Raw genomic sequence first — 144,179 nt, 5'->3', positions numbered from 1 at the left:
GTAGCAATTCGCGAAAATTTCATGCCACGAAAAAGGCTTTCGGCTCCAATTCGCGAAAATTTCATGCCGCGAATATTTCATGTTTTACAGTAGTTTGTGTTTCTACTCCACACGTCGACGCGACGTCAGACCATTTAGTGCTTAAAAGCATTGTGATCGAAATCGCGCCTCTCGTTCTCGCGGTCACCCGTTCTCTCGCAGTTAGTCTCTTTTTCAGCCACGAGGCCTTGCCAAAAGGCTACCCTGGAAGCGGCCAAGAACTTCCAAATACAACCTGTAGGTTGCATAATAACACCACCGGAGTAGGCCCAACTGCAACTACATATTGCGTTCGTTTCCAATAACTGCTGCAATTTGACCCTGTCAAATATTGCCTGCTTGACGGGAGATTAGTACCAAAGAGATTCGCAAGTATAAAGGCCTAAACTACTCATGTAAACAAAGACCCCTGATATGATGAAACAGGCTGCAATTTAAAATAATGCTTCTGAAGAAAGCAAATTTCATAGGCCTACCGTCCAAATGAAGGGGCAAAAGAAACAAGGAAAGAATTAAGGAAGATAGAAAGAACGCAACAAAAAAGTAAACAAAAACTCAACCAGCTGTAAAACTCAATGCTCTTGCTGTATATCAGTATCGGTGGAAATGAGGATTGGGCTTTTAACTTTTGGAGATATACTGGAGAGACCCTTATGAAATATGTATATTACACAGAGGATACCCTTCTAAGAGGAATGCAAAGTTTATTCGATGAAAATCGGTTTTTGGAATGGCCGATGCACCCCAAAACAAAGAAAGCGATGGTATGAATAAAAGGTGGGTCCCTCGTCTTTTTAGGATTGTTCTTTTTTAGATTGTACACTGTATCTCAGCCATTTCATAGCCAATTTTCATCAAATAAATGCTGAATTCCTCTTAAAATTACATTCTATTTCACATTTCATAAGAGGTTTCTCATTATCTCTCTCTCTCTCTCTCTCTCTCTCTCTCTCTCAAAAAAAAAAAAAAATGTTAGAAACCTGACGTATTACTTAGGTCCCAACCGAAACTGTACGATCCCATTAGGGCCTATTCATACTCTATTTAGTTATTTCTGGCCGGGCTTCTCTCACTATTCGGAGATTTCAAGAATAACGCGGGAGTTGGTCTCTCTTTGGCTCACTTTTTTTCCATTAAGTCTATTCTTTTGTTCTATTATCATAGGCGTAATTTATTCATCGATGTATTTTCAAGGCCTACCCATTTGTTATCTATTTATTCTTTTGTTCTATTATCATAGGCGTAATTTATTCATCAATGTATTTTCAAGGCCTACCCATTTGTTATCTATTTATTTATTCTTATTTCATGTATTTATTGATGGAAATAAAGTAATATGAATACTGAAATGTCAAAAATGTTCACGGTTTTATGAGGTACATGTACTAGTATAGATTGAAAAAGCCTTTTAAAAAGAGAAAATGATGAAACACGTATCCGCATACCACATCGTAGATCGTATGAGCTTAGGAGGGGGGGGGGGGGATATGGCGTTGACCTTTAATTCTCTGATGTTGTATGTGCTTGTGTGTGTGTGTGTGTATGTGTGTGTGTGTGTGTGTGTGTGTGTGTGTGTGTGTGTGTGTGTATGTATGTGTCCGCCTGTGATTATGCGTTGGTTGTTTTTTTTATGGAGTTTGTTCAACTTGCGCAATAGTCAAATAATCTCCGTGGGAACTTATAAGAATGTATTGAATCATACACCTTCCTTAATACGAAAAGAAACCACTATAGCTCATGTAGATTTAGTTTGTGCTGGTGGAACAACATAGAATACGATCTTTAACTTTCATTATTAGGTACTATCATTAGTCATTCCCATCTGTAATACATAACTCTTTCTGTGTAGGCATGAACTTTAAAACGTCTATAAGGCAGATTGTTGACATTGGATTGCATTTAGGGGCAAGTTCCAAAAGGACTACATGTATAACCATTGTTATTAACATGGCAAGTAAACTCCGTGCAAAGTCTAAATATGTTTGTCGCACACAATCCACGTTATCAAAAGGAAGCCATGAAGACAGACAAATATAGGCCTAGCTGGGTTCTCAGGAAGGTAACGCTCAAAGCATTGTATCTTGATATTTTCCACCACTATGAATTTTGTCAAACATCGATTATTAATTGCGATAAGGAATTTGTGACACACATACACACACACACACCAAAGCAGTCACGCTCCCAATTATCATTTATATATATATATATATATATATATATATATATATAAGGCATATATATATTTTTTTTTTCATTTAATGTTGCGGTTTCATGTTGGGAACAATTGAAAAAATAACAATGAAGGGGGGGGGGGGGGGGGGGGGGTCAGAGAGCATTCAGTCATTGACGCCTAACCTAACCAGCCACGATCGCTATAAAATAAGATCAAGCAAAGGGTCCGCGTTCCCGGTTTATCGTGTACATTTTATCAGATCTCTTCGTAGTAAGTTTTCATTGCTGACGACTGATTTTGATAGTGACATACTGATGTAGCATGGTTGCGAAATCAAAAGTAAAGGCGGATGGCTGCTGTGTAACTCCTCCCTGATAACGACCTAAAAATACTTGGGATTCAGGCGGACTTTGGATATTGGCTCACATGTGGTCTGTCATTTCCCGCCATTTTTTTTCGCTTTGATTTGTAAAGTTCGTTTAGTGCTTTATAATAAGCGTATAATCGTTATCGATAAGAGCGGACGTGGTTCATGCTTAAGTATCGCTGAGATGTGAAGACAGGAAGCATACTGATTGTCTGATAGATAAGAATGTTTGATATTAGTGTCATTCGACCTTATACTTTTCACTTTGGAATGAAGTCCCACGTGTCTTCTACATGGAGACAGGTTCGCCGAAATTGAACTCGGAGATGGGAAGGACATCTCCTCTCTCACTTTCTTGGAGAAATAGTATAACATGAGGCTTTCTAAGTCATATCAAACACATGGCAACACAGATAAACACACAAGAAAAAAAAATATAATAGTAATGCAGATGATGATACCTTCCTTTTTTCATTAAAAAAAAAAAGAAATTTTATTCACGTCAACGTGTCAGCATCCAGGTAAAAATAAATGACACAATAATTATGATATTACACAAAACAAATATGATTTGACAGGCAGCTACATAGGGTACCTACAGTCTGAATGATATGAATACCATTCCAGTTAATATTGGATACAAGAACCTTTTGGTTTTGCAGACATATCACCTATACTTTCTTCGCTGGCTTAAGAAAATGAAAGATTTGTCTGAAATCTAATGTGTTTTTTTTTTTTGGTCATAGTTTTTATTTTAATTATCATTTTGTTACATCTATAATAATATTAAATATATCGTACTTGCTCTTCGAAATTATCCCACATGACATTGCGAGGTATATAAAGCAGGATCCGGACTATTTTGTCCCGTGATGTCGTTTACACTGACATCTCGTTGGTATGATCATGTGCAATGCCAATCAACAGGTTTTAGGTGAAGCTGGTCCTTAAAAAAAAAAATAATGTGTTCTTGGTTTCCTTCTGCAGGTTGAATTACATGTCCATCTTGAAGGTGCCATACGACCTGAGACGATATGGGACGTGTCTCAGTAAGTTACGACGTATCGTAAGGGGTGGAGTTTGGAAATTGGTATAAGCATGTCGTTTGTTTGTTTGTTGTTGTTTTTGGGGACAGAGTTATGGCCTTTCATGCGGTCATATTAATCTTTCACTAATCAGCTTGTTCTGTTGCAGTTCACTTATAATATGGGGTAACGCCACAGATAAGGCGCAATGAACTACATCGGAGTTGGGCTGGGTATAAAGATGAAAAAAAAAAGATGACATATTAAAGTTTGGCTCCATGTCAAGATTCCTCGCGTTTTAGACATCGGTCCACGATTGCCACCCTCTTCCATACCATTGTACTCTCTCTTTTACTCTCTCCGCTCTCTTCCTGTCCCTCTGTCACTTTCTCCTCTCTCTCTTCTCTCTTTTTTTTTGTTTCGGGTGCTGGTCGTTATTCCGAAGGTTCGTTATTCCGTAGGTTCTTTAATCCGAAACACACAGATTCCCTGTACCTAGAGGTTCGTTAATCCGAACATTTGTGGCGTTATTCCGAAGGTTCGTTAATCCGAAAATTAAATAGGGTTCGCTATTCCGAAGGCTTCTTTATGCGAAAATGAAATAGGGTTCGTTATTCCGAAGGCTCGTTAATCTGAAAATGACGAACCTTCGGAATAACGAGCCTTCTTTCATTTTCGGATTAGTGAACCTTCGGGATAACAAACCTTGTAACATTTTCGGATTAACGAACCTTCGGAATAACGAATCTTCGGAATAACGAACCTTCGGACTAAAGAACCTTCAGAATAACGAGCCTTCGGAATAACGAACTGGAACCCTTTTTTTCCCCTCTGTCTCCTCATGGTCAACATCGGGACCCATACTACCATAAAGGGATGGTATAGTTTTGTTTCAGATGGGGATTCAATTTTTAACTTTTTCGAGATTGTAGGCAGAAACCACTTATATGAAATATTAAAACGCATATCTGTACCACTCTAAGAGGAATTGAAAGTTCATTTGATGAACAATGGTTTTGAAATGGCTGAGATATCAACGACAACAAAAAGAGGTTGGCCCTACTTATTACATGGATTGGGACCACTTGTCTTAAAAATGTACTTTGTTTTTGAATATCTCACTCATTTCAAAACTAATTTTCATTAAATCAACATTTGATCCCTCTTCGAATGGTATGCTCTTTAATATTTCACATACCTATAAAGCAGTCTAAATATCTCGCAAAAGGTTAAAACCTGAATCCTCATCTCAGTCAAAACTATAACACCCCTTTAAATTCCTTTGAGATGATTGTGATGCAATGAGGGTAAAATGTTTCTCTTTCTATTCATTACTTTCTCTGTTGCCACCACCATTGATCAGGAAACGAGGTATTAGAGTGGCAGAAAACGATTCGTTAGAGGAACTCCGGAGCCATCTTGTGGACTGGTCGGCTGGAGACCTCGCGACGTTCTTGCACCAATTCACCCATTTCATGCCATGCATTGCGTAAGTCTTACTCTTAGAAGTGACTTTATAACCTCGACAAAAATAATATCAATCAGCTCGTGAATACAGAGAAATTAGTAGAACGCATCAGTGAAGTTTGGGAAAAACGTGGACAATCTGTTAAAAGTTGTGAATTTTGAAGCTCTTGTGAAATGTATGTGTAATCATAGATCGAAAATAAGTTTTCAGCAATATGTGATTTCAAGCCAGTTGAACGAGGATTATAGAAAAAAAACAAGAAGAAGAAAAGCTGTCCCTCTTGACCCAGAAGAATAGACGGATACAGAGGAATGCTGGGGTAATAACGATAGATATAAGGGTGGTCTTGCAGTACTTAACATCTTAAACATTATTTTCTGCGTGTGAACAAGACCATCGTATCATCAACTTAATTTTATTACCACCAACACTGCTACTGCTGCTATTACTGGTACTACTCCTTCTGCTGTTGCTACTCCATTTCTATTGTTGCAGGTGTACTCCTCTTTTAACGAACGCGGTTATAACAAAATTTTCAATAGAACGAAGAGAAATTCCGTCCCAAAATTGTCGTCTAGGCCTATACAGGGGAATCCCATTATAGCGAGATCGGATACTATACAACGAGAATCCGCTTATAACGAGATAAATTGTTATAAATTATACATGTACTAGACTGTTCGGTTGTAACGATCAATCCTGAAATGACAAAATAAAACCACCGGTCCCGATGACTTCGTTATAACGGGAGTGCACTGTACCGCGATTTTCATTATAATGATCATGATTACTTTTCCATTACTCATTCACCTGTTAAAGAGGAAGCCGCGAGGTTGCTAAACGCATTTCCTACGAAATGTGCGAGGACCTCTCTAAGCAAGGCGTGGTCTACTTCGAGATGCGCTACGCGCCCCACCTGCTGGCCAACTCTCCGGGCGTTGAACCCGTCTTCCAGCAGGCTCCGGGTGACGTCACTCCGCGCGACATCGTCCAGGCGGTCAACGAAGGCATCCACGACGGCGAGAGAGACTTTGGCATCCAAGCACGTTCAATTCTCTGTCTTCTGCGCGAAAGGCCGGGTTGGTAGACACCCCCAAACATTGTTCATAATGCTCCCTGGAAGTGCATTCCGTATACCTTAAGTAAAGATCCCATAGTGTAGGGATACTACGAAGTGGAGAGACTAGCCCGGCTCGGATATCTAGTCGAAAATCCCCGTTACATTGTGAACAGCATTATTTACTGATCTCTATGAAGTATACACACATCCAAATAATCTCGACTGGGGTCGACTGTTGCCGATGAGAGTATGCTTCGATGCACATATCGCCGATCAGTGCTATTCGGTACTTTTCGAATGAATCGAGCTGCCATGGATCAAAACGCTTCCGGATCTTTAAAGGGAATATTCACAATAGTAAATTCACGCTCATTGTTAAGAGAGCTTTGCGAGTACAGCCAAGTTATGCAGAACAATGGCGTTTCACTGAAATCAAGTGCTAAGAATTAAGACAGCTAATAGTAGTTGATATTTAATTGAAAAATTTGGTATGGTTTTGAGAAGCAATGATAATATCGGTTGAAATAACGGTTGGTTACTATTTCACTATATTCCTTAAGGTGTGTGCGCAACAAAATGCCATGGAAGTCATATATTTGACAGACCCGTGAATATCCAGCACAAATAATTCTTTTTAAACCGTTTTATCAAGAGAGATATCGACATGCAAATTCTTAATATGAAATCCACAGATTTTTTTTTTTCTTGCGGTGAGATATTACCTTCATGTGCGATCTTGAAAGGGTAACATTTATTGACCAACCAAACAGAAATCATAAACAAAAGAAAACCAAAATGAACAAAAACAAAAGAGGAAAATGTGTTCAAATTAATGAATTCTTGCGTTGACTGATTTTTCTTGCAACTGATAAAACAAATAATGAATAATCGGTGCTTAATTCCGACGATTAAGGGCAATTTGTTAATCAGTTGAAAGAAAAATTTACATTTTGCAATAGGATGTTACGGACTTTTGTCAATCTGCATTCCGTAGAGTGGTCCGCGGAAGTCCTGAACCTCTGCAAGGAATTCCACAACGATACCGTGGTCGGTATCGACCTAGCTAATAATGAGGCCATTCCACTCTACGAGGAACACGTCAACGCCTTCAAGGTACGCTGTACATGTTTATTGTTCTTCTTTACCCGTATACATTGTATATGCCACCTTCCTCTGGAATAGATTTCAGCCAGGAAATCCACGAAGATAGTCTTTGCGTAGATATTTTTCGCGGGGGTGGGTGGTTGGACGAGGGCCAACGACCGTATTGTTAGACGTGTTTCCCGTGGTATTTCAGATGCGCAAGAATAACTTCCTCTGGACACAATGGTGATCACTCCTGATCACAAATTGAAATACATGTATGTGTAGTAAAAACTGTTGTTGCTTTTCGGTGGTGTACTAATGATACTGATACTGATAATGATAATGATAATGATAATAATGTTGATAATGAAAATAATGATAATGAAAATAATAACAAACATACCAATGTCGATAATTGCTAAAATGCAAAACCACTACATTGTACTACAACTAGATTATTATAATATTTATGATAATTATTATGATAATATCAATGACAATCATTATCATAACTGTGATTATGACTTTTGCTAATTATCATCATCATCATTGTTATCATTATCATAATTTTTTATTAACACTGTTATTTTCATTATTATATTTAGGGAGCTTTATCGGCGGGTATTCATCGGACCTGCCACGCTGCTGAGATGGGCCCGGCTGAAAACGTCCGCACAGCCGTGCAGAAGCTCTATGCTGAGCGAATCGGCCACGGCTACCAAATGCTTGGACATGATGACGTCATCAAGGTATAGTGGTGGGTCGCAGAGAATGAAGAAATAAAGTCTGCAGTGGGCGTCGATCCTGTGAAAACGAATTCGCAAAACTCACCTATAGGTGCATTTAAAGGGATGGTATGGTATTGGTCGAGGTGAGGATCCAGCTTTAAACTTTTTTTTTTTTTTTTTGCGAGATACTCGCATTCTATACGATGTTAAAGAGCATACAATTTTAAGAGGAATTGAAAGTTTATTTGATGAAAATCGGTTTTGAAATGGCTGTGATATCCACATGCAAAGCAAAACAAAGTGATTCTAATAAAAGATGGGTCCCACCTTTTGTTAGGATCGCTTTCTCTCCGATATCACGGCCTTTTCTAAACCAATTTTCATTAAAAAACAAACAAACTCGATATCCTCTTAGATTACATGTTCCTTCATATTTCATAGGAGATTTTTCATCTCACCAAAAAAAAAAAAAGTCGGAAACTTGGAGTCCCATTTCAACCCAAATTATATCATCCCTTTAATTGTTCAGGACCAGAAGAAGAGAAGGCGACTTGTTGAAAATCGCTTGGGTGCTTCTAGGAAAAAGCCATCCACCCAACACCCTCTCCTCCCGCCCTCGCCATCCTGAGTCAATAATTATATAATATTGACTGGCATCGAGGGAGATACCAGAAAATATTCTTTCAGTGCGGGCAATATTTATCTGGTATCTTCCTCAAGGCCAGTCAATATCATAATTATTACCTATCCCCTAGGTAAATTAAGAAAATATGTGAATACGGCTATACACTGTAATATAGATCAAGCCACATTATTTTGACTACCTGTAGATCATCAACATGTCGAATAATTGAAAAATTGTTCATCAATGTATATCATTCAACTCCAATTTCAAAGATACATATGCAGTTGTAACAGGCGAACTTCAAACATTTGAACGCTTGTACACTTTATTTTTACTTCTGTTTAAATTTGGAGAGTTGTAAAACTGATGGTCACTGTGCAATTATTGAGCACAAATGGACTAGATAGAGATTGACGCTGAGTGCTGCTGTAAGTGGTCGACCTTGTATGAGTTAATTTATCAGCGTTCTTCTGCGGTGCGTGTAACCGACACCCAGCGACGTCCTGGAATGTTTTCCTTTCGCGGTCGATCGGAATGTTTACATCTAAAGCAGGGAGGTGGGGAGAGAGATTGGAAGCACTCTTTTTTCCCCACCTCCCTGTGTAAAGTGAATGGCGAAAACCGGAAGATTGCACTGTTTGCACACATTGTTTTGTGTATGGTACAGTGTGTGTAACCGACACGCAGCGACGCGACGTGGCGAGACGAATATTGACTGCTGACCTTTAACCCTGCAAAATAACAAATGCAATTGCCTCGCAAAACTACCTCGTATAGATAATAATCTGTTATAATGCCTTCATTCTATCCGCTTGTTTTTCACCCATATTCATATTTGATCATACGCGTTTTACCATGGATGGAGGTACAACAAATATAGCTCCTTGATTAACAGGTAAAAAGTCTTGAAAAAGAACCAGCCAATCGCGGTTGTTTTGTTTTTATTATCTCTCTCTCTCTCTCTCCCACACACACACGTGCACGCGCGCGCGCGCACACACACACATACAAACACACATACACACACGCACACCGTTGATCCTCTGGACAAATTGAGCTGGATATACGCTGAAACCCGATGTACAATGTATGTTGAAGTTGAAAGGTGAAGCTAAGATTTATTGAACCCTCTCTGCGTGAGCGGTAATCGGAGCGATCCGTGCATGGTAGGCCCTACAAATTACAATAGCCATCAAACTGAGCATGTGGGATCATGGACCCTGTCCATGTGTTGGGATAAAGTCTTGCGGAGTAATTTATTGTGTAAATCTCACAAAAGTAAAGTGCAAAGCGCAGTCACATCGCAAGTCGAAAAACTAGAAGGAATGAAAGACAACAATAACACACCGCGGTATCAGCGAATGGCAAAGCAATATTTCCTGTTTCTTGTTCGTATACAGGCCTAACAGTGTCACATTTTACTGCTTGGCTTGGCGTGGGGCTCGTTACAGGGATAAAATTGTTGTGCTCTAATTAAGACGGCTATGGATTACCACAATGAGGTTCCATTTAGATCCTATCGTCATATCCATATTTAAAGATACACTGATAACAAGAGTAGGCTCTGAGGTCTTTTACGTGCAAGAAAAGTGGACCTTTAAAGTATGTTTCTTAACCTTTGACCTCCAACGCCATGAATCAACTAGAAAAAAAAGCGGTTTCTAGTGACTGTGGATTGCAAGAGCTCTTTTCCACATCATGTAGGCCCTACAGAATGGCTTCAAAACAGAAAGTGAAATCGCAAGAACTGGCAAACAAGTGGTAGAGGTTGTTTTTAATCGAACATGTTTTCTGTCGTACATGTAAACTAACGAATAATATCCTGATTCCCTTTGTATTAAAGTAATTGTTCTACTATGAGCTTACTACAATTTTGCAACCTGAATGATATGGACTGGCTTGTATATTCTACTAACAATCCAGTGCACACCATACACATATCCACACACAAACAAGAGCGAACAACACGAATCCACACAGCAATTGACTGTGAAAGACTGAAATCGAACCATTATACACAAACATCTCCATGGCCGCTGTGGTTAACAGTTAACTATTAATACAGTCAATCCGTATTCATCTCGATTTTTTTTTTTATCTTGTCAGTCGGATCCAGTGTAGTCTATGCGTACTTGCTTACTTTATTTGACATGCTAAACGAGGTAAAATCTATGCGATTCGACAAACAGAATCAAATCTCCTTTATTTCATGATTAAAAAAAAAAAATGTAAGAACACCATGTCTCGGTCTAATGCAAATATTATTTCTTTTCCCCAAAATAGCAAGCTGAGTGAGCTGAGGGATCCTAATATTTGCTGGTTTGTTCCTACTCGTTATGATTATTATTCTCTGGATTATTCGTTATATGTGCTAGCAGAGATGTACCTCTTTTATGGTGTATCTGAATGAAGAGTTAATACAGTCAGCATATTGTGTGTCCAAGCCGATACACTTCTAAAAAAGATAGCACGTAAACATGAGTGTCAAAACATGTGCAAAACAGCTACAACGATTGAGTTCACACTTCCATTTCACCACCTGTTGTTAAGTGGTATCATAATACTTTACTTTTATTGTTTACTTAAGATTAAATACAAACGTTTTGTTTTCTGGCATGACGCGGTGATAACATGATACATCAAACGTAGAATGAGGAACATCTGTTAGAAAAACAGACAAAACTTGAAATCATGGATCGCACTTTGACATCAGACAAGTAGTGTGATAGATGGATCTCGAATGAGACTACGAAATTGAGTGTTGTATGTTGACAAAGTACAGAGAATCATGGGGGGGGGGGGGGGCTTTGTATAATCAGGCAGACAATACGCTAACCTTTGCTCCGGAGTTTCCTTCCGTGATATATTTCTCTGCGGTGGAAGGGCAGCTTTCATAATGGTGTAACTACAATCGCTGGCTGTAGTCTCTGAAATGTGCCGTATGCTCCTTTTTCAGAGAGCAACCGTTCTGTACTGCACACTTCGAGTTGAGCGTATACATGTGTTATATCTCTGCCAAAATTTAACATATAGGTCTACGTATCATACGAATTTGGAGATGTTTTTGACATGCAAAAAGATCTTACGAACACCTTCATGACTTTTTTCCTTCATAGTGTTGAACATTTTCGGCACCGAATTCGTGTCAGTCCCACGCGCAATTGTAGCATTTTTAACGTCACATTTTTTTTTCCTGATATATATTTTCTATGAATGGCAAAGATTTCGCTCAGCCATTGTGTCTGAGTGTTATGTTTCAGACCCATAATATGAAAAAGTTAACACACCTATATTGATGTAATTGATATAATATGTGAACTGCAAGGACTCTTCAGAATATAACTGATAATTATGCCTTTCATTCTCTATTTGAAAGTATAGACAAAGGAATATTATTGTGGCTGACATGAAAAAAAAAGTATTCTCTCGAAACTCATACAGAAGAGAAAATTACACAAAATTTTAGTACTACAAGTAATACCCACCTATGTAAACCACAGAATGATGTATAAGCCCATGTCAAAATACATGTATCTCCTATCCGATGGACGAATCCAGGATCTAGTGCACAGTGCATTTGGCATGTCAAAATACAACGTATCATTGTACTATGTATTTGTACCCCAACTAAATCATGATTTGCTCTTTGGAATTGAAAAAGAGAAACACACATGAAAAAGGCGGATATTTCTCAAGTTCTATAGAAACTGAAATTACGTAGGCTCTTATGATAACTATTTACTTATTCATTATCACCAACTTGGAATGAAGTGGACTTACGATTGCCCATCGTAACAGTCGTGGCTCCTCATAACCATAGAGATCATGTACACCATTTTTTATACATTTCCGTTACAGTCTTTTTGCTCCGTTAAGTCGGTATTTTAATGGAGTATCTTGTTTCGAATCTCATTGCATGCAGCTTGTCAAAGATAAGAACATTCACGTGGAGGTGTGTCCAACGTCGAGCACGCGGACGGGAGCCCAGGAGACCGATTTCACGATGCACAGCGCCCACCGGTAAGAATTTTAATCTTTGTCCATGCACTCATTCATTTCATTGTCCCCGCCGAACGAGTTCGAGCAGGGGACTATGAAACGGGCTCCGTACGTGTGTGTGTCCGTGTGTCCGTCCGTCCGTCTGTCCGTCCGTCCGTCCGTGTGTCCGTGTGTCCGTGTGTGCGTCCGTGTGTGATCAAAATCTTCAATTTGCTACTTCTCTGTCATTTATTAGCCAATTTTGATTCTGTTTGCTTTATATGATAGCACTACATGGGAGCTTTGAAACTTCTACACAGAATTTCAGTCGTGACCTTTGACCTTGACCTTTGACCTATATTGTACATTTTGCTACAAAATGCTACTCCTTCGCCATTTCTAACCCGATTTCGATTCCGTTTGCTTTATGTGATGGCACTAGGTGAGGGCTTCAAAACTTCTACACAGAATTTTGACCTTTGACTTCTTTGACCTTTGACCTTGATTTTTGACCTGTATTGTACATTTTGCTACAAAATGCTACTCCTTCGCCATTTCTAACCCGATTTCGATTCCGTTTGCTTTATGTGATGGCACTAGGTGAGGGCTTCAAAACTTCTACACAGAATTTTGACCTTTGACTTCTTTGACCTTTGACCTTGATTTTTTGACCTATATTGTACATTTTGCTACAAAATGCTACTCCTTCGCCATTTCTAACCCGATTTCGATTCCGTTTGCTTTATGTGATGGCACTAGGTGAGGGCTTCAAAACTTCTACACAGAATTTTGACCTTTGACTTCTTTGACCTTTGACCTTGATTTTTGACCTATATTGTACATTTTGCTACGAAATGCTACTCCTTCGCCATTTTTAACCCGATTTCGATTCCGTTTGCTTTATATGATGGCACTAGTTGAGGGCTTCAAAACTTCTACACAGAATTTTGACCTTTGACTTCTTTGACCTTTGACCTTGATTTTTGACCTTTATTGTGCATTTTGCTACGGAATGCTACTCCTTCGCCATTTCTAACCCGATTTCGATTCCGTTTGCTTTATGTGATAGCACTAGGTGAGGGCTTCAAAACTTGTAGGCCTACACAGAATTTTGACCTTTGTCTTCTTTGACCTTTGACCTTGATTTTTGACCTATATTGTACATTGGCTACAAAATGCTACTCCTTCGCCATTTCTAACCCAATTTCGATTCCATTTGCTTTATGTGATGGCACTAGGTGAGGGCTTCAAAACTTCTACACAGAATTTTGACCTTTGACTTCTTTGACCTTTGACCTTGAATTTTTACCTATATTGCACATTTTGTTACAAAATGCTACTTCCGGCGGGGACATATGTTACGCACCGCGTAATTTCTACTTTTCCTTGTTTCTCCCGCGTAAAAATAGCAAGCCGTGTGCAAAAAAGACCACGGAGGTGTTATTTTGGCGAGCTGTGTGCAAAAGACATACACGTGTAATTAGACCACGGAGGTATATTCTGGCGAGCTCTTTGAAGTTGATCAGACCATGGACCGGCAACCATGATCAGACTTAATTTTTGTGATTAGGCTAATCATGTTTGTATGACATTGTCAGGCATTGGGCCTACTGTAAAGCACCAATCACTTCGGGCGGAATTAGTATTATGGGAATTGTGAGAATTTAACATACATTTGAATCAATTGGTTTTCCTAGCCATTACAATGTAATATGATTGATGAACGGAGCACATACTGTGCATGCACTGACAAAGAAGACTGCTTGAATGTCATTCTCTCACCCATTCACCGTATCCGCACATCCTGGACACAACGTGAAATAGGCGGGAACTCCGATCATGCTGCTGCGGCATGTGTTCAGTACATTGAACTTCCCGCGTTTTTCTTTGTATTCACCAAATAAAGTCGTGCGTTCGGCCGGTTGATATAACAAAGGCGGTCATGCGCATGTGTTTAACAGACAACGACGAAACAAAAATGATGTCAATGAAAAGACCCCGAATTCATCTCTATAAGAACGTCACGGGTACATCCATTGTATAGCGTCTTTTGATTACTAGTATACTGGTATTCTACAGAACAAAGAACAGAAAAGACAACAGCACACGAGACTGAATAGTTACAAAAATCCCCACTCATTTGGCCTGTGGCTAACGCGCGGCGGTCGGATCCGTTCTACGTGTGTAGGCGCGAAATTTGGTTTCCATACTGGGTTTGGTGTCAGCTTTCGTACTTGACGTAGATCTGAAATATGATGGTCCGGTTCATCTTACATGTAGTGCCTCGGTCGGAGTATATACAAATAGGATGTTTCAAGGAATGCAATATTCTATATAAGGACTCATCCGGAGGTGAAATTCTTATTAAACAATATTGATATGTAGTTACTACATGTATCTGCGGGTAAATCTGACTGAATTGGCATCTTATGTGCAAATAGGCCTACGTGGCACGTGTCAATTTAATGTTTATGCATGGTGAACCAAGGGAAGCAGTTCCTCGGTGTTGTGATTTTTAACAATACCAAGGAAATATTCAAATCATGTCCAATTTGGCTGCATAGGACTATCATTTCCAGATAATGTACAGTCTGTCTTATATCGACAATGAGTGGTGGCGAGTGGATTCGCAGTGAACCCGTATGGAAACGGGAAACTTGAATTTTTGTTTCATAAAAGTAAGTTTGTCATTCAGGCACTGCTCAGTGGAAGTCTGACATGCATCTAGACGGCGTTTCTGTGCAATTGCATGGGCCAGCCATAAAACGATAAAATCTTGATACGCAGAACTAGTCAGATCTCGGTGATTGAGTAATCCAACGGCTAGTTTTGCAGCAGTAGGTGATGTAGGTCCCTATATATAGTATTTAGCGGATATGATGGGGACTTTTGGAATAGAAGAGAGGCTTTGATATGAAAAACAATACTCAGGAATATTCATATGTTATGTGTGTATGAAGTTAAATCTATACGTCCTAATTAAAATGAAAACTGAAAGTGATAACATTGGCCTCAAGTACCCGAAGTAACCAAACCTCATGCTAAATCTTCGTTGGTGTTGAATGCAGAATGTAGATCAAATACTGTGACTGCCGAGAAATCCGTATCGGCCCTACCATTGTGCTGTATCTCATTCATAATACCCGCCCTCAGTGTTAACACCGCAGTTATTAACATATATGCCCCCCACCCCCCCCCCCCCCCCCCCCCCCCCCGGCTCTCCGGTATCTCATGGCAACGCCCCTCCCCATGTCTTCCTATCCCATAATAACTTCTCCCTCTTCGCGTTTTTCTCATAGATTCCTCAAGGAAGGTCTGAATTTATCTTTCAACACCGACGACCCGACTCTCTTCGGATGTACGATGACGAAGGAGTTCGGCATAGCTCGGACTCATTTCGGAATGAACGATGTGGACCTCGCTAAAATGGTACGTCTTCGGAAATGTTCGCAAGATGCGCGTGTGCTTGCAGACAAGCGAGGTTGTCCGTGTTCTTGCTATACACACTGATACAATAGCTATATTTCCGTTCTCTGTGGCATTTGTGCAAGAAATCTTGTATGGAGCCTAATAGGCCTTGGCGTACCTGTTCATGGTTAAAATTAAGACACAACCTTTAAAACTTCTTTGACTTCAAAATTACTTCGTCTTCAAGCTGACTTGAGAAGAGTCTAATGAAGCAAAGAACAGAAATATAAGAAAATATCAATATAAAGATATCAAATAGGGTATGACAAAGAAATTGAAGCATGAAAATTGTTTACGTTTTCACGATGCAGTCATATAAAGACAATCAGAATCGCAATTCTTATTAGGTGACATGATATCGATAATACCGTCGCCGTTTAACCGCTATTGTCGTCTTAACAAATACAAGAAATCTTTGAGAAATCTATTACGTGTACACTAGTTCCTAGAATTTTCTGTAGCCTTTGCGACTTGGAGAAGAAAGAGATGAAAAATGTGTCAACTCGTATTTCATATTCTATCTCCTCGCAGACCCTGAATGCTGCACGTTCGTGTTTTCTTCCCGACGACCAACGTGACAAGCTCGTGATCAAACTGGAGGACAAGTTTTCTGACATCTTGAAACAGTGAAGATGTATGGGCACAGGGTTCATCGTACGTCGTTCATCCTTTGACGCTTGGTAGTCAATGTATGATGTCTTTGGGACTTTCCCCTGCAAATTGCTAGAAACAAAGAGTTAAATTTGTCATCTGCTAATTCTTTAGAGGAGTTCCAAAAGAGTTTGTTGACTTGTGGAAGATCTTGAGAAGTTCAATAACACAATCCAAGGAGGTAGAAAAAACATGTTTTTATTTCTCTCTACTCCACTCACTCGGAAACAGGTGTAAAACGTTGCTCAAGACTGTACATGTACAAAACGGTCATCGCAGCTATCCGGTAAAATTAGTGCCCTGTATAATCATCGGTCAAGGTTTACAAAAGAGCTGAATCTACATGTATGTCCCATAATCTTGAAACCCGAATGATTTAGTAGAGATTAGCCAGATCTGAGGTAGTGAATGTCTCGTGATCATGATATATTTGGATATCTACGATACAAAAGTATTTTGTTTTTAAAACAGGCAAACGGGTAAAACTCGGAACATGAGGCCTTTCCTAGAATGGTTATTTGTCAGGAAATACAAGATCTTATTACTGGCAAAGCTCGGTTATAGGAACAGACAATATGCCACTTTTCAGGAAAACATGCGCTTGGCACTCCGCCAAATAAATTCGTTGTCTGCCTAGGGTTTCGATGAACGAGATTCTAGAATTAACGCCACTCTTGTATTTACTAAAGTTTATCCAAACTCTTAAGTCAGTTCTCTTCCAGTATCTTAGTTCATATCTACTACGAGATGTAATTATTTTTGTACGATATATTCTGTGAATGAATAGCTTTGTAAAAAGATCATCGATATTACACCAACCAGTCAAGAAAATATATTTTTGCATTATAGTAACTGTATCATTTACTAGCGTAAACCGTATCCAAACCCTTATCAAACATCCTGTACTTGTGTATGCCCGTACGTTGTATATCGCACATATAACAGCATGATGCAGGTAGTTTTCAAATCACACGTTTTCCGAGCGCACAGTTTGGATTTCTGTAGTAGGTATTGCATTGTAAGAAGATACTTCTTCTCCCCTCCCCTCCCCGAAATAAAAAAAACAAACAAATGTGAAGAAAAAAAAATGCTGGTATTGTCTCCTGACTGATGAACGCCAAAACGAAAATCCCCCGATTGTACATTGCAAACACACAATGCACTACTTGTATACAATACAGGCGCTCTTGAACTGTAATTTTCCGAGTACTTGTACAATGTACCAAGTGCTTCGAAACGGTCAATAGGGCTTTTCTGGAATGACTTTGCAAACACATTGTCGCTTAAAAGGACTGTACAGTACTGGCTGAGGTAGGGATTCATGTTTTAAACATTCCTAAGTGAGATAATGAAAAGCCTCTCATGAAATATGAAAGAGCATGTAATTTTAAGAAGGATTGAACGTTTATTTGATGAAAATTGGTTTTCAAATGGCTGAGATATCCAAAAAAAGTGCTAATAATAAAAGGCGCATGCCCCAACTTTATTAGTTTGTTTCACCTTGTTTTGGATATCTCAGCCATTTCAAAACCGATTTTCATCGAATAAACTTTTGATACCCTTAGAACCGCATGTTCTTTGACATCTCCTAGAGTGGTTTCTGAATATCTCACAAAACGTTAAAAGCTAAATCTTCACCTCGACCAGAACTGTACACACCCTTTATAAAGCTAAAATGTATAAACTTTGTAATGAAAAAGGAACTGAGTAGGACATGTATTTCGAAGTAATGGTAAGATACATGATATAGATAATGGAGCGATCGGGAGTTACATGTTGTATATAATTTGTATCTTGAAAACAATGCCAGAAGAATGCAAGGGAAGTAATGCAATCGCCGCTGAATTGTAATTTTCCGAGTACAGCCGTGAATTTTATTTAGTAATTCAAAGCAGTCGATAGGGGCTCTTCTGCAATGCCATAAGTACCGATGTTGGGAATTGTGTTTTGCAAACACCTTGATATGGCTTAATTACCAACCCTGAAGCTATAATGTATAAGTGGAGTAATTAAAAAAAAAAAAAAAAGGACTGAGACATGGAACTACGTCGGCCTTGGTAGAACTACGTGCATTTTGAATGAATGGTGAGAGAAATGAAGTACCACCCGGAGCGATCAGATGTAATATACATTTGTCTCTTGAAAACAATGCAAAATGATGGAAGGGAAGTACATGTAATGCAATCGCTACTGAATTGTAATTTTCTGAGTACACTGCTGTAATTTTATCAAGTGATTTGAAGCAGTCGATAGGGGCTCTCCTGCGATGACATGCATGACATAAGCACCAATGTTGGGAATTGTGTTTTGCAAACACATTGGTATCGCTTAATTACAAACCCTGAAGCTACAATGTTGTATAAGCGTAGTAATTAAAAAAGGAACTGAAACATGAAACTGAGTCGGTCATTGTAAAACTACGTGCATTTTGATTGAATGGTGTGTCACAAAGTAGATACCTGAGAGATCAGGAGGAATATACAGTGTACATTTGAACAATCTATCTTGAAAACAATGCCAAAACAATGCAAGGTAGTAAGTAATGCACTTGCTCGTGACTGCCGAAATGTGTGTAAATCATGTAAATTAAACTTTTATTGCTTGCTTGTCCTTTTGTTGTTTGACGATTAGTTTGTTTTTAGCCTACCATTTCTCGTCTCCGTGTCTTTATATCATCCACCGAAGGGTCGTGATATGTGTTTGCCTTTCACGGAAACTACTTTTATTTTGCAATTATTGAAGGTTTGGAACAGGGTTTTTGCATGATTTATTAATTAATCTTGCTGTGTCGAAGCGTTCAAGCAGAAAATGTGTCAGAAACTTAGGCGCTTTCTCGTACAAAGCTATTGCAATGTATAATAAACACTGCGAAAACGTTTTGTAATCTTATGCAGATATTTCATCCGCTTTGTCTCGAATTTCCTTGTGTGTATTTCCTTATTTTGTTCCTAGCTTTACTCACGTAAATAAGGCGTCATTACGAATACGAAAGAAATTGTTCTTTATAAACAGCAATACAATGAGGGAGAACGTTTTTGAGCAATACAATGTATACCCATACTAGCCTATCTGATCTTACAGCTTTTCAAAGTAAAGTGAATAACAGTGGAGAGTTGTGAGCACTCCGTGTTTCTGTTAAAGAGGTTCTAAGTTTCGTTAATACATGTATTAGAGGGTTAAAAGATGGGGGGGGGGTACAAGTGTTAACACAAATGAACGTGTTTATACAGTGGTACCAAACGTGCTTCAGCTTGAACAAGCAATTACACTGCAGTTTTGTGATTGATTTAATTGCACCCGTCGCCTCGAGAGAATACTCTTGATTAAAGGACAAGTTCACCTTCATAGACATGTGGGTTGAGTGAATGCAGCAATATTAGTAGAACACATCAGTGAGAGTTTGAGCAAAATCAGACAATCCGTTCAAAAGTTATGAATTTTTGAAGTTTCTGCTCAGTCACGGCTGGATGAAAAGACTATTATAGCTTGTGATGTCACATGAGTACAACAATAATAAAGAAAGAATAAAGAAAATTCAACATATTTCCATTTTTCTCGTATAAGAAAAGAACACTCGAACTCTCTCTTTCAGAAGGCAGGGGGAATAATATTACCCTTAACATACGTCAGTAGCAAGTCGAAGAAATGTGCACTTTATTCAAAAAGTAAAGTTTTGTGAAATTCTCTTTTTATTTTCATTATACAGTTGTACGCATGTGACATCATACACTGTAGTAGTCTTCTCTTCCAGCAGTGACTGCTCAGATACTTAAAATATTCGTAACTTTTGAACAGATTGTCCAATTTTCCTCAAACTTTCACTGATGTGTTCTACTAATATTGCTGCATTCTCTCAAACCTTAGGCCTATGTATATGAAGGTGGACTTGTCCTTTAAAGCTGTATTTCGCTATGAAGGACAAGTTCACCTTCATATACATGTGGATTGAGTGAATGCAGCAATATTTTTAAAACGCATCAGTGAAAATTTGGGGAAAATCGGACAATCCATTCACAAGTTATTAGTTTTTTAAGTGTCTGCGCAGTCCCTGCTGGACGAGAAGACTACTGCAGTGTATGATGTCACATGCATACAACGATACAAGGAAAACATAAAGAGAATTTCACAATAGTTCATTTTTTGAAAAAAAGTGCACATTTCCTTGACTTGTTGCTGACGTATGTTAAGGGTAATAATATTATTCCCTCTGCCTTCTAAAAGAGGCAAGTCAAGCGTTCTTTTATTATGCGAGAAAAGTAATAATACAATTGTATGTTGAATTTTCTTTGTTTTGTATATCGTTGTACACATATGACATCACAAGCTGTAGTAGTCTTCTCATCCAGCAGTGACCGAGCAGAAACTTCAATCATTCGTAACTTTTAAACGGATTGTCCAATTTTCCTCAAAACCTCACTGATGTGTTCTAGTAATATTGCTGCATTCACTCAATCCACATGTCTACAATGTATGAAGGTGGACAACAGTGTCTCGAAGACGAAAGGGGGGGGGAAAAAAAAGCAAGAAACATTTTTGTGTGCGCGAAATTGATTCACAAGAACGCCAACATACAACTGTACTTTCACATCGTCATACACACAAAAGTCAATACCTTCAGAAGTGCTCTGTATCTGTAAACATACATTTGTCAATCATTTTTTTTTTTAATGCTCAACAGCAGTACATTAAGTTTGTATCCATAAGTAATGCAACGGAGCTACATACACGGCAAGTTTCCGCAACTTTCTTGTTTAGTCTTATTCTAATGAAACTGCTATTTATTATATTTTGTTTGACTCTTGCTACAGTCAACTTGGACTCTGAGTTAATTTTGGTCCTCAACCGTGATAATATACATGTACATGTAATGATCATGAGTAAAAGACCAACTTAAAGGACAAGTTCACCTTCATAGACATGTGGGTTGAGTGAATGCAGCAATATTAGTAGAACACATCGGTGAAAGTTTGAGGAAAATCGGACAATCCGTTCAAAAGTTATGAATTTTTGAAGTTTCTGCTCAGTCACGGCTGGATGAAAAGACTACAGGCCACCGCACACTACACGATCAGACTGGTCTTAAAGTCTTAAGCCAAGCTGGGTCTTAAGACCAGTCGTACGACTGGACACCGCACACTATACGACCCGACTGTAAAGCGCGCGCAGTGCGCACTGCGTGCGCTTGCATTTTACTGCATTGTGAATGGCTGAAAGCTCACGACTGGTCGTAGAAATTCAACATGTCAAATCTTTACGACTGGCGCTAAGACCCAGTCGTACGACTAGAAAATGGCAAGACTGTGACGTCACACTTCTAGTCTTAAGGTCTTAAGACCGGTGAATCGGGGCAAAATCGTGTAGTGTGCGGCGGGCTTACTATAGCTTGTGATGTCACATGAGTACAACGATATAAAGAAAGAATAAAGAAAATTCAACATATTTCCATTTTTCTCGCATAACAAAAGAACATTCGACTTCTCTCTTTCAGAAGGCAGGGGGAATAATATTACCCATAACATACGTCAGTAGCAAGTCGAAGAAATGTGCACTTTATTCAAAAATTAAAGTTTTGTGAAATTCTCCTTTTATTTTCATTATATAGTTGTACGCATGTGACATCATACACTTTAGTAGTCTCCTCTTCCAGCAGTGACTGCGCAGATAATTAAAATAATCGTAACTTTTGAACGGATTGTCCAATTTTCCTCAAACTTTCACTGATGTGTGCTACTAATATTGCTGCATTCTCTCAATCCTTATGTATATGAAGGTGGACTTGTCCTTTAAGATTACTGATAAAATCGTATCATTGGAGGGTAGACGACGGCCTTTACGAGTTGGACCAATAAGCTAGTTCGGAGTTAGCTCAAGGGCACATTGGTACGAATGACCTTTCTGGTTTTTTTTTTCTCAGTCGGATATAGGGGCACCTCACTCGTTTTCAGAGCGACATAATGGATAAACTTACGTAACAATTTATGGGATTCATCAATCCTGTTCAAACAAAGAATGAACTTGGTAGTCCATGGGCCAGGCCAGATATTGGTACCATCTGAGGTGGCAATACCTTTTTGGTGTCATTTTGTTTGTCGAGCATAGATATGCTTATCAAGTTATGATAGCATTTCCAAATGAGTAGCTTAGTTATAATAAATGAATTTTAAACCAATTTGGTCTCGTTGTTATATCCCTATACTTCTGAATCGAGACCAACCGCTGTACAAAGAAGAGCACCGTCTTCTGTATGTTCACAGGTGTTCTGTTGTAAACGCGGTGCGCTTAGTCTTTATTCAAGGCAGCGAAGGGAATATCCAAGGGTTATGATGTCCACAGCGCTTAGTCTAATATTTAAGACGGCGAAGGGAATATCCAAAGCTTATAATATAGTGTATATCCCTTTATCTAAAAACAACAACAAAAAAGCAATTCCTCGTGAATTTTACCGTATTTTTCAATTATTTATCATTTTCCGGTGAAAACGCTACGGTGAAAACGCTAATACCACGCCAATGTCGCTTTATTTCCATCCAACAATGAAAGATAATGCAAAAACAATGTACCGGTACACTACAATACATTATAATGAATAATGTTGTAAATGAACAGAGTGATTTTTGTTTAAAACTGATGTATTTGTTGAGAGGGTGGTATAAAAACAGTATAGATAATCCCTTTTATTAGGAACTTTAGATATGATAACGGTACACTGGTCTAGATAAAGACTAAGCGCACCGCGTGACAGCTGTGGACATCATAACCCTTTGGATATTCCCTTCGCTGCCTTGAATAAAGACTAAGCGCACCGCGTTTACAACAGAACACCTGTGGAAATACAGAAGGCAGTGCTCTTCTTTGCATAGCTGTTTAGTTTCGATTCAGAAGTATAGGGATATAAAAACGAGACCAAATTGGTTTAAAATTCATTTATTATGACTAAGCTACTCATTTGGAAATGCTATCATAGCTTGATAAGCATATCTATGTCCGACAAACAAAATGACACCAAAAAGGTTTTGCCACCTCAGGTGGTACCAATAACCCATTTTTCGGGTCTTGGCCCATGGACTATGGGTAGACCAGGGAGATGGAGTGGCAACTCTTCGTAATTCATGCAAACACATGTTTGGGTTAAAGGCGTTAAAATGGGATGTCTAGCATTCCACTACGCTTTGAAGTCATGCTCGGCACCGCTCTAGTTGCAAGACATAGTTCGGAGACGAAGAACGCATTTCACCTTTCGTTGAATTACAAGCTTTATTTTACCGTAAAATTTAAAATGAAATACTCGAATTGATTAAGAATAGTTTAGGAAAGAATTCAATATTGTAAACATGTATTTCTAGTTTCTTCGCAATGCGCATATCGAAATGAAATGAAAATTGCTTAAAAACCTACTATTTTTCTGTAATGCGCACATTTCCGCATGTTAGTTTTCTATCTTTAAATCTTGGATATTTTAATCTTTCAAATAAATCACTCCGCTAAAGCGTGTTCCAGCTGTTAAAATTGTCAGTTTTACATTGCATTTTGATTCGCTGCTCCAATTCAAGGTACGCAAATTCATTCTTGCCATCACATTGAAAGAGAGAGCGAATTGCAGTATGGGCAAGTATTTCTAGATGTGAGAGCGCTAGTCCCGATTATTGATGCTCTCTTTTGTCAAAGCACATGGATAACACCTGCAGTTGAACGCATAACTTCTCGGCGGTGCCGCGCATGACTTCAAAGGAGAGCAGTAGTTGTCTCTCCTTCTGTAGCACCTCCCTGGGTAGACCAGATGACCAGAATGATCCGCCAATTAACACTAGGGAAAGCATTCATTTCATTATTTTGCGTTGAATATATTCACACTCTCTTTCGGTTGATATTGCCAAATACCATTTTTGCTGTCAGGTGGATGTGCTGGCTAGCAGCATTTATACAGATTATATGAGTAGTCAATACCTCATAGATGCTTATGCCAATGAATTTAAAAACCAACATGTCTGTTGGTACGAATGACGTTTTTTCTGCTCATGCGCAAAGTGGAACTCAAAGTGGAACTCCAAGTTGGCTTATTGGACACGGGAAGAGTGACTACAGCATGACGACGTAGATTAAAGCGCAGGGAAACTTTATTTAAAAATTCAGTCGACAAATTTGTACAGGGATCATGATACATTTCATGTCATTTCACACACATTAAATAGATTTAAATCTTGTCATGATTCGTGATTGTTCTATAAGCCATGAAACACCAATAATAATCTTCGAGTGATCTGAAAAAAAAAATCAGTAAAACAAACAACAAACAAACAACGCCTAGATCACATTTATACTGCTGGTTGATGTAAAATGTAAGGATTAAAGGAATAGAAAACAAGGTTTGATGCATCTTACAGGGATCAAGAGTTTCAGTGTACTTAAAGGGATGAAATTAGTTTTGGTTGAGATTGGGATTCAGGTTATTTCACTTTTTTGCAAGACAATTAGAAACCACTTCTGAAATATCAAAGATCATAGAGTTTTCTAAGAGGAATTCAAATTAATCTGATGAAGATTATTGGTTTTGAAATGGCCGAGATATCCAAAAAACAAGGCCCTAATAAAAGCCTGGTCCCATCTTTTATTAGGACCACCTTGTTTTGCCTTGTTTTCTGAACATCTCAGCCATTTTCAAAACCGATTTTCATGAAATGAACTTAAAATTGCTCTTAGAATTGTATGCTCTCGAATATTTCATACACAAATTGTTTCAAATTATCTCCCAAAAAGTGAAGACCTGAATCCCAACCTAAACCAAAACTATAACATTCCTGTGAATAACTGTACATTGTATTTCCAGTTGTGGGCTTATTCTTGGTGTCCATAAAGATTAACAGGCTGTTTCTTTGTCTGCTGACAATCTATACATTTTGTTGCATGACACACACAAAAAGGCACTCTTTCAAAAAGACATACTGGTACTAGTACGCTAGAAAGACAATATACGTAATACTGAATTGGATACGAGAATTTGCGACACCAAATATTACAGAAATTGGGACGCTTTTTCTTTCGCTAGAATCATAAAGTGGACGGCTTCATTCAACATCATGGTAGTTTTACCTTTCACTTATGTACGATTGTTTTCAGAAATGGACTATGAATTGAGCACATGTGTACAGCGCTCGGATTTCAGTGCAGTCAATATCATATTAGAAAATGACTACACACTCCAAAAAAAAAAAAAAAAAAAAAAAGAACGTGTGCTTTTACATTCATGTAACATCAGACAGTTCATCAGACAGTTGTGTGCTGAGTACAATATAATTATCAAACGAGTACCCAAATTAAATTCACTGTTCTGGTCCCTACACTGATTATGGAAATTGTCGAAAAATAAGCCCTTTGGCACTTTAATGCTTTTGCTTTAAATTTGTTTTTCTTTTCCATGGTATATTTTGCGAGTGACAAAAAAAAAAAGGCACATACTATAATAATTTCATTGAGAACAAAGATTGTATTCAAGTTCAAGGTGATGTCAACATACACATCTCGGGGATTTTTGGACGGAAGCATGACAGAAAGAAAAAGTACAATTTTAGATTACATTGACAGACAGCACTCTTTAAAACCATATATATACATATACAGGATTGTATCTACAAAGATTGTCATTCTCGCATAATGAAGGCTGGACTATGTGCGTATTGCATATCTTTTCATTCAAAGTACAAATGTAATGAGTTATTTCCATTCTTTGAGAGCGTATGGGATTGCCACTGTTTGATCAGTAAGGTGTTAGAGAAGGAGTGATATCTCTTTGCAATTTGTGCAAATCTAAGCAGAGGTTCCATAGCATGACAATTAAATGCTTACCATTTTTCTAGCTTTGATGTTTCATGCTTCAAGCCGCTTTTACATGAGAGTTTTGATAAGGAGACATAAGAAGAGGCTCTTGATTTTAACAAATAAAGCGGTATTTCAAAGGAAATGTTGAAATCCTGGAACTTGGTGGTAATCTTGTACAAAATTACAGACGTACACTTTTAAGTTTTTCCTCAAATCTCCTTGTCATTAATACCCCAATACTGAAAAAGGAGTATCTAGTGTATAAGTACCTCATAAAAAATGTTAACAAAGAACCACCTTGCTCACATTTGTGCATAATATTGTCCACCAGATTTAGCACTTGCATTTTAAACATTTCGAATAAGTATTGCTTAGAGTGTGTTTCTGTGTGTTTTGTAACATTTTGCAGGTAAGTACAATTTTTACTGATTTTCTTCACGTGTCCTGAAGACCAATCTAAGTCGGATTCATCTATATTCTTTGCTGCTGAAAATGTTGCAAAGGACAGCAGCTGCTGTTATTGCTGGCTAGGTATCTATTATTCTACGTAGGAATAATGCATACTTAAACAAAAATGCTATCTTTTGTCAGTGCAATTTACAAGGGAGTATTAACACCTGCGATAGAGCACATAACTTCTTGGCGGCAGGGAGCATGGGTACAAAGGAAAGATTATTGTTTCTTCTCCTTCTCTAACACCTCCATGGTTCAATCAAAGGCCAGACAAATGCACAAAATGCATACTCCTAAGACTCCAAGACTAGTTTTGGGTGTCCAAAAGTGAAATCGTGTCTTTAGCCTTTCTAGAACATCACATCTGGCCAGTGTGTGTTGTAGATGGAAAAAAAAACTCAACTTTCCTTGAGCTCAATCACATCATTTGCATAATAGATGGAGTGCAGCATAATTTGCGATCTAAAAACTTGTAAATTGTTTGAACTAGTCTTTCCATAATTATATCAGCGTGTCGTGCCTTTAACATATTCTTCATGAATAGTTTCTCTACACTCAGAATGATCACTGTAGAGTCTTGTAAAATTTATAAAATAATGTTCCTTTGTTTGATAATCAGATCTAATTTGCCGAGAAAATAAACCATTTAGTCAAAGATATTAGTCATCACAAAGAAATTTAAAACAATATTCTTCTCTCACACCAAAGAAATCAAAAAGCAAACAAACGGAAAACAACCCAAACACATTGAAAAGAATGTTTGACACTCCTATAAGCTTAAATCATAAACACAACTTGTGTACATACTCGGCTATAGATACTATAAATCAAATTCGAGGTACATTGTATGTACAATAGTTATGACATAAATTACATATATGTCTGTAAAAAAAAAAAGTTTGACCACATGATAACTTCTCACACAAAATTTGGAATGATATTTTGAAAATTATGAATAACTATGGTTGATATATACATAATATTTTTTTTTTTCGAAACAGCAGTAGGGAAATCTCCACAACACACAAATGCACATCACTAAACAAGTATTCTTTAAGTTTTCTCACACCACAACGTTGTGGTCTATATGGAATGATTCCTTTCTACAATTTGCAAATGAACGTGTCTCATTTTGGACAGTAAAACTTCACACACAAGCAGATCACACTCTCCATTTCACGACAAGTGACGGATTTACGTTTTCATCATTGCAGAAGAATCACATCAAAACTTGCTTGATAGAGAACAAAATATGTTAGACATATATATATACACAACAAGATCCTCTGAGAAGCACATGAGCATGCAGAACACAGCAAAATTGAATCAATACCGTCATATCATTTGATCCATGTTATACAGTACATACATATAATTCCATACATATTTGTCAAATGTGTTTATCGCAACACATTTGTGATAATTGCTCCCACAAACACAACTTATTGCATGATTGCATCCAAATCTCTTGAATGTTGGCATGATTAAGTTCCATTAATACTAATCGACTAATTGGGCATCTGATGAAGATAAATTAACGATTTGATTTGATCTGATGAAAATAAATGAACTATTTGATCTGAAGAAGATAAATTGATCTGAAGAAGATAAACAATTGCATCGCCATTAAACATCTGATGAAGATAAATGATTTCATCTCATGTACAGTTTACGTGACCCTGCATCACAAAACCACCAAAAAGCCGCCAGGCGTGGATTTTAAATCAAGGGCGGATTCTGAAAGAGCAGACTCTAAACAGCTTTTAAAATGACACTTCCTGAAATACAAAGGGACTTTCCAACCCCATCTAATGGTGGAAAATATGTACACACTCTTGGAAAATTGTATACTGACAAAAGAGGCTTTGAAGTTTATAGGGTCGAGTGTAGTGCCTACAATGTAATTTTATCCCATTGTGCTCTTTGCAAAGACTGGAACAAAGAATGGGACATAGTGCTAAGAGCTCCATGGTAACCACTTATGAAGGGATGTCACACTAAACTGAAAGTTTGCACATCATCAAGTACATTCTACTCATGACCGATACCAACTTACGGAGCAACAGCATCATCCTTCCAAAAGATATCAGGGTTGGAAGTGATGAGTTCTTAAAGCGTTTCTGGTGCTCCAAATCTGTTAATCTGAGAAAGCCTACATCCGACCGAATCAAGGTATTCTTGAAAAAAAAAAAATGCAGAAAGAAAATCTCCCATTTGTTTTATGATCCCAAATTATAGAAATATATGGAGGAAGAATCGCTCTTTCAGAAAATATAAAAAACTACCATTGACTTGGTTTCTTTATCAACTGTTTTGAGTCCTCAAAGAACATCAGGTTGTGCGACTTTTTGTTGGTTTTGTGATGCATGGTCACATATATACAGTGTACATACAATGTATGCACACAGCTTTGATTCAGTGGGCAAATGGGAGTACAGTTTAAATTTACTTGCAGCGATACTATCTTGCGCCAAAAAACACAGTCCCATATTTTCTATGTGTTCCCCCTCACGCCTTAAATGACTTTAACAGTCCTCTCCTCAGCAGGTTTATCCCTGGGATGTCAGATCGGAGCTTATAATTACTATGACCAAATCAATCACCTCTCAGCATGTTGTTGGCAAAATCAACAAATAATATCCAGGATTACGACTTCCAAATGCATTCTTGCATTAAAAGGAACACCCCTGGGGCAATTGTAGCCCAACCCCCCCCCTTTTAATACAATGTTCCAGGGTAATAAGAAGCAACTTCAGATGGTATATCATGGATATGGACACATACAATTGTTGTACATGATTATGTAGACACATTCTATTGATTTGCAAGTCTCCGCAATCAGCTCCAACATCATTATAAAAATATATAATATAGTAAGACTACTGGCCCCAATAACCTGATTATCTGTTTCATATTGCAAGATGATTGACACAAATCAGTTGTCGTTCATTGTCTGCTGTATCCAGTCTACGAAGAGGGATGTCCTCGCGTAGATGCCAGGGAATCCTGCAAAGGCACATCCAATACCCCTGCTGGTCACGCCAACCAGATGCCAGCGACCATCACCGCCTTCGCACACCAGTGGGCCTCCGCTATCCCCCTGTGGAGTTTTACGAGGAAAAAGACGATCCAATGAGAATTAGTACTGCACGTATGATTAATACGACATATAACAACTTGTTTCTCTTAGTCCCACACCTCATAACTTGCGTGGCCTTTATTGACATACACGTACGTGTACACACACAGTGGACACATGCTACGGAACATTGCTTTTTAGATCTCTGCACAATCGACAAGCAAATATTTCATATCACTGCTTGAGTGATGAATTAAATTTCTCATCGACAGACGATTGCTCAACTGATTGATTCATAAATTGTTGTGGATCAACCCTAACCAGGCTGGGTGTTTTTTCTTTTTTTTTCTTTTCTTTTTTTGGCTGTTCCGTGGTTGGGATTGTGCAATTGCCATAAAACTTGGCATGTACATTTCCTGTGGCATAATCTACTAAAATAAAAACAAACAGGAAAAGAAATTTTTATTCTTCATATTTGAATTTAATGAATAATGCCAGTATATGCATGAGATCATATAATTTGCTCTAAATAATAAAATAAAGCTCAGAGAATCGTAATGCTTGGTGAAAATGATCTTTGTAGCATTCCTTATAATATACTTTAAAAAAATGGTATCAAAATCAATTTCTGATTTTTTCATTGTTTTATGAATTTCTTATGTATTAATTATTTTTTACCTTTTTTGTTATCTTTTCCACAAAATCAATCACAGAAACTTTTTCAAGCATAACTATGTTAAAATGAATTGATTTAAGCCAATGGAAGTGAAAAAAATCAAATCTTTTGGAATATGGTGAGAAAACTCCATCTGCATTGACTTTGTACAGAAAAATCATATTTTTGAGCCACTTTTGGTCTGACAAGCATGTATCTTTACACATAAACCTGCATCGTAATGGTATGACCGATTTTTGCAAAAATGATGTCATATAAGATATGTCTAATTATTCAACCCCACCACCCTCCCCCCAGCCCCCTTCCCCCCCCCTCCCCCTCCACAACAACCCGCCTGCTTTAGGGTAAAAAATAAGCTTCCTTGATTAATAGCTTTAGTTTTCATGTTTACTCTATTTGTTATTTTGCATGTTATTGACTACTCATCTTTGAACCATTATAAGCTTTTTTATGCAAGAACAAGCAAACACACACACAAAATATAAACGCAAGGGGCCTACAATTCCTTTTGGCCAGTAATTTGATAATTCCATGTGTGAAAACTCCAGAGAAATTTGTGCAACATTCAACAAAAATGTTTGTGGACACTAGCCCTCTGAAATGGATTTGATTGGGGGGGGGGGGGGGGGGGGGGGGGGGGGGGAGTCCGACTTCGGAGAAGACTGATGCTGTTTCCATAGCAACGCACCTGGCAGGAGTCGACGCCACCCTCCTCATATCCGGCACAGATCTCAGAGTCCGCCATGAGGTTGCCGTTATAGTATCCATAGCAGGTGTCAAAGTCAATGAGCTGAACAAGAGCCTTCTGTAGAACGAGGGAGATTACTCCTGCAAAAGCACAAACAAGACGTGATTTCTCATTTATTGTACTCCAATAGAACTACAATGTACCATGGCACAGATCTACTGGGGACATGTTGCATGAAACTATTATCCTAAAAAAACTTAGGTAACTTTGTAACAGTTTGCTTTTTTCCTGTGTTCGAGACAAAGGCAGAATTGTGCAAACGTGAGGTTTCAGTTCCTACAGGAGTGTTTCCCAGGTAAAAAATATTAGGCAACAGGACCCTGGTTTAAATGCACCAACATTTCTTGTTTTTCACTTCATTCTGTGTTGCCGCATACCGTAACAGAATTGAAGCTTAAGACTCGAAGATCTGAGCTATTCATGGTTTACAATGTATAAATGCGGTTAAGCAATCATACACTTGTATGTCGAGTGATTCATAGACTTGTACATGGTGAGGACAATTTTGAATAACGTATAAAAACACTAACCCATTTTTTCTACTGGTCCAACCTTTCTGTCAGACCAGTAGGTACCCAGTTTTTCCATTTTTTTTACTGGTTCATTCCTGAAAGAGTTACTGGTCCGACAGTGATTTTTACTGGTCAGGGACTGTTGGACCAGTGCCAATGTGTAGCGTTGTATAAACAGTTGTACAGTAGAATAGGAAACCAATGGAGAGAGCTATGCTAATTAGGTTGAGCTGGAATGCTTCCTTCAGCCTTGAATACTCAAGGTTGAATGAAATGACACTACATCAAAGGTGACAGGTGCAGCACAACAGCTTTAAGGAAAACCACTTCTGTACTAAATAATCCGCAACATGCTATTCCATAACAATATATACATATATTTTTTTTGTTAATTAACAGATCAGCAGTTGCGATCTTAACAAATCTAGTTTGTAGAGGGAGACAAACTGAAGAAACTCACACCTGAACCTTCCCCCTTCTGAATAATATCCTTCTTTCATTTAACAATATTTTTATCTGCATTAACCTGTTGAGGACAAGTGCTGAGTATACTCGGGCAGGTGTCTATGGGAAACATATGTTTTCTTGTCAGCTGAAGAAACTCAGAAGTGGAATAGAAAGATGAGCTGAAGACTTTTTTTTGTTGCTTGTTAGCTCATGAAACCTGGAAGTGCCCTCCCCACCCACTTTTAAAAATGCTCTGCCAGCCCTGTAATGGTCTAATGTCTGACCCCCTCTCATTTCTAACCTCCAGACGATGTGGTCCCCCAGCCTGCAACCCAGCATCGTGTGTAGTCCTCGGTCTCGTTTCTACTTGTTGCTAGGCAAGCTGGCCGGATGTAGTCATTGAACTCCACTGGTTCAGACAGGAGAAGGAGGCTGAGGTCAGCACTGGGGTGATTGAAGTAGCTGTCGACAGTAAGGGTGACCGTGTGTTCGGTGGGATCATCCAAAACGCGCAAGCCAAGGTACACATTCTCCAATGCCCAAGGTCTGTGGGGAGAAGAGAATAAAATATGGGATGGAAGTTTGCATTTCACGCCAAATATTTTGATTCTTGCATCTTATTCAAGTCATGTTTGACCAAAATACCCCTTCCTAGAGTCTACAAACTCCTTTGAGATTCATGCATACCTACGAGGAAGCCTAATTGCTAGAATTCCTGGTTCTGTTTTATCTATTTTGAACTTGGCTGTGCAGGGAATTTGAAGTGTCAGTTTCACTTTTGATGGTATTTGACAATTTACTTAATATTGGTAGTACAGATGATCAGAAGAACAGGTACAATGTAGCTACACATATGTGCAATGATTTGAGGTTTGACAAAGTGAATGAAGGAATGAATGAATGAATAAATGAATGAATAAATGGATGGATATATGGATGAATAAATGGATGAATGAATGGATGAATGGGTGAATGGATGAATGAATGAATGGATGAATGAATGGATTAATGAATGGATGAATGAATGATTGAATGGACGAATGAATTGATGAATGAATAAATGGATGGATGAATGAAAGAATGGATGAATGAATGAATGAATGAATGAATGAATGAATGAATGGAGTAGATGAATGAATGAATGAATGAATGAATGAGTAGATGAATGAATGAATGAATGAATGATTGAATGAATGAATAAATGAATGAATAAATGAATGAATGAATGGATGAATGAATGGATGAATGAATGACTAAATGAATGAATGAATGAAGGAAGGAAGGATGGAAGGAAGGAAAGTGTGAATGACAGACTGAATGGATGGGTGGATGAGGTAACAAAAGAAAGCATCTGCTAATGCTGACTCACACACAGTGTTCAGCAGTGACCACCCATCTGTCAGAGATGAGAGTCCCCGCACACATGTATGAAGACCGGACCGATGCGATCCAGGGGAATTCCCCCAGGTCGGCGTCTACTCCGCCCACTATCCTGGGCTGGAGGCCTTCCACAGCTGGGCGGGTGCCACAGATGTCTGTTCCAGAGACGTCTGAGTGGAGGATAAGAAGGAAGTGGAAGATAAACACATGTTGGAATGACAGGTAGAACATCAATACTACATTTTACACACAGCATCTCCAAGCAGCATTTTTTTTTTTTACTTTTAAATAATTGAGAACTTCTTCATTGATAGAGGAAAAGATCCTGTTCATTTTGAAACATTCTCTTCCATCACAGTACATTCCAAAGTATTTGGTTTGAAAAGAAATTCACATCCTTTTATAAAAAAGAAAAGATAATGAGGGGCTAATATGAACTGTGTATCTTTCTTTGTGTGTGTGTGTGTGTGTGTGTGTGTGTGTGTTTTGGTGCGTGTGTATTGCATTCTTGTTGCTATAGCGTATTTGGCCATACTATGGACAGTGGATTTTCTAGAACCATATCACAATCCCACAGGTAAGAAATGTAGCAGTTAAAGTACCATGAATTTATATTCTTTGCCCTGATTCTGAGTACTATTTCAATCCTACCATCCTCAAATATTCCGGTTGCTATTATATCTTTTTGTATTCTTGTATGCTCTTTGGTGTACCAAATGAGTGATCCTTGATGTTCTTGACTTTGTCCTTCAACTATCTTAAAGGGGACCTCCGGGTGATTTTCAGACTTTTACATTTGAACAACTATAAATCAGCTAAACTGAGTACAGAGTTTCAGAAATTATAGTGATTGGGATGAGGAATGAGAATGTTTTCAAAATTTATGACAAAGTGCAATGAACAAGGATAATGACATGGCAGCCTCACCATGAGTCGGGGCTCATGGAAGTAGAACAAAATAAGAAGGCATGCATAGATTCTTCACAGGTGAACTTCTTGAGCAAGTGGTCTTGTAATGGAATTGCACTGCTACATTTCTGAAATATATGAGGCTCTGATGTCATCAACACTGTTCAGTGTAATTTGTTTAAGATTTTCAATTTATTGGCTTCTCTGCTCAAGGACCACAACAAATTCCACGAATCTATACATGGAGTTGTTGATTTACAATGTATGTACTACATGATGTGAAATTATGAAAATCGTCCGGAATGTCCCTTTAATCTTTAAAGGGATGGTAGAGCTTTGGTTCAGGCTTCCAACTTTTTGCGTATGTGCATTTGTGAGATGATGAGAGAACCTTGTATGAAATATGAAAGAAAATGTAATTCTTAAAGGAATTCATAGTTTATTTAATGAAAATTAGTCTTGAATTGGCTGAGATACAAAAAAAGAAGAAGATTCAATGAAAGGCGACAGGCCATGTCTTTTATGAGGTTCTGTTTTTGTTTTACCCTTTATCTGGATATCTTAGTAATTTCAAACCTGATTTTCATCAAATAGATATTCAATTCCCCTTGGAGTTGTATGCTCTTTAACATTCCATAGGGTGGTTTCTAAATATCTTGCAAAATGTTAAAAGCTGAATCCTCATCTCAACCAATACTACACCATCAATTCAATTCCCAATCAAACAGAGCAAAGAAGATTTGAGCGTTAACACCTATCCACCTATCGAGCATCTCACCTCCCTCCCCACCATCACAGAACTTCTCGTCCACCACGCCGTCATTGCTGAGCTCTGTGCAATCGAAGGGCCAGCTCTGGTCCGTGGCCTCCAGGTAGGCGCTCTGGCAGGCGTCCTTCACTTCCTCACACACCGTCCTGCAGGAGCGCCGGGTGGGTCCGTCGTGGAGACACTCGGGGAAGAGCATGCTGCAGAAGACCAGCTCGAAGTCTGGATGACACTCAACCGCGGCCTGCGCATCTTCCATAATGAGCTGGGCGCTCTCCTGGCTGTTGACGCTGGGGTTGGGGAAGTAGGTACGGTTGTACGGCACGACGGACGAGCACATCATGAAGTCCAAATCAGAGCATCGAGCTGCACAAGATGAAAACATGCGAAGAGAAAAACATTAGATGAAACCACCTGATTAAAAGTCATTTGTGGGGGCAATGTGGTTACAATACATGTATACAAGGCTCTGCTAGACTCCAATGCAGCTCATACAGTACATATAGTTACTGTGGCTGCGACTAGCACTCTGACTAACTGTGTGACTGTGACTAACACTCTGACTAACTATGCGACTGTGACTCTGCTTAAAGTGTACTGTGAAACACAATTTATTTGCGGCATGAAAATTTCCCGAATTAGAGCAGAAGACCGTTCTCGCAGCGTGAAATTTTCACGAATTGCCACTGGCGTCCAACGCATAATGTGTAGGCAAGAACTTTCGCATGCATTTTAATTTCGCAAATGTTGGCGCTCGCCAAATTTGAGAAATCAAAATGCATGCGAACATTCCTTGTTTTACTGTATATGACTACGACTTTGACTCTGAAAACAGTGAGACTGTGGCTGCAAGTCTATGACACTGTGACTTGCGACTATGTGACTGACTGTGTGAATAGCACTCCATGATAATGACTGCATGACTCTCGGTGACTTTGACAACAGAATTGCCACTCTGACTGTGACACCGATTCTGACTACAGTAGCCCTGTGACTATTATGCCGACTATGACTCAGTGACCATGACTCTGTGACTGTGTCACATTGACCATGTGAATGGGACACTATTATACATACAGTTATCATTACTCTCACAATGGGGACGACTGGCAAAATTTAGATTTATATCAAATATCATCACTGATGAATCAATATTAGCATCCTATGGAAACAGTTTCCTTTGAACTGGGCATTACTGTAATTACTTTATTCTTCCAGAATCTGATGTGAAAGAAATAATTTTCACACCAAAGAGTACGCTGAAACTCATTTATTCTTAAAGATTCTGAGAACTAATATGGTAGTGGGGGAGACTGAGAAAAGAAGTATGACAACTTACGGCACTCATCCTCATCGGTAAAATCTGGGCAGTCAGGTACACCATTGCAGACATCACTGGCGCTATAGCAGGTGTCATTGTTGCTGCACAGATAATCACAACTTTTGGGTGTTGTTGACATAGTAGTAGTTGACGGTCTTGTCGTTGAACGTGCTGTCGTGGTATCGTCTGCAGGAAAGAAAAAAAATATATAGTACAATCGTGGACAGGGAAAGGCCAGACACCAGAAACAATAACAATATTCAGGCTTGTCACATTCAGTACTTGCATTTCCTAGCCTGAATTTCCACAAAACTTTCAGTGAATAATCGGATAATTCAAATGAGTGCATTTATGATGACACCAACCAAGATTGGATTGCTTGGGAACATAAACTGGACAACAAAAACAACACAAAAAAGACAATTAAAAATGTATTGTTACATATGGCCAACCTCACATACATGTACACGTACATTGAAGACGTTATAACCCGTTGAGGACAAGTCCTGAGTATACTCGGGCAAGTGTCTATGAGAAATGCGTGTTGTGGCAAAATTAGTCCGTCCTCAACAGGTTAAAACCACACAATAGGGTCCAAAACAGACTACATGCCTATGTTATGAAGTTGAAAATCTAATTTAGAACTAAAATTTGGCATTTAGCAGCATTTTTTTTACAAGCTGAAACTTCATCTGGATTCTACTCTGGGGAGTGTGACTGGTATCAAATGACTGCAGACACATTTGCAATGAATTTCACATTACAATGTGTGTTGGCAAGAAAACAGCTTTGAAAAGGTGTTTTTTTAAGAATATCAGGTGTGTGAATGCATATGCTGAATGCATAATTGTCAAACAGTGCTTAAGACAATAATACATTGTCAACTTGAGAACAGGTACTTAAAGGGAGTGTACAGTACTGGTTGAGGTAGGGATTCATGTTGTGAACATTCCCAAGTGAGATAATGAGAAACCTCTTATGAAATATGAAAGAGCATGTAATTTTAAGAAGGATTCAACGTTTATTTGATGAAAATCGGTTTTCAAATGGCTGAGATATCCAAAAAAGTGATGGTAATAAAAGGTGACAGGCCACAACTTTATTAGGATCTCTTTGTTTCACCTTGTTTTTGGATATCTCAGCCATTTCAAAACTGATTTTCATCAAATAAACTTTTGATACCCCTTAGAATTACATGCTCTTTGACATCTCATAGAGTGGTTTCTGAATATCTTGCAAATTGTTAATAATAATAATAATAATTGCATTTATATGGCGCTTCATACTGACGTTTCTAAGCGCACTTGTTAAAAGCTAAATTCTCACCTCGACCAGAACTGTACACACCCTTTAAGATAATACCACAAGTCAGAAACAGGTGCTTGAGACAATACCACAACTTACAAACAGATGCTTGAGACAATACCACAACTTACAAGCAGGTTCTTGAGACAATACCACAACTTAAAAACAGATGCTTGAGACAATACTCCAACTTTCAAACAGGTGCTTGAGAAAATACCACAACTTAAAAACAGGTGCTTGAGACAAAGAACAGGTGTTTATGTAAAGACAATAATACAACTTGAGAGCAGGTGCAAGGAAATGAGCTGCTCCATGTCACAGACTCTAGGGGCAAAAGTTTTAGGGTCTGGATGTCTTTCTGTCTTCATTTATTTTTTTTCTTCATGAGATAATAACAAGGCGTTGTCATGTCTTCTGTGAATTCCTACAATCAAACAAGGTGATAATTTCCTTTGATGAAAAGAAAAAAAGACAACACTTTAACCTGTTGAAGACGAATCCCGAGTATTATCGGGCAGGCGTCTACGGGAAATGCGTGCTGTAGCAAAATCAGCCCATCCTCATTAGCAGGTCAACGGATCCTGATGGTTTGTAAATGCGGGTCTCACTCATGATACAAAGGTGTCCACAACTTATGGTCAAGTCTAGTTGGTACGTGGATCAAGTTTATTACCTGGATTAAGTTCACTAACTGCACAAAATTCAGTACTTGGACCAAGTTTTGAACCTGGACTATGTTTAGTAGCTAAAACAGGTTTGATATCTGCACCAGATTAAAGTACTCGGGACAGTTTAGAACCTTGACCAAGTTAAAGATCTGCAGTACATTAAGTACCTGGACGAATCTTTGTACCTATGCCAAGCTAAGCGGTTGACAACTAGTCCTGAGTATACTCGGGCAGGGGTCTATGGGAAAAATGTGTTAGAGCCAAATCAGCTCGTCCTGAACAGGTTAAATACCTAACCAAAATTTAGTACCTGGACTGTCAGTGCCTGCCACAGGATCTGGGCAAACTTCGAAGTAGTCCTCACAGCAGTCACCAAAGGAATGACACTGGTCGTCGCAGTAGCAGTTCCCGACATAGCAGTCCAGATCTGGGTCCATGCAGCAACTACGGCGACAGGAGCCTTCTGAATAGGATGCTAAACACAGGGATTCAGGATTTTACATTACTTTACTATCACAACAATGATAACAACACTGCTGCTTATGACAGTGATACTAACTAGAAATGTCGCTACAGCGACTGGTTATACCCCCGCCAAACAACATTTCATAAGCTTTGGTCAAAACAACATTTCATAAGCTTTGGTCAAAAAACTGAGGAAGTAGTTAAATCCGCAAGATATTTCCTTGATCTTCTGCCATTAATATCCCGTTACCATGGCAACATACTTTCGGGTACTGTCAAAAAATGCGTCTTGCACATCTACAACCAAAGGCACATATCTGTACCAAGTTTCATGGAAATTGGGCAAAAACTGAGGAAGTAGTTTGCAACACAAAATTTTCCATCATTTTGGCTCATAATATGTGAGCTGTTACCATGGCAACATACTCTTTGTCACTGTCAAGAAATGTGTCATGCTGACCTATATCCTAAGACAAACATTCAATATGAATTCCATGAGAATTGGAAGAACACTGATGAAGCAGTTTTGCCATGAAGCATTTTGCCCTATATTTTACCAATAACATGCCGTTACCATGGCAACGCACTTTTTGCCACTGCGGAAATATGTGTCTTGCACATTAACATATTCAGATGAACATCTGTACCTAATTTCATAAAAATTGATCAAAAACTGTGGGAGGAGTTCGCGACGCAAGATTTGTACCCATTTTTGCCCATAATATGCCGTTACCATGGCAACGTAATTTTGGGTACTGTCAAAAAATACGTCTTGCACATCTACAACCCAAGGCACACATCTGTGCCAAGTTTTATGGGAATCGGTTGAAAACTGAGGAAGTAGTTCGCGACGCAAGATTTGCAACGGACCGACCGCCCGACCGCCCGCCCGACTGCCCGACCGTCCGCTGATTCCTATATACCCCCTTCAAACTTCGTTTGGCGGGGGTATAACAATGCGAAAATACAAATGAGTTTTCTAATATACTGCCCTCAGACGATGATGTGGTAGGTAAAACATGCTACAATGCATTGTTACCGTAGTCAAAATTATAAAAAGACCTGTACCTCTAACATTTTTATTCCACTCATGGGGGCAGGGGTGGAGAGGGATGGGATTAATTCCAGGTGGGTTTTCATTTTATCAACCATATAAAGTGAATCCAACATGTAACTTGTTACAAGGTACACATACATATTGGGATTAATAGACTATAACATGTTCTACTCCAGGACAGAAGTGAAGTACGTCACATAAATCTGGATCACGACCCTTTTCCATGATTGAAAGTGAAAGCGAAGTGTGCAATTCTCAACATCACAGACTATCCACTGTTCAATGTAGCCAAACTCATTAAGATCCAATTAACACATAAATGCTTATACTGCGTGAGTAGAAGAATCAATGCCATTCTCTGGACTAAAATTCGAAAATTTAAGAATATTCTACGGAGTTTTACCCCAATCGATGTTACTGCCTTTAAAGAAGAAATACTAAGATTAGTTTGCATGACTTACGGCCTGTTTCATTAAAGAAGTCGTAATCGTCCTCGTAATAATCGTAGTCATCATCGCCGTGGTAATCGCACATGTCGTCCTCGCCCCAACCCTCGTCTGTCAGGTTCTCGCAGTGAAGCGGCCAGTCCATGTGCATCTCGAACTCAAAGAACGGCTCGCAGAGGTCCGTGACGTTGAAACAGGAGGAGCGGCAAGGCCGGCGGTGCGGCCTTTCACAGTCGGGGAAGGCCATAGCACAGAGGACCAGGGCGGACGAGTTGTCGAGGCAGTAGTCAACGGCCGAGATGTTCTTGAGGAGGTCGATGGCCTCGAACTGGTCATAGGCAAACTTGTTCGGGAAGAAGGTGGAGTTGTAAGGGAGCACTTCGCTGCAGAGGTCATACTTGATCTCCTCGCAAGACCCCTTCTCTGCAATATCAAAGAATAGTGATACAGTCCCACATACTTATTTTGTAGTCTTGCTTGCACTTTGTCTTCTCTATGAGAAAAGGAGAGGGCAAAGTTACAATTAACGCTTTCTTGACAAAGTGTTATTATAGAATATCAAGCTGATAGCCATTTGATGTATGATGCACAGGAAGAAAGCAAACACTTATGCACAACAATGGTCTTTTATATGAAAACAGTTACAAATGTTAGTCCTCTGTATGCAAATCAACATTCGAAGAGCTCTCCATTTGTGACTTTTTTAAAGCAGGCTTTAAATAGGGTATTACTTCACAGATCATATTCAACAAGGTATCTCTCCAATGTCTGACTAGTGTTTACTTTTCAAAACAAAACTATACTCAAGACAAGTACCAATAATGCCTCCAGTGAACCTTCCTGGTGGAGGCATACCAATGAGAGTAGAAAGTTGAGATCAACTGGCAGATGATGAATGAAAAGAACGACTAAAAGCACTAACAAAAAAGAATACATGACCATAAGCAACTCAAGAAACAATCTATCTCCAGCACATTGCGTTCAATGCAAGAAGATACACTGTCAGGTACGTGCTGTACTTGGTTAAGGAAGGGATTGAGGAAACTGGTCAACCAGCCATGCTCTTTCACCTTTAACCTCTGACTGTGAGCACTTTGCATTCAAGGCATGTGGCATACAGAGAGATACGGTGCAGAGAGAGGTAGAAGCACCGGTAGAATTGAGGGGTATAGTGATTTTAGAAAGTGACTCTTTCCCACCTTTCTTGTGGTAGGCACTGATCTCCACCTTAAAGCCCTCCCGGGTTTCACTGTGGTCTGAGGTGAAAACCAGCCACATGTTGCTGTCGTAGGAGACCACATCCTTTGGCAGCAAGGGACCGGTCAGCCTGGCCAGCTCCGAGTGGCTGTCAGTCGGGTCCAGCCCCCCGCCGATGAGCAGGACGTCGCACTTGAACTCCAGATGGAAGGCTTGGAAGGAGGCCCGAGCCAGAAACTCGGGCGGCCCCATCACCAGCCAGCGCAGCTCGAGGTCGTTGGGGTAGTTCCCGGGGAAGTTTGGCGACTTGATGAGGATGGGCTCGTGGACATCAAAGTAGAGAATATCTACCTCATCATGGGCATCTACGGGAAAAAACAGATTGTGTGACAAAAGTTGACGTCATGTGCATACTTCTGTATCTTTTGTATTTCCCCAAGATATTCTCAAAAATATTCTCTTTCATGAGACTGGTTTGTCTGGCCGCAACATGTCAAATATACCACATACATTGTACTACCTTGCCATAAACTATTTGCAAACAAAACAAGGACATACAGAGATCCCACTCAAGAAGACAATATTCCCAATTTGTTTGTTCTTTGCAGGAGCATGTGCATCATGCCTTGCCATAAAGGCCAAAACAAAATATACATCTAATGACCCAGAGTCTACCTAAAACATAACTTGTCAAAAAAAAAAGTTGCATTGGAAAAAAACAAGACTTGTTGCCTCTGTGTCATATAAAAACTTGAGAAGCACTCTAAGAGCACAGACCTCTGCCAAGCAGCTCATTTCCTCTATTGATCTTGTTCTTCCATTGAGATCAGTGATTTCCATCCATACACATGAATTCTTATGCTCAAAATTGCCCGATTTCCTAATATAGATTCGCCTTTTGTTGTGTCATCAACTTCCAGCTGCGCAGCGCACCTCGCATTGAGCGAGCACTTTATTGTGCATATGAAAATCTAAAAAATGCACGTACAGCTTCAACTCCTAAGTTAATTAACTCTACCTGCCAAAATAACATAAATCCTTCATAAAATTCACAAAAATTGCCAGATCACTACCAAAATTGAATCATCTGTTACTTGTGTCATTTTCAAACTTCCCTGAAAGTTTCATCCAAATCCATTCATAACTTTTTAGTTATTTTGCACACAGACAAACCAACAAACAAACAAATGCCGAAGAAAACACAACCTCCTCACTTGGTGGAGGTAATAAAGACTGTATACGTCATACTGTATACGCCGTTAATTTCGCGTACTAATATTTTCGTGAACGAGGAGGTCACAGACATTTTCGCGAGATGTTGTTTTTGCAAATTGACACGGAGGCCTACATAAGCACACTACCTTCGCACATGGTGACATTTTTCGCGTGTTGTTAAATTCGGGATCCAACTGTGATTCGCGAAATTTGCAAAAATTAAACCCTCGTGAAAATAACAACTTAATATACAGTATATTTTGCGAGTCTAAATTTTCCCGAAGCGGAAATTCCCGATGATTTCGCGAGTGGTTAAATTTGTGATCATGAAGTCCTGCACTGGACTAAGAAGAGTACACGCATACGTCACATTCACATCGGGATCAGAGTCAATATTTTTGTGTGTCTTTAAATTTCGTGAATAGCACCAAACTTGGGAAATTTGCGAAAATAAAAACCTCGCGAAACATTCAGCGTATGAAGTACGGTACTCACCGACTGCAGTCAGCTCTATCTCCAGGTGATCGTGAGAGCGGAAGTCGTCCGCCTTGAAGACGATCCACATCTCGTGGGTGCGGGAGACAAAGTCTTCAAGCCTGCTATTGGCATCAAACTCCTCTATCATCGTCATAGACTGACCTGGCTCGAGACCGTCACCAAAGGTCAACGTCTCGCCATCCCATCCGTAGTTGTTGCCCTAGACAACACAGAGATCAGGATGAGAAAACACCAACTTTGGAGTTGCACGACTGGCAAAGAAGTAACACAATCCAGATGTACTCTAAAAATGATACACTTGAAAACAAAAAATCTTACCCAACTACTTCAAGTAGTATCATTGGACCTGTTCTATTAAACTATATTCATTTTCATGAGACATTTACTATTCCTTTATTTGATCAACGTAATATTTTGATAATAGTTCACATCTTCCTACACCACTGAATGAAAGGTCTCTCTCTAAAAAGAAAGCAACCTTTATCTCATAGCTTTTCTACATTTGACAACCCCCCCCCCCCCCCCCCAATCAACTTAGGTCAGTGGATGACAGTGATTAAACCTGAAAAGAAGAAAGCAGCACCCCCTTACATTGTGTTCTTTTAGTTTTATCTTAATCATCATGGCCAAAATGTTACACTGATATAAAACAGATTGTAGGTCAAGTTAAAACATTGCCTTATGATCCCTAGGCTGATCAATCCACAAAGTTTACATCAGTATCAACTAGCACCTTGTTAACTACATGGCAATATTTGACTTTAATTCATGAACATTTACTTATCATGCAAAGTGACATCCTTCACGTGTACCAGGGTCTACCATGAACGTAAAAATCACAGTACGTAAAACCCCAACACGATTCCAAATTTCTACATATTTCTAAATTGTTTGAAGATTTGATTCCAAACAATTGCAGGGAATTATTCTGAGTATTTTGCCCATCTTAAAGGGGATGGCTAGTAACTGATCAGTGGGAATCAGTGGGAATCAGTGGGAATGCTGGGGGATGATTGTTCCAATTCTTGTAGGATTCATTTAAGACTGCATTACATATCTATTGTTGTGTGAAAATTATTTGCTTCAGAACGGTCTCATATTCAAGTAATGTGCAGTTTAATGCCCCGTCACTGTACAGCCATGCTAACCTGAAAACATTAAATTGCACATTACTTGAATATGAGACCATTCTGAAGCAAATAATTTTCACACAACAATAGATATATAATGTACTCTTAAATGAATCCCACAAGGATTGGAACAATCATCCCTCAGCATTCCCAGTAATCAGTTACTAGCCATCCCCTTTAATTCGGAACTCTTGTTGGTCTTACCCTAAAGTGGACTTGGATTTTGAAGCTTTCATCAGTGGAGACTGTCCAGTGAGCTTCGTTGCCGTTGGCAACCAGGTCAGGAGGCAGCATGATGCTCAGATAATCGTGGACATCAAGCTCATAGTGTTCCTCTGTGACAAGGTCTGCAAACACAACACAGAGTTTGGAAAGAAAAGTCAGTTGCAGAGTAATCATTTGTGCATTTATCCTAAAACATACACCCATTTTACCATTAATGTATCTGATTAAAAACACGGTGTATACAGTGCGTATAACAAAAGGAAGGCAACCCAACTTTGGAGGGCCACCATTTCCGAATTTTCAGCTGTGGAGAGCACAATGCTGGTTGTGGGGAAAGGGAAACTTTTCCCCTTTCCAGTGATACCTAATTATGTTGACTGAGCACCTGAACTTTAAAGACAACCCAGGTCGAAATTCCCATAGAAACCAGTAGAAACCAGTAGAGACCTTCTACTGGTTTCTAATGGTTTCCGGATTTGAGTGGTTTCTAAGGGAATTTCCAGATGGCTCCAGTAGGATTCCCATAGAGACCATTAGATTCAACTGGTCAAAAGACCAGAACAAACCAATTAAAACCAGTAGAGTCTACTGGTTTTCAAATGTAGTGTTAAATTCAAAGTTAGACCAGTAGAATCCAGAAGAAATCAGTACTGTTTAATGGTTTCAAGTGGAGAGGGAAACCTGTAGAGAACAGTACAAACCAGAAGAGTCGAATGGTTTCAAAACTGGGTTGAAAAAAGACAAGTCAGACCAGTAGAAACCAATACAAACCAGCATTTTTTTACATGTTAAGATGTTACTTGTCAACCAGTAAAAACCAACAGGTACCCATGCAGCCTACTGGTATGTTTGAAGATGGCTTTAAAAGAAGGAAAACCAGTACGAACCAGTACAAACCAGTCACTTTTCTGCATGTATAAACAAGAATTAAGTCAAACCAGTAGAAACCAACAGGTACCAGTAGTCTAATGGCTTGAAGAGGGTCATACAATTGTGATGAAGTAATACCAGCCATAAACCAATAAAAACCAGAATATTCTACTGGCTTAAAATGGGGTGTCGAAATATCAAGTCAAACCAGTGGTAACCAGTACAAACCAGTCCATCTCCTATACATGTAGAAACAAATAAGTCAAACCAGTAGAAACCAACAGGTACCAATTAGTCTACTGGTTTGAAGAGGGTTGTAGAAGTGTGAAGTTATACCAGTAGAAACCGACAGAAACCAGTAGAATCCACTGGCTTTAAAATGGGGTGTCAAAATATCAAGTCAAACCAGCAGAAACCAGTACAAACCAGTCAATCTCCTATACATGTAAAAACAAATAAGTCAAACCAGCAGAAACCAACAGGTACCTGTAGATAGTCTACTGGTTTGAAGAGGACTGTATAGACTCGTTAAGTATACCAGCAGAGACTCCAACTCTCCCGTTTTCGACGGGAGATCTCCCGCCGAAAATCCATTTTTGCAAAATCTCCCCTTCTCCCGTTTGAGATTTGATTTCTCCCGCCCTGGCTCTTTGTCTCCCGTTGGAAAGGATTTTTTACATATTTCTATTGTATGTTGAAAAAATAAGCCTTAGATAGCACCAGAGAGCATCTAAAACCCTGGGAATTTCGCGCTTCGCACACATAAACTTTGAGTCTCCCGTTTGCTAGGGGTTTCAGGCGGGAGAATCTCCAGATCAGAAGGTACTTTGGGTTGGAGTCTCTGTACCAGTAGAAACCGACAGAAACCAGTAGATTCCACTGGCTTGAAATGGGGTGTCAAAATATCAAGTCAAACCAGTGGTAACCAGTACAAACCAGTCAATCTCCTATACAATGTAAATGTAAAAAAAAAATAAGTCAAACCAGTAGAAACCAACAGGTACCTGTAGATAGTCTACTGGTTTGAAGAGGATTGTAGAAGTGTCGAGTTATACCAGTAGAAACCGACAGAAACCAGTAGATTCTACTGGCTTAAAATGGGGTGTCGAAATATCATGTCAAACCAGTGGTAACCAGTACAAACCAGTCATCTAATATACATGTAAAAACAAATAAGTCAAACCAGTAGAAACCAACAGGTACCTGTAGAGAGTCTACTGGTTTGGAGAGAGTTGTAGAAGTTTGGAATTATACCAGTAGAAACCGATCGACAGAAACCAGTAGATTCCACTGGCTTGATAAACCAGCGGAAACCAACAAGTACCTGTAGAGCCAACTGGTTTGAAGAGGGTTGTAAAATTGTGAAGTAATACCAGTAGAAACCAACAGAAATCAGTAGATTCTACTGGTTCAAAATGGGGTGTCAAAATACTGCTAACAAGTCAAACCAGTAGAAACCAACCGAGTGCCTGCAGAAACTGGTGGATTCTACTGGAAGTTGTCAAACAACAGAACGTCGTTACAATGAACAACTTTTACGGAAAATTTTGTTAATTTTGTAAATATGGGGATATTAACAATTGCAAAAAAAAATAGCCATATATATTTTGAAATAAAATTATACTTATGTAATTTTTATAACCTAATTGTCTTTAAACTCGTTATGCTCATCAATAAATCCCTGGGATTCAACCGGCAACATGACGTCATACTGCCGCGCAGCTAGCCGTTATGCAAACGAGCTACTTTTGGCGGGCAGTGCAATCCGCCGTCCGCTCTCGGCCCTGCTGCTGGCTGGCCGGCCGCCGCCGCCGCATTCATATTTGAGCTGTACGTCGTACTGCACTGACGATTGTACACACATCAACGCACCCATCGCAATCCGTTCAACTTTGTCATATCCAGCAGCCAATTATACCGAGAAAACTCCATTACGATTGCATTTGTGTTTCGGAACGAGAATCTTCAATGAGCTCAGGAATCTAAGGTTTAGTTAGCGGTAAACATTGACGTTTTATTTCATTTGAGAGTGACTTTGATGTCGAGTTTGCTTCCAGGCCGTATTCACCCATAGCTGATCATACTAGGTGACGATCGGAATCGAAGCCGTACGTTTGAACGCTACGTTTTTTCGGTGAATTACTCGTACGCCCTACGGTATGTTTCAGAAATGTCGTACACCATACTACATGTATGTTCAAACGATTTGAAATGTGCGAGCTAGTGACATCGCGAAAATTGACGAAACAATCCACTGTGAATCCAAACTGTATCTGGTACTACCGTTGCGGTGGTGGTATGTGTCGGAGACTGACAATGCCCGATAACGGACTGTAAGTGTAATGTGAGACACTGGAACAGCTACAGCCACCAGTAGTACGCAGTTCAGGTTCACAGATATGCATAGCCATGCTGTACTCGTCTGCAGTGCAAGTGTATGAAGAACCCGACTGAGACAAACCGAGCACCGGTGTTGGCCAGTTAGTGAGTGTTTTGCCTTGCTCTTGTTAGCCTAGATTTAGAGTATTAACGCTAACTACAAAGTTGGATTTAAGTTAGCTCTTTATCACTCAATATCAGTTTGTGTGCCATGATGGAAACATTCTGTTTGCCACATTATTAGACACCAACAAATGGTACCAAGTGATGATTTGAGAATAAATGTACATTCAGTTTTTCTCATCTACATGTATTTAACTTGTAGATTTATGTTGAATCGTATTTTGGACATGCAGTGAGCAAAGTTGTAGAAAAAAATGCCAAGCTTTGCTTTCATGTGTGTGTGTAAATTGTATGACAAATCTGTGACCATTTAAACGTACGAAAAGTCAGAGACACTAACAGTTCGGAAGACACCGCTTGCTAGTCAATCACCAAGTAAAATACAGGCTATACCGATTACCCGGTACATTGTAAGTGAGAGAAATTGAATTGCCAGAAACACTGTCTACCCTGTGCTAGTGATTTATCGATCGGTGGGGGCGGGTTTGTACATTGAGCAAAATATGTGAAGTTAACTATAACCTGCCCTTGACAGAGTCAGGCGTGCAAACGTAATATACAGTATGTTGGACATGAGTTCAAACTGAAACACTAGTTGACCATAATGATACGATTGTAGAATGTTGATCTCCAATGAAGAAGAAAAATGTGCTGATTTTTTTAACAAATGTTCTCAATTTGGCAAGATTTACAATGTACGTACTACAATGTGATCACTTTAACATCAAACATTGAAAATTGATTGAATACTCGAAGTTCTCTTTCTCTTTGTTTTATCTTTGAATATTAGGAGAGAATGAAGACTAGAAGAAGCCAGCTAAGGTCGACTTGCAGAGCTGTAGTGCGTTATGCCACGTACATGTACCTGGTATTTTGACTGCCACGAGTGGGCCCTACATCTTCCCTTGCCTTCAGAGAATGATGACCTCACTGAGAGTTTGGGCCTTCAGCATTTTGAAATCGTCATACAAGCACTGGGTCCAACCAGGGAGCCCTGGCTGAATATTTGCTGTTACAAAAAGTGTATGTTGTCAGCTTGTCACTTCAGGAAAATTTCAAGAATTTTTCACATTAGTGAAAGAATTATGTGAGCGAAAGAAATGTAAAACTGAGAGAACCATCATATTCAGCCAGACTCATCGTCATCAGTGCAGAGATTTGATAGGTACAATGTACTTTAAAGATTGACTGGAGGAAAAGGAGTGTCACTATGTCCTGTGTTATTCCATCACTGGTGACAGCGTAAATGAGGAACACTTGTACAGTGCCGTAATGTACAATGTACAAGTACACAGCGGTGCAAGTACATGTATGTCAGAACCAGATGACTGGGCTTGGGTGATCTTCTGTGCTACAGTGTATCTTTACATTCATGATGGGTACAAGTATAAACTGCAAGAAAGTCAGCATATACTTACATTTGTAGTTCATGTACAGTATTTTTTGATTTTGCACAAGAGAGTTGCTGTGCTGGTAGAGAAGGGGAAGATTCCTGTGCTGTACTGATGGTAAAGGATTTAGGTGAGGACTAACTTGGGCAATAACAGTATAGCTGTACAATGTACTTGCTATCGGATAAAAAGACTTATGGGTGTGAGCCTGAAGTGCAAAACCTTCTGCATCCATGCTGTGTTGTTTGTGCTCAAAGTTGTTAATTGTGTAATTGAATCATGCAACGGTGTACATTGTATTTTTTCTTTTTTATTTCAAATGGTCAAATGGGTAATGTTCAGTTTGATGGATTTTCTGGGGGGGGGGGGGGGGGGTATTTTGTATTAGATTAGTGTAACCTTGCAACTTACAGACCTGCCAGTTTGCAAATGATAATGGATGATTTTATCAGGTCCCAGGTGAAGACTCTTGACTTATTACATGTGAAAAATCTATGACTACTATTAAACATTAAACCTCACAGATCATGCATACCACTTTCCAGCTGACAGAACAAGCACCTATTACAGTGTATAGAAAGAAAATAGCCCAACCAAATATACGTGCAGCACAGCGACAGGGCTGTGTATAATTACAATATAGTAAGAAAGGTGATATACACTCAAACAAGGTAATTACAGGTGAATCGTGGTATTTAGGTTCTTGATATAATGAGGTTCTCTTATGTTTTTGAAAGGCTATTAACTAACATAAAATGAGCTGCCAAGCATGCGAGAGCATTTTGGTAATTGAAATCTATTCAGTAAACTTACATTCAGATGTGACTATGAATTTGTTTATTTGTTTATTTTCCTCTCTTTTTTTTTACTCATTGCCTCTTACCTACAATATCCGATCCCATTTTGGTGCCGCTTTTTTTGACACTATCTATGATCGATGCTGTTAGTGTTATCAGTGTGTGTACAGTAGATGTACAAAGTGTATGTACTTGTCAAGTGAAGTTTTGTTTGTCATGCCATCAGTTTAATATCTTTATTAAGTTTGTTTTATGCATGTATGAGTTTTGCATCCTTTCAGATGAAAATTTTCTATGATTAGGATAATCATCTTTATGTTATCGCTTTAACAAACAAATGGGGCATATGGAAAGTGCTCAATGACATGAATGTAAACCTTGTATTTTTGATGTAATACAAATTTACATGTTTTTGTGTTTTTTTTCAAATACCTGTAGAGGCCTTATTTGTCTTTTATTTTTTTTTTTGTCACATAATCAGTTCAACGAATTTGTTAACTGAAATAAAAAATTCTTTGGCTTGGCAAAACAACATGGTGAAAAAAAAAAGTAATCTGAATAATGAATACTTTGAAATGTAATGTACTCATGTAATATGATTATCATCCATTGATTTCTAATAAAATTTCCTCAACTTAAGACTGTATTTACTCCAGACTTACAGTGTGTGATAGAAGTCTCATGTTTTGATCAGTGTATGCATACAAATGCAGCATGAATTTGTGTGGCATGTGTTGTGTACATGTATGCATTCTTAATTTTGAACATTCAGGTATGTCTCATTCAGTCAAAAATTGGTTAGTACTGTACATGAGTTGATCGTCTGGTGGCACCATTACAATTAGGTTTTTTGTTTGTTTGTTTGTTTTTTGCTGATTTGAAGAAGAATTTGTACTACTAGCGCACATCCATTATAATGGACATGGCTCTAAGGAAACTTTTTTGCAATGTATCAAAATAGTAAAAAATCATGTCCTTAAATTATTATCTGTGTATTCAACTGTACTACATTTACAATGTTCTTTCTTGCATTGTTGAGCGGTAACAACATTTTAATGTAACAAAAAGAAAACTGTCAGTCCTGAAGATGTCGTTATAATGGGAGTCACTTGAAGTGCAAGTTCTTCTTCCAAATGCATTGGTACATGCTGTTACTGGTTCAGTAGGAATTTCTTCTTGTTTCTACTGGGGCCAGTACAACATCTACTGGTATTCTGTTGGTTTCTTCTGGTTTCAGTAGGCATCTAATTGGTATTCTTCTGGTTCTAGTAGAAATTCCTACTGGTTTCTACTGGTTCCAGTAAGAAATCCTGCTGGTTTCTACTAGTTCCAGTAAGAAATCCTGCTGGTTTCTACTGGTTCCAGTTGGAAATCATACTGGTTTCTACTGGTTCCAGTAAGAAATTCAGCTGGTTTCTACTGGTTCCAGTAAGAAATCCTGCTGGTTTCTACTGGTTCCAGTAGGAAATCATACTGGTTTCTACTGGGTCCAGTAAGAAATTCAGCTGGTTTCTACTGGTTCCAGTAAGAAATCCTGCTGGTTTCTACTGGTTCCAGTAAGAAATCCTGCTGGTTTCTACTGGTTCCAGTAAGAAATCCTGCTGGTTTCTACTGGTTTTCTACTGGTTTTGTTAAGATTTCTACTGGTTTTGTTGAGATTTCTACTGGTTCCAGTAAGAAATCCTGCTGGTTTCTACTGGTTCCTGTAAGAAATCCTGCTGGTTTCTACTGGTTTTCTCCTGGTTTTGTTAAGATTTCTACTGGTTTTGTTGAGATTTCTACTGGTTCCAGTAAGAAATCCTGCTGGTTTCTACTGGTTCCTGTAAGAAATCCTGCTGGTTTCTACTGGTTTTCTACTGGTTTTGTTAAGATTTCTACTGGTTTTGTTGAGATTTCTACTGGTTCCAGTAAGAAATCCTGCTGGTTTCTACTGGTTCCTGTAAGAAATCCTGCTGGTTTCTACTGGTTTTCTACTGGTTTTGTTAAGATTTCTACTGGTTTTGTTGAGATTTCTATTGGTTCCAGTAAGAAATCCTGCTGGTTTCTACTGGTTCCTGTAAGAAATCCTGCTGGTTTCTACTGGTGTTCTACTGGTTTTGTTAAGATTTCTACTGGTTTTGTTGAGATTTCTACTGGTTTCATTGAGAGTTTTCATTGGTCTTCACTGGATTCTACTGGTTTAAATCAAACATTCCTACTGGTTTCTACTGCAGGCTTTCAAGCGGGATAATGTAAAAAAGTAGGAATAACGTAGGAACAGAATCTCTAAAAAAGTAGGAAAAAGTAGGACATGAGAGGGAAAAAGTAGGACATTTGAGAGAAAAAGTAGGAATAAATCAGGACATGTGCAGGCAATTTGGAGTAGTTTTCGTCGAGACTCACCAGAACCCTTGATGTTACATGTAAGTCTTAATTTGTACTCACAACCCTGCTGCCTCAGCCTCACTTTTGCTCCTGGGAGAGCCTGAAAAATACAACAAAGGCAAACATTCCTTAGAACAATGTCAGGAAATAAACAGAAATGCATGTTCAATCGTACAGGCAATATGAATCTTGATCACTTCCTTTAATACTTGCATAGAAAAGACATCATTCTGTGATTGACATGAACGCCTACCATTGTGACCCTGCATCGCAACACCAACAAAAGTCGCTAGACATGGATTTTTAGTTAAGAGAAGATTCTAAAAAAGCAAACTTTAAGCTTAAAAATGATGTAAAACTCGATATAACTAGACTCTCCTAACCTATCCTAATACTGGAATGAAGCACACACTCTGAAAAATGTGAACTGAGTAAAGGGGCTCTGACATATAGCGTCTATTCAAGCGCCTAATCTTTATTAAGCAGTGCTAGCTCTGCAATGAATGGAACAAATAGCAGGATGTTAACCGATGGAGCAGCAACAATGAAGATATTAACAGATTAAGCTTTGCATGCTTTATTAACACATTCTGTAGATGATCAACTAGTACGGCAGATAGGTGAAAGAATTGTGGGTTTGGTGAAACAAGCATGAAATTTGGCATGCGTGTAGACTATGCCCCAGTGGTGATTTTTAGATATAGGGCCATCGCAGATTCGGCCTGTGACAAAAATGGCGGCCATTTTCCAAAATGGCCACCATCGTATATATTAAAGTCATTGATATTGGAGGTTAGATCAATTCTTGGGATGAAAATCTTTTTCCATTATGTTATAAACCACACATCAGTAGTTCTACTGTTCAGATAACATCTCAAATTCGACCTGTTTGAAAATGGCGGCCATTTTTCAAAATGGCCGCCATTTCTCGTTAGAAATTTTTGACATTTCAGTTAAGTGAGATCAATTCTAGGGGTAAAAATCTTTTTTCATGCATTAAGAATCACCTTTCGGTAGTTTTACGTTCCACAAAACATCTCTTATTCGACCTGTGACGAAAAATGTCGGCCATTTTCCAAAATGGCCGCCATGGCTTATATGAAAGACGTTGGTATTGTAAGTTAGATTAATTCTTTGGGTGGAAATCTTTTTCCATTATGTTATAAACCACACATCAGTAGTCCTACTATCCTGATAACCCCTGAAATTCAACCTTTTTCAAGATGGCCGCCATTGCTCATTCGAAATCGTTGACATTGTAGGTGAGATCAATTCTAGGGGTGAAAATTTTTTCTCATGCATTGAAAATCACCCTTTAGTAGTTCTACTGTCCACACAATATTTCAGATTCGACCTGTGACAAAAATGGCAGCCATTTTCCAAAATGGCCGCCATCTCTTATATGAAAGTCATTGATATTGTAGGTTTGATCAATTCTTGGGATGGAATTTTTTCCATTATGTTATAAACCACACATCAGTAGTTCTACTGTTTAGGTAACATCTCAAATTTGACTTGTTTCAAAATGGCGGCCATATATCAAGATGGCCGCCATTTCTCGTTAGAAATTGTTGACATTTCAGTGTAAGTGGGATCAATTCTAGGGATGAAAATCTTTTTTCATGCATTAAGAATCACCCTTCAGTAGTTTTACTGTCCACACAACATGATCTCAAATTCGACCTGTGACAAAAATGGTGGCCATTTTCCAAAATGGCCGCTATCGCTTGTACATGAAAGTTGTTGATATTGTAGGTTAGATCAATTTTTGGGGTGGAAATCTTTTTCCATTATGTTATAAACCACACATCAGTAGTCCTACTATCCTGATAACCCCTGAAATTCAACCGTTTTCCAAAGCAAATGTATTGTGTTTAAAGTTGGTTCTAATGGATGGCAGTTGTAAGAAGAAGACTGCCGAGTGTAGTTATTTTGCACTTTTTCATTTATAACAAAAAGTGACGAAATAACCTGTGGAAATTCAGAATCCTTCGTTCTGTACATAAAGGACCTTAGATTCATAGAATGTATATCATGTACTTTTAGAAATTTATTTTCATAGAAAAGCTCAATAGTGTTAGAACGTGATGTTGCACCATAAAAATAATTCTCACTGCGCGTTTTTGGAATAATAATAATTCATCCAAGTAAAGTTTTACTGAGTTTCTCCTGGCAAGAACACCATGATTGAGATAGTGTAGTACAAGGGTTGAGTATACAGTAGTATACGCACTATATTCTTTGGAAATATAGATTTTATATTATTGATAACGCCAACATTTCTGGAAAGAAATTTACCAAAGTAGCATATAATATATGAATTCTCAAATTCAATTTGTCATCTATATGTAGGCCTAAAATCTTTGTATTCGTGACTTTGTCTATTTGCACATTATCAGAGAGTATAAAAATGGCCTGGCAAGGATGATAATGGACGGTTAAATAGCACATACAGTAGTTGGTTTTCAAGAAATTTAAAAATAACCTGTTTGCACTGGCGTATCTACGGAAAACTGCGTCTGGGGCAAGCGCGAAAATCGCGCCACTATAATTTCTGAAAAAGTTAGAGTTCAACCCCAACCCCATCCCGGTAGGGACTTCAGAAACGTTCACATGATCTGCTTTCTCAAGCACTTAAAAGGGGTCTTTTGAGGGTAGTTTAAATGTAATAAATTCAGATAAATTTTGGCGAGTGAGCGTAGCGAGCAAGCCGAATTTTTTAATACATTTTTTGGCATCATCATCATGTTTTAATCTCCTCTTTTTCTTCTTTTTCCGGATAAATTCTAGCAAGAGAGCGCTGCGAGCGAGCCGAAAATTTGTGTATTTCAGCTTACAAAATCGGGAATTCTTATCATTTTTTGGCTTATTAACCCTTACATTTCTAATCAACATATATAATGACGGCCTTATTAAGGTAACGATTTACACCAACAAACTGAGGAATTGGAAAAAATACTCCAAATTAGTAAGCACGATTGAGCCGAGATTTGCATATTTCCGCGCCATAAAGTTTTGTTAATATCTTTTTTTAATATAAAGTTTGGCAGTGAGCGCAGCGAGCGAGCAAAACATTTTTGTATTTCAGCTTACAAATCATGGAATTCTTGTCATATTTTACTTATTAAATCTTAAAATTCCAATCAAGATAAAGTGACGACCTTGTAGGTAACGATTTATACCAACAAACTGAGGACTTAAACCAAAAAAAAAAAAAGAAAGATATGCGCTAGTGAGCCGAAATTTGTATAATGCCGCGTCATCATTATGTTTTGTTCTTATCTTGTTTGATTTTTTTTTCGCCCCCTCCCCCCCCCCCCCATATTATGTTCGACACCTTTGGCGCTCTCGTTTGATCCAATGGGCGATCGCTTCAGAACGAAGGAAATAAAATTGCAGCCGGTGCTCTGTGTAACATTTTGCCTTCTAACGATGGCATGTGTGAACACAATGCTAGTATACATTGTCATTTTGTCCGCGTCATCATAATGTTTTGATCTTATCTTCTTTTTTATATACATGTGTATATAAATTTTGGCGAGCGAGCGCAGCGAGCGAGCCGAAATCTCAGCTTACAAAACATGGAATTCTTGTGTGAACACATTGTCATTTTTTTGTTTTTGTGGTTGATTTGGTTTTCTCCCTCCCCCATTCTCCCTGCCCCCCACCCCCCGGTCCGGCAAAGTTTTTTTATTTCTTCTTCTTCTTCTTCTTCTTTTTCCTTCTTCTTTTCTTTTTTTTTCTTCGTTTTTTTCGTTTTCGGCGCCCTCAAGTAGTGACGCCCGGGGTACGTGTCCCCCTTGCCCCCCCCCCCCCCCCCTAGATACGCCACTGCCTGTTTGCATGGATCCATGCCGGTTACAAAGCACTACGCAAAGTGGTAGTAAGAATATTCCTATATCAGATCAAGTATACTTTTGCTCTAATTCTGGTGTTTTTATACGTATATTTATTTTAAAAAAACTATTTTTCGTATTTATTAAATTCACTAAAGAACATGCAATTCAAGGCATGCGAGGAGTTTTCTTAGACTTACGGGATTTCTTTTCTAGCACAGGGAAATTTTCATTGAATAACAAAGTTATTATCTGCCTTAAATTATCAAAAGATTTGTTCACATCAGTTTCACTCAAAACAGAGGTCCATTCTTCAGCAGTAAGTCGTCCTAAAATTACTGTTCATTCTCAGGGCTGCAACTTTGTATATATTCTTTGCAAAATTCATACCGTTCAATCTTTAGAGATAAACTAGAAAATATAGGAAAGTGATCTGAAATGTCACTTACTAGGATTCCTGTTGGAATCGGCTGTAGATTTGTAAAGAATATGTATATATAGAATGAGGTGGTATCCGTAATATCAATGAGTGGGAACAAAGAAAATGAGATAAGAGTTTTCAAGAAAGTGTTCACATAAATGACATCATACAAACAAAGCAAATGAGATAAGAGTATTCAAGAAAATATTTACACAAATATTTTCTCCAAATTAATTGTAGGAGGTTTACGTTAAAATCCTCATTAGAAACAATGTTTTGTTATTCAATCAAGGGCTCGAGAGAATATCATGTAATTCATTAAGACAGACTTCAGAACAACTCTATGGCGGTCTATGTATAATTCCAATTACAATATTTTTGTGGCCGGGAATAACCAATTCAGCGTATAGAGTCTCTAAAGCTTAACTCATAACAGTAAGTTCTGATTTAAGCTTGTATTCAATATTAGAGAAGATATATATGATATATTTTCATTTTTAAAGCCCCATGAGCAATGAGAAGTGGACCCGTGCGCTATACAAGTAGCCACCTGGTGCCCGTTGCATAAAACTTACCATTGAAATTCAATGGTAACTACCGTCAAAATTAGGTGTCACAGCCAATCAGCATCAAGGATGATAAAATTTACCGCTAATTTGAAGACTTACCGCTAGAAAGGAGCGGTAAGTCCAGCGGTAAGGGTTTTCCGCAACAGGGCCCTGCCCTATTCCATGTGTATTCAGGCCACTTAATTTGTAATTGGACCAGATAGCCAGGAAGAGCAAACATGCCGTTGCAATAAAATTGTGAGAGGTCCATGTCTCAGTAAGTCCGACAACATATTTTTTTTTGTTTATGTTATTTAAGAGTAAATTCAACTGATCAAAATTTTTTAATATTTAAGTGAAAAATCATCATTCGCATTTTAATGGTCAATTTCCACTTCCAAATGTGCACGTATGCCTAAGAAATGTGTGGAATGATGCTGTAATAACAAGATATGCGAAATGATAACCAAAAGGGTTCGCCAGAATCACAGTCTCAGAACTTATCCGTTCGGGGTCAGGCTAAACTCGAACTCGGGGACAACTCGGCCTCGCTTTGACGGCGGGACGAGTTGTCCCTCTAGATTGTACTGTGTTGTACTATGGGAGCAGCCTGTTGCGCTTTGCGTTCTGCTTGGTCACAGTATGGTCCGAGTTGAAAACAGGAAAATGCGCGCTAACCCAGTACAAAACAAATGGACAGCGCGCTGTCCTCAAGCGTATATACGCACATCACCTGAGACGCGCTGTCTTTGAAATTGTTTTGTTTATCAAGCGTCTTTGACTGTCTCTTCAGTATGGCGATCACGAACAGCGTGTATAATATAGGGCCAAGTTTTCCCAAGACCGAGTTAGTCTGGATCCTTCTGGAATAATAGTCGGTACCGGTATACCAACTTTTATTTTTGATCTCGAAATACTCCAAAACAATTCCTCATCCCGCCAAATCGCGTCAGTTAAATTTTTTGGTAGACTCTTTCCCTATATCGCAAGCAAATATGAAATGGTGCCAGACGGGTTCCAAAACCCTTCAAAACAATAGCTGTAATGACACTACAATATCGCAGAATTTCAATGAGTGAAGGCGGCCATCTTGCAAAATGGCTGCCATTTTCGTCACAGGTCGAATCTGGAATGTTATGTGGACAGTAAAATTACTGCGGTGTGATTTATAATACAAAGGGAAAACAATCCCTCCCCTAGAATTGATTAAACCAACAATATCATGGAATTTCAAAGTAGCAATGGCGGCCATTTTGGAAAATGGCCGCCATTTTTGTCCAAGGTCGAATCTGTGATGGCCCTATATCTAGAAATCACCACTGAGTCATAATCTACCAGCAGACCAAATTTCATGCTTGTTTCACGAAACCCACAATTCGACGAAATTGTGCACCTATCTGCTCTACTAAACGGCAACTTTCAGAGTAGTAGCATCATCCTTCCTAAAGTTATTGGAGTTGAAAGAGTATGGACAGTTTTTTTTTTAAGAAATGAAAAGAGGACTCTATGAGAAACACCTAATCACACTATTCTACCAAAAAAGTGTTCCAGAAAAAGATTGCTAAAAACACAATTTCCTTTTCGTTTTATGATCCCAAACTTTAGTATAATATAGAAGAAGACTTGCTCTTTCATAAAATATGAAAAACTCAAGATTGGCTGGGTTGGCCCATATCACCTATTTTCAGTCCTAACACAAAATCAGTGTGTAAGACTTATTGTTGGTTTTGTGATCCACGGCCACATAATCTTATCATCCCACAAAATATGTCCTAAACATTCCATAGATGTGTAAGTTATACACTAATGCCAAAGGTATGTTGTACACTTCCATAATTAAAAGATGAAATCTTTTATCTAGAGTTATTTGAATGTTTTGAAGTTGTGAAGACATGTGCTTCATTTCAAAATGTGAAAAAGAGTAGAAATAAGGATATTTGACAAAATCAATAAAAAAAGATGACACTTTTGTCTCCATTCATTTAAAGTTGTGAAGATATGTTTCACTTCAAAGAGTGAAGAAGACTGGAAATAAGGATGTTTGACAAAGCTATTCAAGTAATGCTCAAGACTACTATGCTTTCAAGTTCCAGCTGAATGACCATGAGATAAGCAAGAGACCTTCAATTTCAAATCCATGTAAGCATGTAACATGTGTTCACACATTTTAAAATAACAGAATTTAAACTACTTATATGTAGCAGTCAGTATTAGTCTCTGAGAGCATGTGTTATCATAATTTCTGGCAAGACATGCATGAAGAATGGATTGTCTCATGACAGTGAGGCCTTATGAAGTGAAATTATACCTACCAATGTATTAACATCTTTATTTTGCAAATCCTGGCCCACTACAAATCTACACACTCAAATACTGTGAGTTCATGGCACAGTGACAACCACTGAATTTCCAGAGATATAGATTATCTTGGTATTATCATAGATGAAAGCATATTAAAGGCAAGCTCAATTTGAAACACTTTAACCAATAGGACACAAAACATCCAAAGAGAGAGACAAAAAAAAAATCAAATACTTTACATTTCAGTATCAATCAGGGAAATGTAGTATTGTGACATGTAGAGTAACAGAAGACTAAATATAACCAAATGACTCCACTTTACAAAAGTGAGGAGCATATATGCACATCTGCTTTTTGTTTCTTATTGTCTGTAGTCTTACTGACTTTGTAGGTAGCAAAAATGACTATTTTTGATAATTTTCTGTAGATGACGAATATAAATCAGTTTTCATTTCTTTGGTGTTCTGTAGATGATAGATTCCATGTACCCGCTGGTATTCTTGAATGAACTTACATTTGTTAATCTAGAAAGAATGGTAGAAACTGATCATTCTGTACTTTCCAATGACTTCTTACTGTTTGCAATTTCTGCCCAATTCACCGCGGATAGTTAATAATTCTTTACATTCAACTTCTTTTCAGCTCATCATGTCCCTTTTTGTTGAATATACATGTACATACAGCTGTTTGATATTTTTAGGAAGTTTCTCCTTTTTGCAATATCATTCCAGGCACTTTTAAGCTCATTCAATATTCTTGAAATCAAATTTCTTCATATAATTTTGAGAATATCATATCCTTCAGCCTTTGAAATTTTCCAAGGTTGAGGTTCTGCTTTTCATTCTCCAGATATTTTGCTGGCACAGTATTTCAGCTTGTCAATTTTATAAACTACTCTTTACAAGATCTGGGGAACAAACAGTGACTGTCATTATCATTTAAGTCCTTGCCAGCTTCTCTGATTTCTCAGAAAATTCCAATTAACAAACTGTTTTGGTAGCAAATACACACTAGATGATCTGTTTATTTACCATGCAGTTCTTCCCCCCCCCCCCCCCTTAAATAGCGTGTATTTGTGTCCTTTCAATTTTGATATTCTCCATTGTTCTTTTGGTTTTCACCTTCAACTTACAGCTTTGTATGTTGACACAACTGACATGTTACACATCCATCCATTCACTTTTTTCTTCTTTAAGAAGTTTCCTTGTCTCACATTTTACCAAGACTCTTTCACATGGTTCAATATTTTGGGTATGTCACTTCAAATGATACATCACACTTTAACCACTTTCATTAAGGGATTTCTGTTCTACCATTTTCTTGCATCTTGTTCAAACTAGCTGGATAATAAAAAGATGTTCAGCCTTAACTAAAATTTGCAAGATCTGTGGAATAAAAAGTCGTCATGGCTTCTAATTTTTCTGCAAGTTGCTTCCTCCAAACTTAACAAACTGTTCTTGGCGATTCAATTTAAAACATTCACACACTTGCTCTTCTTTGTGGAATTAACATTCATTAGCTTTCCTGCTTGTTTGGGTTTTTTTCAAGTATGCTTCAGATGGCTTTTCTCTCTATATATTCCTGATAGTTATGTCTCTTCAGGAAGTGGACTTCAACGTCTCATGATTTCAACTTCAGTCAATCTTTAAACGATAGTGAAATATTGTTTTTGTTTTTGTTTTCCTTGAAGTTCCTCCATCCCCTGCTTTCTTCTAAGTTCTTCGAGGTAATGTATGTCTTACCTGTGATACAATTCAACCTCTTAAACAATACTTGTAAGATGTAAAAAGCCATCAACTTTTAAGATTGTCCATAAAGAGGTTTCAGCTCTCCTATTAGTCTTTATCTTTCAAGATGGCTAAGTAATTACTGTTGTTCTCATTCCTTGTTCACAATTTGTGGGATCTGTGAATTACACATTTCTCTCTGTTCATCTGATTTGATGTCAAATTCTACTTTTAAGTGTATGGCAAGCTTACCTGGTAATTTTGAGCGATGATGAGAGCTGGTTCAGCACTGCTCCAAGTCCTAGGCTGCAATATCAGTGGCATCAATCACATAAAGGTCTTCACAAGAGCAAAAGCTGAGGCTGGCAGCAGTCTTGTGGTTGATTGGATTGTGTTGTCCCTCTTTCATGTTGAAGATAGAGGCTCTCCCCATCGGTAAGAATCTGCAACTAGAGTCTACTCATCATTTCTGAATATCAACTATTCAAGTAGCCTTGCACATTTTTTTTTGCGGGTTTTTTCACTAAAAAAGTAGGAAAAAGTAGGATTTTGAGCAAAAAAGTAGGAAAAGTAGGACAAGCAGTAAAAAAGTAGGAAAAAGTAGGAAAAATAGGAACACTTGAAAGCCTGCTACTGGTTCCAATAAGAATTCTTACTGGTCTGCTACTGGTTCCAGTACAAACTTCCTACTGGTTTTCTACTGGTTTTATTTCACTTTCCATATTGAAACCAGTAGAAAATCGGTCTCCGCTGAACCAGTACAAACCAGTAGAATTCTACTGGTTTTAGCTCTACTGGTTTCTATGGGAATTTCGACCTGGGAATGACAAATTGCACTTTTTTCCCAGTTTGAGTGACACATGAAGGAACAATGAATGTCTTACTGAATGGATGAGATCTGTCAATGAAAGTGTTCAATTTAACAGGACAGCCTGCACCACTGCAGGTCTGCATTAAGGGTTTTTGCTAACCATTTGTGGTTCATAACCTTCAACATGGCTACATTGTTGATAACTTTACAACTTTGTTACTGTTCATCTGAATCACAACAATAAACTTCCTTCAACTTTGATAAGTTCACGACTTCTTCCTGGTAAATTTTCTCCAAGCACACAACAACGCACTATGTGCTGTTATTGCCAGAACATGCATTCATTAACAAATTCCCTTGTCAGCGGTGTCAGGGACTCACAAACATGTTTCAAAAGTTTGTTTGGTTTCTGACAAACCTTCTGGAGATGCTGAGAGGATGCTGACCCAGAACCCACTGTACTGCCACCTCCCGTCGGAGGTGAAGTGGAGGAACATCTCATTGGAGTCTGAGATGACGTCGTCCGGGAATTGGAAGCGACCGGTGATCATGGCGAGGATGGCGTCCTCGTCGTCGGCGTCCAGGCCGGATCCCAGGGTCAGGAAGTCGTCGTCGGTCTGCAGATTCAGCATGCCGACGAAGACGGCCTTGGTGCGAGAGCCGCGGGGCCCTGACACCAGCCAGACAATGTCTGCGTCACGGGGGTAGGGCAAGGGGTAGGAGGGCGACTTGATGTTGATGCTCTCGCCCACTCCGAAGTATTGAACGGCAGGACCTGACCAAGAAGAGATGGAAAATCATGTTAATCACCCGAAAAATCATCTCCTCAAAGATGCCAACAACATATAAGAATAAATGTGTAAAGTGAAAAATATATCAAACAAGGGCACTCTCTAATGAAGAGTTAAAATTGATTATAAAGTTGATATCGATCATAAGTCCATGGCAGCCTGTGTGTTAAGGAAATTTAAAATCGATTATATCTTTTGAGAAACAGGGTCCAGACTGTCTAATTGGCTGTAAGAAAACTCCTTGAAATATATATCTTGTTTCCTAATTTGGTGAAGAACTAACATGATTAATCTATCACATCTATTGTTTCAAGACTGATTGCTTGTCGAATGCATACTTGCCAACAATAAACTTCAGTAAATAGGAATAACTTGAAGAAAATAACTAAATGCAGAAATAGGAACTTTCCTCTACGTCCCATACACCACTGACTTTCAGCAGATGTTGACAAAAACAGGAAAACAAAGTTGAAACTAAATAAATACGGGATCAGTTGACAGGTTTAGGAATTGGGAATATGTCAAAGTTGACTTCAACCAATAATGATGCACTATATCAAGAACATGCAGAATGCAACACACTTTTGAGTGGTTATCTATATCACCTGAGAGATTTTATAATTCTTTCAATAATCTGTGTCAAGAGAAGAACAGTTCCACTGCTTTTTTGCTCTGAAACTCAACTCCCACACAATACAGGACAGGTCATACAGTCTTGTATTTCTGTAGTATCCCTACAAATAACTCAGCAAGAAGTCCATTAGCCTACACTGACCTTCTTCCATCTCAGATGTGGTGAGTTCCACCTCGAAGCCCCGGTAGGTTATAGAGTAGTCCGTCGTGAAGAGGAGCCACATGGCATTACCGCTGGACGTCACATCGTCAGGAATGGACAGTCCAGTGAGGTTTGCCAAGAGGGATCCAGGCTGATACGGCGACAAACCATCACCTATGAGCAGGTAGTCATAGTCTAGCTCCAGCTCAAAGTCCTGGGATTGGAAATACATGTACATGTACATCAAGACCAGGGGCCCCGTTTCATAAAACTTGTCATCACTGACAAGTTGTCATAGATGTGACAAGCTACTGAAATCCTTGCATTTGATTGGCTGAGAGCAAATTTGTCATAGAAATGTGGCAGTTGTCACTGATGACAAGTTTTATGAAATGGGCCCCTGTACTGTCATAAAAGTTATCAGCAGCTGTATCATCTATGATTTGGAATCATCTGGAATCTTCCAGAATTATTTGGAATTATTTGGAATCTTCCAGAACAAAAAAAGATAGTGATCTTAAAGGAATTTCAATGTCGAAGCACTACGAAACATACTAGTACTCCATTTCAGAATGAAAGAACAACACAAAAAGATATAATGTCCTGAATCATTCTGCACTTGCAAGAAAAGATTAAGAAATGTCTTCAGCTGGTTTCAACTGAGGCCTGTACCAATGACCTCACAGCTGTGTGCCAGGCATGCCGGCACCTGAACCAGCCTCGTACTTTCCCAACATACATACCTTGAAGGAAGCTGTGATGACCCAGCCTTCATGTGTAGAAGCCGTCCATGTCGTGTAGACATAGTTGTCATAGGAATCAGGGTACCCCGGAGACGAGAAGATGGCAAGTGAAGAGATAGTCAAATCAAAGTGATCTGCACTGCCGAATCCTGAAACAAGAGAATAATTAATCCATGATCTAAGTGTGCTACTTCTCATTTTTCAAGTGCTTGATATTTACACATCAAGCTCACAGATCAAACATATGAAGTCGTCGGGTGCGAATGATGAGGGTGTTTCGAACGCAAGATGCTTCGAACACTATGGGTTTAGTGGCAACTTAATGCCCTTATCATTCTCAACCGACACATTGTCAGCGGTTCATGAATTGACTATATACTGTAGCATGAGGCCTGTCCATCTACTTGAGTGCAGATGTGGGAGAAAATATTTTCATTCGATTTTCAGGAAATCTCCAAATTTCATTTTTAATAATTGCCCAGCTGAGCTGAATTTCTTCTAACATAAGTTCAACCACATTTCTTTAATATACAGGCAGCTTCAGGAAACATGGAAAATATTATTCATCTTTTTTTTAATCTATAAAGTTGCCATGCTCTGATGAATGGATAGAGATCTAGGAAACAGCATATACTACAAGATTATAAGCTGTTTGCAAGAAAAATATCAGTAGAATAATACAAGATTGCATAATTAAAGTCTTATGCAAGAAAGATATCAGTAGAATAACACAAAATTGTTATTTTTATGCAAGAGAGACATCAGTAAAATAACACAAGATTGCAAGTTTTATGCAAGAAAGATATCAGTTATCTGTACCGAGAATGATGGTGGGAATGTTTTGGGGGGCCAGAATGAATTTACAGGAAATCTTTAGTATTTAATCCCCTTCTGCCGCAAAAGACATTTCAAGATTTAATATTCTGATGGAAGGTCTAATTTACCTATCTAGTATTCAGCATACCACCTTATGAAAGGGATCTGATATTCAAAGTTGCAAAAGGGACATGCAAACTTTATTATCATGCATTATTATGCTATATTCTTTAAGAAATAATTCTATTTCTTCCTTACCCAGTTCGGCACTCAGCTCAATCCAGAATCCTCGATACGCGATTGAGGAATCGGAGGTAAAGGTCAGCCACATCTCATGGGTGGAGGACTCCACTGCTTCGGGGAGGTCCTCACCGCTGAGAGAGGCCAGCTCTGTGCCTTCATCGTGGGGGTCAAGGCCGTGGCCGATGGTCAAGACATCTGAACGCCACTGCAGCTCAAAGAAGTGGAAAGTGGCGACGACGTGGTAACCGTACGGAGCCGATACGAGCCAGGTGTACTCGGCATCATCAGGGTAACGCCCGGGATATTGGGGAGAATAGATCGTGATGACCTCATCCGCACCGAAGTATTGGACTTCATCCTCGTCATCTTCATCATGATCTTCATCGTCGTCATCAAAAAAAAAAAAAAAATGTACCATCATAATGATTTAGATTTTTATCTACTTGATTACTGTCAGACATTGGTTGCAGGCATCATATCTTCATTTACAATGTAGTGATCACTACCAGCACCAAACCATCATCATCACCATTAATGACATTTGATTACTGCCAACAAATGTACTATCATCACCATCCACTATCGTCATCTCCACAATCATTATCACCATTAGCATTCACTAACGACCAAACCATCTGCAATACTATCCCCACACTCACTACCATTGATAGTGCCATCATCAATTCCACCACCTCAATCAACTTCATCGTAATCCACTATCATCATCATCACCACCATTGTCATCATCGTCATCATCACTATCATCATCCCTACCATCATGATCATCACTATCATCATCATCATCATCATCATCATCATCATCATCATACTCATCATCATACTCATCATCATTATCATCATCATCATCACCATAGTCTTCTACATCATTGCTGCCATGGACATCATTTCCATCATCAACTTCATCAAATTCGTCATTATGAAAATGCACCAATTCCTTTCTGCTTTTCAGAACCATGAATAACCCATTTTTTCCACCTCCCTTATGCTGGTTCAACTTAATTGCAAGTTGACTCTGCTGCGCGACTCACCAGTCTGGTCTTCAGAAGTGAGTTCCAGGTAGAAGCCACGTGCCGTTTCTGCTCCATTTGTGCGAAGCATCATCCACATTCTGTTGCTGTCGGTGACCACGTCTTCCGGGAAATCTGACCCAGATAGGACGGCTATTTGGGTCCCCCAAAGCAGGGCGGTCAGCCCCTCTCCAATGGCTAGATAGTCACCATCTTCACTCAGATCAAAATCCTGGTCAAACACAAAGCATTCAATACACACTGCATTCATAATTCCATCAAACATCTTATCTAATAAGACCATCCTATCTATGTCCTCTTTTTCCCTTTTCAATGAAATTGCACATCCTAACTCTTCTTAATTTGATCACTTTTTGAATGGCTTAGGATGGTGCAATTTTAGCACGTGTTTTATATCATTCTAAAGCTTGGAAGTTACTTGTATAAACTATGTAGAAAAGTGACAATACATTTTAGCCTATTACTTTTTGTAAGTTATGAGCCACGCAGTCACAAATCTAAAATCAGAAGATGAAGAAGTAAAATGATTTCTACCCAAAAGGTGACGCGAATCCTTTCTCCCTCGTACGTGGAGACAACCCACAGTCGGTAGAGGTTGTTCATGTAGTGCTCGGGGTATCCAGGCGAGGAAATGACTGCATAACCATCCGTGTGGGGCAAGAAGATGTGGTCGAAGACGTTACCGATGATGTCGCCGATGACACCGCCGATGCCCGTCGAGTGGTTCCCTTTGCCTTCGCCAAGCGTGAAGTTTTTCTCACCAAAGGTGGAGTTCCACTCGCCGAGTGTGAAGTTTCCGTCAATCAGCGTGAAATTGTCTGAGGTATTAAAGAAAAAGGTTGATTATAAGCAATAATCATACAGTGAATTCAACAATTCAGACAAACTGGCATAGTTTAATTTCAATTTGCTATTGAAAAACAAATTACTTCTATCTTTTTCTCTAGCTCTACTTTATCATTTCTTCCACCACTGTGCAAATTATGACATTGTTTCAAAAAAGAATTTTTGAATAATCACCTATCATAATATTTCATGATGATAACAAACCATTACACAATGCAGCAGTCTGGCATATCCATACTCAAGGTCAGATTTTAAGAGAACAGTTCTAGAAATCACGCACACAGAAAGAAAATTAGCAAGTTTTAGTTATAAAGCTCTTGCAAAGAAGACATCAAGGAACATGTGTGCAAGAGTAGGTTATGTTAACATCAGGTTTCAAATGAAATCGATTGGCACATGGATGAAAAAAATGCTTCACTTCTCATCCGGAAGCTCTCTTGGGCCACGATCTTGGCCAAAAGAATGATACAAGAGATTCTTTCTTGGTCTTACTGGGTCTCTCTAAAAAAAAAAAAATAAATGTAGGAGCGAAAGTGGGCCTTGGAGTGAAAAAGGTTGAGAAGCATTGATTGGTATAATTTTTGTATTACTAAATTGTTCCTAATGTTTGAAAGTTTGGGAACTTTTAAATAAGCAAATAATCAATGTTGGTGAAGGTGATGGGACAAACTATCAATTCCGAGGCAATCTGGATGTAGCTATCTTTCCGAAGCGCAGCTGAGGAAAGATAGCGTACACATTCAGATCGCCGAGGAAGTGATAGTTTGTCTCATTGCCTGAAACTAAAAGTTGATTATTTGCTTTATATTCCACATCTAGGGTCCTAGAAATTCCCATTTTATTCCACATGAAACCGTTTTAGCTGTCTTTAGGTATCCTTAGGGCTTTGGCTACGTGTGCGCGTAGATGACAAAACAATGAATTTGCTGCGCGCACCGCGCGGCACTGAAGTGAAAGTGCATTGCACTGTGTACTATCAAGTGACCTAGTTAAATGATAGTCCACAGTGCAACGCATTTTTATTTTGCGCGTACTCATCTCGCGTTAAGACTGTATGGACTGCCAGAGATCAGCAAAACAAACAGCTGTCTTTATAGATTACAAAACAATGAATTTGCTGCGCGCACGGCGCGACACTGAAGGGAAAGTGCATTGCACTGTGTACTATCAAGTGACCTAGTTCTTCTCAGGTGATGTGATGGACAAAACTATGCTTTATCACGTGATCAGCTCTTGACCAATCCTATAGCAAGATTCTTAGTATGTGGAATATAACGACTTATATCTACAATGCTTGCTATAACTGCACCTACCAGAAGAACATGCTAATTCTTGAAACATGGTAATTGTTACCTAAAGCATGTTATAATGGTAGCTATGATTACCAAATTTGCCTATGGTGTTGAAGATGAAGTCGATGAACTGTGAGACCCGGATGAAGACAGTGGGGAATCCCGGAAGACCACACCCAGCTGAGTACGAGGACACGCCCACCAGATGCCATCTGCCATCATCCCCCCTGCAGACCAGCATGCCTCCCTGGTCACCCTGTGTGGTTCAACATTGGTATAAACACGTTAACCCTCTTAACCTACCGTATATCCAAACTCCATTCTCACTGTGTACAAATGGTTGATCAGTGGGAGTGAAAGGGGTACATGTAGTCTCCACTGAGGGAGAAACTGTTGTGTGTCACAGTAGCATAAGAATATGATATGCAGTGAAATAGATCAGATAACTTGATTGCCTTAGCTGCATAGAAGTTGAAGATGCAGTACTTCAAAGCAATAAAAGCAAAGCACACACACAAACACACAAATAAAGGGGAATCCAACAAGCAAGAATAAAACATATCACAGACTTCTGACATGGGTCTCAATTTGCACAACAAATAGGCAGCTCTGTAACATCCACACATTGAGCTGTTCTCCATTCCATTGTACACAAAAATTTACCCATTTTAATTTTTCTCTGGAGAAATTTTTTCTTCAGACCTGTTCTTGGTACGTGTCTATATGACAAGAGCACGGCTTGACATCAGCTGTGATCCGGGCCACTAAAAGTTGATTTTACACCATCAGACTCCCAAAAGGCTATCTTTTGGTGACCCCTTCAGGCATCTACAATTCTAAATGAATTTTCTGATTTCCTTTTATTTTGGACAATTAGGGGGTCTACATTTCTTTTTCCAGTCACCAAAATCTTAAATTTTAGAGGAAGTGGCCTTGATGGGCTACAGGAGAAAAAAAAAATTTGCATGTCAAGTCCTGATAAGAGTAGCATGCTTTTGAATTTTCTCCTCAGCAGATGAGTTCTGTCTGTGTTCAAATATTTGAGAAAATTGAACATATTCGGTACTTTTGCCACACAAAACAAAGAGAGAGATGCTCAATACAGAACTAAAATGTATCATGAAGATCACTCAGAATAGCAATTTGTCTAACTTTCTCAAGTTTAAAAATTCATTCCGTTTCTGAAAGTGTTTTGAGTTGTTTTTGTTTTCCGAAAAAATGTTCATTGATCTACTTCTCTAATTTTTCTGTGTTCATACAAAGCAACATAATCAGGAGAGAATATTAAATGGGTTATTTAAATACCAGTTTATAATAGTGATTGGCAAAACACAGTCACATGATAGAGGCACAATTGTTATGTTCGCCCATGGGCGACATTCTTTGTAATGTTCTCCCACGGGAAAACATTTTCACGTAACAAATGACAGAAGGCCTAGGACCGCACGCGCACAGTGAATTTGGCTCTGCGTGAGCGAGCGATCGAGTGCGTTGTGCTGGTGGTTGATGTTGACGTATTTGACTAACCCATATAATATAACAGATTACGACTTTTGTTGTCGCGAACATGTACCAAACGTTGCACCCTGAGAGTTTGATATGCTATTTTGGGAGGCTATAAAGCATTTCAAATCCTTCGGGTGGAACATTCGGCATGTTCCCTCCCCTGACAGTCATCATCTATATTATGTCCCATTAAAGATGATGGCAGCTGAATATCACTGGATGTGAGAAGCCTTAGGCCTACATACCTGACAGGTCCCCGCTGCTTCTTGGCCCAGTCCAGCACAGATCATCTCACTGGTGATCTCCAGGTGGTCCCCATACAGGGCCTGGCACTCCTCGTGGTCTATCAGCTGGACCAGGGCTTGCTGCTGGTCCTCACTGAAGAAGCCTATGGGACATGGTGAGTCAGGTGAAAGCAAAATTCAAACAATAAGCATGAGAAAAAGAAAAAGAAAATGGACTTTTATAAATAGGTAAAGGAACACTCATATTGTTGGTGGAGGTAAGATTCCTTAGAACACTTAGCTAAGATTTTGTTTCTGTTTCCTACAATAAATCTGTTTTCTCTCTCTGCCAGACCAGATGCACACTCACCACTGGACATGCCCCATCCGGCAACGTAGCAGCTACTGTACTCCATGGTCTCCTCCTCCTCTGTTGCTAGGCAGACGGGTCGCACCAGGTCGTTGATGTCGACGGGCCACTCCAGCTTGATGAGGGCCAGGGCGTCGCTGAGGCCCATCAGCCCGATGCCCGGGAGACCGAAGATCTCCGCGATGGGCACCTGCATCTGGAAGTCGTCTTCGTCCCAGATGGAGTCGAGACCAGCAAAGGAGATGGTGTCAAAATGGCCGCTGGGGTCACAAAGAGGTCAGAAAATGATCGTGCAGAGAAAAGAAATTGAGAGAGAACACATGACAGACAAATTTAAAGTGCACAGTAAAAAAAATCTATTAATATTAATATTTATAAAATGGGTTCAAGAATGTAGCCAATTGGAAGCGCTGAAATGAGTCACGTGAGCGTGCATTATTTTTTACGATCATGCACGTCCTGACGTCACAATGTTTACACTAGCAGTGCGCACTCAATCATTTGTTATAAGTGCGTCACGCGCTACTATACGCGCTGTCAATCCTATAAACAACTTCTAGTTTGGGCTGCCAGCCGGCCTTTCTTGTGCTTAACATGTGGCGTACATATACTCTAATACGTACAGTACTTATATGTGCGGGATTTCCGAGTGCAACGTGCGTAAAGGTTTGGGACGAACATCTTCGGACATCTTGACTTTTGAGCGAGTGCTACATGTAGCACTCGCTCAAATATTGACCCACAAAGGTACGTGAAAAATGCTGTTAGTTTTCGACCCATTTTATAAAACAAATGATGCACAGGATTATTTCGTGGCGTTATCCTGTGCATCATTTGTATACTATTTAGATGTATCCATCTGCATTCGCCTCCAAATAAAATATGATTCACAATGCAAGGTTTACTTCGTTGAGTTACTACCATTATATAAATAATAATGAGACCTGAGGTAACAGTCCATTCCTGGTTGAGTGGTAAGGGCCAAACATCCATCTATCCATTGATGGCATCTTTTTATCGACGCAATTATCCATCCATCTATCCATTTAATTATCCATCAACCCATCCATCAACTCATCCACCTATCTGTCTATTCATCCATCCATCCATCCATCCTAAAATCCATCTATTCATTCATCTTTTCATCAGTCAATCTATTCACTTTGGTATTCATCCATCCATCTATCCATTTTTTTATCCATCCATACATCTACCCATATACAAATGTGGTATCTATACATCCACATTAACTGTTCCTCTATCCATTCATCCATCCATTTATCTATCTTCCTATCCAGCCATCTATATATTTGTCTATCAACCCATCCATCTATATATTCATCTGTCCAGCCATCTTTCATTCAATCAATCACTCTATCCATCTAAGTACAGTATTCATCGCATAATCGGGCATCTGATAATCGGGATCCTCGCTTAAATGATATACGCTTCCCAGAAACATTTCCAACGCACGTTATTCTCATTGGATAATCGGGCGGGGACCTCTGATAAACGGGACAATTTTTCTTCAAGCGATCTTTGATTTTGTTAATATTTTACACAAAAAATCTACCAAAATACCACAACAATATTTCAAAGATTCCGTATCAGTTGTCGTTTACAACAAACTTACAAAGCAAGCTTCGGATTGGTGTGTTTTGACCTCCGTCCATCTAGTACATGTACATGCATAGCCACGAAAGTGCCGTGTATAAGTATCCATGCCATTGCAAAGCACATGCCTTCGCGAACATTCTTCTCCCCTACATAAGCAAAGCCATGTGCTCGCTTGCAATTCCTACTCGACTCACATCCAATAAAAAACATGCCTCGCTCATACAGCCCAGGCTGTGTGCGTTGTTTAATCTCAGTCATACACTCTGAGGGCAAAGTCCATTGTTATCGCGCGCCTTCGTATCTTGTTATCTACTGTCTTTGGTTTCAACTTTCAATACAGCTGTACACTGTGATCTGTGTGTACGTCACAATCTTCCTCAGTTGTGACTGGGCAAAAGTTACGTGATTGAAATGAGGGCTATGAACAGTTACGTATTCAGTGAAATGGGGGAGAGAGTGGGAGGGAGAGCATGAAAGATGAGAAGGGTTCAATGTATGTGCGAATACGTAACGTTTTATGAATCTAGACTATGAGCTGACATTGATTACGTGTACACGCGTGTTTGACAGAAGAATCGAACCCGGTTGCGATTACTCTACATCATTGCGAGAATGCAGGGAGAGCTGGAGGGTCGCGCCGAGGGGTAGCGTGTTGTGTATTCATGTACATGTACAGTACGTCAGTATGCATGTGTGTGTGTGTGTGTGTGTGTGTGTGTGCACTACATGTACATGTCGTATGCCGTTAGTGTATGGTGAGTACTCATCGCGAAATCGGGCACCTCGCTTAAAGGGGCCGTGTTTGCTACTCCCAACCTGTCCCGATTATGCGATGAATACTGTACTCATATAATGTCCAGAGGTGTCGCCCATTCTTGGTATATCTATCTAGCTATCTATCAATCCATCCATCCATCCATCCATCCATCCGTCCATCCATTTATCTATCTATCTATCTATCTATCAATCTATCCACCTATCTACTTACACACAGTGTCCAGAGGTAATTGCCCACTCTTCATTGAGAAGCGAGGCTGAGCATTCGTGTCCATGGTCCGACTGCAGACTGCCCAGCCATGGCCACTCCCCAAGCATGGACGCCAGACCACCGTCCACCCACTGACCGATCAGCCCTCCCACCACATTGACGATGGTTGGACGGAGGCCGCACAGTAGGGAGCCGGTTACATCTAGGAGTAAAACAGATATTGATCATGATATACGTTAAATATCATACATCTAGTACAAGAGATTTACAGATGTTTATTAGGACAATGAGATCAGATTATTCATTAATAATGAGAAAATAGCTTCCTTTGCCTGGGAGAATACATTGAGCTTTTGAAGCAAACAGAATTAGCTGAAAAGTGTGCTGGTAAAATCAAGTGACTATATACTTTAATATTATACATTTTTCTTTTTTTTTCACATAAGTAAAACAAGGTTTCTTTCCTCGAGGGCATATTACTGTACAAGCTGAAATTTTTGCGGTGGTTTTATTTTCACGAATTTCGCGAATCGCCTTTGAACCGCGAAAATAACAACACACGAAAATAACAACGCGCGAATGATTAAGTTCAGTTAGACCCTCGCAACCGCAAAGTTAACAACACGCGAAAATGTTCTCCAAGTAGCAATTCGCGAAAATATCTGTACGAGAAAATTTCAGCTCGTACAGTAACCAGCCAGTAGGAAGCACTAAAGGCAATTGCCTTGTTACAAAAGTCACAGAGCAAAATGTCTATAGAGGCCTTTTAACCCATTGAGGATGGTTTGATTTTGCTACAACAAGCATTTCTCATAGACACTTGCCCGAGTATACTCGGGACTCGTCCTCGACGGGTTACATGTAAAAAGGTCAGAATAAATTTTCAACCACAAAAGCTTAATTCGAAGTATATTTCTAGCTATACAAGTGATACAGTTACAGTTTTGGGGTTTACTTGCAAATAAATAGAACACAAGAACGCAGACAGCTACTGGATCAGTGCATCAAGCAATGTGTGTTGTATATGAAGAATTTAATTGCAAAAGAGGGTAAGTGCCACATTTTACTATTCTTAAGTATTAAGACCATCATCACATGGCACATATGAAGACCTTTACAATTCTACCTCCTCCCTTAATACTGTATAGACAGGGATATTCTTGAAGTTATGATAAAAATACATGCCACATTACCCACTTTTTAATGTTTTTTGTTTTGTTTTGTTGTTTGTTTGTTGTTGGATTTTTGCTTTGTTTTGTTATGTTTGTTTGTTGTTGGTTTTTTGCAGGTTTAATCGCAAATACCTAAACTGACAAGAATGGAGTTAATTCGTTTTGTAAGCGTCCTTTTCACGCATACCTCCATCTCCTCCCAGACAGAATCCCGTCTCGTCCCGGCCATCCTCCGGAAGCCCCTCGCAGTCCAGCTCCCACTCCCGGTCCATCTCCTCGTAGCGCTCCCGGCACTCCCCGGTCACCTGGTGGCAGGTGTCGGCGCAGGGGCGGTAGGTGGGGCCGTCGTAGGGGCAGTGGGGGAAGAGGGTGGCGCACGTCACCCCCAGCAGCATCTCGTGGCAGTCCTCGATGGAGGCGGCGGCCGAGAGGACGCCCTCGGCGTACCGGAGGAACTCCTCATCCTGCGTCTGGTAGGTGGTGTCGTAGGGCAGGACGTGCAGGCATTCCTCAAGGACAATCTCCGAACATGTGGCTGTTTGATTAAAGACGAAAATAAACAGAAACCATCAGAAATACGGGTAAAAATATTGCTATGTCATGGATTCCCAGACTGAATCCTTGCTAAGCTTTGTTAGCAGCTGATTGCCAGGCCGTCTTGAGTGAGTCCTTTACCAACTAGCTCAGATGTCTGGAAAGTAATTGCCAATTAAAGAAAAGAGATTACCTAATATATCCCTTTAATCCCTGTTGTGCCACTATACCCTTCTAGTCGAACTCAGTACCATGAGTGGGCTTACCAACTTTACAACTGCACTCAGTAGGTCAAGTTTGGAAAGATTTAATACAAAATGCTGATGAAAAAGCCTGGCAAGTATAAAAGTGCGTGACCACATAAAGACCTTGCTTTCCCACCATTATACAATACCATCCAATATGGATACAGTGCACCCCCATTATAATGAACACAGTTACAATAAAATTCTGGTTACAATGAAGTAAAAATTCAGGCCCCAACATAATCCACTCTATGTTTTTTACTGTTAATTTTATACTTGGTTATAACAACATTTTGATATAATGAAAGAAAACTGGTGGCCCTGAAGACTTCCTCTGAACGGGAGTCCACTGTATTACTTTCGATTAAACAAGAACGGATGTTCAGGGCTGTCAGCATTCCAACATCAAATCAGGGGAAATTCAAAAAGCAACAAGAAAGATACTCTGAAACTTGCTCATTTCACATGACAAATAAACAACAATAAGAGGATGAGATGGTCCAAATGTTGTAGGAAAGTGCTTTTGGTAACCATGGCAACATAGCTGCATCACTTACGACACTCCTCCTCATCACTGTAGTCCATGCAGTCGTTGTTGCCGTCACACAGAGCAGAGATTGGTTGGCAGACAGAGTTTGGACACTCAAAGTAGCCCTCCGGACAATCTGAGGACAAAAACAAATCATGTAAATAAAATTACAAACACCTCGTACATGATTGATTGAATGATATCATTGGACATGTGTGGTGTTGTTTAGTTTCTGTTTTACCTTATGCAATAGTATGTATAATACATTTAAATATATTTTGTATAGACTTTATATGGACTGCTTTTTGGGGCATTGTTGATCTTATTGCCCCAAGGGATCTTCACTGCACTCTAAATTGTTCCCAGAGTCATCGCATGGAGTTCATCATATGCCAACGGGCAATAACAGCAACATTTCCCTAGATAAAGGCAGTCCATATCTGTTTATATACTGAGAAAGATTGAATGAATTTTCACCTGATATATAGTGATCATGCCAGGCACATCAGACATGGTAGCAAGTTTGCTATGTTTTTTGTGTAACTTGTATTTCTTTTAACAATGCTGGAGAATGCAGTACAGATATACACCAAAGAGGGCAACAGAGAAACTTTCAGAAATCATTTATTCTTTTTCTTGATACTGCTTTTATTTCATCTGCTTGAAATGCCAAAGACAGCAGCATTTTTAAAAAAAGATATTAAATTTGTACTCCTGATATTTGTTGCTGCTGGTTAAGTTTCACTTTTCTTTCTGCTAGATAAGTGCTGAAGGATATACTAATCTCCGTAAATGGCCGATGAGGGCAGCAGACGTACCTTCAAGAATGGCTGGAGAGGCAGCGAGCCAGAACCCGGCGGACGTAATCGAGTAGTCGGTCTTGAAGTTCATCCACATGAGGGAGCTGTTTGAGAAGAAGGTCATGTCCACCACGCTGCCAGTCAGCGAGGCAATGAGGGTGCGGTTCTGACCGAGCTCCGGACCATTGTAAGGCAGGTAACGCTCCATGCCAGGCTCAATTCCTACAAAAGACAAGAAGCAAACGTAAAACAAAAAAGGGTCTGATGATAAGCCATTGCACTTAAAAGATGTTATCTACACTAATATGCTAGTAATATGATTCCAACTCTCCTGTTTTAAGGTCATTTTCACAAAATTTCTTGCTCTTCCAGTTGAATTTGAATTTATCCCGATCTAGCTGTGTGACTTCCACTAAGCCTCCTCTAACTGAACTTAACTAGAAAAGCACTCAGAGAGCACAGACCTCTGCAAGACCCCTATAGCAACTCATTCCCCAAAATAGGCGCCTTTTGTTTACGTCATTGCACGGCGCCTTTCCCAAGCAGAGGAAGAGTACGCGTTAAAGTGTGCGTATGTAAACCTCCAGTAGCTTGAACCCCAAGTTCGTTGACCTTCTATGCCGAAAAATAAAAAAATCCTTCAAAAATCCATAAGAATTTCCGGATCACTACCAAAATCGAATGGGGTGTTCCTTGTGCCAATATCGACTTTTTTATGTGAGTTTCATTTTATAATCCGTACACAACTTTTCGAGTTATTTTGCAAACAGACAAACCGAGGCCGATGATCACTTAACCTCCTTCCTTGGCAGAGGTAAAAATAAAGATAACAGCAGAGAACATTGCTACAATCCTGAACCACAGCAGCAAAGGGACATCACACTTCATACCATACCAAATGCCGCAGTAAAATGAAAGCGTTTCTTTCCATTCCATCCCTGTCACATGTACATGCGGCTCACGTTTTGTGTAGTGAATGATTACAAAGTGGTGTTCCATACTAAATTTGATGGTAAACTCACTGAGTTTCTGTCATTGCTTTGTGTGCAAAAGTCATGCCTCTTTGAGAATTCAGCTATTGGTCATTTGACAGAAAAACAATGACAGATTTGTCATTGAATTAGTGATATCAAAGCAAAGCATGTCATTTTCTCTACAATGTTGCTCATGACATCTCCAGAGTAACAAAAATCTATAGACGTTGCATAGATTTGAAAAAGAGAATGTTTTCCCGAAGTATGACTACGTTGCTAAGAATAACAAACGTGGCACACAGGGATTTTCACCATATGTGACCCTGCATCACAAAACAGACAAAAAGTCGCCAGATATGGATTTTTATTTAAGAGTAGATTCTAAAAGAGCAGACTCTAAGCTTTAAATGAGGTATAGCTCAATTCAAATGGACTCTCTTAACCTATCTTAATATTGGAAAGAAAGGACATACTCTGGAAAGTGTGAACTGAGAAAACAGACTGTGAAGGGGAAAGTGCTTAATATTTACCAAGACATGCTAGCTGTGGGATGAATGGAACAAAAAACAGGATGTTGACCATCAGAGCAACAACAATGAAGGGATTATCAAATGAGGCTGAAATTGAGCATGCTTCATTAACACATTCTATATAGATGACTAATGCCAACTTTCAATGCAGTAGCATCATTCTTTTTAAGTTATTGGAGTTGAAAGTGAAAGGTATGGACGGGGTTTTTAAGAAATTAAAAGAGCGTTCTATGAGAAACACCTAACAACACTATTCCACCAAAAAGTGTTCAAGTAAAACTGCTGAAAACACAAATTCCTGTTTGTTTTATGATCCCAAATTTGAACATAATGTAAAAGAAGATTTGCTCTTTCAGAAAATATGAAAAACACAAGATTGGTCAGGTTGACCACATTCACCTATTTTCTGTCCTCACACAAAATCACTGCATGCGACTTTTTGTTCGTTTTGTGATGCACGGTCACATATAGTACATAAAGAATCAAAGGGAGGTAAACTCCATAGGAAGAGGGAAAAGAAAAGAACACTCTCTCGGGTGAACTGAATACAGAGGGGAAAACTACGAAAATGGAACAAAGGCTGACCGACCTTCACCGATGTGGAGGTAATCATGTTTGTGCTCCAGCTGCAGATGACCGATGTAAACTTTGACCCCTTGACCCTCGGGGGCGTAGAGGAGGTAGTGGCAGTCGAGGTCGTTCTCGTAGTCGTCGGGGTAATTCACGGACTTGATGATCACCGGCTCATCATCCAGGTGATAAACCTTCTTGCCACACGGATCTTTGAACAACGTTAACAAAACGTCAGAAGTTTGATTAGAATGATGGGAAAAGCAAAAGTGCTTTTTGCATCTCTAGAAATGGTGAAAAAAAAAAGTTTGTAGCATGAAAAAAAAAACCACAGCAAATAAACCAGGGTACTTATGCCATGAAGATATCTCATGTAGAATTTTAATGATTACGCACACAACCTTGTATAAGTAAACTGATCAGAATACGAATGAAAATGAGCCCCCTTAAAAAAAAAGGGGAGATTCCATTTAGATTCAAACCAAGGACATCCAAACCAGACTGGTGCCCCTATCGACCAACTTATGGAAACCCCTAGTCCCTGAAACTATTTGTTTGCATTGCTTGTGTGGAAAGGGGCTATTACTAGACTGTATAAATCTGACATAAGTCCACTTTAGCAATCAACTCATGGATAAATGTGAGGGATCACTGAAGTAATGCAGATTTTTGTATAGAGTGTACATGTACATAACAAATTCAAACAAAGGAAACTGACAAAATTGTTTGATATGAATGAACTTTTATGTGACACAGATATATATTTAATAGGAAAACAATAATATTCTGTGTCAGTAATAATAGAACTGCTGGACCATTATAAGACTTTCATGATCAGCGATGATGAAATCTTCACCTTCCTCTTCAATGACACTGAGCTCCATCTTAAAGCCCCGTGCCACAATGAGAGAGTCGCTGGTAAATCTGACCCAAAGGACGTTCTCCCTGGACGTGAAGTTCTTCGGCAGGCTGTAGCCGGTATGTTCCTCCTCCTGCTCCTGGTCGCCGATGTACAGGTAGTCGTACTCGTGCTCCAGTTGGAAGTCGAGGAAGTGCGCCCTCACACGGTATCCGACTGGGGCAGTGACTGTCCACATCTCATTGGCGTGGTTCGGGTAGTTTCCAGGGTAGTTTGGTGAGGTGAGAATGTGGGCCTTGCCAACGCTAAGTTCAATGCGACTGCCATCAACTGCAAAGAAAAAAAAAGGAGTATAACAAATGTGCTGGATAAATTCACATGTTGATTTGAAAGGGTATATGCATCGCGAGATGTTAAAATAACATGCCATTATCAGCTCTACCATATGTTAGAGCTGTCCATAGACAAAAATTACATCATCTACTGGAAAGTATAAAAAATTGAAGCAGTAAGGATGAAAACAATATAATTAAACCAATGACTTTGAAAGATTTAGCACTTACAAGATATGGGCAAACATTTTTCTTTAATGAAGGCAAAATCAGTCAGCTTTACTGATCCACAATCATGTGCCTGAAGCCTTTCTCCCATCTTCTGCTTGCATACCATTCAGATTCAACTTATTGTCAAACATGCAGGCTGTCAAAAATGAAAGCAGTAAGTCTTAAAGGGACTGTACAGTTCTGGTTGAGGTGAGGATCTAGCTTGTAACGTCTTGCGAGGTATTCAGAAACCACTCTATGAGATGTCAAAGAGCATGCAACTCTAAGGGGCATCAAAAGTTTATTTGATGAAAATCGGTTTTGAAATGGCTGAAATATCCAAAAACAAGGTGAAAAAAGAGATCCTAATAAAAGGCGTGGCCTCTCACCTTTTATTATTATCACTTTTATTGGATATTTGAAAACCAAATTTTAATCAAATAAACATTGAATCCCTCTTAAAATTACATGCTCTTTCATATTTCATAAGAGATTTCTCATTATCTCACTTAAGAATGTTATAAACCTGAATCCCCACCTCAAGTACTGTACAGTCCCTTTAAAACATGAGTTTATCTTTTACCCTCATTGATTGTGTCATTAATCCACTTGAGGAGCTGTGAGACACGTGCGTAGACACCTGGAGCAGAGGGTCGGGCACAGCCGTAACCCCAGCTGGTGACCCCAACCAGATGCCATCGGCCGTCTGTGCTCTCGCAGGCCAGGGGCCCTCCGCTGTCCCCCTGTGGAGATTTCAGAGGTCAGAGGTCAAGACATCAGCCACATACACAGTACTGATTGCTGTACTTATCATTACCTCTGCCAAGAGAGGAGGTTATATTTTCTTTACTGCTGGTTTGTTTGTTAGTTTGTTTGTTTGTACATGTGCAAAATAACTCAGAAAGTAGTCAATGGATTTGGATGAAACTTACTGGAAAGGTTGAGAATAACACAAGTAACAAACAATTAAATGTGGGTATTGATCCGAGAATTTTGGGGGAATTTATGAAGGATTTTTTATATTTTGACAGGAAGGGTCAATGAACTTGGGAGTTCAAGCTGCGTATTTTTTAGGCTTTCGAACGCGCACTAAAGTGCATGCTCTAGTTTCTGCTAGGGCGAGGAGCGCCGCGCAGCTGAGGATTAATGACGTAACAAAGGCTTCTATATTGGGAAACTGGGCAATTTTTCAACATGTACACATATGGGTGGAAATCATACTGCTCTCGCCCAAAGAGCTTTTCCCCAGTGGTGGAGAGGAGAAAAACCTCATTGTGAAAAGCAAGATCATCGGTGGAAAGTAGATGTTTGGCGCAGGTCAGAGAGCTTTTCTAGTTATCAAGTTATTGTGCCAGGAACAATCTTTATGCCTGAAGGACGCAGGACAACCAGAATAAGAAAGAAGAAGAAGAAGAAGGAGAAGAAGCATTGTAGTATCTTGAGGGCTGAAAAGGTTTATTATTTTGGGGTTTTTTTGGTAGAAATATAGTATTGTACATATGTATACGCTGAATATTTTGTGATGTTTTTATTTTCGTGAATTTTGCGAGTTATGTTCCATTGACTCTGTTCCCGATGTGGATATGACGCATGCATGAACATTTTCCCATTCAGTACAAGACTCCACAATCGCGAATTTAACCATTCACGAAATCGTAGGGAATTCCTGATTCGCGAAAAATGTAGACTTGTGAAATATATGGCATATAAAGTATTTTATACCTTTCCTGCATTAGACATGAGTAGTCATACATTTTGTGAAAGCAGTTGATCTTTTTTCCATGAAACCTGCAAAAACTTTTACTATAAACCCCCCACCCTGCAAAATAGTAGCAGTCAGCATCTCTCAAATTATAACGCATGATTTGTACTAACTTGGCATGAGTCGATTCCTCCTCGCTCGTAGCCAGCGCAGATCATGTTGTCGCTGATCTCCTCCCCAAAGTAGAACGACTGGCACTGGTACTGCTCAAAGAGTCCCACCACAGCCTTCTGGAGTACCTCCGATAGGTGTCCTGCATGATACAGAGAGAATCAGCAGCAAGTCAGGTCATCATGTCACTATACAGTATGTGTCCCCCCCCCCCTCAAAAAAAAAAAAAAACCAAACAAACAAACAAACACACAAACAAACAAACAATAATAATATTGATAGGTGTAGCAAAAAAACAAAAGCTTCGCGGAAACTGCTTATTCAATAGTGGTGAGCCAAAGGAGTAAAATGGAGTCAAAAGGGGCCTGCGCTTTTGATCCTAGCAGAATCTTCATCAGAGGCAAAATGACAAACAGGCAGGGACAGCAAGGACTAAAACACAACAAGAACAGTCAGGGGAGAGCTAGGGACACAGAACAAAGAAAACAAAAGGGAAGGGTTCGAGGCCATGGGCAAGGGGCCCAACAGGTATTACAAGGGAAGGGGATTAAAGCAGGAGGATGGACAAACAAAAGGCAGATATCTTGTATCTTGTTTGATGTTGCATCCCTATTCATCCTTTTCCTTCACAGGTTGCCCCCTATGATCCTTGGAATCATCACTGACCCTCCTCCGCCTTTTGTCTGTCCACCCTCTTGCTCTAATCCCCCTCCCTTTACCTGTTGGACTCCTTGCCCATGACCTCCTACCCTTTCCTTTTGTTTTCTTTATGCCAGAAGTGCCCATAGTCTGGCTAAAGTTGGCCAAAGTCAAGCATGAGAAATACCAAAGTTGAATACTGGATTATGGAAAGATTGCTGTTGCGATTCCCTCCCCCCTCCCCCCCCCCCCCCCCCATCAAGATTCAAGGCATAAGATAATTGATAGCCATGTAAGAATATACAAATTTTTTTTTTTTTTTCAATGAAGGCAAGTGTTACAATGTACTAATACTATGGTATGATTTAACACACATGATAGCATAATGTAGAAACAAATAAGTCATTTTCAGGTTACAGCATATGAAATAATAATAATTTCAATTGTTGCACAGGAAAAAAAAAAAACGGAGAAAAACCAGGAAAGCTGAACAGGGAGAGATTGATAAAACAATGCGGAAAAAGGTCAGCATGTCACAAAACTTGGTACATATTGGCCCAAATTCATGAAGGTGGTACAAATGAAACCATGGACAAAAACCATTGAGCGCAAAGTACCGCATGGAATATTTACTTATGAAATTGGTCATTTCGTCCACAAAATGACCGTTTCATGGACGAAATGTTAATTTAGTTACAAAATGTTGTCATTTCATTACGAAATAATCATTTCATCGACGAAATGACAGATTTCATGGCAAAATATTCCATGCGACACTTGGCACTGCATGGTTTTTGTCCATGGTTTAAACCATAGTTTCGTTTGTATCACCTTCGTGAATTTGGGCCTTTGTGTCTATGACAATCTCTACCTCCTTCTTCCGTGACGCCCCAGCCGGAAACAATGCAGCGCGAATACGTCGACGTCTCCTCGTCGGACGTGGCCAGACACGCCGGCCGCACGTAGTCGTTGAACTCCACGTCCTCCAGGAGCTCGATGAGGGCGACATCCCCGTCGAAGCTAGAGCCGGGGTTGTAGTGCGGGTAGACGTGGATGTGGTGGGGCTGAACCTCCAGGTGGTAGTCGGAGTGAGTAGACAGGTAGATGTCACCCAAAACCAGGTTGTCTATGTAATCTCTAGAATGGTTGGTGGAGTAACAGATACAGAGGATCATTACTTCATGGCCAATTCATATGACTATGGGTCTTAATCTCCCAGCTCTCTCTTTAGATTAGAACTGAAAATATTTTGCCACTCCTCGCATTTACCCCAAATTGATATACATCCTTCTAGGTCTTCTAGAATCTTCAGCAAGCATCATATTCCTGTCTCTTTCAAGCCTACCAACACATTGAGACAGAAGTTAGTCCAACCTAAGGTCAGAAGGATAAGACTCCGAAGGACCAAAAACACAATGTGGTCTGTGCTATCCAATGCAAGGATGACGAGTGTGAAGAGCTGTACATAGGAGAGACAAAGCAGACCTTAGCCAAAGGTATGCAGCAGCACAGACGAGCTAGCTCGTCTGGCTGTGGAGACTCTGCCGTATACTCTCAACTGAACAGCAGTAACCACACCTACGGCTTTGACAACAAGGACGTGATCATCTTAGATCGTGAGGCACGGAGGTTCGAGAGGGGAGTCAAAGAGTCTATCTACGTTAAACGGGAGGAGCCATCCCTAAATCGAGGAGGGGGCCTGAGACACAACCTAGCCGGAGCCTACAACCCGGCGGTTCGGAAGATTTCTCGGCGCTTTCCGAAATTCCCTGACCCTGTTACGGGTCAACAACCAATTGCCGCCAAAGATCAGTCGGCCTCATGAAGCGTCCCGGAGAGGACGTGAAACGTCGCTATTCCAAATTACAAGTAAGTCCAGTTGACTAGATTTAGCGATATAGTTCATGTGATACTTTACTGGATGACTGAGAACATCCACAGACATACATCTTTCTAGGTTTACAACTGCATGTCAGGTGAATAAGTGTGTGTGTGTATGTGTGTGTATCTCACCTCTTATGTGGAACCTCACAATTAGCAATGTCAATGAGCATTTGGTTTACTTGGATATACTGGTATACATTGTCAGCAAGGCAGAATGGGCCCCATTTTTTCAGAAGATATAATCAATTACATATTTCTTTACTATACAGGTTGCCATAGACATATCATATAGAAATCAACTAGTATATTCCAATCAATTATAACTCTTCAAAAAACAGGGGCTTATCTGATTTCATCAGAAAGAGTCATGTCAGCATACAAGTCTTACTGACTTGCCACTTGATCATAAAACTGAAATCAGCTTGAACTGATAGATTCTTCTTAACTAATTGCTAAAACTCTTTTTGTGTGTGTGCGCACTACACACTATTTCTAAATGTATCGATGTTTGCTTTAACTCTTCATGTGCCATGGTGTAACCCCCCGTAGGCCACTATTCTGAAACAAAAACTCAGTCAAGCTTTTGTAAAACATTCTGTTCTTTATCTTAACTTCAGTTGTCGCCTGGACATGTTATGAGCTAAGTTGATGAGAGAATACCAAGCTTTGCTTTGATTTAAATTGTATGAGAAATCTATAGTTGTTTTTCTTTCAAATGAGTAGTAGCTGCGTTATTGTAGATGCATGACTTTTGCACACAAAACAGTGACAGAAACTTAGCATTTACGATGTACTTGCAAATCCAGTAAGGAACACTGCTTGATAGTTATTCACCACAAAAATGCAAGCTACCTGTGGGCAGGAATGGAATTGCAAGAAACGCTTTCATTGTACTGTGGCATTTGGCGATTTATTGATTGGTTTGGGAGAGTTTGTGCTTTTGAGCAGAATGTGTGAGCTTGGCACACCGTTGACTGAGTCGTCGTGCGAAAACGTAGTACATATCAAAGAGTTAAAAGACATGGTGCTTGGGAGCTGTAAACGATCTTTCCTTTGGGAAACATTTCTTGAAGACAATGAATTGAATTAATTAATACTTATCAATCAATAATGAGGATATGATCATACATGTAGCCTAGGATATTTTGAGATAAATTCTGTTGTACACAACTCCTTTCTCTTTCAGAGACTCCAACTCTCCTCCTTTCGCCGAAAGCCCATTTTTGCCAAATCTCCCGTTCTCCCACTTGAGATTAAAATTCTCCCGCCCTGGCTCTGTGTCTCCTGCTTGAAATAATTTTTTACTTAGTGTCATTGTATGTTGAAAAATAAACCTAAGATAGCACAAGAGAGCATCTAGAACCCTCAAGCTTCCAGGGCCCTGGAGCCCAGCCGCAAGGAATTTCGCGCTTTGCACACATCAAGTTGGAGTCTTCCGTTTGCTAAGGGTTTCAGGCGGAAGAATCTCCAGATCAGAAGGTGCTTGGGGTTGGAGTCTCTGTTTTTTGTTGAAAGCCAGCCAGTGCAGGAGTCGGCTGGGCGGAAAACTTCACAAGGACTGATAGAAGGTCCAGAAAGACTTACACACAGTGGGCGGCAGTCAGAACCCAGCGCTGTCCGATGAGAGTCCCTCCACAGAAATGACCGTTGAAGTTGTCCTGAAGTGACACCGACCAGGGAAACTCCCCGAGCCGGGCGTTGACCCCGCCTACGATGCGCGACATGATTTGGTCCGGTTCATACGCTGGCCGCGTCCCACACACCATGGTATCCAGTACATCTGCAGGCACACAGCAACAACAACAACAAAGTAAAATCAAACCAGCTCAGGTGTCATATGGTAAATTGAATGATCTCAAAATTAGTAGAGACCTGAACAAATTGGTATCCAATGAAGGAAAGATCATGGCAGCAATTAGCATTATCATGATGTTTCTCTTTAACCGTAAAAGCACAAAACATAAAACACATCGCTATAAAGACAATTTACCCACCTCCCTCCCCACCAGTGCAGAAGTCGCCCTGCTTCCCGCGGTCGTCATAGAGCTTGTGGCAGTCGACCGGCCACGTCTCGTTGTCGAACGTCAGGGCGTACTCGATGGCGCAGGCCTCGGCAATCTCCAGGCACTGCGAGGCGCAGGGCCGTCGGGTAGGGCCGTGATGTGGGCACTCCGGGTACAGCACCATGCAGGCGTAGTCTAGGAGGTCCTCGTGGCAGCTAGCAATGGTCACGGCCTATCAAGGAGCAAATTGAACTTGGAGATGATTGCAATGAATGTTCATCTCAAGTGAGCTGAATCATACTTCATGGTCAATACCCATAAAAAATTTGAATTTAGACAGATTATCAGTTAGTGTTTGACTTCAATCTGCATTAACACATATTGTCACCTGATGAAACTCTCATATCATAAATCGATATTTCATGTCAAGTTGAGCAATGACATGCTACGAGACAATGTTTACACGTAGTACTACATAAGAGTTACATACATGCACTATTGCTATACAGCCTATTCATGACTACTACACACACCTACTAGTCTTCAAGATACATTTTGTACCTTTGTATGAACATGGCTATCTCAAACTTCACTGTACTTTTCCACTCCTTTCTCAGCCTCCACTACCAGCACTGTAATTCTCTTTTTCTTTTTTGCTTGCCAAAGTGACCTTTGACATTCTCACTGCCTTGGCCAACGAACCTTCTCCAGGAAGCTTGTCTCTGCATCCTCCCTGCTGTCAGCAAAGCGGTGGGGGAAGTAGGTGGTGTTGTATGGAAGGAAGACCTGACAGTACGGCATTGGTACGGGCTCACAGGGGGCTGAGTGAACCAAAGAATGGACATCAAAACAAATGAACAGATACACACACACACACGCAAACAAACAAACAAATGTTACAACAGTATTTCTCTTCTTTATTTTTTTTTTTTTTTGCTCATTTAAGCACAACATAGTTTTGTCTTTTCCAAAGACGGATGCTCTTACAACTCTAGCTATTCAGTACACATAACATTGTAAATTGTTGCAGGAGTTGCCCTGCAAATAATGTTCCACCATGCAGAAATACAATGTCTCATGCTCACTGTGAAATAACTTTGGTATGGATAAATTAGTTTAGCTGATGTTTGATTTCTTTTTTTTTAATCTTTTTGCTTTTTACCCACACAAAGAAATTTCTTTTTGCTTTTGAAACATTAGAGTCTATCTAGCATGAGTAGTAACATTATGTAAAAGAAAATAAATTAAACTATAGAAATACAGATTGACATATACAATGAATGCTGCTGATTGCTTTGTCATACAATGTACTTAATATATAAAAAAGTACTAAAAACTATACAAGAAACACTTTGGACAGATAAAACACAGGTACATGGTATGCATGGTTGTTGGTTCTACAGGAGAGCAATCATTATCTGGTGCAAGGTGTATGGATCTTTAACCCATTGAGGACGGTTTGATTTTGCTACAACACGCATTTTCCATAGATGCTGGCCCGAGTATACTCGGGACTTGTCCTCAACAACTTAAATGCTACATTCCTGAGTCATCACAGATAAAAGTACAAAGGATATAAAACTCACGGCAGTACTCCTCGTCTGAAAAGTCGTAGCAGTCATTGAAACCATCACAACGAACATCGGCAGGCTTGCACAGACCGTTGCTACACTTGAATTCACCTTCCTCGCATTCTGGAAAGTTGGGGGTAGAGGGTTTTGAAATGCAGATAGTTACAAATTTAGGGAGATTCACAAATGGTTTGCAAAACATGTATACAACAAAAACTTTCAAATTCATGAAATTCTGCCATTGAGATGTTTTTCATTGATTGACTGATTGACTGATTGACAAATTGCCCTACATTGACGTAAATAAGCACTGAATTGATCAGTTTTTTGGTAGTAGCCATGATAAAAAAATCCTGGGCGTACATACTCGAGCAAGATTCGAACCTACGACTGCCTGATTACTGGACAGGCGTCATCTCCATTAGACCACCGAGCTTTAATTTCGCGTGACAGCAAGTGTTGGTTCTAATCCTTATAGCATGCAGCGGGTAGGGTACTGCATATTCACGTCGATGAAGGGCAATTTGTCAATCAACAAAAACTTTAGCAGGGAGGCATTTGAATTGAAACAGGTAAGCAAATTCTATGAGATTATAACTTGCAAAAATCGGGAACTACAGTAATTGCAATCTTTAAAAACCTTATGCTGAAGTGTTTATGAAGAGTCATCACAAGTGAACTCAACAAAAAATTTTCAGGTCTCAATTTCAATACTTTGATATCAAGGGATCTATCATGATATGTTCTTCCTTTGAGAATGCGATACCACTGCTTTAATTCCTTCCATAACAAAAATGTCCTGTGGTATTCCCTGAGGTACGTGTCAGTACCACACAATGTACCACACAAATACATGTTACCACAGGTACTGCGTGGTACTGTACTACAGGCTTGTGTAGTACATGGCTGTGGTATCTGTGTGGTAATGCAGTGTGTCCTGTGGCATCAGATTTTACCACACAAAGTACCATAAGAATATCCAATACCACAGGACTTAATGGGTTACAGTGTACATATGTATGTACCACACGCTCATGTAATTGTTTTTAATTTCAACAAAGTAAAATTCACCTGCAAAGCCAAACATTTCAAAAGTGATGCTAAAGCCCGTATACTGCACTGAGTAGTCCGACGTGAACATCATCCACACGGCATTGTCGGTAGAGAAGACCGGCACTGATGACTGATCGCCGGTGAGCCGGGCCACCAACTCTTCCCCCGGGACGTCTCCGTTGCCAAAGTAGACAAAGTCGTAGTTCGGTTCGATGTCGAGCACCTCGATGTGGGCGACGATGATGCTGTCGTCGGGGGAGCGGACGGTGTACTCACAGTGGAGGTTGGACGGGTACTCCTCGGGGAAGTTTGGCGACGTGATCGTGACCGTCTTCCCCGGGAGGAGGGTGTATTCGGTGTCACCACACACGGGGTCGAAGCCTAGAGTGGGAAACACAGAGTAGATGGTTATCATGACAAACAACATGCGTTGTAAAATGTATGGTGAAAGTCTGAATACGTTGTAGCATGTAAAATACAAAAGGCCACTGCTGACATAGATTTTAATTTCAGTTCAGTTTCGTTTATTTTCCATCCAACATCCAACAAAAAGTACAACAAAATACAAAATACAAAATACAAAATACAAAATAAAAAATACAAAAATACAAGATAAAACAAAATATGACAAGACACATGTACAATATATCAGGACAATTGCCCCCTGGCTACATACCGGCTAGTGATATGGTTAGAGTAAAGATTAGGGTTGGGATTAGGTTTGGTGTTAGAATTTAGGTCGGGTTTGGTATTACCTTCAGAATTACGATTAGGTTTAGGGTCAGGGAGAGGGTTGGGGTAATTGTCCAGGGGTAATTGCCACAAAGCCACATATACACATAATCAGACACAAAGAGGTCACGCTAAAAACAAAACAAAACAAAACAAAACAACATGACTATGACAGAATTCTGAGTTAAATTGGTGTGAATCAAACACAACAAAGCTAAAAGCAGCGAGAAGTACAACCTATACCTTCGTAGTCTCCGGCCGAAACCTCGATGTAGAATCCCGGATACTGGATGCTGTAGTCGGAGTAGAACTGGAAGACGAGGATGCTGTAGTCTGAGATGAGATGCTCCTCCCCGAGAGTCCCTGTGTACGATGTCACGTACTCGTGGGTGGAGTTCAGGTCGGACGCTTGGAAGACGTACAGGAAGTCGTGCTCTTCTTCGAGGGAGAAGTAGTAGAAGTTGGCCCAGATCTGTAAATGAGGGAGGTAAACAAAAATAGAGCATTTTTGTTTTTGTTGTTGTTTTTGTTGTTGTTGATTTGATTTGATTTCTGCATTCCTTTTTCATACAAGAACGGTTATTGAGTCATACTTGAACAGTAAACTACATACAAACAAGTTTTAACCCATTCCTTCATGTTCGATCCCGTGGGAGCAACTGATATACGGGAACCTGGTATACCAGGTTCCCAAGATGAAGACAATTGTAAGAGTGCCTGCTTTCGTGGCCAAAATTCATGCTTCTTTGTGTTACAAAGTCCCCAAAAATGGGCTTGATAAAAAAGTTAGACTTTATTCTATCAGCACTTGTTCGCTTTCTGTTGGAAGAATTTGTATATCACAGTATTTTTACCTTTATTCTGATATAGTTTGCCCTTGCTCTGCTACAAAACTCGTATGAACATGTACATTAGCGATCAATGCTGATCACAGTAGATATCTGTGTTCGCTGACCCCAGTCATCGCATTCTGGTGCCTGATTTGTGTAGAATAAAAGAGTCTGTGAGCCCATTAGCGCACGCTCTATTCATACATCGCACCCGATCAATATTTCTATTGTTCAAGGGCACATGTAGTTGACCATGGGGAGGGGATGCATGCACCGCTTGACTGCTTTCGCACAGGTGGATTACCAACCTGTCTGTTCTCTGTCGATGGGCAAAAAGACTCTCATTTAGGGACATTGAAGGTATTTAGAGAATATTGCAGGAGGAACGGGTTAACTTAATGGTCGAAATAAGTATATAGCATTCTTTTTCTTAATACATGTAATACAAAATGACTGCGAGTAGGTGTCTTTTACACATATAATGAAACCATAATTTCACAGACTTGTCGTTCAAAAGACAAAATAAATCTATTACGTGCAATAGAAATGCAGAAGACCATTACAACATAATCATGCTTAACAAAAATAACAGCCTCAAATATACATATATCATGACTTTAAAGGACAAGTCCACCTTCATAGACATGTGGATTGAGTGAATGCAGCAATATTAGTAGAACACATCAGTGAGAGTTTGAGGAAAATCGGACAATCCGTTGAAAAGTTTTATGAATTTTTGAAGTTTCTGCTCAGTTAGTGCTGGATGAGAAAACTGCTACAACTGATGATGTCAAACGTATACAACGATATAAAGAAAATATAAAGAAAATTCAAAATATTTTCACTTTTCTCGCATCAGAAGAGAACGCTGGACTTCCCTCTTACAGGAGACAGGGGGAATAATATTATCCTTAACAAATGTCAGTGACAAGTCAAGGAGAAGTGTACTTTTTTCAAAAAGTAAAATTTTGTAAAAATTCTCTTCATATTTACCTTATATTGTTCTACGCATGTGACATCATACACACTGTAGCAGTCTTCTCATCCAGCAGTGACTTCGCAGATACTTTAAAAATTCATAACTTTTGAACAGATTGTCTGATTCCCCCCAAACTTTCCCTGATGTATTCTGTTAATATTGTTGAATTCACTCAATCCACAAGCATATGAAGGTGGACTTGTCCTTAAAAAAAAAAAAAGTTTTCCCAAAGCCCTAATGCATTATTGAGGTCTCAGAATAGCACAGCACACAGGAGGTTTTACACTGAGGCATACATGGAGTTAACACTCAATTCAATTACTCTTCTGAATTGGTATAGTGAATTGTATTATCCTCCTTCAAATGAGATTAGAAAACATGCAACAATTGCCACTGAAGATTGCCAAAACAAATCCTTTGATACGAAACAGATTAAATCCCACACAAGCTGGAACCGAGACATCTTCTTGGAAACAGAGTTCTCTAAAACAGTACCCACGTATGCAGAATACTCATCACATGGAACCGTCTGAAAAAATAACTTTTATTAATGAAAGCGCTAAACCGGGTCTTTGTCATGTAAGAACTTTCCCTGGGAAATTTACACAGCAAAGGAATGTGGGCAACAGTCCATAGGAACCTTTACACACTGTATGAACTCAACTAGTCAAGGCTAATCTTTTATGGCAACATATACTTTCACCCCAGAATCCAATCGTGTGATTAACGGCAGTCTCTTCTGAAGCGAAATTTCTATTTTCCCTGCAATTTTGTGCTTTTTACAATGCATTCCACATGGTGGAATAGTTTTTGTTATTATGAGATCTTGCCAAATGTGTTTTCTTGACATGCCACTGTATGGCAACGATGGCTCGTGAGCTTCCAAATAGCTGGCTGCTATAGAGGATTACAGTGGGTGCACTGGAGTGAAGACAATCACTGTATGGGAAATGTCTGGGTATAAAAAGGCGCTCATGCTTAGAAAACATAGATTATCACTTTAATCCTTGCTTCAGAAAGCAATTCAAGGCAAGCTGTAAAGCTACAAAGAAGCTAAAGTGGGCATTCCAGAGTATTCAGGGGCTAGGACGCTGTCACTTTTACATTACAATCATGATCAGATCTACTTTCCATTTCCGGCAGGAATTGCAGATTTGCACTTAATCCTCACTACATACAGCTGTAACAGTCTTTATCAATAAAGCAAAAAATAATCATGCTTTTATGGAATTTGACTGAAACCAAAATTTACATTGAATTTGCACATGAATTCCTGTTTTTGAGCAATTTTTGGTCTGACCTGCATGTACATATTTATGCGTAACTTTGAAACCGCGTGCCCGAGGGTCGCAAATTTGGTATCAAAAGATGCAGGAGACTTGAAAGAAAAATGACATGAAACATTACGGCGATTCCTAAATTCTGTGTTTTTTTGTTGTTGTTTTTTTTTGTGTGGAAAAGTACACATTCTCTTGGCTTGTTACTGACATGTGGTAAGAGTAACATTGCAAAGAATTCCCCCTGCTTTCTGAAAGAGACAAGTCACATGCTCATTTATAAGTGAAAATATTTTGAGCATTCTTTATATCTTTTATATTACCATTATCCACATGTGACATCACCAACTGCAGTAGTCTTCTCATCCAGTGATGGTGCCATTGAAACTTTAAAAATTCCTAACTTTTGAACAGATTGTCCAATTTTCCTAAAACTTTCACTAATGTGTGCTACTAATATTGCTGCATTCACTCAATCCAAATTTACACAAAGGTGAAGTTTTCCTTTGACCCATTTTCCTTCAGCCCCTGTCCCGAGTATACTCGGGCAAGTGTCTATGGGAAATGCATGTGGCAGCAAAATCATCCCGTCCTTAATGGGTTAAGAGTCCAGGGTTTAAGACAGTGGTGAGTTCTCACCTGTAAGCCCTCTGGAGCTACCACAATCCAAGTCTGTGTGTAGTTGTTTGGGTAGCCGTTTTGGAAACTTGGTGTAAAGATGTACGCCGTTTCACCACTATGCAGGAAAATGAAGTCTCCATAGTCTAAACACAAACACAAAAACACAGTCACACAATATAGCTTGAGGTCAACAAATTCTAGTATTGTACACTCACACAGATGCCAGTATCTGGAGCTACAATAGTGTATAGCTGTCAGTGAGATTGTGTAAAAGAGAGGCTTCTTACAGTGCACTCCCAGTATAGCAAACACAATTGAAAGTAAAAATTCAAGGCCTAAAATTATCATCTATGTATCTTCATGTAGACTACTGTTTGGTTATATGTGACCCGCTACAACAAAATGGTCCTAGAGTCGCGCACGGTCGAAGCCGTGAAAATCGAGTTTGAAGTTAGAGCATCAAAATTGGTCAAAACTTACGATTTTCTGAATTTGACATATCATTAGAGTCTGACATGTCTTCTATCATCAGTCGAAATTTTGAAGCAAAATGATGAAAGGAAAGACCAAAAAATTGCGTTTTTCTGGGCCATGTTTTTTTGGCGTTTCAACGAAGCAGAAACTGGTTCGAACATTTGGATTGAGCGCCACACATAGGCACCGCCCCTAACAACGACCAGAGTGATCTCATTGGTCAGTTTGCTGCTTGCCGCTAGCCGAAGCGTGAAGCTCGCACACTGCCCAGTCGACTGGTGCGTGCGGGCGGGTTGCGCTATGCCTAGCCGCTTCTCCTGACATCCTGGTCACTGATTGGTCGGTGAGGAGACCGCTGACGCTGTGTTTGAATGAGCATTTCGGGGGTTGCTACGGCTTAACTTCTATTGTCCGGAGGTGAATACTGACTTGCGTGTCTCTTGATTGTGATTGCGTCGCAAGGAGAATTTTTAGGGCGCTTTTCTCGAAACAGTGATTTCCCACACGTCTTGACATGCTCTCTTTTAAACATTGATATCTCCGCAGTCAATTATTCTTATAAGACGTGTTATATATCAATTTAAAGCAGAAAGATTAGGGAATTGTGTCATGCAATTTTCAAATAATCGACCTCAACCGACTTTAGGATCATTTTGTTGTAGCGGGTCACATATTATAATTTTGATACATATCGAAAGAAAACTGCCAATCCAAAGGACTCAGTTATAACGGAAGTCACCTGTGTCAATATGGTTTTACTGTACAAGAGTGCTGTAGCTTGTCTCATGCAGTTTTCCATTCATATTTGTTTAAATGACAAAGTAAAATTATTTTTGTGAGATTCTGAACACATACTTTCCAAACTGGTTTCTACCTACATCTTAACGTCCGCCTTCTGAGCTGGTTTAATAGGCATTGGGATGTGGTCTAAAGACATTGTATGCAGGGATGCCAACTCCTTGACATAAAAAAAGATGGAATATCATAAACAAATCAGATTCTTGAGAGGAAAAATCAGATTTTCATGAAATCTTGACACCACCTCTGGGGCCTGGGCCAGTGAAATGTCAGAAAAAAATGTTTAATCCCTGGTAAGAATGAGTAACTAAAAAATGTTTCTTTTTCTTCAACATTGATAAGAAAATTGTAACTCACGCGCATGCATTATTTCCCATCCATTTGGGCCCGTCGTTCCACATTTTTACAGACAAAGATAAAAACTTGTATTTTCACAAGGCAATATAATATAATCATATTTCACTCTGTTTATCATACTAAATACTGTAAAATTGTATTGGTTGGCATCTCTGTGTATGGCATGGTTTCTCCGTAGTACAACTAGATATTCAGTTTCATTCATCTCTACAGGATATCTCACCTTCCTGTGGTTCCTCCACTGTCAAGATGGCGGTAAACCCGGAGTACGTGATGGAGTAGTCGCTGTAGAACGCCATCCATCCCTCATTGCCTGGCGACACCTGGTCGGCTGGGGGCTCCATACCGGTCAGTTCGACGAGATTGCTCCCGAGCAGCGTGGGCTGAAGGCCCGAGCCGAGGTAAAGGAAGTCGTAGCCGTCCTCCAGCTCGAAGTGCTGGAAGTGGACGCGGATGACGTAACCCTCGGGGGCCACGGCAGTCCATTCCCGGTAGACGTCGTTTCCGTAGTTGGATCCGTTGCTAGGAAACGTGATAACATGCTCCTCTCCCACGCTGAGGTAGACAGTTTCATTGTGGCCTGCACATTCAGAGTTAAAGAAAAATGAAATGATATGAATAATCATCAATTACTAATTCCAATTGAACAAGGGGCTCATGCAGGCATGCTTGGCTTCTGCTAATTTTTCCCATAATTTTTGGTGGTAACAATAGAAGAACTAATTACATTAAATAAACTGTCCTTCATCTACATAAATAGATAGTGATTATTCAGCGTATTTTGAATACTAGTCAGCATACAAATAATGGGCCATACATACTCCAGGGGGACTTGAATCCATGATCCCCAGATTGCTATCAAGAATGGCACAAGACTACCCAGCTTATGCTCAACAGCGAGTAATAGTTCTGCTTGAAACAAAAATTGAAACAGCATTTGAAACTGAAATTGAAATCTAAAATGTAAAATTGAAACTGAAATTGGACTCACCATACAGAAGATCGTGGACCATGTCACTGTGGCTAGCCACCTCAACATAGGCTGCAATGCTGTAGTTACTCTCACAGCTCATTCTGTGGCGAGACAGACCCACCAGGTGCCAGTATCCCTCGAGGTCCTGACACATCAGGGGCGAGCCCGAGTCCTCCTGTGGGTGCAGAGACCATAAACCATCATAATCAGAACAACGGGATGCCCACCACCTACACTCTCATAGTAGTCCCATAGTATGTGAGTATAACCTATTTAATACTGCACTTTGATCTCAATTTAATGAATAATACTTACATCTTTCCTATCTTGATTAACCTGTGCTTGGTTATTGAATTACATTTCAGCATCACAAAAATTTGACAACAGTACCACCATTTCAAGACAACCATTCGAAGAAAGTAACTAGAAATGTCGCTATGGCGACTGATGCCTCCGCCATAATGCATGATTCTCCCAATAGGCGTATAGTACAATGTCTTCACATGTGTGATCCATGACAGTTTCACATAACTGGCAAAATATTGATATGACAGGTTTGTCAGAAATGACTTGAATATTCACTTTCCTTGAACTGGGTTTGCTATAATTGTCGAAGAGTGCAGGTGCACATATTTGGGGAATTGAGAATTTTTACTTGAATTCTGACAGATCCTATTATAAGTTTATGCATTGAGTAATTTCCAAGGTATGAAGAAAGAGTTAATTACAGTACAAAATAGATTTTTTTTTTTTTTTTTTTTTTGGGGGGGGACGCATGGAAACCTGGCCTTTGACCCTTAACCTCTGACCTTTGACATTCTGGCTGGAAATTTCCTGGAGAATCTCCATTAGGTAATGCATGTATATATTAAGTTTGAAAACTAATAATGCAAGCATTTCATATATTAGTGTATGAGGGAAACAGTAAAATATTGAGGAGTTGACCTTGACCTTTGACCCCATGACTATTGACCTACGACCCCTAAATTCCCTAGATAATCTCTGCCAGTCAGTACATGCGTATGTACCAAGTTCTATGAAGATACATTGAACCATTTGTGAGAAAAGTGATATTACAACATTTTCACCTAACCTTTGACCTTTTGACCTTTGACCTTATGACATGAAACTCTCTCTGGAGAATCTATATGCAGTAGTACATGTCTGCACCAAGTTTCAAGAAAATACCTTAGGGCATTGCATAGATATTGGGGAAATAACAACATTTTTAGCATTTGACCTTGACCTTTTGACCTTTGACCTCTTGCCAATGTCACTAAAATCTACTCAACTAATTGTCCCATCATACATCATCCTTGGACCAAGTTTGGTGAAAGCTGCTTCATCCAGTTTTGAGTTATCACGTAAACAGATAAATTTCAGGATTTGACCTTGATCTTTGACCTTTGACCTCAGTCCGATTTCACTAAAAAACTAATCAAGTAATTGTCCCATCATACATCATCCTCCGACAAAGTTTGGTGAAATTTGCTCGATCCAGTCTTGAGTTATCGCGTAAACAGATACAATTTCATGATTTGACCTTGACCTTTGACCTTTGACCTTTGGCGGATTTCACCCAAAATCTAATCAACTAATTGCCCCATCATACTTTATACTTGGACCAAGTTTGGTAGAATTCAAGTCAATATTACTCAAGTTATCGCGTAAACGAAAGCGGACGGACGTACGGACGTACGGACGGACGTACGGACGGACGGACAACCCGAAAACATAATGCCTCCGGCACCACTTCGTGGCAGAGGCATAAAAAATGCAAAGGTATGAAATTCCAAACTGGCCTTGATACACGATATGAAATGACAAGTTCACACAGAGGGCAGACCTTGGCTGTTGTATCATGGATACTCTGGGTTTATTACATGGACTGTAACAGAATGTGTACATTTCACATATTTCTTAGAATTTACACACTGTCACAACACACACACACACACAAATGATATTCTTGAATACAGAGTTTTGTGAATCTGAGAGAAATTTTGAATTTCGAAAAGCTTATTGCCATTCACTATGTATTTAAGGAATATCAAAAACAGAAAGACAAAGATTAAGTGCTATATTTGTAAGGATATCACGACCATGTGTAGTACAGGACGAGAGAGGGAAATGTTAATATGCCCCATTTCTACTAGCATGATCACCAGGAATGAGACCTTGTGCAAAGAAGAGGGGAAGAAAGAAAAGTTAACAATTTATGGTCTTTTATTGATGTTCTTGCTGCTGCTTTCCCTATTCTAGCCAACATCTTAAATGCATTATAACAGGCCAAGTATTAAAAAAGAAGGAACCAGCCTGGGGTTTGAACCTGTCACCTGCTGCTTATTACCGGGCAGAGACACTACCACCATAGCTGAAGCCAGATCATGACATAAACACAACAGCCACAGTCACACTGGCACAAAATCGTTATCATTTAAAGATCTTGAAGTTTTGCCAGTGTGACCGCAAACTTTCCCGCGAAACTTCTCGCATAACTCCTGGCAAAACTTCCAACTCAAACTAGGGATATTTCTCGGACTCCCGCCAATCTTCTCGACCTTTAGGCAGTGTGAATACTGGCAACTGACACTTCCTGAAGTTTGACCACACCACCATCTCTTTGCGGGCGGTGGCTCAGAAGTGAGTGGCCATCATGATGTACAGGTTTTTTTCTTACGCATGCGCATTAATGACCCAAACTTCGAGAACTTATAGATCGCGAAGCTTGGCTGCTACAATGCAGTTTGGACGGTCAATTAGAGATTGTGAAGATTTCGTGATCTTAAACTTTGCGATCTTTTGCCAGTGTGACCGTGGCTAATTACCCAATAATGCCTCATCTACCAATGTGTGTTTGTGCTCTCTTGGTATTATTGATGATTCATTGGTCTCAAGGAAGACAAGCTTGACTAGAATACGTAGGACAACTGCTGAAAAGGAACACACACACACACACACACACACACACACACACACACACTAAATTCGAGCTAAATAAAGAAGCAACATTGAACACACACACTGTTTAACCCTCTATCTATGGGCCACATTAATTTCCTGTGTACAGGTATGTATCTGAAATTTGTGCAATTTTGATGCATTGGAACAGAAAGGGTTTAGAGAAAAACTAGAAATGTCGCTATGGCGACTGGTATGCCTCCGCCATAATGCATGATTCTCCTAATAGGTCTATAGTACATGTGGACAATGTGTGATTACATTTTCACAAAACTGGCAAAATATTAAAATGACATGTTTGTCACAAATGTATCGAATGTTCACCTTCCTTGACCTAAATTTAATTGGATGAATAGGAGAGCATGTATTTGGGGATTTAAGAACTTTAACTTCGACTTTGACCCTTTCATAAGTTTACGCACTTGAGTAATTGTCAAGGTATAAATTGTATGGAGAAAAAGTGCAATTTCTGTATTGAACAGTAAATTGTTATCATTTTCATCTGGCCTTTGATTCATAAGAGAATCAATGTCAGGCAGAACATACATAAATATGTACTAAGTTTAAAGATAACTTGAGCCACTTCCGAGATATGGAGAAAGAAGTAAGTTCAGCACTTTCACTTGATCTTTGACCTTTTGACCTTTGACCTTCTTGGCAAAAAAAAGAAGAAAATCCCAGAGAATCTCTAGTGGGTTATACATGCATACATCAAGTTTCTAAAAAAATAATCCTGCTGGCATTGCATAAATATAAGGAAAATAGTAAAATTTTGAAGTATTGCCCTTGACCTTTGACCCCTGACCTTTGACCACATGAACCCCAAATTCCCTAGATAACCACTGCCAGTCAGTACATGCATATATACTTTGTTCCATAAAGATACCTTGAACAATTTCCAAGATACAGAGAAAAAAGTGCAATTTTAACATTTTACTTGACCTTTTGACCTTTGACCTTTTGACCTCATGACCCCAAACTTTCACCAGAGAATCTTAATTGGGTAATACATGTATACACTAAGTTTCAAGAAAATATCTTCAGGCATTGCATAGATATGGGGGAAGAAGTGAAATTTTAAGCATTTGACCTTGACCTTTTGACCTTTGACCTTCAGCATGTGCACCCAAAAGTTGATAGGCACAACTTCACCTCCTAATACACATACATGCCAAGTTTCATTAGGATACCTCAAAAGGTTTTGGTAGTTACCCTGTCCACAAAATTCATTACGGACGGACGGAAGGACGGACGGAAGGACGGACGGACGGACGGACGGAAGGACGGACGGACGGACGGACGGACGGACGGACAACCCGAAAACATAATGCCTCCGGCACCACTTCGTGGCGGAGGCATAAAAATGAGGAGAAAGGTTAAGGGGTTCAACAAAGGTACACAATTTCCCTTATATAAAATATCTGGATGCAAAGATTGAAAAAAAACAATGCTATGAAATACACACAAAATGTAAACATTATGATAAAAACGGAGATTAACCTGCAGTCACGACTAGCAAGATTTTGGCACGTAGCTGCACAGCATAGAAAATACAGCGTTACAAGCCTGGGAAACAAAATATGACAGGCAATGACCCGATGCTTGGACTAACATCCTTTTACCATTAACGTTTACAACAAATATACAAGGTTCAAAGTTATGCAGTATTTCATACCAAGCACCCAGCCTCTGTTTCATCACTGGCGGCGCAGAACACGTCTCCGTTCATTGAGTAGTGGCCCCAGGAGATGTCGTAGCACAGCTCTGGGTCCAGGACATAGGAGGGATAGCTCAGGAGTGTGTAGTCTGGCTCTGGGAACTCATCTGGTTAAAGAGTTAACAACAAGAGATTATCACAGAGGAGCATGATTAACCTTCTCAATCTCATAGTGCTGGGAATGTATCGAAAGATGGGGGGGGGGGGGGGGAACATTTGAGGTATATGTATGTGAACATGTACAGCTCAATTAGAGTACTGTGGCAAGATAATTAACTCCATACGAAATACAATCCAAAGTTTTAACAATAGCATTATACATCACCATGACAAATACAATGTAGGGCAGCAATTGGATACAGGATTTAGATAGCGCAGGAATAAGGTTAAAACTAGAAATGTCGCTACGGCGACTGGTGTATGCCTCCGCAATAATGCATGGTTCTCCCAGTAGGTCTATAGTACAATGTCTTGACAATGTGTGATGACAGTTTCACACAATTGGCAAAATATTAAAATGACAGGTTTGCCACAAATGTGCTGAATGTTCACTTTCCTAGAACTAGGTTCAATTGGATGAATGATTAAAACGTCAGAGTGCAGGTATTTAGGGGAACTGATGATTTTTACTTGACTTTTGACCCTTTTATAAGTTTATGCATTGAGTAATTTTTAAGGTATTGAGAAATAGTATAATTTCAGTATCAAATGGTAAAATAGTATTATCTAAAAGTGGCCTTTGACCTTACAGTTCCAAAGAGAATCACTGTTAGGTAAAGTAGAACATGCATAAATATGTAAGTTTCATGATAATACCTTGTGTTACTTTTGAGATATGGAGGAAGAAGTGCAATTTAGCACTTTCACTTGACCTTTGACCTTTGACCTTTTGGCAAGAAACTTCCCACAGAATATATATTGGGTTATACATGCATACATCAAGTTTTTAAAAAAATCCTTCAGGCATTGCATAAATATAAGGAAAGTACTGATATTTTGAGGAGTTGACCTTGACCTTTGACCCATGACCCCCAACTTCCCTAGATAATCACTGCCCATCGGTACATGCATATATACTAGAAAGTTTCATGAAGATACCTTGAACCATTTGCGAGATACGGAGAAAAACATGAAATTTCAACCTTTTTTCACAAAATAACCTGTGACCTTTGACCTTTGACCCCGTGACCCTAAAATCTAGACAAAGTATTATCCCCCCAGGTTATACCCTCATACCAAGTTTGATGTAAAACCACCACACGGTTCTTGAGATATCGACAAAAACAAAACGGGACGTACGGACGTACGGACGGACGCTACGACGGACAGACAGATTGGAAGTATCATCATATTTCAAAGGCTGACCTACATAAAGATTTGTGTTTAATCATATTGTTCCATTTGATTGTTTTAAGAATCTGGTATATGAGTTATATAATAGGGTGAGAATGGTCTCTCAGAACAGGAGAAATTACAATGTAAAACAGTTACTCCACACTGCACACCTGTTTCATTGAAGATGCCATGAAAATCCAAGTCCTTTCCGCCCTTTGCCCTGCTCCTTGCCCTAAGGTAGTAAGCGTAGCCCCAGTGACCGTGGTCCCGCTTGATTGAATAGCAGGTGGACATATTCAGCTCCGCTTCATCCTGGTCGACGCACGCCGGCTGGACGAATTCGTTGAACTCCACCGAGCCGTTGAAGCGCAGGACGCAGAAGTCCTGGGTGTCGCGGTAACCAGCGCGGTGGTAGGAGGGTAGCATGTGCACCTCTGTGAGGTTGCGGCTTTGGGTGTGGTTACTTCCTTCTTCCACCGGTCCTGCCACTATCATGATGGGGTGGTTCTCTGTCATCCTAATGGGGGAAGGTGCAAAAAGTCAAAAAGAGACAATGTTAAATATGCATGTTCAATTCAATTCAATTCAATTCAATTCAATTTGTATATTCATCTTGTTTTCTAATAAATAAATGCAACAGCATTCATTTTTACATTAAAACACAGAAACTAATTAATTTACACCCAACTGTCAAAATGGAAAACAAAAAAGAACTTACACGTAAATAAATCCAAAACGCCTTCTCAGGTAAGTTCCTTCAGTATGTGTAAGTACAATATAATTAACTGAAATACTAAGTGTAAATATAGACAGTAAACAAACAAAACTAAACTAAACTAAACTAAAACAAATCATACTTTAACAATAAATGATGAATAATGTCCTTATCATCAAAAATATTAAAAAAGTGATTTCCTTTTTCTTTTCTTTTTCAAAATGCTGCAGCTCCTAGGTTGCATTTGCCCAAGCCTGCACAAAGTGAAAAAGTTGAGAAATGTTTGTTGTTATCATGACAATGACCGGTAAATACTACACAGTTGACAGGTTGCAGTCAAAGTCACTACTGTGGTACCTACTATCCTTGCATGTTGTAGATATCAATTATAAAGTGCTACACAAAACCAGGGGCGGATCCAGGAATTCCGTAAAACGGGGATGCCTTTACTGAATTAAAGGGGGTGCGCGGGCCCCCCATTCTTAAATTTTCTTTTGTTTTAACAAAAATTAAAGGGGAACGTGCGTCAGGCCTACCCCCTCCTGCACCCGCCACTGCAAAACAGAGCCTGGTACATGCTTGCTTTATAAAAGAAATCAAAGTGAAAGAGGCTGAAGCAAAGAAGAGCTTTGACTTTGGGGTCTATGTGATACGTACGACATGCAGGACGCAGTGGTGATGGCCCACTCCTCAGCGATAAGCGTGGCCGTGCAGACGTGGCGGCCCCTGGCAGACTGCAGCGATGCCACCCACGGCCACTGGCCCGCCTCGTACTCCAGCTCACTCTCGCCAAACTGGAAGGCTTGGACACCGCACTGCACCGCCTCAGCTGGAATGATGCATGCAGTTTAATTTAGCAACCCAAATTACAGAAATTCAATGCGACAGTTTATTGCCATGAACGTTTCTCCACCATACAGTCACAGAAAATACCCTAGGAACATTTTTTTAAAGAAGAAGATATATTACAATTTAAAGAGATACAAATGCCATGACTATAACTCTTAACAGTTTACATCAATCTAGAAAACTTGTTCAAATCTCTTTCATTTGTCGGCCTTATACTTCATTTTATCTCATACACACTGTTTGGTTTGTGCAAAGTGAATCAAATTAACATAAAAACGAGCCTTTTATTCTGTTCACCAAATTACATTTGTTAGTCATAAGTATGCTGTCTCTTTTGGTTCCACAAGGTACCAAAAACTGCATCATTTGTAGCCCCTAAGAGTGGCGCACTTATCAAAGGCAAAAAGATCTTGGATTGCCTAGATCTCAGTATATACTTGTACAAGATACTTTGAAATTAAGCACTTGATCTGGACTGCATTAACAGGGAAAATCACAACCTCTTTGAAAGGATTGTGACGAGTTGGTGCAATTTGTGGAAAGACACAGTTCACAAACCTGCCAACTCAAGTGGTGATGTCGTCGTAGCTTGTGTTGTGGGTGCATCAGTTCTAGCTGTAGTAGTTGCCTCAGTGGTTGTTGGTTCTGGCGTGGTGGTTGCTGCAACAATAGACAATAAACCAGAGAGTGGTAAAATTCATATTGAGAAAACTTCTATTTATAGCCCTACACCAGGATCAAGGAAAATGTAAAGTAGATATACACTGTATAGCAACATTACATCAAAACAAGCAGTATAAATGTATAAGGCACTGATGACATCTTAAATGCATAACTTACTCTAACACATAATTATGAAGTAGTTGAAAACAAATATCCAAACTAAAAATCAAACAAACAAACAAACAAATCTGAGGGATTGGTGTGCCCATCAGGCTTTCTACTATTCAAACTCATGAATCATTCATTTGAAGATCTAGATTTTAAAAAGCTCTCATACTTAATAATTCACCCTGGCTCCTTCATTTGCAATCGATGGCACTATGGCCACGTTCAAGCACTCAAAAGCAAACCAAAGCTAACCTTGCCATACATGCTGTGCCACATTTAGAACATACAAGGGTTTTGTGGAGAAAGTGCACCTCATAGATTATTTATTAGATGGGGCCACACATGTTGTAGCAACAGGGCCATTCACCTTGCATGCTTCAGATACTTACAAGAGTCCCAAACAGAGAGAATGAACTCTCTGCTTTATGAAGTATGTACATGTTACGCGCGTTCTTCACATTCCAACTGTTGGTATGATTCTGGTACGCTTTTGGAGCATATCGGGGGGGGGGGGGGGGGGTGGTGGTCCTATTTTGGCTCAGTTTGGTTCAGTATGGTACACTTCAGGAGCATGCAAGTGCTCTTCTGGCATTGGGTATGCTACGGTTCAGCTTGTGATCGCTTTTTTTTTTTAATTATACCGTAGGAGAGCTCTCTAACGCATCCTATAACTAGAAATGTCGCTAAGGCGACTGCTATGCCTCCGCCATAATGCATGATTCTCCTAGTAGGTCTATAGTACAACTGTACATGTGGACAATGCATAATTACATTTTCACAATATTGGCAAAATACTGAAATTACATGTTTGTCACAAATGTGTTGAATGTTCACCTTCCTTTACCTAGGTTTAATTAGATGAATAGGAGAGCATGTATTTGGGGATTCAAGGACTTTAACTTGACTTTGACCCATTCATAAGTGTATGAATACTGTAATTTTCAAGGTATGGAGAAAAAGTGTAATTTCTGTATTGAAAAGTACACTGTTACCATTTTCTTTTGGCCTTTGACCCTAAAATTCATAGGATAATCACTGTCAGGCAGAACATGCATAAATATGTAGTAAGTTTCAAGATAACTTGAGCCACTTCTGAGATATGGAGGAAAAAGTTAGTTCAGCACTTTCCCTTGATCTTTGACCTTTTGACCTTTGAGGCAAGCCCCCCCCCCCCAAAAAAAAAAAAAAAGAGAAAAAGAAACTTTCCAGATAATCTAGGTTATACGTGCATACACCAAGTGTAAAAAAAAAAAATGCTGGCATTACATAAATATGAGGGAAATAGTAACAATTTGAAGTGTTGCACTTGACCTTTGACCCCTGACCTTTGACCCTATGAACCCTAGATTCTCTAGATAATAACTGCCAGTCAGTACATGTTTATATACTATGTTCCATGAAGATACCTTGAACAATTTCCAAGGTACGGAGAAAAAAAGCGAAGTTTTGATATTTTAACTTGACCTTTTGACCTTTGACCTTTGAACTCATGACCTAAAACTTTCACCAGAGAATCTTAATTGGGTAATACATGTATACACTAAGTTTCAAGAAAATATCTTCAGGCATTGCATAGATATGGAGGAAATAGTGAAATTTTACGTATTTGACCTTGACCTGTTGACCTTTGACCTTGACCATGTGCACCCAAAAGTTGATAGGCACAACTTCACTCCCTAATACACATACATGCCAAGTTTCATTAGGATACCTTAAAAGGTTTTGATAGTTACCCTGTCCACAAAATTTATTACGGACGGACAGAAGGACGGACGGACGGACGGATGGACGGACGGAAGGACGGACGGACGGACGGACGGACGGACGGACGGACAACCCGAAAACATAATGCCTCCGGCACCACTTCGTGGCGGAGGCATAAAACAGCATGAGGGTGCTGAAACAAAGGGTTAGGTAAAAGTCAGAAGACATTGCTAAAAAGAAAGAGATATGGAGAACGGAGTGAAGTTGCTGCAACAGACTATCCATACCTGCTTGCGTGGTGGCAGCTGTGGTTGTGGCTGCCGTGGTGGTGCTGGAAACGTCATCTGGCAACACTGTTACAATCTCCGCATACACTTCAGCTGTAATGTTAAAGACGTACAAAAATAAACGGGTTACATCACACAGTTTCAAACCATGTACACTGTACAATGCATAAACTTAAGGTTCTGATGCACTGTGAAGACTTGTAGTATGTCCTGTACACATACATCTAGAATCACGTAAAGAGAATCTTTGAGATACTTTAACCTGTTTCTTATGGGAAGCTGGTATACCGCTTACAGGCTCCCATAGCATCAACTCATTATATGGGAACTTGGTATATCAGGTTCCCAAAATATAGGCAGAAGCATCTGCATTTGTTGCCTTAAATCACGTTATTTTGTGTCATGCTTACAAGAATAAACTATTTTGATCAAAAGACTAAAGTTTCTTCTATCGATACCTGTTTTGTTCTTTTTCTGTATCTATGAAGTGTGTGGGTTTTTTTTTCTGATTTACCTCTCCCAACGAAGCAGTGTGCTTGATTTGCTATCAAACTTGTATGAAGACTTACTTAGTGATTGAGGCTGGGCTCACTAGATTTTGACTTTTCCAGACCCCATTCCGGTGAACTTACATTGTATAGGAAGAGTTTGAGAGCCCATCAGCACACAATCTATTCACAATCTCTTTGTCTGATTGATATTTCTCATTGTTTGATGGCACATGCAGTTGACCATGGAAAGGGAAAACATGTAGGCCTACTGCTTGACATTCTCGTAGGTGGATGGAGAATACTATCCTGTCTGTTCTTTGTCAACAGGCAAAAAAAAAAAAAAATCTTGTTTTGGGACATTAAAGGTTCTCAGATAATTGCAGAAGAAACCAGTCAACATAATACAATTTACAAGATACATGGAATGTACGACAGCACAGCAGTAATGTGCATATAATGTACCTGTAAGTCACATTAAACAACTGGGGGAATAGCTCTTAATTCTAACTAGAAAAATAACAGTTTTTCTTTTTTCTGAAGTTTTTCCTTAACTATTTGTTGTTTTGCTATTTTCTTTTTTTTTCATCTCGATTCCCTCTTCCCATTTTACCTGACAAGACACTGATGGTATCTGTTGAGATTCCAATGCTGGCCAAAGCACTGGTGGAGTTGGATGATGCTGCTTGGGTCAGAACTTCTTCCACGATGCTTATGGCTATTGCCTGGACCTACATTTTGGGGATATATAATAAGTTATTATGTATCTTTTTTTAACAAACATTTTGTAATTTGATAGACATACAACGACAGCAATGAAAAGTTATAAGATACTGCAGAAGGCACCAACACAGTCTTCCGGTGGTGTGGGGATAACCTCAGTCAGCTCTACTTCATTTTAATAAATACATCCTCAACAAGATGCACTGCAGTATTGAGTCATTTTCATCTATGTCAGCAAAGGGAAGTATTCAATTTCTTTACATTAATAATATGTTAACTATTCTAATAACCTCTATTATACAACACCTCAGAATGATGTCGAATTGTGATTGGCCAAGAACATGTCACATGACATTCAATAGAAAATACCTATCAAACTCATTGAGAGTGACAGCCATACAATAGGCCCCTGGCATGGGCCTATTGCACGGCTCGAAGGTACTATAGCATGGCTTCGCGGGGGGCTACTAATGCATGGCCGCTCGACCCACAGAGTTCTGTGGCTCACACCCGTAGCAAAGCGCCAGCAAACTACATTGTACAGTGTACGCGCTGGCCGGCTGCGCTGCGCTGCCGGTAAGTCTCACAGACCAGGCGCGGAGGAGTACTGCAACGTTAACGTGTACGCGCAGTTACTTTACCTCGCTAGTTGCATGTATCGCGGCCTTTATACCTAACCGTTACTGCTGTGTTTTACTTTTGCCTCTGATCTGCTACGTGGACCACAGTGATCCCAAAATCAAGACTTCATTTCAAGTTGAGAAACCGTAATTTGATTATTTTTCTGTGTTTTTATACAAAATCATTTTCGGAAATAGACAAAGTCTAGACCTACAACTAGATCTACCGACATCTCAGATCGGCCTAACAGTCAGACCTAACTCGATCTAACGTTAGCGTAGAATGTGTATAGACCCTGCGGAGTTTGTGATTCCGGTGACTGTGTGATCGAATCATGACGAGTGTTTGAAAGCAGTACACAGGGTGGTTTACAATTCTCTGCCTAATTGTTACATTTATTTTGGGCCTTCCTGAGTTGGCGGTCACTAATTTTGTATTGTGATTGTGGACAAGGTGTTGTATAAAACGAATAATTTATGATTTTGTTCGTGCATTGGGGCACGTAATACCGCACTCGGCGCGAGATTCGCCACTGGTCTATTCAACGCGGCGCTACGCGCCTTGTTGAATAGACCAGTGGCTCATCTCGCGCCTCGTGCGATATTCGTGCCCTATGCACTCACAACTCATAAATTATTCGTATACTGTTGCACAATACATGGCAATTACTACTAACTTTCCTCAGACTCCAGTACATTATGCTGACAAATGTGGTGGGGGGGGGGGGGGGGGAGGATCCCAACCCAATTTATAAACAAAGTTTACTGTCTCAACTTCAACTCTATATGGTATCAAAATTAGAAAAAATAAAAGAGAGAAACTGGAGATTCACTTCTTTAAAGTTATAGAAAAAGCTATTACAAACTTAGAACTTCAAGTTAAATAAGTACAAATAAATGCAGTCACTGACTACGAGTAAAAGAAATAAAAAGCAAGGAAAATGTAATACAGTGAAGAACTGGACAGTTTATTTGTCTCCTGCTCAAACTTTTGCATGGCAATTTAATTTTTCCTACTCTGAGAGAGAAAGAAAAAATATCCACGTTTTCAGTCATTACAAAACAGACAATTCATTTTCTTACAGATATTGAGTCTTTTTGGCATACAAGTATATGATATACAGTCAACTTTAAAGGAGAAAGAAACTCCAAAATATGTGTTGATTAAGCGAGTGCAGCAATATCAGCAGAATGCATCAGTTAAAGTTTGGGGGAAATGGGAAAATACATTCAAAGCTAGTCAAGAATTTTTGAAGTTTTGGAGACCGCTGGATCAGAAGACTAAGATCATGACATCATTGCTAATACAATATACATGTATTTAAAAAAAAATCATCATATTTTCACTTTTCTAGCAAAATGAAAGTGCACTAGACTTATGACTTCTGTCAGAAAGCAGGAGGAATAACATTACCCTAGACATAAAAAGTCCTTGGAATGTGTACTTTTATTATGAAAGTGATATTTTGTGGAATTTTCTTTATATCATATAGTGCACAGTGATGGCATGATATGTAGTTATCTTCTGTCACCGAAACTTTTAAAATTCACAACTTTTTAACAATTTGTCCAATTATCCTAAAACTTTCACTGATGTGTTCTGTTAATATTGCTGCATTCACTCAATCCCCATGTATATTTCAAGGTTTCTTTCCCCTTGAAGAGTAGTCAATTTGATGTTGACAAAGTGTTAATTTCTGCAGCTGTATTATTCTTCAATTCTCGCTATCGTCAATGACGTAAAAAACTCCTGCGCACGCTGAAGAGCTCTGTCACAGGTGCACTGTGGGATTCCTCAGTCCCTTGTTCGCTTCCGGTTGTCTCACGCAAGTCGCAGTTCCCATACGATTCAATGGAGTTCTTTGTCTGCTTTTCCGTTGTTAGCTCTTTTTTTCTTGGCTATAATTCAGCTTAAAAGAGTTGAAAGTGTCTAAGCTTTACTGATTTGCAGTCACTAGAGTCATGGTTCACTACTGCAAGGCTTCAATGTACTGGTCACATGATGAAAAGCAAAGAAATCTTCAACAAAAAATACCTCTTTATAAAGATAGAGCGTGATGTCAGTGCATATGCAGCCAAAACCGGGGCAAGTTTGTCCCACGACCTATCCCATAATGCATCTAATACGCTGCTCTACATATTGGCGATACCCTCAATTTAATGGGTCAATGGGAGAAGGGGAAGCAGCAAAAAAGGATTACCTGTGCAATGTAGGTAGATGTGTCCAGAGTCTGGCCACCATCAGTGACCGAACTATCGAGCTGGTCAGAAACGTCCAGCAAAATAATGTAGAAATTCACGATGATACTACCAGCACTGTACAGAGAAAGAGAGAGAGAGAGAGAGATGGAGAGAGAGAAAATGAGAGAGAAGCGCCCTCAATGCTCAGTAAGGGACAGTGTGCAAAAGGGATGCATGATTACATTATGATCAACATGTAGGATATGAACACACAAAGACACATACATACAACTATAATATATGCACACCCTACACCTGAATCCAACACTAAATGTAAAATGCATTAGCACTGAGATGCAACTTTCTAAGATTTCTTAGTAGAGTCGAGGGAGAAAGAACATGAGAGGAGAGTTTATTGAATAACCTTTTAAAAAGTGGCATATATTCAAGGTAAATAATCAACATTTCTTTTGTATAAGGTTTATGGAGCTACACAAAAAAAAATGACTACAAACCACAAGATATCAAGGAATAAAGAACTGTACAAGTGAATATTTTCGCGCGACTAATTTCCCATGCTCAGCTGGGTAAGAAGATTTTATGTGTTTTTAATTCTGAGGAACCAAAAATCAACTACTGGAACATACACGGTGTATGACAGGCAAAATTATTCACATACTTTTATTTAGAACTGCGTTAGTCTGTGGCTGCACGAAATGCGGGAAAATTTCAATGCTGTGAAAATTTCCACTTTTACAGTACTGGCAAAGACAAGTTGTTTAATGTTGAGGATTAATCCCCCCCCCCCCCCCCCCCCAAATCAAATCTGTATTCGAACACTCTATGATTATACTGTGATAACTACCACATGCATGAATGAATGAACATCAAATGTAGCAAACAAATCTCACCTGAAGCTGGTAATGACGGTCCCATTGTAGATGTCTGCATATTCTCCCTCTGAAAAAGTCAGGTCCATCTGGATTTAAAACACAAATTTTATACTTCTTTAGTTTGTAAAATCCACTCAAACAGCATCTGTGAATATTAAAGCTATGCCAAGGGTCCATTCCCTTCAATTTGACAGTCTGAACCAAAAGTAATACCTATTCTCCTTCCACTCCCTAATAATTATTATTTTTTTTTTTCAAATACACCATTTAGGATTGCATTATATATATCAAATGTATACCACTTTTCTTATGTTTAACTTCAACCTTGATGGTCACATTCACTAACTACGAAAGTTTCACTTATTAGAGACGCTAGCATATAAAAGAGATACTCTGAGAGAAGATGAAATCAAGGAAATAAAGTGGTAAGAATTGTAGATGTCAAGTATATCATTTTACAACAGTGTATACTAACATCCCAATGTCAGTATGGGGCCAATTATTCACCAACCCCATGCAAAAAATTAAATGTAGATCGAAGTTTTACAATATCAAACATTTGTAATTTATTCATCACCTTGAAATTCATCCAACCAAATGCCTTTTATTTCAAACAATTGAACCACAATCTGACAATGGGGAGTGTATGTTGCTGCAAAGTATGCTGTCATAATCCAAGTCTTCTTTTTTCTTGACATTCTGCTACTCTACATCAGAGCTTCTAGTTGCTGAGCAACTGCATTTCATTCTTTCTTCCTGTATTGATCATCTCACCACATATGTAAAGTTGCTTTCCAGTTCTTGGTAGGCGTCCGACGTCGGGTCGTTGTACTCCTCTGTAAACTCTTTGTCCTCGAAAGACATTGTCCCTGCAACCTCTACGGAAGCTGCATTGGAAAATACCATACATATATCAACAAATAAATTCTGATGAACCAAGTCTGACAAGGATACTGTATGCAAAATGTATGTGGCCTACCATAAAAAAACATACAAGTCATCTGTGTTTGTAAAAGAGCTTGGGATTTTTTTATTTTTTTCTCATGCCATAAATACAGAGACTCCAACTCTCGCGTTTTTGAGGGGAGATCTCCTGCCGAAAGCCCATTTTTGCTAAATCTCCCGTTCTCCCACTTCAGATTTAATTTCTCCTGCCCTGGCTCTGGTCTCTCCCGCTAGAAATGTTTTCTAACTTAGTGTCAACGTACAGTTTGTATGTTGAAAAATAAAGCCTTAGATAGCACGGAGAGAGCATCTAGAACCCCAGAACTTCACGTTTCGCGCACATTAAAGGGTGTTCTGGTCGAGGTGAAGATTTAGCTTTTAACGTTTTGTTAGATATTCAGAAACCACTCTATGAGATGTCAAAGAGCATGCAATTCTAAGGGGTATCAAAAGTCTATGGGCAATTCCATGGTAACTGACGTTACACGTAAGGATTTTCATGAAATTGTTTACCTTGTAGTTTTGTGAATGAAAGCACCTTGGGCTTGCAATTAGCATTGATGAATAAGTTCATGAGAATGAAGAAATAGGTGGAAAGTTTTTCTCTCAAACTGCATTTCTTATCACATAGCAAGTGAAAATGTGTCGGTAACTGACGTTACAGAAAAAGGACATAGAAAATTATGGTGTAGATGTAAATGAAAATATCTCATGTCCCTGACTTTTAGCCTTTATGTGTTTGATATGGCAATACACCTAGGTTCTTAGGAACAGGTGTGCAAAATAATGTGCACTTTAGTTGTCTCCTTTTACCACCATGCCAATTTCAGTGAAGGCATGACGGTAACTGACGTTACGTAACTGACGTTACGCTTACATTTGCCATAGGGTTTACACATGCAAAATCATGATTGGGAATAGCTATGTGATATTTCATAATTCTGACCATTCAGAATGATTTGGTTGATATGGAGTCATACCTTGGTTCATCAGTCATATATACACAATGAAATGAAACAGTAGTCCATTTTCTTTGTGTTCTATGAAAACTTAAAGGTAAACATGTCAGTAACTGACGTTACGTAACTGACGTTACACATACTTTGCCGTGGGGTTTACAGAGAACTAATTTATTTAACAGGTTATCACACTGCTGCAATGTACCAGTGACAATCCCAGGCAACTACAGCAACAAATTAAAACAAAATCTAAAGACACAAATAATATTGGGTAGGCCCTTAGGGGGCACCCCCCCCCCCCCATGCCATAGCACAGTTGGGCAAAAATAATGTAAATGCACAAGAGGATATTTCTTGACATTTGTCTGAAGATTTTATTTTTTCTTCAACATTTATGATTACACAGAGCCATTAATAGATTAAGCAGTTCCAAGTATAAATATATCGACATGACTAAGGGCTTTTTTGTTTGTTTGTTTGTTTGTTTTTTAATGAACAGGAAAGTTTTTATCTACATAGAGTGCTCCACCCATAATACCTTGTAGTACTACACAAAACATGGATATTTTTGTGCTTGAAAAAAATATCAAAATATCTTCCAGGTCATGGGGAAAAAAACATGTATCAACTCATAAATATGCATAAATATGTATGAAATCTATTGTGATATATTTCTCCTTCTTTTCTTTATTTAACCCCTGATGATCTCCATCATCAATTGATTTAAATGAAAAGTGTCGCACTTTTAATATTTCTCTGTGAAGAAGAAAAATAAATGCTTTTTTGGTCAAAAGAGCATTATTGTTTTATTCCTAGCTTGAAGTAATTTAACTGTTTTTCTTTTCCTTTTCACTGATATATCACGGCTTGCAAATACATTCGAGATACCAAGAAATCGGACTTTGCAACGAAAGAATACTAAATTCAATCCGATAAAAAACTCTTCCTGTTCATAATTATCATGTGTTGTATTACAAAATGTCCCTGCATGAATAGAATAAAGTAATCAACAAATACACACTGTATGAACAATTTTTTAAAACCCTATAGAATCCTCTCTCACTTTGAGCAACATCAGTTTTAAGTTTCAAACAATAATGAGTACATGCCTTACGTACCATAACACAAGATGAGCCATGTTAACTACACCACACATTTAAGTGCAAGAGAAGAAATATCTGTTTGTGCATTTGCCTTGAGGTGTAGAAACTTGACTAAGCTTCCTGAAAAAAAAAATGCCAGCAAAAGCAAACATTGGTGAAGATTGTTAAACTGTTGGTATACAGCTGTGCAGAAGTTTGTTTGTTTGTTTGTTTGTTTTTTAATAGAAAATGTGGTTAACATGTAATCATGTCATTGATTAGGCCTACAAACTTTGGTAGCTTTATCATCCCGTAGGACTGGGAATGTACTAATTTGAGTGCATATACTGTATGTGGCAAACTAAACTTCCAGATGATTTAACCTTAAACTTGTGCTGAATCAAAAATCGAAAGCTCAAGCCCCCCCCCCCCCCCCCCAAAAAAAAAGATAATCATGGTAAATGAATGAATAAATGAATTTAGAAATAAAATAAAATTTAAAAAAAATATCCATGGACATACCATGGTAATGACATCATTTCCTATGAAAGGGATTGCTGCTCTTTGTTGTAAGTTGACTTCCCAGATGTATTGAAATGGCCAAAAGTCAAAAAATTTGCCTCAGTTATAATTACTGTCATGGTAACTGACGTTACATACTCGTGTATGACGTTTCGGTAACTGACGTTACACATCTTGTAGTGTTCATTTTGACTCTCCAGTATGCCAAGTATCCTTATTTCTGGTATTAAAATAAAGGCATATGGGCATACATTAGAAATCCCAAGTTACATCATACAGCTCACTTCCTTTGATGAATAAACGTAAAAATTCCTTGTTTTTGGTAACTGACGTTACATCCATCATTATCAAAGTAATTAACAGTTTTTATCAAATTCTTTAAAGCTACCAGCTTTTTTTCTATCGTGTGGTAAAAGACTTCTCTGGTTACTGCATACATATGAAAGATTGCTGTTTAGAGTACCAATAAAGTGGATATACAGAGAGTAAGTTATGCGACAATACACTCTTTTCACCATTGAGTTATAGGCATATTTTGGCAGCCATTTTTGAAAATCAAAATGGCCGCTTTTATTGAAAAACATAATGATTCTTAAAACTTCAACTCAAGTACTGTTTGAAAATGTATGGTGTTTGAAACAAATATCATTTTGAATTTTTGGCACCTGTGTCCTAGTTACCGTGGAATTGCCCCTATTCGATGAAAATCGGTTTTGATATGGCTGAGATATCCAAAAACAAGGTTAAACAAAGAGATACTAATAAAGTTGGGGCATGTCGCCTTTTATTATTAGCACTTTTTTGGGTATCTCGGTCATTTGAAAACCAATTTTCATCAAATAAACGTTGAATCCTTCTTAGAATTACATGCTCTTTCATATTTTATAAGAGGTATTTCATTATCTCACTTAGGAATGTTTAAAACATGAATCCCCAGCTCAACCAGTACTGTACAGTCCCTTTAAGTTCGAGTCTCCTGCTCGCTGGGGATTTCAGGCGGGAAAATCTCCAGATCAGAAGGTGCTTGGGGTTGGAGTCTCTGTAAATACATCTCCTCCCCTCCCCCCACCCACCCATCTCATACGGAATTCCGTATTCATCCCGGATCATGCACACACACACACACACACACAAAGATATCCCATGTAATAAGACACATGATAAGGACAGTACCAGTACCAAATTATGCTGCTCTCAATTATCAACAAGAGAACTTTTGTAATACCTGGTACATCAAAGGTAAATAAAGAAGAAATGAAAGCAAATTTAGCATTATATTAAACAAAGTGTCTACTTAATTTCAAATAGTTTAGATTGGTAGGGTTAAATTCTTTTTTTGGCAAGTACCTACTGTATCGTGCCTTTGATCACTGTAGGAATTTTAGTTTCTTTTTCTCTTTTTAGTTTATCATTGCATGTGGGGAGGCGGTTTCTCCATTAATGATGCATATTAATTAGGTGGTTCTATACACTGTTCTTCTTTCGATAAAGCTCAGGGGGGTGTTTCATCAATTTAGTCGGCGCTGACAAGTTGTCAGCACTGACAATTTCAGGAAAATCCTTGGTTTTGTTTGGCTGCGATGCTATGGTCATTGACTGTTACCATGGTGATTGTCAGAGACTGACAACTTGTCAGGGCTGACTAACTTGATGAAGCACCCCTAGGCCATATTGTGCTGTATCAGCATACTGATATGGTGTGAGGTGCATGCATCTTTGTTTTTTTCAAATGAGAATTTGAATTTCCATTTACTGTAAAAGTGGACATTTTTGCGCAACTAATTTTTTGTGCTTTGCCAGGTAAGAAAAGTTTTGCATGGTTTTAATTCCGTGGAATCAAGACATCACGTACAGGAACATATGGCAAGCAAAAATATTTATATTTGCATGCTTTTATCTTCATGCTAGTTTCTGGTTATGTGAAATACATGCACACGAAAAATTACAACACCGCAAAAATGTCCACTTTTACAGGTATACTGCTATAGGAGGAAAGTGTAGTTTTGGTTGTTGTTTTTTTTTAAATATGAGAGCTTGAATCTTTATTTATTGCTATATAGAGGAAAGTGTAGATTTTCCACTCCAAGTTTTGATCATGTCTTGAATTATAGTATACAAATAGTTTGATACTGAGCTGTAGGATATAGCCTGTGGTACTGTGTGCACGAGCGGATCCAGGAATTCCGTAAGGGGGGGGGGGGGTGGCGCAAGCAATTTTTCTGATGTTACTTCCGGGTTTCATCTCATTTTAAAAAAATTTCTTATGTTTTTATCAACAAATAAAGAGGGGATGCACACCCCGTGCGCCCCCCCCCCCCCCCCCCCCCCCCCCCTCCCTGGATCTGCCACTACAATGTATGTACTGTAGCTGGACTCTGGATTGACTAGGAAATACAAGGAAACTTAAGATGGGTTTTAGAGCCTGTATACTGGCTGTCATGGCTGGACTACTACTTGTACACTTGCATGCAGACAGCGCACATTATACTGCAGCGCTGCCAACTTCCATGCAACAAATTTTAACTGTCTCACTCTGATCGATGAAAACATTCTCATGAACTGAACCCCAAAAGAAGAAAGTAATAAGAGAAGAAATATGTCCCCAAAATCCCACATCCAAACTTTGTAATACAATTGTACGCCCACGCCCAATATTTTGAGATTTTCCCATGCACATTCAGAAATATATATAGGGTGAACACTACATTAGCCCAACCAGATGCTGTGTCACTATTCATACAGCGACTAGGCTGTGTATAGTTATATAATTTTATACACATACTCTCTACATGCATGTGTTGAAATCTTTACTGAAATATGCACCGAGCGCATCGCTCAAAATGTAAAATTGTCAGTTTTCCCATGCTGGTCATGGAAAAGGGGTGCGGGTAGGCATTTCCCTTCCATTAGGCTGTGTTCACATAGAAGTATACTATTTGGGTATTCGGGCTCGTTTTTCGAGGGCACGCGAATAGCTTGAATCGAACGATAGGATTTCCTCACACCGGTTCACATAGGAGGGCACTATTCGAAAGTACGAATAGCTGCGAAAAGTATATAGCAAAGTGGGAATCGAGCTTGTTCGATTTTCTTGCAGCGTATACCGTCTCTCGTTTATGAAATAATGACACTTTTGGTCTGGATTTGCCCTTTAGCAAAAATAAGCATGTAGACTGACATTCTGATGCAGTTTAGAAATTGTTAATAAGATTTGCTGCGATGTAGGAGGAAGAAATCCTCACTGCATGGGATGGTGAGTTGACGGTGCGGGTGGTGGTGTATTCGGTGCCCGAATACCGAATAGCGAATAGCGAATACCGAATACTTCTATGTGAACGCAGCCTTATAGGCACAGCACACACTGCTGCACATGGCGCTTTGTCAGTGTCCAACTCCAAACTCTCATTCCAGCTGAGGTTGGCAGCCTTCTTTGGATATATATTTATTTCAGAAATCAAGCTCTAACGTTAGCCTCGATCTCTTAATTTTATCTATCACAACTAGCTAAAAAGTCAAAAGACATAAATATTCTTCAATGAAGACTCTAACCGTTAGAGTCTAGTTCTATATCCAGCCCTCTTGTTAGGCTCTGACTGCAGCTCTAATTTAGTCTGAAGGTTCTCACTAGTTCAGTTCGGGAAACCCACTCACAAGGGGGGCCCCTCCTTATAAGTAACCCGTCCCCCTTATAAGTAACCCCGTCCCCCTTATAAGTAACCCCCGGGGCACCCCTTATAAGGAGTCTCCACGCTTTTTTGCAATGCAACGCGAAAATGAAAGGACTGCGGCAATTCGCTTGATTATGTCCATAAAGCTTCACAAGTTTTCTAGTTACTCACGAAATTTGAGCAAAATCGGTTTGAGGCATCATATCTAAAATCATGGATTTAAATGCGATGTCAAACGACCCATGCGAACGCTGAAATGCGAGCGATTACTGGCGTGAGTGTCGCCAGGCGCGGCGGCGCGGCAATGCTTGAGTGCAGACGTGGCGACTGAGTACGTACTCGTTTGACATCGCATTTAAATCCATGATTTTAGATATGATGCCTCAAACCGATTTTGCTCAAATTTCGTGAGTAACTAGGAAACTTGTGAAGCTTTATGGACATAATCAAGCGAATTGCCGCAGTCCCTTCATTTTCGCGTTGCATTGCAAAAAAGCGTGGAGACTCCTTATAAGGGGTGCCCCGGGGGTTACTTATAAGGGGGGACGGGGTTACTTATAAGGGGGACGGGTTACTTATAAGGAGGGGTCCCCCTTGTGAGTGGGTTTCCCGAACTGAGTTGACACTACTAGTTTCAACACCAAGGTAGTGCGAAAGTATTCACAAGCGCCCAGCTTTTGTTGCACAGCTAGACCCCCCTCCCGCGGTCCCGCCCGTTTGTGTGTGGCTGCAGTGCTTTCCATCCAGTCACCAGCAGGATTGGACGGGTTCCCTTACCATCCGCAGCCGCAACTAGCGGGCTGCGAGTCTCCAGTGTGCCGCTCGCGAAGACGTGCGCAGCGGGATTGGCCAGGCCAGGCTGAAGCTGTCCATAATATTCGCTCAACCGAGCCGTAGAAATCGGAGGATGGGCGGCGTGACAGCTGTTCAAAAAAGATGTTCAACATCGCCATCGTTTGCTCCGGAAAATGTGTACATATACCGACGAAAACGTGTCTTTTCGTGCCGTCTTTTCTTCCAATGCAATACACTGTAGTATGCATACCTGAGATTTCTATTGTCACTCATCAATACACTGTAGTATGCATACCTGAGATTTCTATTGTCACTCATTAATACACCAGTATGTATGCAGCTATTGTAGCTGCTACAGCAGGAGGGTACGGAGACGGGGCCCCGGGGTGTCGATGCGAGAGGGGTGGGGACAGCTGCTTGCTTGGGTACAGCCACATTGGTTCGATCGTTCCGACCCGTCGTCATCCAGCGCATGCATCATACCCGCAGCGCACGCTCTGCCTCCCTTATTAGCCAGGTCGAATAATCAACCAATTGAGGCAACTGTCAGAACTTGGGTTGCTCGCGAGCAATGTGAAGTTGACACAGCTTAGATGGTATCCACGCGCTCATTGGACAAGGCTGATCTAACCTGCGATCCGACGACGACACGATTTGCATAATGAAGAGTGCGGCTGCCATTGTTTGTCGGTCGCGTCTAAAACCCGGTTACGGTACCTCTGCCATGCGTTTCATACGTAATACCACTGCACTGTACTCGTCGTAAAGCCATCGAAGCCGTCGTCGTTCGTCTTGCGTTGGACTAAATTTTGTCGCGTTGAATCTTCGCAAATCGGACCCTTACGAGTTCGTCCCGACAATCACTTTTGACCAATCACAGACAAGACTCACATTGGGTCTAGCCAGGGTAATTCCAAGACCAATTTTATGTCGGTTGCTTTGAGAAGAAGAAGGCATAATGGCGGTTTCTCCTTGGAACCACTTCAAAGAAGATAGGTTAGTTGAGTGGTGGAACGAACATGACTATCTCTACGACAATTCACACAAACAGTACACCGATAGAATGGCCAAGGAAACGGCTGTGACGGAAATTGCAGCGGAGTTGAAAGTTACGCGTAAGTCAGTGACAGTGCATGATTCCCGTCTAACAATAAACCATTGATTTGTTATACGATGTAGGTCCTAGTGTCTGTTTCTGTTCCTGTTCCGTCGGTATCAGTCCGGGAAACCCGCTCATGAGGACCGCCCCCGCGTACGAGGATGGTCCCTCCTCATGAGGACCTCCCCCCTCCTCATGAGGCCCCCCGGGGAACGCCTCATGAGGCCCCCCCTTCACTTCTTATTCATCTCACATCTGACGTATAAATTGTCGCAACTTTGCACGGTGATTTTTTGTTACACACACATGTCCACTATCCATGATGAAAAGAAGAAAAAATCCTGTCTGTTTTTTTTTTTTTAAATCGAGTTTTAATCACCCGATGCAGAGCGCCCATCAAAACACGGGCGCCAACGCGTTCGCACAATGCAAGACTGCCGCACCTAGCGGCCTGATCCGACTAAATATTTTCGATGCTTTTTTCTGCGGCTCTCACCTCTCCGCGCACGAATCAGCCTCGTGAAGCTGAAGTCTGACATCTTTTTACACAAATTCGTAACGAGAAAAATTAAATCAGTACTAACCTGATCTTGTCCATATATTCCAAATTACTATTCCACACTGATAGAGTAGGTGGGTAGATGACATACTCCAGTTTGTTAGCAAAATAATCACTTTGTAGGTATGACGAGTTCACTTTCTTCGTCAATTCCGCCCACGATTCCGCCGTTTGGGCGCTTTTTCTGGAATCATCCCGCGACGCGACGTACGTCGCATACATCACGCATCCAGCACATACTAAGTACCAGACTGGTATGTGCTGGATGCGTGATGTGATGCGACGTACGTCGCGTCGCGGGATGATTCCAGAGAAAGCGCCCAAACGGTAAGCGGGCGGCGGAATCGTGGGCGGAATTGACGAAGAAAGTGAACTCGTCATACCTACAAAGTGATTATTTTGCTAACAAACTGGAGTATGTCATCTACCCACCTACTCTATCAGTGTGGAATAGTAATTTGGAATATATGGACAAGATCAGGTTAGTACTGATTTAATTTTTCTCGTTACGAATTTGTGTAAAAAGATGTCAGACTTCAGCTTCACGAGGCTAATTCGTGCGCGGAGAGGTGAGAGCCGCAGAAAAAAGCATCGAAAATATTTAGTCGGATCAGGCCGCTAGGTGCGGCAGTCTTGCATTGTGCGAACGCGTTGGCGCCCGTGTTTTGATGGGCGCTCTGCATCGGGTGATTAAAACTCGATTAAAAAAAAAAAAACAGACAGGATTTTTTCTTCTTTTCATCATGGATAGTGGACATGTGTGTGTAACAAAAAATCACCGTGCAAAGTTGCGACAATTTATACGTCAGATGTGAGATGAATAAGAAGTGAAGGGGGGGCCTCATGAGGCGTTCCCCGGGGGGCCTCATGAGGAGGGGGGAGGTCCTCATGAGGAGGGACCATCCTCGTACGCGGGGGCGGTCCTCATGAGCGGGTTTCCCGGACTGGTATACTCAGAATTAACTTTACTCCACCAACATTGTCTAGATTTCTAAATTTATTTTCTCAATGACTATTTCTGAAAGAATGAAATGTGTATTGTTAGATATACATTGTACATGTAACTGTTGGAAATATCTGGTGAAATTAAAAATCAGGGGCGTTGATCGGGGGTGGGGGGCATTTGCCCCCCCCCCCCCCCCCCCCCCCCTTATAAAAAATGTAACAGTTATATTTTGGCATATTTTGGGAGGGGCAAACATTATGTTGTTAGGCCCCTACCCCCGGTAACCTGAGATATGGATTTTTTTTTTTTTTTTACTTTAACGTTAATGTTATTGATAGAAAACTGCCCAAATATTTCACCCAAAGTCTGTATATGTTAACTGCTACAAGTGCACTGCTAGTATGAGTCTAATCTTAACGTTACATTTTAATTTTTCTGTAGACTTAATTCCCATTTGCTTTAAACGTTAGAAATCTAACATTAAAAGTCTAATATGAGATTAAAATATTTCAGAAAAGATCTAACGTTAGGTTCTACGCTTTGTATTTCATCAAAAAGCGTGCACCAGATATGTCGACCCTTCCAAATTCAAAAGTTCCCCCATCAGAGCAGAGTCAATGAGATTACATTTATCTCCAACGTGAGCCTACTCTTCCCCCACTCGGTTCTTATCCATAGATTTAGACAAAAGGCACACATTTTGGATTGACATCTTTCCGAATAGATTCCACAATTTAAGTGTGCATCATATATTGTTTTCAATTCTAAAAATGCAAAGAGCTCATCGTGTCAGAAGGACTCCTAGCTCCCTCACACAATGTATTCCATTTTGAAAATTCTCTGTCATTTGATTACTGCATTTCGAGATCTCGAATGAAACTACAATTGTATTTCACTATTTTCAATTGTGTATATTTGTAACCTTCTTTTCTTTTCCTTTTTTTTTTGTGCGTGTGTGTGTGTGTGTTCACTTTCAGCGGCTCACATCCGAAAGCGAATGCTTAGTTTGAGAACTCAGTATGGGAAAATAGCCAGAGCCCACCTCAACGGGTCAAAGACCAAAATGACAGGACGTCAGACCTGGCTCTTGGAATCTCTCTCTTTCCTTAGCCCTCATATGAAGACTAGGCCGTATGTCTATGAGAGTGTGAGTACCACTTCACATTTGGTTCAACATCATACAATGTAGTATCTGTAGATTTATGCAGAATTGTCCAATTGGCAACATTGGATTATTTGGATGAATATATAATCATATATATTATATTTATATATATGTATATATATAAAAATATATATATATTTTTTTTTGTGGAACTCCTAACGTTAAAATCTAGTAAGCCCTGCATGCAACTTAGAGTTATGTCTCCCCCAAAAGTGATAGAAAAATCAGCAAATCTATTTTCACTATGAAAGAAAAGAATGAATATTTCTTCACTCTGTGACCATCCAAGATATCTGCCAAAACAATATTCTGTACTTCATCAGTTTAATAGGAAAATGAAAAAAAAGAATTCATAATAAAGTAATCATTTAATAATTAATTAATCAAATGAAATAATTCATGCCCTGTTTAAGCTTTAAATCTGTTGTTGTTTTTTCTTGTCCATACATGATGCATTACAAGTTACCTACATTTTGTACAGTACACTTACTCATACAAAACTTTAAGTCTACACATTATGTTTGATAAAAAGCTCCAAACCACTTGAAAGAGTCAAAGAGTGTGGTCAAAGAGAAAGGTTACCTAATACACGTGAATTGAGTGAATGCAGCAATAAGTAGACATCAGCTGTTAAAGTTGAGGAAAGCTGCATAGTCCATTCAAAAGTTACACATTTCAAACTTTTTGTGCCGAAATGAGAAGACCACTATTAATAGCTTGTGACATTACATCAGAACACTGAGAGAAGATAAAGTGAATTTCACAAAATTGTACTTTTTTATGAAAAGCTCAAGTCCCTCTAACTTGTTGACATACTGTATAATATCAAGGTTATTATTCCACCTGCTTTCTAAAAGAGGTATTAAGTCAATGCCTCTTTCATGATAAATGTTGGGGAAAAAAATGATATGTTGTGAAATTCTGTCTACATCTTCTTTCATTATTAATAACGTTAAAAAAATCATAACATTTGAATGAATTATCCAATCGCCCTCAAACATTCACTGATATGTTCTACCTTTATTGCTGCACTCATTTAACCCCCATGTACTCTCTATTTGGGTAAATTTCCCATGTAATTCTAATTATAAATCAAACCATCAACACAAGTATCAATCTATTGAAAAAGTAAAGAAGTGAGCAGAGACAGAAAGAAATAACAAAGACTGCAAGATCTTGTCTGGATTTGTATTCAGCTCTTGTTGGTAAAGTGCTGAGAATTTTCGCAGAGTATTCAAACACCCTTCATTCTCAAGTGGATTTTCATTTTGTTGCTGTCCTCTAGGTTGACCCCTCTTTACAGCTGACGGATGGTGAAGTCTTTGAGGTGCTGAATGAGGGTGAGGCGAAACAGGAAGCTGCTGCAGAGGGAAGGACGGAGGAGGATCAACAGGGGGGAGAGGATAAGACACTGGAGATAAAGAGGAGGAAGAAGAAGAGGCGATTGGTCCCGGAGTACGAGCCGAAGAACCACGCCCCTCCCGCCGTCGTGAGACAACCGGCGGAGGAGAAATCTGACGAGGACGGATTGTTCTGCCTGTATCTCGCCTCCGAAATGAGGAAGATCACGAATCCAAAGATCAAGGTGATTTTGAGGACTAAACTTCAGTCGGAGGTCACAAACGCCATACTCCAGTGCATGGAAGAGGCCAGCGGGAACCAGTAGGTGTTGAATGGAACCACAGGCACATATAGGTTTCCATTAATGGGTGAACTAGTCTGGAGTCCTGCAAGGCTTCAGACTTTTAAGGACAAGTTTACCCAAATATGTGTTGATTGAGTGAATGCAGCTAATTAGTAGAACACACTTGTGAAAGTTTGAAGAAAATTGGACAATACATTAAAAAATTATGAACTGTGAAGTTTCAGTGCTGCCATTGCTTGATGAGAAGACTGCAAGACAACAATATAGCAAAAATATAAATAGAATTTGATATATTTTTAAATCTGTAGCAAGATGAAAAAGCACATAACTCATATGTACCCCCATTCAGAAAGCAGGGGAACATGATTATGTTTTTATTATTACATAACATGTCAATAACAAGTCATGGGAATGTGTGCTTTTCATTTTTAAAAAATGAAATTTTGTTGAATTTTCTTTATCTTTCTTACTTTCATCCTGCAGTGATGTCACAGACTGTTATAATCTTCTCATCCAGCGATGGCAGCACTGAAACTTTTAACAATTCATAACTTTTGAATGGATCATCCTTTTTTCATCAAACTTCACAGATGTGTTTTACAAATATTGCTGTATTCAGTCAGTCCACACAATGTATATTTGAATGAACTTGTCCTTTAAAACCATAGTATTATCTACATGCCATTCCATTCCCCCTACCCCAAAACACACATGCCACACCATGAAAGACGTATGATGTGGTCGTGGTGGGCCAGGGAACTTGACATGGTGAATTAGATGCTAACAACCATGTTATCTGTGAACAGTGAGACAGGCATACATAGAGCTGCACAGCATTTCCTTTATTAATTTTGACAACATTCAGTCTAAGATACAAGACTGAAAATCCATTTGTGCCATTTGTTTGCCATGGTATCATCTGATGAGGGAGATTTTGATGGAACAATGAAGCAACGTATTCTAATCGTTCATGTCATAAGTTTGTTTATTAGTTTGTTTATTGAGCCCATAGCTTAAACAGGATTGGAGTAAAGTCCATTTTATTTCAATCCTCAATCCCACCCAAACCATGGTACCTTTGCAGACAATTAAAAACCTGATCAGGAAACTGCCAAGTGTAATGGAGACTTTCACCTGACCTGTAAGCCTCGATCAGACAGACACCAACCCCGCCCAAAGTTTGTGATAACACTGTCTTGCATTTTTAAATCTGTAATACACTTCCATGGATTTTAATTTCACTTATCGACATAGCCTTAACTGAAGCCAGTTTGTACGTGTAAGTGCCACACCAGATTTTAGTGATACCCGACCACTTTACAAACATTTTTTTTTTTATACACATCTTTGAAACTTAAGTTGTTCCTGATATCCTGAAACTTGAATAAGGCTTGCCCAACATAGCTACAAGTAATGCATGTAAGCTTGATTCCACACAGCAAAATACATTGAAATAGTAAAGGGAGATGGAATAGTTTGTGAAAAGGTCCTTGCAAACAATCCATATATATGTGCATTTATGAAAAATGGCCTAGAAGGGTATTTTGAATACTGAGTATGGCATGGACACAAGCTGATTAGTGAATTGAATTGTGATTTAAATGGGGCTAGACATTACAGTTGAATGTCAATTTTATATTTAAAGCATTGAATCCTTTGGGCATGATTTGATGTCACTGATACTTTATTGTCTTCATCAAAGGTTACGATGGGTTTGACTTCTTGTTATAAATGTGGTGCAAGTATACACCTGTATGATTTTTTTTTTCATGTTGAAATATAAAAGAAAATCAAATGTGAAATTTTCGGTACATATAATCAAGTGAACATGAGTCTTTTCAAAATGAAAATACAGTACACTGATTGTAAGTGCAGTGCACTCCCGTTATAACGAACATGGTTATAAAGAAATTCAGGTCACAATGAAATGAAAATTCAGGCTGCAAAATTATCCTCTGCATGCTGTTTTATTGTTTATTTGTTTGGTTATAACCAAATTTTGATATAATTAACGAAGGAAAATTGCTGGTCCCGAGGACTTCATTATAATGGGAGTCCACTATATGACAATATTTTTGCTTTTCCTACCCCAGTAGGCCTATAGCTATTCAGCAACATGTTATAAGCTTGCATATGCTGAAAATGCCAAGAATTATATTCACTTTTATACTAATTTCACTGCATTTCCATATTACGTATTTCTGTGAAATGTGGCAGTAGTATGATGGTACAACAATGTGTATTCCTGGGTTGTAGTCTGGAAGCTGGCCATTCTACAGCAGTGTGAGTATCCCTCATACAGTACAACACTCCATTTGATAGGTCCACATTCACAGCATTTAAAAGTGATCTCAATTTGTGTTTGGAGAAAGTAAAAGATAGAAACAAACCTTGGATGTTCTTAATTGAAGAAGTGATAATTTTCCACAATGCTTACTTGGAAGACTGGTATGTAGAACAAATGAAATGTGAAATACAGTGTATTAACTCATTTTGTGCGATAGTCTGAAAACTCTCCAAGCTTTAAACCAGATCTCCCCTGTTTTGATCAGCAAAGGGTTGAATTTTGCCAATTTGCACAATCAAAAGGTGTACACAAAATTCAATTGTATATTGTACATATTATGTTTGCAGAAACTTGGAATAAAATCTAGCAAGTTTCTTTTCAATCATCTCTTTTTTTTTTAAAGCTCAAATACAAATGACTGCAGTCTTCACTGCAGTTGTGTTGTTAGTGTTGTTGTTTGGTTGATTTGGTATGAACCAGTATATTGGTGGATGGTACAACAAGATTTTAAATGAAAAAAATACCAGTTATACAGTGGATGCCTATACTACTCAACATGAGTTCTGATTCTACAGTATCTTCAAATAAGTACAAAACAGAATGAGACCTTGCTTAATGTTTTACTGATGAAGTAGGTCAAAGTTGAATCAAATTACACTGTTGACAGGTTTCAACCTTTAAGGTACTGATGTGCAACTCGTGTGAAAGAAATAATGTTATGACTACCACATGAACCTTTCTGTTGTTGTTTTTAGCACCCCAGACTTCAATGGTATCAACATTTGGTATGCATTTTTTTTTTTTGGGGGGGGGAGGGAGGGGGGCTTCTAAAATGATGGTGGGATGAAAAAAAGACAAGAAAATGAGAATGCTGGTGATTTTAGAAATTGTGATAGTGTGTGTGTGTGTGTGTGTGTGTGTGCATATGTGTGTGTGTGCGTATGTGTGTGTGACAGAAGGATTTAAGATTTGCACGACATGCTAATCTTATGTCAAACACTATGCTTGGTTTTTGGTATGTTTTGCTTGTTTGCTTTGGGTTTTTTTTTTTTTTTTTTCAATTCACTGCAAAGCAACATGGATTTCTTCAGAAAGACACGAACGTTGAGGGCAGCAGATGAATAATGCCCGAAGGGTCGTATATAGTACAATGTATGGGATACTAAGTCTTAGTACATGTACTGCCCTTGAACAGTTTATTACCTATTAGGCCCACCTGAAATATGATTTTGTTTTGTGTGTTTGTTAGTTTGTTTGATGAGGTTGGATTATGTTTGGTTCTCTTATTTCCTTTGTTTGTTTGTTTGTTTGTCTTTGTCTTGCTTTCCGTTGCGTGGAAAATTTACGTTTCATAACGTTATACAACTGTACGTACAAATCAAGCAGGTGACTGCACATTATACCTTAGTGCAGATCAGGCCTAACCATGCAATCGGAATACACTGTACCGGTATATCGGTTACAAGATATAGGCCTACTTTGGGATGTTTTGTTCCTAAACGAACTGGCATACACAACAATCATGAATTATCTGGCTAAATGATTCGTCTCCAAAAAAGAGGCTTTATCCTGTCACCAAAATGTTAATCTCCAAATTATAAATCGGTGTACTTACACACGACGACTTGAGTGACGTACTCAACAGGCGTTGTAGGTGCGACAGTATTTACTGCAAAAAACCAGAGAAAGGTAGTTTAAAATTTAGATGATCTTATATCACAATGTCATTTGTTAGACGCTTATTCAATCGAGTATTATCATTATCTAGACTGATGTGATTTTTTTTTCTCATTCACCTAGTCGAAGCACATTTTACATGATCGATAAATTGTTGAATTAAAAAAGGAAAAAACCTGAAATTGAACTTAATTGGTGGGACAATTACCAATTTCAGTTTTTGTTTGATTTAACTAATGATATCAATTATCTGTAAGCATGTCCAGTCCAAACGATCATTCATTGATCGCATGGCTTCGTACATTGTGTTTAACATTTTTTTTTTAATTGATGAAACATTCATCCCATTTATATTTTATTTATATTGTTTTGCACAAGAACTACATTGATTACTGCTCACTAAAATCGAAAATATTATGCTTCCCAAATAGACATAGTTTACGATTTCTAAACATCACAACCATATCGAAAGAGGCTAAACTGTTACGTCACTTCCAAAGAAGTTTCAAAGTGGAAGGAAATGATTATGTAACAGTCTTTTTTTTCTTGCATTTGTTCTCAATTTCCAAAAAGTGAAAGTGAGGTTGTAAATTTATCCTCTTGACTTCTTTGCGCCCTAACTTTTTTACGATTATACAGTTTGTATTTTCAAAATAACACCAACAGTCATGAAGATTTGTGAGCTTACTTCAATTTCTTCTTAAGTATTGCGCAATTACAACTGATATCCAACGAAACAAAAAAAAATGCGCTCCTTTGTTGTGTGCATAATTTATAGTCATTCTATTACGTGCACATTGCAACTCTCTTCTAACATGTCTGGTTTATGTTCGCTAAACACGTAGTGCAACGAAAAAAAAAAAAAGAGTTTTGCCTACACCAGTAAGCACCTGTGATCAGATGTATCGTGTATCTATATATGAAGGGTTTGTTTGCAAAAACCGATAAGTCCATTTTTGAAGATTTTAAAGTACGATCTCTGTCAAAAAGTACAAAATAATACCTTTTAAATGATATATTGGTCACTACATATAAAGGTATATTTTTGAAGTTATGGTCAAAAGAAACAAAAATTTTCTTATTATTCTCTAAATTTTTCTTAAACTTTAATCGCAAATATCTCCATTTGGCAAATATGGACTTATCGGTTTTTGCAAACAAACTCTTCATATGTAACAACTTCTCAAATCAGCACTTACGATAATCTACTGCGTATCAGGTTTTTGTTTCTAATCCATTCATTAGAAAATTTCTCATTTGCTCCATTAAACGAGATCAAGGATTATTATGATAAAACCATTGATAATGATAATTATCGTCTATACTGGTACAATAAATTGACGAAGTGTGAAACTGGCAAGAAAATTGAAATAAAAACAATATGAATACTCACCACTGGATGAATCCCCTGAGACTGTTGGGAAGGGAAGAGAAAGACAGAAAAAGAGGAAAATAATGACTAAAATGTTTTACATGGTGTCCCGTTATATTGGAACTATGGTTGAAAAGGTTGGCCTTTATTATAGTAATCTAAACACATAGCAATGCTAATTGATGACATTTGAAATCCATTTTCTAGTAGTTTGTCTATTTGACCCTGGATATTTTTCTATCAGTTTGCAAAAGTAATTTTGTAAAGTATTGTTAAAGGGACATTCCAGACGATTTTCATAATTTCACATCATGTAGTGCATAAATCTACTACTCCAGGTATAGATTTGTGGAATTTATTGTGGTTCTTGAGCAGAGAAACAATAGTTTGAAAAACCTTAAACAAATTACACTGAACAAGGATGATGACATAGGAGGTTCACATATTTCAGAAATGTAGCAGTGTAATTTCATTACAATACTGCTTGCTTGCGAGTTCACCTGTGTATAATCTATGCATGCCTTTTTCTTTTGTTCTGCTTCCTTGAGCCCCAACTCATGCATTCTTATGGTGACTCTGCCCTGTCATCATCCTTGTTCATCGCAATTTGTTCTAAATTTTGAAAATATTCTTATTCTTCATCCCAATTATCACAAATTCTGAAACTCAGTCCTCGGTATAACTAATTTATAGTTGTTCAAATGTAAAAATCTGAAAATCATCCGGAGGTCTCCTTTAAGTATTTGACCGTGGAGCGAAAAATTAATGATACTCAATAATGGTGACGTGTCTCAAATAAGTATTGTAGCACCAGGCCTGAACTTAATGTCATACTGACTAATGTGATGTGTCCCATGATTATAAGAAAATGAAATGACCTAAAATCTCCAGGGAATCATGCGTTCAAAATTGAAATAATTTTGCTTGTACAAAGTAACGTTGAGCTTTGAGGCCAATTGGCTATTTTATCGTGACGCTGAGCAGTTTTACAATTGTATCTCCCGAATTATTATTAAACACTGCATTGGAAAGCCCATACTTGTTTAACGTGAAAACAGTTGCAAAAGCATCTTTCTCTGACCCATAGTAACACACGTAACGCGGCACAATGAATATAACTTTTTGTTAATGTATGAATCTCACAGCAAGCGAACTTCACTTGAAAACGACAGAGGCAGAAATAGCATGTACACTTACGAACAGCGCCCAGAACCGCGCCAACGACGACAGCCACGAGGACAGTGACAGCGACGACGATTCCGATGACGAGTGCCTTTTTCGAAGGCCCGCTCCCCTTCACAGCACCGGTGTCCATTACGTCTACGGGCTGCGCACTGGTGGCGGGGTATTCCTCCAAACCGGTACTAACTGCACCGATCTCGTCATATTTGTCCGACGTCGAAGGCCCCGACGAGACCTCGGTTACTGGTGGCACTATAGGAGGGAGCGTGGACGATTTCGGATACACGTCCGCGGACGACGCCATTTCGACATCGCCGACAGGCGCCAGAGCCGATCCCCGCTTGCTCGGCACCGCGGCGAAGGCGACCGATTGCGACGTCATCTGCGAGTGTCCCATTCCCGCAGGTGGTAGATTGTAGACTGGTTTTCCCGGAGTGTCCCCGTTGGGATCGACCCATCCTTCGGGTGTGTTGATGGGCTCGACTCTTCTCAGTGATCTGCAAAGCCGAGGCGGGATAAATAAGAACAGACGAAATCATGATTATTTCCTTTTCTTTTATACGCCATCTAACATTGCTTACATGATTTTGACTCTAAATGCGAGGAAAATGAATACGTTTTGGTTAAAATGCCACGACCACAATTATCCACAGCGTCTCCTAGTTTCCTTACGACCTACTACGTGCTGTCACGTTTAGTTACCTACAGTTTCCTTTTTTAACGGCCTTCTAGGTTGCTCGACAGCACTGTGGCATTTTCTTTCTTTCTTTCTTTTTTCTTTCTTTCTTTCTTTCTTTCTTTCTTTCTTTCTTTCTTTCTTTCTTTCTTTCTTTCTTTCTTCCTTTCGTTCTTTCTTTCTTTCATTCTTTCTTTTTGGACAGTCTGAAAATATGACTCGGCATCCACTGCAATTACTGTATGTCACGTTTGCCTATCCCGTCACCCCGTCTCTCGTCTCACGTCCATTGCGTTTTGTTCATCGCAGTGGCCTGAAAACTGGCCGTGGTGGCCGCCGGAAACATAGTTTCAAAGTATAGCATCAAATAACTCAGAAGATATAATTTGTTTCATCAAATGACAGGTAATTTTATTTCAACCCGTAACTGCGTCGCAAATATTTTGAATGCATTTTTAGACACACTGTCAGAAGGAAACACTATTATAGTACATGATGATTACAATGATTATGTAAACTCGGATCTCGTTAAGGGTGCCTTCCAATTCTTATAGATTTCCTGTAATAAAAGGCACTATTTTAGTGAAGATTCAATGTGGAATGTTTGTGGGGTGAGACGATCACTATCTTTGCTCAGTTGAGTGTGTGATGATGGTTGCAACTGATATTAAACATGGTATTAAGGTAGAGTGACTGCTTTTAGGAATGCTTCGATATACCAAGAATTTTGGAAGAAGGGTTCTATACCCGAGTTCAGGTGCACCTGACCGCTGCATGTGGTAAGATATATTTCTTTATTTGTCATGTTTAAAATATACACAAGAATTGTAGAATTGTTCCCTGCAGCTCTTACATGTTTCTATTTCTTGCTCGGGGGGTGGGGGGTGGGGGTACGTCTACAACTTCAGAGGGTGTTGGGCCTTAATATCAGGGGTAGCGTTCGTCATGTTCGTGGTTGGGTCGAGGGGTAGTGCTCCCTCACATCGTTCAATGGCCCATGGAGTAGATGGGACCAATAGGTAGCGAGAAATGAAAGTTTTCATTTTGGATGATAATCAATCATTTAACATCTTCCACCTGCGTCATGGTAGAATGAACATCAGAAATGTCGTCTCGAATCGAGACCTGGCTGGATGCCTTCACAAGTGAAGGTTATGACACATTTGGAACCCGGATAATACCTTTTTAGGTCTTCAAAGAAAGAAACTAATGGCTACCGAGACATATTCAGTTAACATTGACAAGCCAGGACCGGTTTATCACCGTTATGAACGCTTATTCCACATATCCGGGTAACACATGAGATACATTTTGGAAGCTTTTCAAATTGAAAGAGGGCTATGCACATTGTACCACTCTTTAGTATTTTGATACATGAGGCAACTGCTTTATCCGGGCTGCAGGGGTCGTATTATCAGAAATCGATCACTTGTCTCTCTATCGTTGTACGTGTGTCTGATTTCAAGAAGTGCTATATAATGTGAAGCCAGCCTGGCCAAGGCTGCATGTATTCTACCGCTTGACAAACAATCACGACGCTTCGGTCTTTGGTGGTCTTTTGTTCTCCCGTTAGCGGCCTGCAGTGTTTTGGATTTATCACCATAACATACAATTCTAGTTCTTAAGTCTTCAACAATCGCGCTTCAAAATTCTTTCGCTGGCTAAAGGCGATGATCTCGTTTTCGTAGGAGGAAGCGCCTTAATTATTGCAGCTGGGCCTTTACTTTCCAACCGTTATGAAAGGAACGTTTGCAGTTAGAGGGGGTTGCAACAGGGGTCTCCAAGAGTGTCCCTTGTTTCGACGAATTCCCAGAGTCATGGTCTTTGTGTTTGCGATAATCATCAATCAGAGCTGAAAAATAGGTCTGCATTCAGCGCAAGTGTAACCAAGAATGTAAAAATAAGCAGATTCAAAGACTTGGTGCGTTTCGTGAGATTATTTTGTTTTTTGAAAGGAAAACGATTCTTTATTTTTTGTTTGTCCCCATCTTGTCTCTTTTGTGTCGTAGAGATAGATTCCAGTTTTTCCTCCTGGAGCATCATGTTCCGTCTCCTGCACGCTTACTTAAATTTTGGGTTGTGAGAACAACGTGAAATAATGGGTGCAGATAAAAAAGAAAGGCGAGTTTTATTTTGCCCGGCGAGTTATCACTATTTTGCAATAAAGGCACGAATTTCTTATCACCAGTTTAATATATGATGTCACAAAAGACACGTAAATTTCTTGTCGTCGTCGTCGTCGTCGTCGTCCTGTGGTTGAGTGATAACTAAGTCACAAAAAGAGGTTCATTTCTGTTCATCCGATCGTCGCTCATTTGACACTTGATTTATCGTAAATGCGTCGTAAAGAGACGTACTTTTTTGGTCATCTGTATACGTATCTGATATGACGTGATTAATGCGTCATAAGATGACGTTGCAACTGATTGACAAATTGCCCTACATCGACATAAATAAGCACTGAATATGATTAATGTTTTAAACATCTCGACGCAAGATTTTAATCAATTTGAATACGAAGACGTAGATCTCACTTGGCTAATGATAACGTGATGAATATAAGAATATGTCGCAAAATACGTTAACAACGTCATTTTATGGTTGTATTACGACTTGCAACCAGTTAACTAATCATAAACAAATCAAGACATCTTCAGGTTAATATCTAACCCTTGATAAAATGTTCTACTACATTAAAGAATATCAGTTCCGTTGCAGTTGTAAAAGGATTTTCTGCTATTGCTTCATTATAATCGACACCGCAGCAGGAATGTGCAATAGTGCGAACACCAATGACATTGCTCTTGACCAAATAACTAGGCATATATCGTAATCTTTTCACCTGCAATTTCTTCTCTTTTTGTCTCTTGAAGTAGTCTGAAATTTCATGACGTTTACTTTGCCATGAATGATGACCACAGCTGGGACAATCTGCTCAGATATCTCAACGTTCTGCATCTCAACGTTTGTTGTTTGTTTTTTAATGATAATGATAATATTAACGACCCTTGCTATGTGTGTGTATGTGCGTGTAAGTGGGACTATTCTTCTTCTTTTTTTGCATTCTTTATTCTTTTTTAAACTACTTGTTTATTGTTTGACAATAGTAGCACGTTGCGCAAATTTTTCGTCCTATAGAAACCTACTGTTACCCTTATTAATCTGTTGCTTGTAGGATCAAGTTCCACCAAGTAGAAAACATGGAGACTAATTAGAATCATTGGGTGCACCGGGTTAATTGGGGTATTGTCGCACCTTATAAATGAAGTCAATGATGACCAGGCTTGAAAAGTGGGACAGCGATATATAAAATCGATAGTAAGACGGATGAATAAATTATAATCTGAGAGCGGGCATGAAGCTTTTCGAATGCAAAGAAGAGTAACGAGGTATCGCAGGTTCACTCTGTATGCTAAATAACTATGCATCCATTTAGGTGTTTCATACGTTACGTGGCTGCTATAATACGTATCATCTACCTGCTCTGTATATGGTGTCCTGCAGATTTGTATGCTAATTCTTTTTTAAAGCATCGTCATTTATATATGTAAAAATCCTGCATTGAATTTCCCGTAATGTTTTATCGGACGATTGTTAATGATTTGAAATGAATTGAATTGATAAAATTGATTGAATTGAATTTGATGAAGTGAATTACATTGAATTGAACTGAATTGAAAAGAAAGTTGGGGAGTTGATGGACATTTGTTGTACAATATGAGTGCATCGGGAAGAAAATCATGCAACGTGTTTGGTAATTGGATTATTATGATTTGTGTTTCATATACGTGACCACTATGGAAACAAGAGATTGCTGGGATTAAAGCAAGAAACCACGGTACCAACAGCTTAGAAGGACGGTAGGCAACGGGGATGTATTGCCTTGTCTATTCTGGGGCAGAATCGCTATCATGAGGGATTCGTAACGGGTGCATGCTATACGAGTTGGACACATTATTTGAATCATACAGCACACGAGTCAATGTCAAATTCGTGCCTGTAGAATAATTCTTGGGTGTCGGTCTCTTTGGATGACCCTCTCGTACCAGGGACCGCGGGATTAATAGGGTCTTGCCTACTAAGCCATGAAGGCTCGACAATACAGCTTTTATTTTGAATGCAGCATCTTCGCAGGGGCCTAGATGTACTAGATGTATATTCCCGTTCCTATATACAGATCGAAGACGTCTTTCAATTTAATGTTGACATGACATTATTTATCAGAATTCGTATGCATACTTACATTATGCTGTTAAATATGATAATGATTATGATAATGATAATGACGATGATAAAAATAATGTGACCGATCCGTGTAGACCTGCAAACTTGACGTTCAAGGAATCAAAACCCAAATATGAAATGTGGATTGAGTGAAAGAAGCAATATGAGTAGAATTATAAGATATCAGCCAAAGTTTGAGGAAAATCGAACAATCCGTTCAAAAGTTATAAACTTTTAAAGTTTCGGTGCCGTCATCGCTAGATGGGGAGACTACCTCACTTTATGACGTCATTGTAAACAACAATATAAAGAAAATACATCGAAAATTAAACATCAATTTTATTTTTCTAGCAAAGTGAATGAAAGAGCACTTGATTTACCTTTTTTATATAGCGGGGGGAATGATATTCCCCTTGACATAATGTCACTAACAATTTTATGGAATGTGTACTTTCATAAAAATTATATTTTGTGGAACTCTCCTTGTACTTTATTTATATTATCTTCTTTAGTCCTCTATCCAGCAGTGAGGTCATCGAAATTCATCGAAATACATAACTTTTAAACAGTATCACGTCCGATTTTCCTTAAATGTTCACTGATGTATTCTCCCAATATTGCTACTTTTAATGAATTCATATTTATATTTGGGCTCTGGTTTCCTTAGACAAAAATGATATGTGATATTGAAAAAGCTTTCAACAGTACAGTGTTAGGCAAAACTTCATTCCACCTTTATGAAAAATCTACCTAAGCATATACCTCAAAATCAGATTTTCCTTTCACTACCTATGAATAGAGGATGTGTTTTATTTTCAAGGAGATAATACAACAGAAAATCAAACATACCAAACTAAAAAGAAAGGAGAAAACATCAAGCTTTAGATATAGAATAAAGGACAATGGAGCGTTCTGTTGTTTCTTTTTTTTCCTTTTTACACCATGATGTAGCTCCCCGACTTTTCAGCCAAGCGCAGAAATGGCAAAGCGACGGGTGGATAATCTGAGTGTATTCCAATCAAACAATGTCGACTATAGGAACACTCAAAGAGCGCGTGGTCGCGATCGACCGGTGATTATGAGTTGATGAGAAAACATGTTTCTTCCTACATTAACCCTATAAAGCCCAAGGGGGGCACATTGTGCCCCCCTACCAGATTTTCATTTGCAACTCCTTCGCCCTTTATCCGATTTCAACCAAATTTGGTGACTTTTCCTAAGATCTTATTGCGAACATTTTGATATATAATTTAGCTATATTTGATGTTGCTGGTTGCCATGGTAACCATAAACTGACAACCATGTCAGTCAGATTTTGCATCTTTTTTCTGTTCCCATTTTATTTAACAGCATTACAGTGGATGAAATGGGTGTTTCTTGGCTGAAATTTGTTGAAGGATCAAAATTTGAAGTAATTATGGTCCTGGAAAGTTTTTCTTATTATTTCCTTTGTTTTTATGAGACAAAGGCATAAAACAATAGATATAATAGAGATAATTGAAAAAAATAATATTTTCTAAAGATTGCCCTTCTATTTTGTGTTATTTTGATTCCCTCACCCAAGTTATGCCTCTAATATAATTAGTTTATCATATTATCAATTTGCAATCTTGAAATTCCACTATTATGCAAATATGAAGTGTCATAACTATACATGTACCCATCCGAAACATTTCATCTCAGGTCTCATAATGTATTATTATGTTGACATGAATAGCGCCCCCATGTGGTGACCTTGAGAAATTTCAACTGTAACAAATCATAAGATTCCACTTGCTTATCATTTGTGACAAATATGAAAATGATTGGTCTATAATAAGACATATATAATGAGGATAAAGAAATTATACAGAAAAATCATGTTTTTAGCATATTTCCTATGTATTTCTTTATATTTTGGAAAATAGCGCGCTCCATGGGTGACCTTGAGAAAATTCAAATGTACGGTCATGTAGAGTATGAGTTACTCTACCCATGTGCCAAATATGACGATGATACATCAAATAATAAAAAAGTTATATAGGGGGGGGGGGGGCACAATGTGCCCCCCCCCCCCCTTGGGCCTGCGAGGGGTCAAAATAGCTTGGGCTTAATAGGGTTAATCTCAAGGCTGTGATGTAGTTCCCTTGGTCACTCGTGGTCAGTTCTCTATGCGTGATAAGAGGACATTAAGTACCTGATTCGTTTAAGCCATCAAGTCCCAAAACTGCATTTCTGTGATTTGGTGCTGTTTATCTCTTAATCATGATATTTGTTATTCACGGTCAATGTTCTATTTACATAGCTGTTTTCCCTTCATTTTATAAATCTTTGTTGTTCACTAGGAAGCTTTATTTTTGTTTCATCCTTTTTTATACAAAATAGCTCGATTGCTACATACATAGCAGCCTGACAGATTGATAAATTTTCAACACATTTTCATAACATTAATGTTTTTTTCTTAGATTTGTATTATTTTCCTTTCTTCTCATAGATTTTTTAAAAGTACTTGTGCAAACTCTTAAAAAAAGTGTAAGCAATATCATACCACATTTTCATAAGATTATAATTTCTTGCCTCTTCCTGTTTCATAAATTTCTTTTTTTTTTGAGAAAATCAAAGTTAAAGTTGCCAATTTAATGAGTATGAAATAATGATTAAAGCAGAAATAGCACATAATTGCAATAGTCTTCGCGGGTTAACCCTCTGAGGAACAAGGCAACACTATTGCCATCTTTACGTATGCAGTGTCAATACCAGTAGTATTCAAAGAGTTAACAGCAGCCGCGTGTGTTTTCCAGCTGTCTTGATAACAGCGTTGACGCAAGCATGGCCATTCTTTATGGCCTACAAAAATATATTTACTTGACGTAAATTGCTCTATTTGTTCTCCTTACCGCACTGCGCCGACGGGATTGCGAATATAGTACCCTTTTAGCGTAGCATCACAAAAGACAATTGCACTTAACTGGATTCGTGTATTTTCAAGGATGGTTTTGTAACTATGTATGTGTGACAGTTACGCACACGTACGAAATGTTGCTTGTAAGGTCATCTAACAATAGACGGCCAAATTTGATATCTGAATAGGCGAAAGTGAAACATAGCTTCTCTATCTGTAAAATTTGAAAGAATACATATCGTAGGCCTGTGAAAAAATGGTGACTTCTGATCCTTAGTCTATTTTTTATGTATAATGAAGGATCAGAAAATGATAAGTAACAGGGATAATTTTATGTTTCAAAATTAGTACCAAAAACATCGATGGAGAGAAGTATGTGAAAATTTCTCGACATTCTGCTCTACTTACAACGCACAAACCGTTATATTTCATTTCGGTATCATGCTATATTTTCTTAATTCGGGCACAAATGTACTTATCTGCTTTTGCAATCAAATGAATCCTTGCAAAACATGTCGTCTGCCAACTTTAAAGTAGCCAAAATCTTTAGCGAAGAAAGCTGATGAAACTCGTTCTCCAGTTTTAGATAGATATCCTGTATTTTCACAGCCTCTCTCCCTATTTCTTCTTTGCTGCTTTAGATGTCTTCTTAGGAGAAAGATCCATGACCTTACATTGAGAAGCTTTTGTCAAGTTGAACGTAAGTAGGTTAAGATCTTCTTGAATGGTTTAGATGTGAACAAGTAAAATTGTCTTCATTGATCATGTTGGTCATGGAATTTAATTTTTAGAAATCAAACTAGGGACTGATGCCTCTCATACCCCGAAATGTGATGACAAAGTACCAAATTACGTGTTCATCATCATCATCATCATCATCACCATCATCATCACCATCATCGTCATCGCCATCACCATGACCATCATAATCACCATCACCATCACCATCGCCATCATCATCATCATCATCACCACCACCATCATCATCACCAGCATCATCAACAGCATCATTACAATCGAATTCACCATCATCATTATCATCATCATCATCATCAACGACATCTATACATCATCACAATCTTTATCACTGCCATCATCATTTACATTATCAGCATCGCCACCAGCGTCATTATTTTCGCTTTGTTCAAGTAATGAATTGCACTCGTTTTACTTGTTTCTTACACTTATTCTCTTTCTCCCTATCTTTACTCTTCCAACCATCCGCATCCATCTATCATTTCATTCATACATCTATCAATCGATCTATCAGCCATCCATCTACCTACATATCTATCCATCTAGGCCCACGAAGCCGTGTGAAAGGTTAAAACTGACTACAATATAACCTTCTGTTATTTACCCATTTTCTCGTCTACATTCACCCCATCCAACAAAGGATTGAAACTTTTCTATCCCTTTGTATTTGTGTACGTATCAACAAACTTCTAGGCCTACTCGTGATAGTATATAGGTCTAGATTCTATAGTACATTACATCATCATACGTGTAATAGGTCAGGTTGCACATGATATAAAAGAATAGAACATATAGTTTCGTCTGTTGCTGGCTGGTTTCTTAGTAGATAACACTTAACTCTGAAAGATTTATTCTTTTTTTATCACACATTGCATCATGTTAATGGCAGCCAATAAGCCAGTAGGAATTAGCGTATCTGCACGTTGGTCCAAAGTAATGGCCTTTCTTTTTATTTCTCAGTTGCTTGGGCATTTTGCTCTTTTACAAAGCGACATATAGGCTTGCCCGACGTACCAATTTGTTGAATTCATGTTCAAACAAAGAATGAACTTACGCAGAGCAGGTTAATACGTATATGACCACAATGGTCTATCAACACTTTGGAGGACGCAGTCATTCCAATGCACTGAATGCATTAACATCCCTTTTCTTTTATTTTGCCAAATACCAGTCTTACTGTCAGGTGGATTTGCTGACATTAATATCATTAACAGGGATCACATAAATAGATAATCATCGCATCAGATATGTTCATCTCAGTGAACTTAAAAATCAACATGGCTGTTGGTACAGATGACCCTATTCTGCTCATGCACGAAACTGAAATTGCGAACTGGGGCCCGTTTCATAAAACTTGTCATCAGTGACAAGTTGTCATAGACGTGACAAGCTACTGAAATCCTTGCATCTGATTGGCTGAGAGCAAATTTGTCATAGAAATGTGGCAGTTGTCACTGATGACAAGTTTTATGAAACGGGCCCCAGGTCTCTTTGACAGAAATATAGGAGGGAAGGAGAGAGTATTCAGATGGTAATGTCCTTGAAGCACTGTTACAATGCACCTTTCTCGAATGGCAAAATCATACTTTTGCCAACAGTGGAAGTGGTCATTAATAAAAGACCATCATCACACTAGCGTGATGCATGTACAATCTACACAGTCAAGAAAATGAATTGACTGCAGCATGGTGAAATAAAAAAAAAATCAAAATATGCATGTGTTTTGTATCTTGTAGAGCAAGCCATGTCGCTCAGAACGCATGAAAACGCCATGCACCTATCTTCCTCCACCGCCTTGCCATTACGGAGTTCGGGCGCTAATTGCAAATTCACGCTTGGCGAGAGGCAATCCGTTTGTTTAAGGCTTCAAAAGCCGGTTGGCAAATAATATCATAATTATTACCATGCAAAGGACTCCATCCATCAAAGACCTATGGTATCTATTTACAGGAAACTTTAATCCGCCAAAGTAAACATGGATATACTAATTCATTGTTTCTAGTTTGTTTCTCTTGAACTCATGAATATTTTCCTCTACATCAAACGCCCCATCAATTTGCTAATGGTGCTGTTAATTAGTTTCATAGATGAACGTGCTCATTTCTCTGTTTGCAGTTATTTCACATTCCCCTTAAATACGATATGGAATGATATCAATTCATCTTTGGCTCATTCTAACAAAAAAAAAAAGAATGTTGATTGATGACAACTATTGGTATCTGGTAATATGCATCGATGACAAAGACAACCGTGGATAAAAATATAAATTAATTGATGATAATGATGACAATGACATTTTACACACCTACTTAATCATCCTGCTAAGACGTTAAAAGACATGACGAAGATTCATACATACAAATGACGTTGCAGTACTTGCATCTCAAGAAAATTAAAGGAGATGGTGAATGACTCCGTGCAAATAAAAACAATGTGCTTACCAGCAGACTACGAAAAAATATCAACAAATGGCAATGACGACCGTCGATTTATTTTAGGAGTCCATTGAAAAACAGCGATCTGGAATCACTCGACATCATACTCGAGAAATTCGCTGTCCTCACTTTGGCAAGAGGAAGCAAGTGACGATCAAGCAAAATTTGAGGATGAATCGTTTTGACACTGAATATCAACAATTTGAGGTTTTGTGTACCAAGTTTTTAAGCAGAAAGACATATCGTACTAACCAATATCCACAACAGACACTGACAGCGCTTGTCAATTTAAGGACACAATTACTCTTGATGATTCATATCTCTAAGCTCATAGCAACTTTGTGACTTAGTTCCTTTGGACACAGCAGGAAGGCATTTCTGTAACTAACAGGTAAACGCGTATTCGATGATGGCAGACATCTTGCGGAATGATGAAAAGGGCAAGAATGTCCTTCATGGACCTTGACCAAAAAGAAGAGTCTATTATCTCCTCATCTCTATAAACGAATGTAAGTTTCCGCTTAATCACAGTCACACAAACCTTTTGGAACCTACGTATACCCATGTGCACATCAAAAACATCATACATGTGCACATTTACATGTGTATGTTATATCAAATTGTATTCCACATCACAAGTAGAATACGTCTTTTTCATTTTTAGCCAATAAAGATATCAATGAATAATGCATGGCTAGTTTTGTATGAGTAGTTTTGTCAGTAAAATTTGTGTTGTTATCAACAAATTTTGAATATCATATGCGTATAGTGTAGAAGAGAGGGGGTAGACATACATACATACATACATACATACATACATACACACATACAGACAGATAGACAGACGGAGGTAGAGAGGCGAAAAAGTTATTCGCCCTTCATTGATTTCTACTCAGGGGACATTTTATGCGAACTCACCGTGCCGACAGTGGACGGCCCTCGGAGGGCGATTTGGCCCGCTCGTCTCTTGGCGACGTGGGACGCGACATTTTCGTCCAGTCGCAGCGACGACGATGACGAAATATTCAACCCCAGTAAAAGCGGAATATCACAACCGTCTTGAAATATAGAATACTACATCAAAACATGGGTATATCCCGGCCGAGAGGCAGCTAGCGTAGCTTAAAGTCCACCAGTGAGTTGTCACCCTTTTTCCCCTCCAGAGGTGCCTTGATCGAGCGTGACACGGGGAAAGTGTACGTCCTTCCGTGATTTCAGTGGGACTCAAAAGAAATCATTATGCTACCCACTCTCACCGAATGGTATTGGATCAAAGCTTGCATAACAGTCGTTCGGTCGTCTGTGCAAACACCGCTCCAGGCGGTTTCTCCCCGAACGTCTCATACTCCGGAGCAGACAGACGATCCCGAAA

The 144,179-nt window shown here is 39.2% G+C and overlaps 3 protein-coding genes across 3 annotated transcripts in view; 2 read left to right on the top strand and 1 right to left on the bottom strand.

Annotated features, from left to right (window-relative positions):
* Positions 1-16,897, top strand: part of LOC139731081 (adenosine deaminase-like) — an 18,060-nt gene extending 1,163 nt beyond the window's left edge. Inside the window, exons 2-9 of the mRNA XM_071641961.1 lie at positions 3,570-3,631; positions 4,971-5,096; positions 5,895-6,154; positions 7,130-7,248; positions 7,827-7,970; positions 12,497-12,594; positions 15,852-15,981; positions 16,552-16,897. Coding sequence (XP_071498062.1) covers positions 3,570-3,631; positions 4,971-5,096; positions 5,895-6,154; positions 7,130-7,248; positions 7,827-7,970; positions 12,497-12,594; positions 15,852-15,981; positions 16,552-16,650 — 1,038 coding nt within the window. The 3' untranslated portion in view covers positions 16,651-16,897. The remainder of the gene's footprint in view (positions 1-3,569; positions 3,632-4,970; positions 5,097-5,894; positions 6,155-7,129; positions 7,249-7,826; positions 7,971-12,496; positions 12,595-15,851; positions 15,982-16,551) is intronic.
* A 12,975-nt stretch (positions 16,898-29,872) lies between these two features.
* Positions 29,873-120,584, bottom strand: LOC139731070 (uncharacterized). Its single transcript, XM_071641949.1, has 49 exons — positions 120,535-120,584; positions 119,886-120,031; positions 112,707-112,819; positions 111,951-112,018; positions 111,060-111,174; positions 108,129-108,246; positions 107,028-107,120; positions 104,764-104,865; positions 104,014-104,185; positions 102,812-103,158; positions 101,265-101,413; positions 96,647-96,803; positions 95,879-96,235; positions 94,045-94,169; positions 90,563-90,791; positions 89,606-89,968; positions 88,550-88,657; positions 87,666-87,784; positions 86,955-87,195; positions 86,545-86,740; positions 83,948-84,213; positions 82,440-82,579; positions 81,148-81,307; positions 80,020-80,352; positions 79,183-79,374; positions 77,108-77,311; positions 76,318-76,425; positions 75,169-75,516; positions 73,810-74,011; positions 71,205-71,464; positions 70,856-70,998; positions 69,198-69,360; positions 67,501-67,784; positions 66,967-67,177; positions 65,933-66,295; positions 64,859-65,007; positions 64,116-64,329; positions 62,935-63,324; positions 44,961-45,103; positions 43,624-43,825; positions 41,916-42,278; positions 40,732-41,139; positions 39,059-39,223; positions 36,794-36,961; positions 35,467-35,820; positions 33,769-33,949; positions 32,701-32,945; positions 31,381-31,520; positions 29,873-30,037 (listed from the first exon to the last, which is right to left on the bottom strand). Exons 1-49 carry the CDS (start codon positions 120,582-120,584, stop codon positions 29,873-29,875), a joined length of 10,032 nt encoding a protein of 3,343 aa, XP_071498050.1.
* A 95-nt stretch (positions 120,585-120,679) lies between these two features.
* Positions 120,680-125,461, top strand: LOC139731080 (uncharacterized). The gene is made up of 3 exons (XM_071641960.1): positions 120,680-121,018; positions 123,485-123,654; positions 124,958-125,461. The coding sequence occupies exons 1-3, from the start codon at positions 120,862-120,864 to the stop codon at positions 125,336-125,338; spliced, it is 708 nt and encodes a 235-aa protein (XP_071498061.1). The 5' UTR covers positions 120,680-120,861; the 3' UTR covers positions 125,339-125,461.
* The last annotated feature ends 18,718 nt before the right edge of the window (positions 125,462-144,179 follow it).

This window comes from Diadema antillarum, unplaced genomic scaffold (assembly GCF_040938485.1).
Source record: "Diadema antillarum isolate AM-2024a unplaced genomic scaffold, OU_Dant_1.0 seq00000356_RagTag, whole genome shotgun sequence".
In the NCBI taxonomy this organism is placed as follows: Eukaryota; Metazoa; Echinodermata; class Echinoidea; order Diadematoida; family Diadematidae; genus Diadema; species Diadema antillarum.
Note: the sequence above shows the minus strand (reverse complement) of the source record. Positions and strands in the feature narration are given on the sequence as shown.

Bases quoted from the DNA above. Each gene is read 5' to 3' on its own strand.
- LOC139731070 (XM_071641949.1), bottom strand. From the start codon at position 120,584: ATGGCAGCCGCACTCTTCATTATGCAAATCGTGTCGTCGTCGGATCGC. The intron at 104,866-107,027 runs GTATGGATAGTC...CTATTGTTGCAG, and splicing joins AGCTGCCACCACGCAAGCAG to CAACCACCACGCCAGAACCA. The intron at 87,785-88,549 runs GTGAGTTTTATA...TGGTTCACTCAG, and splicing joins TTCAGACGAGGAGTACTGCC to CCCCCTGTGAGCCCGTACCA.
- LOC139731080 (XM_071641960.1), top strand. From the start codon at position 120,862: ATGGCGGTTTCTCCTTGGAACCACTTCAAAGAAGATAGGTTAGTTGAG. The intron at 121,019-123,484 runs GTAAGTCAGTGA...GTTCACTTTCAG, and splicing joins AGCGGAGTTGAAAGTTACGC to CGGCTCACATCCGAAAGCGA. The intron at 123,655-124,957 runs GTGAGTACCACT...GCTGTCCTCTAG, and splicing joins GGCCGTATGTCTATGAGAGT to GTTGACCCCTCTTTACAGCT.